Genomic DNA, 144,179 nt, shown 5'->3' on the forward strand with positions numbered 1-144,179 from the left:
CAGTGGCCAGATTTTTGGTTATATACCTAAGTTGATGATTTCAATGTTTATACTAATGGGCTATAAGCTACCCAAACAGATATGCTTGGTTTGCATGTGACCTTCCTCTGACAATGGAGGAAGCCATGGACAAAAAGGTTGGTGTTGGAAATGAGAAGGAGAGTTAATAGATAATAGATAATAGGTGCAGGAGGAGGCCATTCAGCCCTTCGAGCCAGCACCGCCATTCAATGTGATCATGGCTGATCATTCTCAATCAGTACCGTTCCTGCCTTCTCTCCATACCCCCTGACTCCGCTATCCTTAAGAGCTCTATCTAGTTTTTATTGATTTCTTTTTTTAATGTTTAAAAAATATATATTTTTTAAAATCTCCCTCCCCTTCTCTCCGCCTCCCTCCCCCCGCCTCCCTCCCCCCTCTCTCTGCCTCCCTCCCCCCTCTCTCCACCTCCCTCCCCCCTCTCTCCACCTCCCTCCCCCCTCTCTCCACCTCCCTCCCCTCTCTCCACTTCCCTCCCCCCCTCCCTCCCCCCTCTACTTTGGTGAGAGCAAAGAAAAGGCAGATTATCATATCGATGGAGAGATATCAAAATGAGTAAAGATCAGAGGGATATACAGTAGGTGTTCCAGTGTACGAATCACAAAAGATTAGCAGGTTAGAATGGTTAGCAATTAAGAGACCCAACAATTCTAGGTGAACCGAGCGCAAGTGTTCGGGAAGATGACCACCTAGTCTACGACGATGTAAATGAGGCCACATCAGGAGCACCAAATGCAGCAAATGAGGTTAGGAGAGGTGCACGTCAACCTCTATTTCTTACGAGTACAACAATGTTTGCGTTCAGGAATATTTCCACTGAAATGGCGGAGTCCACTTGCACTTTGTCAGCTTGTTGGCGTATTGATCATGTTCACTCCCTGCCATTATCATCGTTCTACTTAGACAATATTGTTCTCTATATTCTTACGTACATTACAAACATCATAGTCCTCGAGCAATAATATCAAAACATGGATGGCAGTGTCTGTAATTCCTTTATTTCTCCAAATAATGGAAGTTTATTTGGGTAGACAGTCAATATATTTTTCCCGGAATAGAAATGTCAAAGACTAGAGGGCCTAGCTTTAAGGTGAAAGGGGAAAGCTTAAAGAAGATGTGTGGGTCAAGTTTTTTATGGAGAGGGCAGTGGATGCCTGGGTGGTGGAGGTGCTCTCTTTGTGCACAAGTAAATAAAGTGTGTCTGGGAAACAAATACAATTGTCAGAGTCCAGTTGATCGGTGATGACAGAAGTAGATATGATAATAGAAACATAGAAACATAGAAAATAGATGCAGGGGTTAGGCCATTTGGCCCTTCGAGCCAGCACCGCCAATCAATATGATCAAGGCTGATCATCAAAATCAGTATCCCGTTCCTGCTTTTTCCCCATATCCTTTGATTCCATTAGCCCTAAGAGTTAAATCTAACTCTCTCTTGAAAATGACATTTTTCATCTTAATGATCGTTAAGAGGTTTGTAGGTAGGCACATGGATATACAGCGAATGGAGGGATAGGGATCATGTGCTGGTGAGATTAGTTTATGTTAGCATCATGTTCAGCACAGCCATTATGGGCCAAAGGGCCTGTTACTGTGGTGTACTGTTCAATGTTCTATGTTCTATGGGAACATCCAATGTTGAAGGCAACCTTTATTACAATTGCATTGTCGGGGAACAAGACATTATCAGGGCTCCTGCTGTTCTATACAGCTAGTAACCTATCAATACATATATGTTCAACATACATCATGTTCAGCACAGACTTTGCGGGCCAAAGGACCTGTTACTGTGGCTCAGGTGAGATGCAGGCGAGACATTATCAGGGCTCCTACTGTTTTATACAACTAGTAACCTATCAATACATTTCTGCAAAAAAAAACAACAGAGAATGTTGGAAATACTCAGTGGGTCATGCTGCGTCAGTGGGAAGAGAAATAGAGTCAAAGTTTCAGGTTGGAGGTGATTTGTCAAAACTGGCGAAGTGTTCTGGTGAAGGGTCCCTGACGTGAAATGTTGACACTATATCTCTTCCCAATTATGCTATTGGAGCAATTTAGCAATCCAGCAAATTAGTTTTAGTTTAGTTTAGTTTAGAGAAACAGCACGGAAACAGGCCCTTCGGCCCACCGACATGCGATTCCCGTACACTAGCACTATCCTACACACTAGGGACAATTTATAATTTATTTTTAGCCAATTAACCTACAAACCTGCATGTCTTTGGAGAGTGGGAGGAAACGGGAGCACCCGGAGAAAACCCACACGGTCACGGGGAGAACGTACAAACTCCGTACAGACAGCACCTGTGGTCAGGATCGAACCCGTGTCTCTGGCACTGCAAGGCAACAACTCTACTGCTGCTCCACCATGCCGTACGGTGTTTTCTGGATTTGTTTTAGATTTCTAGCATCTGCAGGATTTTTGTTTAGTGTGATTTTTGCATACTATGCTCTACAGAGTAGATCATAGAGTTATACCCCATGCAAACAAGCCCTTTGGCCCAATTCATCCATGAATTGCCAATTAGTTAAACAGTGCCAAAAATGGGAAAGGGCAATGCCAGTTCTGTTGTTCTCATTTATAATCCCTGAAGTATCTGAACCAATTATGACAGCATTCAGTAAGATGTTATTGCTAAACATGTGGAAAGGAGTGACATTTGTTTAAGTTCAATAAGAATTATACGTAGGCAAAAAATGTACCATCCAATGGCAACACAGACATATTCATTCTCAGTGCTGTTTTGCTTAATCAGTCTGGTCTGCTTGCCCAGTTCTGTTCAACATCAAACTGAAAACAACATGTGAGGAGATCACGCTGCAAACTGCCTGGTTCTTAAATATCTTGCGTCCAAACAGGATATTACAAACTTAATGCCCTCTATGCATCGTCAAAGAGCACGGAAACAGGCCATTCAACACAACTCATCTAAGTCGACCAAAATGCCCCTACAAGCTAGCCCTATTTGCCCGCTTTTGATCTATATCTCTCAAACCTTTCTTACCCATGTATCTGTCCAAAAGTCTTTTAAATGTTGTTATTGTTATTGTACTTCCCTCACTCCTCAGCCTCCTATGCTCCAAGGAATAAAGTCCTAGCCTCATGGATGACATTTTGGGTCGAGACCCTTATTCAGACTGGAATTGGCTAAAGAATGTCTGACAAAGGATGAATGTGTGGAGATAAGTTATATACGTTGATTTCAGACTGAAGAAGGGTCTCGACCCGAAACGTCACCATTCCTTCTCTCCAGAGATGCTGCCTGTTCCGCTGAATTACTCCAGCATTTTGTGTCTAACTTCTGAACTAAACTGCCTTAGTTGCACTCGGGACTTCGTCTCTGTTTTGCTTTTTGCACCATATTGCATTTTTTAATTTATTGAATTTATTTTCTTATGTTTGTTTATTATATTATCAATTGAGTACAGTATTTACAATCCTGTTGTGCTGCTGCAGGTAAGAATTTCATTGTTCCATTTCGGTACATATGACACTAAAACACTCTTGACTCTTGACCCGCCCAACCTTTCTCCATAACTCAGGCCCTCGACTCCTGGCAATATCCTCGTAAATCTCTCTGTACTCCTTTCAGCTTAATAGCATATTTCCTACAGCAGGGTGACCAAAACAAAACACAATACTCCAAGTGCAGCCTCACCAGTGCCTTGTACAATTGTGACATAATGTCCCAACTTCTATGTTCAATTCCCTGACCAATGAAGGCAAATGTCCCAAAAGTTTTCTTCAACATCTTATTTACCTACAATGCTATTTTCAGGGAACTATGTCTTTTTACTCCCGGATCCCGCTCCCCTGGATTGATTTCCCAAAATGCAGCACCTCACACTTATCTGAATTTGTCATTCCTCAATCCACTTACCCAGCTGTTCAAAATTCCCACTCTATTTCTTGATAACAATCTTCACTGTCTACAAAACCACCTGTTTTAGTGCTATCTGCAAACTTACTAATCATGCCATGTGCGTTCTCATCCAAATTGTTGGTATCGAGAACAAACAGCAATTGGCTCAGCGTCAATCCCTGAGGCACACCATTAATCACAGATCTCCCTTCTGAAAAACAGCCTTCCACCACCACCCTCAGCTTCTACCAAGAACCCAATTCTGTATCCAATTTGCTAGCTCTCCCTAGATCCCATGCCATGTAACCTTCTAGAGTAGCCTACCATGTAGAATCTTACGAAGGCCCATGCTGAAGTCCACGTAGACTACATCTATGGCCCTGCTCTCATCGACCTTCTTGATTGCTTCTTCAAAAAGCTTAATATAATTTTTGAGACACAACCTCTCACACAAAAAAACCCCATGCTGAGTATCCCTAATCAACGCCTGCCTTTCCAACTGAATGTATACCTTAATTCTCAGAATCCTCTCCACAGATGTTTGTCTTACTGATTCATAGTTCCCAAGTTTTTTTTCAAGTATAGGCTACTTTTCAAGTAGAGGCACAGCAGGATCCACCCTCCAGTCATCCAGCACCTAACCAGTGTCTAACCATGATTCATACATCCCAGCCAGGACTCCTGCAATGTCTTCTCTTTTTTCCAAGTATCCTTGGATATAACTGATCAGGCCAGGAGAATTATCTAACTTTATACAACCAGCACCTCCATGACTTTAATTCAGACTGCACTCAAGATATTGCCATTCTTTCTCCATGTTAAATACAGAGGAGAAATATTAATTGAGGACATTGTCCATTTCCTGCAGCTACACACATGAATGACCACATTGGTTTTTCAGGAGCCCTATTCTCTCTAGTTACCCTTTTTCACTTAATATACATAACATTTCTTTGGGTTCTCGTTTATCCTACCTGCCAGAGTTACGTCCTGCTCCCTTTTATCACCCTCCTATTTTTCCTTCTTCTTAAGTATGCTTCTCAATCCCCAATACTTCTCCTTGGATATACTTGATCCCAGCTGCCTATATCTGACCCATGCCTACTTACGTTTTCAAACCATAGCCTTAATTTATCTTGTCATCCGTAGTCCCTTACTCTCACCTGCCTTGCCCATTACTCTAACAGGGACATGCCGAACCTTGAATTCTCATTCTGACCCTTTTTTTAAACCATTCCACTTTTCGGCTGTCCTTTTGCCCGCAAATAACCTACTCCAATCAACCTTTGCAAGTTCTTGTCTAATGCCATCAAAGTTGGCCTTGCCCAAACTTAGAACTTTACATTGTGGACCAGCCCCTTCATATATCAGCACAATGTTTAGTCCCGCTGAATATACAGCTTTGTAATTTTATCCTCCAAAATTATATTTCCCAAACTGATGTTAGCTATCACTTTTTTGATATAATTTAAAGTCTGCATTTTTTTTGCATCTGCTTCAACATATTTTTAAATCATCCTTCTTCAGTTTTCTTCACCAAATGAAGGATTTGTACAGATCAAAGGTGTGTTAATGTTCCCCCTCGCTTATGTTGCACTGTAAAATACAGGGAGAGCAGATTTATTGCAGGAAAAGTAATGAAGTTATCACTGTATATCCATCTGCTTCTTCGGATAAATAGAATGTCAAGTCACGACTATGTTGTTTTGGCTGTAACCCAATTCTTCAAGTTCCTACTGGTACAACTATGTGTTTAAGACCCAGCGAAAGTATTTTTCCACTTCATGCTGTACGATTACACCCACATGTAAGGAATAGCTAATCAGCGTCCTGACTGGAATTTATCACTAACTAGTCTAACCATTGTATAAATAATCCTGATTGCACTCAGAGTGGCTAGGTATTGTGAGCACGCTTCTGTTCCCAATCTCGTTTACTTTCTGTGTTTCGATGTGTCTTTTAAAGCATTTGAGCGTTCTGCTTGTGCTGCTTTCGCCATTGATCTTGGAGGCAGCCGGGCCGATCCGTTGCTTGCCCTGCACCGATGAAAGGTTGGCGCACTGCCCGTCCGTGGATAATACGTGCACGGAAGAGATGGTGAGGGAGCCAGGTTGTGGCTGCTGCCAGATGTGTGCACTGTCTAGAGGGCAGCCTTGTGGGGTGTACACGGCACGCTGTGGGATCGGGCTCCGCTGTTACCCCCAGCTGGTGGATAGCAAACCTTTGGAGACTCTCATGCAAGGACGTGGCATATGCATGGATATTGCTGAGGTGGAAAGGATTCAATCAATACAAACAGGTAATCATGTAATATGCTTTTTATAACACGGTGACTGAAAAGACTAACCGAACACAAAATAATTTATTTGCTGATGAATAGTACTGATTTGCCTCTGCTATAATTGTTAGAATAAATCAAGATAATGTGCAGTTACCCAGGTATTTGCCTCTAAAGTTGGTTTACTTGCCTGAAATGTTTATATAATAAAAAGGGTTTGTACAAAAAGTAAAAGAATCACCTTCACACAAAACTTTTCTAATTTGTTATAATTTTAACATTAGCGTATATCGTAAAAACCTGAAAGAGATGTTATGAATTTCTTCTAATTTTTGAAGCCTTTATCTGGCTGTTTATTGCCCTCTTTAGAGTGTTTGGCTTAAAGACTGTATTAATTTCTTATTTCAATGCTTCTAATATATGCTTCATTTACTGCATTCCAGTGAACTTTCCAAACAGAATTAAAGCAAAGACCTGGTACACACAGGCTTCGTCTCAATTCTGCTGAATGCAATACCAAATATTCACACCAAGTGTTGTATAATTAGTTAAAAAGCAAACATACAAAGAAAGTAACATTTTAATTTATAAAATGTTTAAAATGCAAATGAAAGTGTGATATGATCTACGCCTGTGCTTGTGGCAACAATATCTGTCATGTTTCTGATTTATTTGATCTTTACCCCCTCAGGTAGTGAAATCAGTATCACACTTGTCACCGTTTAAGTACACTTGTAAAGTTCACTCATACAGTTTTCCCTGTGTGTGAATGTTTCATGGAACAGTGCCACAAACTGAAAGCTGCATACTAAATGAAAGAGTGAAAGAAAAACAGACATTTTTTCTTCACATGTTTTAAAGTTATGATCTTTGGGGGGAGTCAAATTAGAGCCAGATGTTTGCGCTGCTTCAGAAAAGCTTGTTTATAATCAGGAAGGATCGGCACCATGTTTCTGCTCATAGCAAATTGTGTTATAGTATTATCCATTCCTCAACCCACCCTCCGTACACAGACAGCTGAAACAATATTACATTCACCAGCATTTTATCGAATTTCAGTATTTAATATGAAAATATGCTGATTTAAAGACTTCCCTCACAAAGGAGAATTATTTTCAGTCCCAGAAAACATTATCGCAATTCACTTGCAGATATGATATTTCAGAGTTTGTGGTTCTACCGCACTCATGGTTTGAGTTGGGAGATAACAAATAATCAAAGATCTCCAAACAACCTGGTTGGTTGTTTTAATAGTGATGAACTCTCTGAAAAGAAATGCTATAACATATTTAAAATATCAAGTTGTGCACAGTTAGTAAGATTGTAAAATGAGCTTAAAGTGCAGTAAAGCAAAATTTGGAGTTGAGATGTTTTAAAAGGGATTAAATCAGACTTAAAGCAGACTTGAAAGTGCAGACGCCTTAAAAATTCAGGTTGAAGAATAACCAATCTGCGATCAGCAGGGATTAAAAGGAGCCTTGGTGATTTCTCACCTTCTTGCACGACTCATTAATGTATTAGTAACCCTTTGCTAAAGCAGTCAGAATTCTCAGAAGATAGACACAAAAAGCTGGAGTACCTCAGCGGAACAGGCAGCATCTCTGGAGAGAAGGAATGGGTGACGTTTCGGGTCAAGACCCTTCTTCAGTTTAGCTATGGTCAGTTTAAGGCGATCTTAGACAAGAGGGAAGAAAGGAATTGAAAGTGTGCTCAGCTAGAAAGGTCCAGATCCAGAGAGCAAAATTTACGTAGGATTCATGCTTCAGATTCCCGGGCATTAACATCTCGGATTAACTATCCAGGGCTCAACACATACATGTAATCATGAAGTAGGCTGAAATTTAATCTGAAATTTAAAGTGATTCAGTATGTCACCAAATACTTCAACAAACCTCCAGAGATGCATTGTAGAAAGTATCCTGACTGGTTGCATCATGTCCCAGCATGGCAATTCCAAAGCACAGGAATGCAAGGAGCTGCAGAGAGTGGTGGACTCAGCCCGGTCCATCATAGGCATAGCCGTTCCCACCTTTGAAAGCATCTATATGAGGCACCGTCTCAAGAAGGCAACATCTACCATCAAGGATCCCCATCATCCGGGCCATGCCCTCTTCTCACTACTGGCATTAAGCAACAGGTACAGAAGCCGGAAGTCCCACACCATGAGGTTCAGGAACAGTTACTTTCCCACAACTATCATGTTCTTGAACTGACTGAGGAGCAGGAACAGCTCCTTTCCTACAACTAACACGTTCTTGAACTGACCTACACAACCGTTAACCTACCTCAGCATTGGAACCCTGCGGGCCAATCGCACTACCATGGACTGGTTTTCTAATTGTTTTGCACAAAAGTTCTATTTCTGAATGGTCTTTCTCTTCTCACTATGTTGTTTAATTTAAATATTATTTACATATAATTTATGTTTCATGCATTGTGTGAGTTTAAGTATCCGTTTTTGCAAGCGAGAATTTTCATTGTCCCTGTAAAGTATTGTCCCTGTACCTCATCGTGTTTGAGTATTCGACAATAAACTCTGCTTGATTTGACTATTGATTCCCTAACTGTGAAACCCGATGGAAAACCTGTAGAGATGAGAGAAGCATAATAGCAGAAACAAAAAATGCTGGAAAATTTCAGCAAGTCAGTCTGCTTCCAAAGGAAAGGTAAATCTGGAGCTCACCAAGTGGGCTGACAATGTATAAAAGAAGCTTCGGATCCAGTATTTATAATTGTCCTGGAGTCACTTTCTTTGATGCAACACATAAAGAATAATTAGTTTGTCAGGATTTAGGACTGATCCGAGCACAGAACCTCAGGATTAATGACTTTAAGACAGAAAGAGACAAAACAGAGGGAATAAAGATCAGAGAGACCTGTTTTTAACTCGGGCACCATTGGAAACATGCCTGCAGCCCCAGAAATGAAAATTAACATTCTTGAGCTAATTCTTGGTCCCATTTAAATCCTGTTGACTAAATTTGCCCTTAATCTGAGGGAAGATACGTGACCTGGGGCGGCACTGTGGCACATGTGGAGTTGTTGCCTTACGGCACCAGAGACCTGAGTTTGATGCTCACTATTTTTATTTATAATACAAAATGCTTTTATTCAAAACAAACACAGAGTAGAAACAAGATTAAGACTGCCTATATTGGCAGTTTACAAACAAAACGGTTATCAAATTAAAATATTGTCAACTTTATCAACCCTGCACTCGACCCGCCGGGGCGACCAGCATTCGCGGTAGGCCTCCAGAATCCCCGTGGACATCGCGTGCTCCCTCTCCAGGGACACGCAGGCATGGACGTAGGCCCGGACGAGGGGCAGGCAGTCGACTCTGGCTTTGATTATCAACTACTCACTGCCTGGACCAGTGAATGACCATCTTGACCAGGTCCAGGTGCAAACCGACAGGAAGACCCCCCCCACCCCTCGCACCTGACCCTCCCCCCTCTGTACCATGCGACCAAATATCAGGAGCGTGGGACTCAAGTGCAGCCAAACCTTGGGGAGCAGCCCTTTCAGATAGTCGAACAGGGGCTGCAACCTCTCACACTCCATGTACACATGGAACATGGTCTCTTCCTTGCCGTAGAAGTGACAGGCGGCTGGCGAGTCTGTGAACCGACTTAAATATCTGCTGTACGCCGCAGCTCTGTGCAACACTCTCCACCCCAGGTCCCCAATGTAAAGGGGGAGGACTCTCTTACAGAGAGACCTCTACTGGGGACCGCTCCCGCCATCATGTGGTAACACGGACTACCCGGGTGTACCCGGACGGAAGATGAGGGCGTGGAAGTGTAGAGTTGACACTGACTATACTGACTATGGAAGTTGTTTGTACAGAATTTGTACGCTCTCCGTGTGACCGCATGCATTTTCCCCGGGTGCTCTGGTTTCCTACCACGTTCCAATGACGTACACGTTTGCAGATTAATTGGCTTCTGTAAATTATCCTCAGGAGCGGTTGCTGTTGGAGCCTGTGGAATCATGAAGGATAGGAGTTTGTGGTTTGCAATTCCTGAATTTTTATGTGTTTTAGTTTAGGTTTATTATTGTCACAGTTACCAAGGTACAGTGAAAAGCTTTGTTTCGCACGCAGTCCAATATAATCAGATAAGACATACATGATTACAATCATGCAGAGTATACACTTGCTCCTGGTCCTGAAGGAAAGTAAACAACATGCCATCTAACATGCTCTTCTAGCATTGCTTCACTTCACTGCAGGATTACGATTGCAGGAATCTCCTCATAGTTTCCCACAGTCAGCTGAGTTCAAACTGGAGCCTGGTGCCAACAACATGACAGATGCACATTGAAAAAGAAGCTGGTCAACTTTTGGCAGGTGTCTTCATGGCTGGTGGGCAAATATGTAAAATCTGTCAGATCCTCAGACCCTAGTGGTTCTTTTGTATAGTTGGAATGTGACTGTGAGACACATAGGAATCCGTGGGTCCCAGTGTATGAACCATAAAAAGTTAGGATGCAGATGCCGTAGATAATGAGGAAGGCAAATGGGATGTCAGCCTTTGCAGCAAAAGGTATGGAGAATAAAAGTACAGAGCTAGCAAGATGGAGTACTGCATGCAGGTTTGGAACTCCTGCTTAAGGAACAACATATTGCGATGCGGATAGATTATTTTTACTTTAGACATTAGAGATACAGCACACAAACAGGCCCTTCTGCACATTGAGTCCGTGCTGACCAGTGATCACCCCGTACAGTAACACTGCCCTATACACTAGCAATAATTTAACAACTTTACAGAAGCCAATTAACCTACAAACAAACCTGTACGTCTGGAGTGTGGGAGGAAACCGGAACACCCAGAGAAAATCCACGCGGTCACAGGGAGAATGTGCAAACTCCATGCAGATAGCACCCATTGTCAGGATTAAACCGGTCTCTGGCGCTGCAAGGGAGCAACTCCACTGTCGTACCATTATGATGCCCTAAAGACTGGAGCAACCATGATTTTATTCAATGTATGGATTTTGCACATTCTCCCTTTATTTTGCACATTCTCCCTTTGACCATGTGGGTTTCCTCCGGTTTCTCCCGCACCCCACTTCTCAAAGACGTGCTAGTTGTAGGTTAATTGGCCTGTGTAAATTGCCCCTAATGTGTCGGAAGTGGATGGGAAAATGGGATAACATGGAACTAGTGCGAATGGGTTATCAGTGGTGCACTCGGTGGCCAAAGGATCGTGGTTCCATGCTGCATCTTACAATAAATTAAATTAAACTAAATGATCCTGATGTAGGGCCACTAATGACAAGGGGCTTGCTCAGAATGGACAATCAAATGGAGCGTGGGGGCACACTCACAGATCTACATGATCTCTATTCACTATCTCTTCCCTCAATTCCATGACTGCCCAGGGGAGTGTTCTTTCCTAGCAATCAGAACAGCAACGATGTAACATTTAGGAGCTTTTCATGCAGTTCCCAGTTTTCACAGGTTCATGATTCATGCGGTGGCACATCATTATGCTGTTTAACATACCTTTGGCCAATTTCACTATTTTTTGCAAACACTATGTGTACCACGTGTTTAGTGTACCAATTAAATAGTTGAGTATACAGATACAGTCTGGAAACAGGCCCTTCGGCCCACCGAGTCCATGCTGACCATCAATCACACATACACTAGTTCAATGTTATCTCACTTTTGCATCCTACTCACTAGGGACAATTTACAGAGGCCAATTAACCTACAAACCTGCACGTCTTTGGAATGTGAGAGGGAACTGGAGCACCCCAGAAAGCTCACGTGGTCATAGAGTCATTGAGTCATACAGTGTGGAAACGGACTCTTTGGCCCAACTTAGACATAATGGGTAAAATACTAGGAGGAATTTTTGCGTGGAACTTATTATTAAGTGATCTTACTAATATCCATTGTTTTATTGGATTTGAATAGAGTTCATCAAGGTGTCTTTGATGTACTACATATACTAAAGTTATAATTCTCCACTAAGTTCTCATTTATTTGGAGTAAAGATTATTCTACTGAAAGAACTAAAAACATACGTGATAGCAAATGGAAATGTATTTATTTCTGGTCAGTTGCAAAAATATTAACTATCAGCAAGAGAAATTTAAGAAAAAGCTGGGCAAGAATTTTCTTGACACTGTCTCATCTTCCAATTAACTTTAAGCCATTTCAAGTGCACGATTTCCATCGCTTTTAGTCCCATGTCATCTGGTTTTCACATAGTGGCTTTCCCAATGTCTCCTGCCAGTAAACACGAAACAATCTGTCCTTTACTGTTGTCAACAGCTTTCGGTAAGAGCATGTTTTTCACAGGGTTATTTTTGATTGGGTGTATGGAAAGGGTCCTGATTCCCATGTGGTCATTTCTGCTGCAGTTCATTGGAAGACTGTGAGAATGAAAGGTGTGTTAATGTCACAATGAAAATCAGTCATTTTAGCTTTATGGTTCTGTTCATTTTGCATTCAGTTTGACAAATGTCCAATTACACTGAAATGGATCCTGAAAAAAGCAAATGGTCTCCTTCACTTTCCAACACAATGGTGAAAGAAAAACAGGCAAAACACCATGCATGGCTGCAGAATATCAAAAGCAATTTAGCCCCGACCCGAAATGTCATCTGTCCATTTCCTCGACAGATGTTGCCTGACTTGTTGAGTTCCTCCAGCATTTTGTGTTTTACAAGTAATGGTGTTTTTTTACAGTGCATTCACTGCCATAATTGAATGGAGCATCTGAGCCAACTGTGATACTGGCCAGGTAATCTTAGTTTTGTAGTTGAGGTATAAATATATTATTGAAGGTCTCTTGCAGGCAACATGCTCTGTGAAAGTAAGTATTTATTTATTTTTACAAATTGCATGGATTGAAAAGAAAGATGACGAAGTGCTTAAAGAGCCCCCTGCACATTATGTTGCATGTATAAAAACTGGATTTCTGATGAAACAGATTACATATTTTTATTCCAGTTCACTCTTAACTTTTGCTGAGCTTTTTGGTATTCCATCCTCACTCCAGGGACAAGGCTGGTTTGTAGGTTAATTTGGCTTTGGTAAAATTGTATATTATCCCTAGTGTGTAGGATAGTGTCAGTATGCGGGGAATCACCAGTTGGCACTGACACAGTGGGCTGAAGGGCCTGTTTCCACGCTATATCTCTAAACCAAACTACTTGCCTGTCATACACAACTTCTCAAGGCCAATTTCATCCTCCACAACACAGTGCTGCCTTTGTATGTTCATCACATATATCAGCCGCAGTCACTATTTTGGCTGTGTGAGCAATTGTAATAAAATGCAATAGGTTTGGCAACTAAGGTTATTTATTCAGTATTATGCTTTTCATGCTTTTATTTTTATGTTTAACACTGTCATTCTTCAAAAGTCTCCTGCTAACTTAAATGCGTTTTTTGCTGAAAAACCCCAATCATCACACTGTCTAAAGTGAGTCAGGCCAGCTGGGCTCTGGTTGCATGAACCTGCAATGAGTCTGCTCTTATCCTGCTCTTCCTTAAACTCTTCCGGTCATTAGAAATGTGGACGGCATATGGAGCAAGCTTTTAGACTTTCAAAATGTATTTGTCGTGCACGTTTATGAAATGAATGTTTCCAGTCAGCAAGAAAATGAGAAAGGGTTAATTTATTTCTTCTTTCCAGTTCAAACTCAGGAATTCCGCATACTCCTGGTTAATCATCACCACATCTTGTCTACCTCAGTTAGCCATTAAACTAAACCATTCCAATTTTAAATTTCCCTCAGGATACAAGTTGCTGTTTTATATCCCCCGCAATCTCAATTGACACGTTTCCTGTAGACAAGTCATCAGGCATAAGATTTCTACTGTGGGCTCCACAGATATCACTAGATATCAGCCAGCAGATACACCAACACAATCTGTGGAAAGCTCTTACCCTATGGGTTCATCTCCTCGACAACAAGGGCAATTCAACACGTGCATTTTTCATTACATCCAATATTAATTGTTCAGTGCCACTTACAGTATAAGAAAAGATTACTAGCTTTCAAGATTTCTTTTGCCTGTTTAATTTCACTTTGTTCTTAATGTTAATGGGGCAGTTGAATGTAGACCCAGCTCAGAGGTAATTAAGTGAAGGGATGGTATATAATTAGGTCTGTGATGCTGCTGGCTCTGGAGTGATTATGCCAAGAAGCTGGGAACTATTCTGACTATTTTGCACTCTGTATGTTTCCCTTCGCTCTACCTATTGTACTTGAGTTTGGCTTAATTGTATTTCTGTATAATGTTAACTGATTTGATTGGTTTGCAAGCAAAACAAAGCTTTCCGCTGTACCTCGATACACGTGACAATACTAAACCTAAACGTAAACATCTTACAATGCCACTCTGAAGCCGGGTCACATTTTGACCATAAATAATGCATTAGTATGTTTCCTCCATTTGCACTTGTAGAACTTGCAATGTAAAGTTTGCAGAGTTGAATTTTTTGTGTGTTCAGCACAACATAGGATTATAACACAGCTGGTTTATAAGAGTCCATAAATGTGTTTTTCAAATTTGCCTGCGTAAATAGGTTTGCTGGATTGCTATCAGATGTCGAATGTTGTTCTGCTACATGATCTGCTCATTCAGGACTTTCACAATACTCCATTTTACATCTTGACAAGTTAGCTTGGACCTTGTTGACAGCTTTATAGCTCAATGGATCCAAAAAGCACTGGGCAGAAAAGATTGAACACACAACATTGGGGGAAGTTGTCTTTAATTCTCCAAACTATCATAGTAATGTAGCCGATGCATCAGACAGGAAATTAGGGGTACATATAATAAGGGTATTCATGGGTGACTTTAGTCTTCAGTCAAACCAAGTTAGAAATAATATTGTCAAGAGAGTCAAGAGTGGAGACACCAGAAACTGCAGATGGTGGAATCTTGAGCAAAACACGAACTTTGGAGGGAATGGATAGGAGACGTTTTGGGTCGGGACCCTTCTTCAGAATGAATGTAGTAGTGGGGAGAAAGCTTGAAAAGAGGTGGTAGTGGGATAAACCCTTGCAATCAAGGTGGATACAGGTGGGGGGCGATTGGCAGATGTGTGGACAAAGGCTAGAGATGAAGAGACCTGCCTGCCAACCAAACCCACCTCACCTATACCCACCCATCACTTGCCAGGATTTGTCCTGCCTCCACCTTTTTTTCCAGTTTTCCTCCCCCAAGCTACAATCAGTCTGGAGAAAGGTCCTGACCTGAAACATATCTTAACTATTCCTCCACTAATGTTGCCTGACCAGCTGAGCTACGGCTATTTGTGTTTTGTTCGAAACAGTTTAGTTATCATCAGCACTGGGAACAGAACAATGGCAATCTTGCTTGTTGCATCTTGACAGGCACATTAACAGAATCACAATAAATAAATAAATAAATAAATAAATACACAATAAACAATAATACAATAAACTGTGTAGGAAGGAACTGCAGATGCTGGTTTAAATTGAAGATAGACACAGAATGGTGGAGTAACTCAGTGGGACAGGCAGCATCTCTGGAGAGAAGGAATGGGTGACGTTTCGAGTTGAGACCCTTCTTCAGACTGCTTTTTAAATTATTCCGTTCCGTATTGGGAAGGGGGAGGTCAGGGGGGATGGCGAAGACATGACAAGTGTGGGGTTTGGGGTTGGAGGAGGGCAGGTTGCCTTACCTGATTTCCAGGCTCAGCACCAGGCCCATAGCCTGCACATGATCTGAATCTGCTGGGGCCTACTGCTCCCCCCCTCCTACAGGGAACCTTAGTGGGGGTTCCACTGGGTCTTCCCCTTCCCCCTCTTTTAACCAGGTGGCCCCAGCTACTCCCCAACCATACAATAGTCCTCATGCCCCCCTCCTCTCTGAACACCCACCATTCCCTCACCAGACCTCGATTCAGCCTCCGTGTACTCACCTGCCATCCTCCAACTCCAACCCCCACCGTTGTCGTGTCTTCACCATCCCCTCCACCCACCCCCCCCCCCCCCCACCTCCCTCTTTCCAATACAGAACAGAATAATTTAAAAGCAGTCTGAAGAAGGGTCTCGACCCGAAACATCACCCATTCCTTCTCTCCATAAATGCTGCCCGTCCTGCAGAGTTGCTCCAGTAATTTGTGTCTAATACAATAAACTATCAGTATTATTCGGCAACCGGAGCATAATAGTGCAAGCCGAGGTATGCAGTACAACCTATACAAAGTCCATTTTTGTTTGTCACTGAGATAGTGCAGTGGAACTTCATCCACCATGGAAGAACAATTCCTGAGTTGTGTATAGGATGTTTATCGACCAAGACATTGATAAGCTAACAAGGAAACTGGCTATCCCAGACAGGGTACCATGCAATGAGAAAGGTTAGATAATAATCTTGTCATGCAGATTCTTTGGGGAAGTTTATAAGTTGTAGGAGCAGAATTAGGCCATTCAGCCCATCAAGGTCATAAGGTCATGTCTACTCCGCTATTCAATCATGGTTGATCTATCTCTCCCTCCCAACCCCATTTTCCTCCTTTCTCCCCATAACCTCGGACACCTGTACTAATCAAGAATCTATCTATCTCTGCCTTAAAAATATCCACTGACTTGGCTTCCACAGCCTTCTGTGGCAAAGAATTTCACAGATTCACCACACTCTGACTAAAGAAATGTCTCCTAATTTCCTTCCTAAAAGAACGTTCTTTAATTCTGAGGCTATGACCTCTAGTCCTAGACTCTCCCACTAGTGGAAACATCCTCTCCACATCCACTCTATCCAAGCCTTTCACTATTCTGGATTTCAATGAGGTCCCCCCTAAAGATTCTTTGCTGAGATGAAGAGTGAAGTAGTTCAATTCAAAACATGGATCCTTAATTTAAACAAAGGAAACATTTGTTCAGAAGGTATGAGGTGAGAGTTGGATGTAATAGATTAGGGAATTTCACTGAACACAAGACAGTGAATAGACAAACGCTAATATTCAAGGAATGAATGCAGGAATTTCAATAGTTACTCAATATTTCTGGCACAAACATACAAAAGAAAATTGACCCAACTTTGGCTAACGAATCAATTGTGTTGGATCCAAAAGAAGGCCTATAATGTTGCCAGAGAAAGTGGCAAGCCTGGGGATAGGAACAGTTTACATTTCAGTAAAAAAGGACCAAGAGATTGGTTAGGAGAGTAAAACTGGTGTCTGTGAGTAAATCAGATTCTAAAAGCATCTATAACTATGTAATAAAAAAATATTATTGGTGACTCATGTAGGTCCTTTACAATCACAAATGAGATAATATATAATGAAAATAATGAAGTGGCAGTGCGATTAAATTAATAATTTGGTAATGACTGCATTGCAAAAGACACACATAGTTTACCAGAAAGGGAACCAAGAACCAATCAACAAGAAAGAATTACTAGAGAACCAAGAGTCAAAAAACAAGAAAGAATTAAATGTAAATTAGTATTAGCAAAAAAAAAGTAATGTACAATTTATTGCGACTGTAAGCTAGTAAATCACTAGGACATGGCAATCTGCACCCCAGTGTATGGAAAGGGGTAGCCATAGAAATATTTCATGTTTTTGGTTGTTATGTCTATAATTTGACCGATTGTGGATTATTCTTGCCAACTAGAGGGTGGCAAATGCAACTTCACTTTAAAAAATGACAAAAAGAGAGGAAACAGGGAACTACAGACTAGTTAGTTTAACAACAGTCATGGGGGAAACGCTAAGGTTTATCAAGAAGAATGTGATAACGTGACACTTCAAATATAGCACCAGGATTAGACAAAGTCAACAAGGATTTATGAAAGGAAAGTCATGTTTGATAAACTTCCTGAGTTTTCCGAGCAGTTATCTACTTCAGCAGGATGAACACAAAGGCAGAGCATGGCTTCAATGATGATAGATGGGGAAATGTTCATGTACAAAGGAATCTGGGAACCCTTTTAACCATTACTGAAAGCAAACAAGCAGGTGCCTGCTATCAGTGAGGAAGTCAAACAGTATGTTGACCTTCATTGTAAGAGGTTTTGAACACAGGAACAAGTATGGCTTACTACAAAAATACTAGACCTTGGTGAGACCGCATCTAAACTAGTTTATGCAGTTTTGGTCTCTGTACCAAAGAATCTATATAGATCAAGAAACGGTGCAACAAAGATTTACCAGTCTGATTCCTGGCATGGACATTTTTGTCCAATAAGGAGAGATTGGTTCAACGAGGTGTGTATGTGCTGGAGTTTACAAGAATGAGGTATCTAATTTTGCTATCGAAAATAGAGCATAAAACAGTGCAGCACAGGAACAGGCATTCAGCCCAGAACGTCTGTGCTGAATGTGATGCCGTTAAACTAATAGACAATAGACAATAGACAATAGGTGCAGGAGTAGGCCATTCAGCCCTTTGAGCCAGCACCGCCATTCAATGCGATCATGGCTGATCACTCTCAATCAGTACCCCGTTCCTGCCTTCTCCCCATACCCCCTCACTCCGCTATCCTTAAGAGCTCTATCCAGCTCTCTCTTGAAAGCATCCAACGAACTGGCCTCCACTGCCTTCTGAGGCAGAGAATTCTACACCTTCACCACTCTCTGACTGAAAAAGTTCTTCCTCATCTCCGTTCTAAATGGCCTACCCCTTATTCTTAAACTGTGGCTCCTCTGCCTGCATGTGATCCATATCACCCCATTCCCTGCAGCTCTATGTCAATATCTAAAAGCCTCTTAAATGCCACCATTGAAACTGCTTCCACTACCACCTCTGGCAGTACATTTCAGCCCCCCAAAACTCTCTGTGTAAATAACTAGCCACTCAAATCTCCTCTCAAATCTCACCTTAAAGTTATGGCTGCAGTCTTTGTTATTGCCACCCTGGAAATAAGGTTCCAACTGACTACTAAGTCCATGCCTCTCATAATTTTATATACTTCAGGCGTGTCCTCAGTACTTACATCTGAAGCTTTCATCTCACACCATCTAAGAGCTATCGGAATACAAAGAAAAACTGTTATTAAAAGTTCAGTGAAATGTGGTGTTTTCAGAGTACCAAAGTAAGAGATGTTTTTGATGAGGGTCTGAGAAGTGCTTGGAAGGTAGAAAGGTTGTGCAGATCCATGTGGGTAAGAAGGGAAGCATCTAGAACTAAATGGGTCAGCAGGATGTTATAGTTAGTAATTCCATATTATACATATTATCTTCTGATATATGTGTAAACCATGATATCGAGCTCTTCGCAGTTCCCCCTTCAAAAACATCATTTACATTGGTATTCTGCATACACCACATTTGATTGAAAAAAAAGAAAGGGCTGAGTTTGATAGGCAGATGATTGGACAAAGGCAACAGATGAAAAGACAAAAGGTGTCAGATAAAGATAGAAGAGTTGGAAATTGTGAAGCCAGAGAAAGGAATATAGGTGTAAAGGATAGGGGGAGGAGAGAAATGGGCGCCGATCTATGTGGGGCAAAGGGAATAGACGGAGGTGGGGGGGGGACGGGGACAGGAGAGGGGAAGGTCAGGCGATTTTGTAGGTTTGTTACCAAAAATTGGAAAATTCAATATTCATATCGTTAGGTTATAAACTGCCCAAGGGGAATATGAAGAGTATTCCTCCAGTTTGCATGTGGCCTCACTCTGTCAATGGAGAAATTCCAGACCAGAAATGTCAGTATAGGAATGGGAATAGTCGGGGAATTAAAATGGTTAGCAACCAGGAGATCTAGTAGGCCTTGTGGACCGACCGCAAATGTTCGATGAAACCTCCAACCATCTGCCTATAAAACCCTCCCTCACCTCTATCCACCAATCACTTGCCAGGCTTTGTCCTACCCCTCCTCTCTTCCAGCTTTCTCTTGCCCCTCCCTACCACAATCAGTTTGAAGAAGGGTCCCAACCCAAAATGTCACCCATACATGTTCTCCAGAGATGCTCAGTTACTTCTGCGGCTTTGTGTCTTTTTTTGTCAACCAGCATCTGCAGTCACTAGGTTCATCACTTTTGACTGGACTTTTAATATTGTCATATGCACATCAGAAAAAAATGGTGAAACCATAATGATAGTGGAAGAGACTTCATCTCAAGAAACAGCAAAAGATAAAGTTCCAGAAAAATTCAGCATGTCAGGCATCATCTGTGGAGAGAATGGACAAGTGACGTTGGTCCTGACCCAAAACATCCCCTGTCCACTCCCTGCACAGATGCTACCTGACCTGCTGAGTCCCTCCAGCACCTTTGTTTTGCTCAAGATTCCAGCCTCTCTAGTCTCTAGTGCCTCATGTCTCAATTCACAAAACAGTGCAGTGGGGGATGTGCGCCATCTAGCCCCACCTCATGGTAATGCAAGAATGGCATGTGCGAGGCATTTCTGGGCCTACTAAGTATTACTGGGTATTACTAAGATGCAGAACCGGTTACAGACTTGTAAATAACTGAAATAACAAAATTAACTGAGGATCCAGCCTCCCCCACTTAATCCCCTCCACCCAGGCCAAGATTTTGACAAGTGATGCTTTACTAGTAGTGACAAGAACTAGTAGTGACAAGATAATACAATTTCAAACAAAGGGTGGAGGGTTTTGGAACACGATGCCAGAGGAGATAGTTCAGGCAGGGACTATTGCAACATTTAAGAAACAATTAGACAGGTACATGGATAGGACAGGTTTGGAGGGATATGGGCCAAACGCAGGCAGATGGGACTAGTGTAGATGGGACAGGTTGGTCAATGTGGGCAAGTTGGGCTGAAGGGCCTGTTTCCATGCTGTATGACTCTATGACTCTATGACAATGGCTGTCTGGGTCTAAAGAAGGATCCCGACCTGAAATATTGCCAATTCTGCCTTATCTGCTGAGTTAGTCTAACACTTTGTGTTTTGAACGTAATATACTCTGGTGTTACAATGCATTTTAGGCTTGTTATAACAGTTTTCAGTGTGATTTTGCTTGAACTATTGACGCTGTTGAGAAATGCTACATGAAGCACGACAGGAGATAGAGCTTGAGATTTAGGATTCATTTGCTAGAATGGGCTGTCGATGTGCGTATGACTGAGTACTGGCTAGATTTAGCCTGGTTTCGATAACTCTTGGCAAATGTATTGAAGGGAGGGAGATACAGTTTTAAGAGACATTAATACAACAAGAAAAATCATTCCTAGGAGATTCAAAGAAACACACGTGGAGATATATACAAATATAAGGCCACAGGGGAAATACAAGCTGAAAATGGAATATCCCAAAAATAGAAGGAAGTGGAGAGTAGAGTTTGTTGTACATGAGAAGCACTGTTTGCCAATCCTTGCTAGCTGCACAGTGCAGCAAATGGAAGTGATAACAGCACAGGCAGAGAACATGACTAGAGTGCAGGCTACCACACATGCAAGTTCTTCACCCAACGAGAAACAGTTGCTTGATGAATTTGCAGATCTGCGTGAAACAACTATAAAGCTAGAGGAAGAACACCATCCACGGCGAAATAAGCACATGCAGCTGGTATTACATCCTCCGATACGTGTTCCTGCAGTTGTCAGAGAGAAAATGAAAACTGAACTTGAAAGACTAATGGAGACAAAGATCATCATTCCTTCTGCTTGGTGTGTACAAGTTTAGAGGTTTAGTTCCATAGGAGTTGAATAAAGCATTGGAAAGGAGCCTTATCTAATGAAGAAGACACTTGAACATTATCCTGCCAGATCTAAGTAGAGCAAACATCTTCCTTCAGCTTGATGTCAAGAATGTGTTTTGGCAAATAAAACTCAACAGTGTTTATCTAAGAGCAGACCTAGTGGCTGAGGATGCTTTTTGGGATCATCACTGCACCCAAAGTTCAGTGAAGATTGGACCATTCACTTGAAGAACATCTCACTGTGAAGACCATAGCGGATGATGTTACATGAAATGAAGGCATTAAAAACTTTAAAAAAGAATAGTGAATAGGTTCATAAGTGCACAAGTCATAAAAGGAGAAAGGAGAAATTAAGTCTTTATGGGGTAAACAAAAAAACGTAGACGAAAGGAACTAAAGATGCCAGAATTGTGCATAAATGACGATGTGCTGGAGTAACTCAGCGGGTCAGGCCGCATCTTTGGAGGATATGGATAGGCAATGTTTCAGTTTAGGACCCTTCTTCAAACTTGGGTCGGGAGCCTTCTTCAAACTTTAGTCTGAAGAAGGGTCCTGATCCAAAATGACACCTGTTCATTTACCTCCATAGATGCTGCCTGACACACTGACTTCCCTCAGCAATTTGTTTTAGCTCAAAATTTCAGCATCTGCAGTTTCTGGTGTCTCCAAAACGTGCTATAATCCTGAAATGATAATGAAACTGCAAGGAGACATTAGCTCAGTTTTTATTCTTAGGGAGGACATGACAACAGCTGAAGAAGTCAATAGGGGTGTAACAACAATTAAAGAGACACCTGATAAGATGAGCAAACATAACAATCTTTGGTCTTCATGGATACTCAGAGATACCAGGCAATAGATAACTAATCCAACAGATTAAGTTCAAGAATACTCGCAAACAGTTCCTGTGATCATTATGTTTGAGAAGACAGATAAAATTTAACACAGAAAATTAGATTAACTTCAGGAAAGATGTTAGAAAATGTCTTTCACTTCAAAATACACCTACAAACAATTTTGAGTCCGAGTAATGAAATTACGGTTTGGATTTCTAAAAGGAAATTATGCTTAACCAACTATTCTGATTTCAGAATAGAAATCAGTAAAGGTGTAGATAAGGGCAAAGTAGTGAATGGATTTACATGGATTTCTAGCAAATAAAGTGTTATATTGGAGAGTCGTAATAAACAGTTGGGTTTGCAGGATTAAGCGACAGGTAGAGGAATACTTTTAAAGATATTTTAAAAATGGATAGAATGTAGAGGTGAGGGATGGGAGGAGTTGGCTGCGCCTAACGGCTGCGGCTCTCTGGCAGTCTGTTGTCTTTTTTTCTTTTTTTTGTTTGTGACGGTGTTGGGATGGTTTTTGTTTCTGTTTTTGGCTCTGTATGTGTGGTCAGGGTGTGAGGGTGGGTGTGGGTGGGGTGGGGTGGGGTGGGGCGGGGGGAAACCTTTCTTTTATTAGGTCTCTTCCCCGGGGCGCAGCTCGCCCGCAGGGCCTTCCATCGCCTGGCGTGGCTCGGCTGCGGGACTTAACATCGCCGGCGCGGCTCGGCCGCGTGACGTTTCAGTGCCTGGTGCGGCTCGACCGCTGGACTTAACATCGCCCGGTGCGGCCGCGGGACGTTTCAGTGCCCGGCGCGGCTCGGCTCGGCCGCTGGACTTAACATCGCCAGCGTGGCTCGGCCGCGGGACGTTTCAGTGCCCGGTGCGGCTCGGCCGCGGGACGTTTCAGTGCCCGGTGCGGCTCGGCCGCGGGACGTATCATTGCCCGGCGCGGCTCGGCCGCTGGAATTAACATCGCCAGCGCGGCTCGGCCGCAGGACGTTTCGGTGCCCGGTGCGGCTCGGCCGCTGGACTTAACATCGCCCGGTGCGGCTCGGCCGCGGGACGTTTCGGTGCCCGGTCCGGCTCGGCCGCGGGACGTTTCGGTGCCCGGTGCGGCTCGGCCGCTGGACTTAACATCGCCCGGTGCGGCCGCGGGACGTTTCGGTGCCCGGGGCGGCTCGGCCGCGGGGCCTTCCATCCTCTTGCGGGGGCTGTGCGTGTCGGTTGCCTCGGTAGGGGTCGAGCTGCCTGTCCGTGGGTGCGGGGGGAAGAGAGGGGAAGTTTTGTTGCCTCCATCACAGTGAGGGAGTGTTTGGAGTCACTGTGATGGATGTTTGTGTTGGGGTCGGGTGTCCTGTGTTCTTTTCTTTTGACTACTGAAATTTCGTTCGGTGTTGTGCCGAATGACAATAAAGTGTTGTTATGTTATGTTATGTTATGTTATGTTATGTTATGTAGAAACAAAGAACTGCAGATACTGGTTAATACACAAAAGGACACAAAGTGCTGGAGTAATTCAGCAGGACAGGCAACATCTCTGGGGAGCATGGATAGGTGACGTTACATGTTGAAGAAGGGTCTCAACCCGAAACGTCACTTATCCATGTTTTCCAGTGATGCTGCCTGACCCGCTGAGTTTCTACAGCCCTTTGTGTCCTTAGAGGTGAGGGATGTTTCTCAGATTATTTGTAACTGGTCAGCAGTGTTCAAAAAGGATCCCCCGCTGAGACTTCTGCTGTTCACTGCATGCCAAAAGAAATTGGGAATCTGAGCAAAATATCAAATCGTGAGATATTGCTGAAAATGCATAGAAATAAATCAAGTTGTGTAGGAAAATAACTGCAGATGCTGGTACAAATCGAAGGTATCACAAAATGCCTGTCATGGGCCTCCTCCATTGTGTCATGGGCCTCCTCCATTGTGTCATGGGCCTCCTCCATTGTCATAGTGAGGCCCACTGCAAATTGGAGGAACAGCATCTCATATTTTGCTTGGGCAGCTTACACCCCAGCGGTATGAACATTGATTTCTCCAACTTCAGTTAGCTCCTGTGTCCCTCTCTTTCCCCTCCCCCTTCCCAGTTCTCCCACTGTCTTCCTATCTCCAACTACATCCTTTCTTTGTCTCGCCCCCTCCCTTGACATCAGTCTGAAGAAGGATCTCGACCCGAAAAGTCACCCATTCCTTCTCTACTGAGATGCTGCCTGACCCGCTGAGTTACTCCAGCATTTTGTGATACCTAGAAATAAATCGAAAGCAGAGCAATAAAACATTTGGCAGAGTGGTCCATTTGCTGGCAAAGTAAGTCAAATGAAACCAGAAAACCCAGTAATTTTGATTTGACGAACCAAGAAACCAATTATTTCAAGATTAAAAACTACACGGGATAAAATAGCAGGTGGATCTGGCATCACAATTACATGAGCTGCTAAAAGCAGTAAGACTAGTCGATAAGGGTGAAATGAATGCAAATGACTGATGCTTACTGATAGAATGCAAAAGACAAGGATGCATATCAATTGATCACTAAGCATTTCTGGATTACACAAACTAAACAGATTAGGGAAGCATTGTCGAAGGTGTCATCATCATAGAGTTGTACAGTGCATAAACGAGTCTGGGTCAGCCATTATGGCAGTGGAGGGCAATTCACTGGATGAATTTAAAAGAGTTAGACAGAGCTCTAGGAGCTAGTGGAATCAAGGGATATGGGGAGAAGGCAGGCACAGGTTACTGATAGATCACAATAAATGGTGGTGCTGGCTTGAAGGGCCAAATGGCCTCCTCCTGCACCTATTTTCAATGTTTTCTATGTTTCTCTGCCTCACTATCTTACCTATTTGCATTAATTCCATATCCAACTATGCCGAGCTCATTCAAATACATCCAAATGTCTCTTACATATTGTGACTGTTTTTGCCTCAACCAGATCCTCCAGCAGCTCATTCCAGTTATCATGTCCCATCTTAACTTTGTCCATTCCAGGAAAAACAGATATAACGTCTCTAGTCTCTTCTCATAACTGAGTTGCTGTATTCCAGGCGATATCCTGATGAATCTTCTCTGCAACCTCTCCAGCGCAGTCACATCTTTCTTATGGAAAAACAAGGAATTGCAGATGCTGGAATCTTGAGCAACTACAAAGTGTTGGAGGAATTCAGTGGGTCAGGAGGAAATGGACAGACAATGTATTCATAGTATTTAATGTATTCACTAGAATTTTCAAAATGCATCATTTTCAGTATCTGGATTAAACTCCATTTGCCATTTAAGCCCAACTCACTATGACATCAATATTACTCTGCAGCCTAAGACGACATTCCACTTAATAACTCCACAATAGAGCCATGGAACCATATAGCTTGGAAACAGGCCCTTTGGCCCAACTTGCCCATGCCGATCAACATGTCCCATCTAACTAGTCCCACTGCCAGCATTTGGCCTATATCCGTCTAAGTCTATCGTATCACAGAGACATGGCTACAAGAGGACCAGGGCTGGGAACTGAATATTCAGGGGTACGCAATGTATAGAAAAGACAGACAGGTAGGCAGAGGGGGAGGGGTCGCTCTGTTGGTAAGGAATAATATTCACTCCCTCGCAAGGGGTGACATAGAATCAGGAGATGTAGAATCAATATGGATAGAAATGAGGTATTGTAAGGGTAAAAATGGGAGTTATCTACAGGCCCCCAAACAGTAGCCTCGACATAGGGTGCAAGTTGAATCAAAAGCTAAAATTGGCTTGTCGCAAATGTAATGCTACAGTGGTTATGGGAGATTTGAACATGCAGGTAGACTGGGAAAATCAGGTTGGTAATGGACCCCAGGAAAGAGAGTTTGTGGAGTGCCTCCAAGATGGATTCTTAGAACAGCTTGTACTGGAGCCTACCAGGGAGAAGGCAATTCTGGATTTAGTGTTGTGTAATGAACCTGATCTGATAAGGGGACTCGAGATAAAAGAGCTATGAGGAGGCAGTGATCATAATATAATAAGTTTTACTCTACAAATTGCGAGGGAGAAGGGAAAATCGGAAGTGTCAGTATTACAGTATAGCAAAGGGGATTACAGAGACATGAGGCAGGAGCTGGTCAAAATTGACTGGAAGGAGGCCCAAGCAGGGAAGACGGTGGAACAGCAATGGCAGGTATTCCTGGGAATAATGCAGAAGTTGCAGGATCAATTTATCCCAAAGAGGAGGAAAGATTCTAAGGGGAGTGAGAGGCACCCGTGGCTGACAAGGGAAGTCAAGGACAGCATAAAAATAAAAGAGAAGAACTATAACATAGCAAAGAAGAGTAGTAAGCCAGAGGATTGGGACTCTTTTAAAGAGCAACAGAAGATAACTAAAAAGGCAATACGGGGAGAAAAGGTGAGGTACGAGGGTAAGCTAGCCAATAATATAAAGGAGGATAGTAAAAGCTTTTTTAGAGTCATAGAGTCATAGAGTCCTACAGCACAGAAAGAGGCCCTTCGGCCCATCGTGTCTGCGCCGCCCGTTACCAAACACAGTCTAATTTTAATCCCATTTTCCCGCATTTGGACCGTAGCCCTGAATGTTGTAGCATTTCAAGTGCCCATCCAAATGCCTCTTAAACGTTGTGAGTGTTCCCGCCTCCACCACCACCCCAGGCAGTGAGTTCCAGACTCCAACCACCCTCTGGGTGAAAAAGTTATTTCTCACATCCCCCCGAAACCTCCCTCCCCTTACCCTGTATCTATGTCCCCTCGTTGTTGACTTCCGATTTTCCCTTCTCCCTCGTCGTAGGTATGTGAAGAGGAAAAAAATAGTGAAGGCAAATGCGGGTCCCTTGAAGGCAGAAGCAGGGGAATTTATTATGGGGAACAAGGAAATGACAGACGAGTTGAACTGGTACTTTGGATCTGTCTTCACTAAGGAAGATACAAACAATCTCCCAGATGTTCGAGTGGTCAGAGATCCTAGGGTGACGGAGGAACTGAAGGAAATCCACATTAGGCAGGAAATCCACATTAGGCAGGTGTTGGGTTGACTGATGGGAATGAAGGCTGATAAATCCCTAGGGCCTGATGGTCTGCATCTCAGGGTACTTAAGGAGGTGGCTCTAGAAATTGTGGACGCATTGGTAATCATTTTCCAATGTTCTATAGATTCAGGATCACTTCCTGTGGATTGGAGGGTAGCTAATGTTATCCCACTTTTTAAGAAAGGAGGGAGACAAAAAACGGGAAATTATAGACCAGTTAGTCTGACATCAGTGGTGGGGAAGACGCTGGAGTCAATTATAAAAGACGAAATTGCGGAGCATTTGGATAGCAGTAACAGGATCGTTCTGAGTCAGCATGGATTTATGAAGGGGAAATCATGCTTGACTAATCTGGAATTTTTTGAGGATGTAACTAGGAAAATTGACAGGGGAGAGCCGGTGGTGAATGTGGTGTGCTTTTCACTTCAATAAGTTTCAATGTCCCCCCTTATCCTTCTAAACTCCGGTAAGTACAGGCCCATTGCTGTCAAATGCTCATCATATGTTAACCCACTCATTCCTAGGATCATTCTCGTAAACCTCCTCTGGACCCTCTCCAGTGCCAGCACCTCCTTCCTCAGATTTGGAGCCCAAAATTGATCACATTAATCACATATTAGATACACCTGGGGACATTTGAATATGAAGTTGAACCATAGGACATCAAAGAGAGCACAGTACAGCACAGGAACATGCCCCTTGGCCCACAGTGTCCATGCTAAACATGATGGCAAGGTAAACTAATCTCATCCTACTTCACATGATCCATATCCCTTCCTTTCCTGCAAATATATGTGCCAACCTAAAAGCCTCTTAAACGCCACAATGCTATCTGCCTCTAACACCTCCCCTGGCAGCATGTTCCAGCAACCAGGTTATTCTAACCTAGTGCAAACATTAAGAACATACTTTGAATAGTATTGCTTCACTAGTTGTACTGACATCAGTGAACACAAACATAAATCCAAGGGGTTGGACTGTATTTATTCCACACTTTTGAAAAGTTCTTGGGATGAGAGTAAGAAACACAGAGAAAGATATCTGACTGGAAATAAGTTAACATATTTGAAAGGTGCGAAAACAACGATGTGACGCTTATTTGTTGGAAAATAAAGGAACTAGCTATCAAGAATTAATTGATAACCTTCATAATAAATAACAAGAACCGGAATAGATCCGAAAAGATTGGACCCTACCAGATTTCCTAAATATCTTTGCTAACTTGACAAGCCAATTGATAGAAAAGGACACAAAGTGGTGTAGTAACTCAGCAGGTTAGGAAGCATCTCTGGACAAGGGTCTGAAGAAGGGTCTTGACCCGAAACATCACCAGTTAGACCAGTTAGTCTGACATCGGTGGTGGGGAAGATGCTGGAGTCAAATATAAAAGAAGAAATTGCGGAGCATTTGGATAGCAGTAACAGGATCGTTCAGTCAGCATGGATTTATGAAGAGGAAATCATGCTTGACTAATCTTCTGGAATTTTTTGAGGATGTAACTAGGAAAATGGACAGGGGAGAGCCAGTGGATGTAGTGTATCTGGACTTTCAGAAAACCTTCGACAAGGTCCCACATAGGAGATTAGTGGGCAAAATTAGAGCATATGGTAATGGGGGTAGGGTACTGACATGGATAGAAAATTGGTTGGCAGACAGGAAACAAAGAGTGGGGATAAATGGATCCCTTTCAGAATGGCAGGCAGTGATTAGTGGGGTACCGCAAGACTCGGTGCTGGGACCGCAGCTATTTACAATATACATTAATGACTTGGATGAAGGGATTAAATGTAACATTAGCAAATTTGCAGATGACACAAAGCTGGGTGGCAGTGTGAACTGTGAGGAGGATGCTATGAGGTTGCAGGGTGACTTGGACAGGTTGTGTGAGTGGGCAGATGCGTGGCAGATGCAGTTTAATGTGGATAAATGTGAGGTTATCCACTTTGGTGGTAAGAACAGGAAGGCAGATTATTATCCGAATGGTGACAAGTTAGGAAAAGGGGACATACAACGAGATCTGGGTGTCTTAGTGCATCAGTCACTGAAAGTAAACATGCAGGTCCAGCAGGCAGTGAAAAAAGCCAATGGAATTTTGGCCTTCATAACAAGAGGAGTTGAGTACAGAAGCAAAGAGGTCCTTCTGCAGTTGTACAGGGCCCTAGTGAGACCACCACTGGAGTATTGTGTGCAGTTTTGGTCTCCAAATTTGAGGAAGGACATTCTTCCTATTGAGGGAGTGCAGCATAGGTTCACGTGGTTAATTCCCGGAATGGCGTACGTTGAAAGACTGGAGCTACTGGGCTTGTATACTCTGGAATTTAGAAGGATGAGAGGGGATCTTATTGAAACATAAAAGATTATTACGGGATTGGACACGCTAGAGGCAGGAAACATGTTCCCGATGTTGGGGGAGTCCCGAACCAGGGGCCACAGTTCAAGAATAAGGGTTAGGCCATTTAGAACGGAAATGAGGAAAAACTTTTTCACTGAGTCGTGAATCTGTGGAATTCTCTGCCTCAGAAGGCAGTGGAGGCCAATTCTCTGGATGCTTTCAAGAGAGGGTTAGATAGAGCTCTTAATGATAGCGGAGTCAAGGGATATGGGGAGAAGGCAGGAACAGGGCACTGATTGTGGATGATCAGCCATGATCATGGTGAATGGCTGTGCTGTCTCGAAGGGACGAATGGCCTACTCTTGCACCTATTGTCTATTCTCTATTTTCTATCACCCATTCCTTCTCTCCAGAGATGCTGCCTGTCCCGCTGAGTTACTCCAGTATTTTGTGCCTATTTCTGGAAAACATGGATAGGTGACGTTTCGGGTCGGGACCCTTCGTCAGTCCCTTGTCCAGAGATGCTCCCTAACCTGCTGAGTTACTACCCCACTTTGTGTCCCTTTCTATCAATCAGACTGGTTGTGGGGAGTGGGGGGGGGGGGGGGGGGGGGGGGGGGGCAGAAAGCTGGAAGAGAGGGGCAGGACAAAGCGTGGCAGGTAATAAATGAACACAGGCTAGGGGTGGGGGGGGGGGGTGGCTGATAGGCAGATAGTAGAGCAAAGGCTAGAGATTAACAAACAGAAGGGTTAAGACAAAATTATTAAAGAGTTGAAAATTGGGAAGCCAGAAGAAAAAAAGTAGGCGTGGAGGGGGGAGGGGAGAAATAGGTGTGAGTCCAGGTGAAGCACAGGGGAGAGGAGGGAATAAAGTGGGGTGTGGGGGAGAAAGGGGAGGGAGGAAGGGGTTGTTAGAGGTTACATTAAATTGGCGAATTCAATGTTCATACCAAGCGGAATATGAGGTGCTATCCTCCAGTTTGTGTGTGGCCTCACTCTGGCAATGGAGGAGGCCCAGGACAGGTAAGCCAATTGATAATCTCACTATGTATCTTTATTTATAATTACTATTTGACAAGGTTCCTCTCGTACATGTAATAGTTAAGCTCAAAAGTATAGTTCCTGGCTGAACAGAGAGTGGTAGAGATGCAGAAGAAAGCCACTCTTCCTCTGAGCCCTCTCCACAATTTAGTTTGAATATGTGTAGGAAAATAACTGCAGATGCTGGTACAAATCGAAGGCAGCACGGTGGCGCAGCGGTAGAGTTGCTGCCTTACAGCGAATTCAGCGCCAGAGACTCAGGTTCGATCCTGACTATGGGCGCCGTCTGTACGGAGTTTGTACGTTCTCCCCGTGACCTGCGTGGGTTTTCTCCGAGATCTTCGGTTTCCTCCCACACTCCAAAGACGTACAGGTATGTAGGTTAATTGGCTGGGCAAATGTAAAAATTCTCCCTAGTGTGTGTAGGATAGTGTTAATGTGCGGGGATCGCTGGGCGGCGCGGACCCGGTGGGCCGAAGGGCCTGTTTCCGCGCTGTATCTCTAAAAAAAATCAAAGTATCACAAAATGCTGGAGTAACTCAGCGGGTCAGGCAGCATCTCTGGAGAGAAGGAATGGGTGACGTTTCGGGTCGAGACTTTGAATACGGCTGATTTCTATGTACATTGCTTGGTAGAACTCAATGGAATTAGAAAGGACAATAACTGTTTTTAAGGACAATTATCCGGAGTAATTGAAAATCAATTGGTAAACACCAGAGGGTCCACTAATTTCAATTATGCCATCAATATAAATTCAGAAAATGAATCACATATGCAAATAAAACCAAATCACACCAAAAATGGGAATGGAACACATAATTAACGTACAGTTGGGACAGATAAAAGGACAAGGAAAATGAAGAAGGGTCTCGGCCCGAAAAGTTACCCATACCTTCTCTCCAGAGGTGCTGCCTGTCCCACTAAGTTACTCCAGCTTTTTGTGTCTATCTCAAGAAAAATGAAATGTTTACAAATATAAAGTACTACCCAGGAGAAGAGCTGATATAGAAAGTTAACAAATGGTACTGAAAATGTTAAATGGCAAAGCTAAAAGAGACCAAGGAGTTTTGGATGATTTAATGTTAAACATAACCAATCAATGCAGAACAGCATCAACAGAGTCAATAGAATATTGATCTGCATGGCCAAATCAGTAATAATTTACAGAAGATGATGCCTGCCATCACTTATAAGCAATAATAAAGTCAAAGGAAACACAATCTGCTTGAATGCTGTGATCAGCTATGATCACTCAAACATTCAAGCAATGCAGTCAACACAAATAGAAGGCAAACGCATTGGCAAGACTCATTGGGAAAAAAAAATGAAGATAATTAAGACTGCATCTTAAGACTGCATCTTAAAAGAGGTGATTAGATGGAGTGTATGGTACCATTAAGTGAGCAATTTTTTTTAGTTTAGTTTGGTTTATTATTGTCACGTATATCGAGGTACAATGAAAAGCTTTTTTGTTGCAATAAATCCAGTCAACAAAATGACTATGCATGATAATAATTAAGCCGTCCACAGTGTACAAATACAGGATAAAGGGTATGTAATTTAATGCAAAGTAAGTTCGATAAAGTTTGATTAAAGATAGTTCTTTAATCAAGTCTGAAGAAGGGTCTCGACCCGAAATGTCACCCATTCCTTCTCTCCTGAGATGCTGCCTGACCTGCTGAGTTACTCCAGCATTTTGTGAATAAAGATAGTTCAAAGGACTGTGAGGTTAATAGAGGTAAGGACTGCACTCGAGCTGGTGAGAGGATGGTTTCAGTTGCCTGATAACAGCTGGGAAGAAACTGTTCCTGAATTTGGAGGACTGCGTTTTCAAGCTTCTGCATCTCTTGCCCAGTGGAAGAGCTGAGAATAGGCGGCGACTGGGGAGAGACTGGTCCTAGATTATCATTGTAGTCCTGAATTCCACCAGCACAGCAGAAGTGATTTGTGGTTGAAACCAAAGAGGGATAATTTTAGGAAAGCTCGTGGAAGATTCTTCTTGATAAAACAGTGACCAACATTTGGAGTAAACATCCTTCAATAACCCACAGCAACTCCAGCAGTGCTTTATCTTTCCTGGACTGATGACCATCAGCTTATGCATAAGTACACTTGGCACTTTTCACTTCTTAGTATACTTCAATCAGTGTCAAATTTCAATATTACAGCAACTCATTTTTCAGATTTATTTAAATTAAACTATTCCAGCTGATAGCATGAGATGATTTATATTTCACCCAGCTTTATCTTCCAGTCAGAGTATTAGCAAGTAAGCAAATATCATGCAAGTTAATTGTATCACAATCACTTTGTGTGTGAAACTCCTGTGTGAAATGTGCGAAGCAGAATTAACTATTATTAATTTTATCTTGAATCTTGAATATGAGTCTTACTGAAGTAAATTTGACTAAAGATACAAGGAAACATAGGATGGTCATGCAAGGATTTGCCATGGACAAGTTGTAAATGTGGAATAAAATAAAGACAAGGTAATTTTTAACTTCCCTATGTGAACAGAAAACTGACCAAGTGGAATACTCAGTTTTATATCATTTTCTATTTTTACATCAGTTTTCAAGTATAGTTTTTTTTTATTTTTAGTTTTAGTTTTGTTTATTATTGTCACGTGTACCGAGGTGAAGTGAAAAGCTTGTGTTGCTATCCAGTCAAAGAAAAGCATCTACATGATTGCAATCAAACTGTACACAGTGTACAGATAAAGGATAACAGGCACGACATTTAGTGCAAGATAAAGTCTGATAAAGTCCAATTAAAGGCAGTTCAAGGTCTCCATGAGATGAATGGGAGGTCAGGACTGCATTGGCTGGTGAGAGGTCGGTACAGTTGGCAGATAACAGCTGGGAAGAAATTGTCCCTCAATCTGGAAGTATGTGTTTTCAAACTTCTCTACCTCTTGCCTGATGGGTGAGGGTAGAAGCGGGAGTGATCTGGGTGAGACTGGTCCTTGATGCTGATGGCAGCCTGTAATGTAGATGGAGTCAAAGCAAGTGAGGTTAGTTTACGTGATGGTATGAGTTATGTCCACATCTCTGCAATTTATTGCAGTTTTGGATGGAGCCCGGGGAGAGGGTGGTTCATCTTCTGCGGTTACAGGGGAAGGTTCACCCTCTCCCCGGGAACTTTCCCCCGCAACTGCAGGAGATGCAACACCTGTCCCTTTACCTCCCCCCTCAACTCCAACCAAGGACCCAAACAGTCTTTCCAGGTGAGACAGAGGTTCACCTGCACCTCGTTCAACCTCATTTATTGTATCCACTGCTCTGGATGTCAACTTCTCTACATCGGCGAGACCAAACGTAGGCTCGGCGATCGTTTTGCTCAACACCTTCGCTCAGTCCGCCTTAACCAAACTGATCTCCCGGTGGCTGAGCACTTCAACTCCCCCTCCCACTCCCAGTTTGACCTTTCTGTCATAGGCCTCCTCCAGTGCCATAGTGAGGCCCACCGGAAGTTGGAGGAACAGCACCTCATATTTCGCTTGGGCAGTTTGCAGCCCAGCGGTATTAACATTGACTTCTCCAACTTTAGATAGTTCCTCTGTCCCTCTCTTCCCCTCCCCCTTCCCAGTTCTTCCAATGTCTTCCTGTCTCCACCTATATCCTTTCTTTGTCCCGCCCCCTGACATCAGCCTGAAGAAGGGTCTCGACCCGAAACGTCACTCAATCCCTCTTTCCTAGATGCTGCTTCACCTGCTGAGTTACTCCAGCATTTAGTGATACCCGCTTTCTTTAGTCTTTCCATTTAATTGATTCAGAACTATTTGAATGATACAAACTTCCATCACTTGTTACATCTTATCGTCCACTATGTTTCATAGTTTTCTTGATTCAATTCTAGTTTATGCATGTGCTCACCAAGGTATTAGTTGCAATGGGCTGCATAGGCAACCTTGTTCTGATTTGTGACATTTCATATAATGTTGGAACTTATCAGATGTAAAAAAATCAATTGATTTGATTTTAAACAATGAAACGATCACCAAATCTACAGATTGTTTTTTTAGTTTATTTGATACCACACTTAATAATCCAATAAAATGCAAAAACCCCAGGTTAATAACACACAATCCTGCATGACCCCTAAATGTTAATTATGGCTATCTATTAGCTTTAGAGAAATTGCATGGAAACAGGCCCTTCAGCCCACCGAGTCCATACCAACCAATGATCGCCCATACACTAGTTCTCTCCTGCACACTAGAGAACTTTTACAAAAGCCAATTAACCTACAAACCTGCTTGTCTTTGGCATGTGGGAGGAAACCAGAGCACCTGGAGAAAACCCACATGGTCACAGGGAGAACGTGCAAACTCCGTAAAGACAATACCCATAGTTAAAATCAAATCCACGTCTCTGGCACTGTGAGGCAGCAACTCTACCACTGCGTCAATGTGCAACCTTTACTATCATAAGGCATTTTATCTAGGCCAACACTTAAGTCAGTTGATGGAAATAAATTGATGTGAACTGAGACAAAACAGGGCTATGAGATGTGAAATAGATTGTGAACCCTGAGTGGAACTTATCGTGTGCAAATTTGTGACCTACCACACAGTGTCATGATAATGAGAAATAAATCTGTATTTGAAATTACCATTGTAATACCAAAGCACAGCAACACAAGGAAAAAAATAATACATTGCATACCAAGCAAAGGAAACCCTAATAGAAAGAACAAGACAGACCTGCAAAATTCTTAACAAGAAAGACAATGCATGTAGCATTGTTCGTGAGTTCACTGTCAAGCACTGTGATAAATTCAGTTCCAACATCATGATGAACCAGATTTGTCAATGTTTTGTTGGTCAGATCTTTGAGGTTTTTCTAAAAACAACAAGCCCTGTGTTTGAAACTTCTATCCTGACACTCTTTGCATCGGATGACCTATTGAGCTGAGGTCTGATCTCATGAGTTATAGAGTCATACAGTGTGGAAACAAGCCCTTCGGCCCAACTTGCAGACCGAATAACATGTCCCAACCACACTAGTCCCTCCTGCTTGCATTTGGCCCATATCTCACTAAACCTGTCCGATCAATATTTCCAGCTACAATGAGCTCCAGCTACAATGCAACATCATGCAGGCAAATCTACACTTTGCACATGGCACCCAAAATCATGCACAGTTAATGACTACAAGCAAGCTAAAGCCTTGGGAAACATGCTGTCTTTTTGCCCAACTCCTGACAATTCATTGTATGAAAATCTGCTGTGAGGTCATAAGAAAAAACATGTATCACCACTGAAGTATGCTTTTAAAGTGCTTTCCTGCTAGATAGAATTTATATTCCTAATAGTTGTTTATGTACATCATTGTTGTTGTCACAATAAACTTCTCCCTGAAGTAACTCAGCGGGTCAGGTAGCATCCCTATAGAACATGGATAGGTGATGCTTTGGAGTGGGACCCTTCTTCAGACTCTGTGGTGAACATGGATAGGTGACATTTTGGGTTGGGACCCTTCTTCAGACAAAATTTGTGTACCCTAGTCCTGGAAACTAATGCTAATAGGAGCAGCTTCCCCCTTTTAAAATCCTACCTGGGTTTCATTTTTCCCATGACATAAGATCAGGGCAGCTTTTGTCCAACCTAACCTTATTTAAATAAATTGACAAGTTCATTTGCAAGGATGTTCTGATTATATTTTTGGATTGGCTTTGTTTAAATCCTTTGAGCAGACTGAACTTCAATGCTATCTGTTTCACATATTCAGGCAATTAGAGGAATGAAAGACGATCCTACTGAAACAGATCAACTTCTGAGTGGGTTTGTCAGGGTAGAAACTCTGAGGATCTCCCCCTCATGGGATTATCATGAGTTGGGTGTTGCAATTTCAAAGTAAGGAGTTCATGCACAAAACAATGGAGATGATGAAGAATTTTATTCAGATGTTCATAAATCTTTGTAATTCTAACATCTGGGCAGCACAATGGCGCAGCAGTAAAGTTGCTGCCTCATAGCACCAGAGACCAGGGTCCGGTCCTGACCAATGAATGCTTCCTGTACGGAGTTTGTACCTTCTCCCTGTGACTGCGTGGGTTTTCTCCAGGTGCTCTGGTTTCAGGCCACATTCTAAAGATGTGCAAGTTGTAGGTAAATTTGCTTCTGTAAATTGTCCCCAGTGTGCAGGATAGAACTAGTGTACTGGTGATCATTGGTCGGCGCAGACTCGATGGGCCAAAGGGCCTGTTTCTGCAATGTATCAAGAAACTAAACTAAACTAGAGGGCTGAGAAGACTCCATGAGTGAATATATTCAAGGCTGAGATAGATGTTTTGACTACAGAGGAGTCTAGGGTTATGGGAATCATGCAGGAAAATGAAGTTGAAGCCATGAATGTATTGAAAGCAAGAGCAGGCCAGACGGCCCATATCGAATAATCCTCTCCTATTTATGCTATTTTGTGTTTTCAGCAGAGTCTCTTTTGTTATGAACCCTGGTTAAAAAATGACTTATTTTGCATCATATTCTCCAAAACAAATTATATATATGTTTGTAAATTGGTATTTTTGACATGAATATTGACCACTTTTCTCCATCTTGAGATTATATCAGAGAAAAAATACCAGAATAATTTTTTCAGCATCGTAGCTTTACAGTTCCAGAGAAATATATCCAATGTCCTCAATGAGTTAGGTTGGAAGATTGAGACATAGAAACATGGACATAGAAACATAGGTGCAGGAGCAGGCCATTCAGCCCTTCGAGCCAACACTGCCATTCAATATGATCATGGCTGATCATCCAAAATCAGTACCTCATTCCTGCTTTCTCCCCATATCCCTTGATTCCATAGGGCGTTGAGACTACACCCTAATTTATGGGAGTCTGATAACAGAGGTCTGATAATAGAGGGGAAGAAGCTGTTCCTATGTCTGGTGCATTCTAGCTTTTGTATCTTTTTTCCGATGGCAGCGGAGTGAAGAGGGAATGACGGGGGTGAGAAAGATTGTTGATTATGTTGGCTGCTTTCCTGAGGCCTTGTGAAGTGCAAATGGAGTGAATGATGATTTGTGATTATGGACTGGGCTCCATCCAGAGCCCTCTGCAATCCATTTGCAGTTTTAGGCAGAGTTATTCCAAAAACAAGCTGTGATGCAATCCTATAGTATGCTGTCTACACTGCACTTGTGGATGTCGGTGAGTCATTGGAGTCATACTGAATTTCCTTAATCTCCTGAGAATGTAGAGGCATTGCTGTGCCGTTTTGGCCATAGCTTCAACATGGTTGGCCCAGGAAAGATTGTTGGTAATATTTACACCTATGAACCAGAAGCTCTCAACCATCTCCACTTCGGCACCATTGATGCTAATTGGGCCATGTATGCACCACCACACTTCCTGATGTCAGTAACATCTCCTTCACCTTGCTGACATTGAGGAAGAGGTTATTGAGTTGATATCACACAGCAAACTCTGAAAATCAGTAAACCTACAAACTAAATTTGCGAAATTCAAATAAAAGTAGAAAGAGATTGCGCACGCCATCCAGCTACTAGAAACCTACCCCACATTCATTCGTTTAAGGTCATCTCAGGAACTTCAACTAACAGCCATGGACTTTAAACATGCTGGCTGAGGGTTCAGCTATTCCAGCAGGTTCCTGCCAACAGCACATGGGAGTTCATTGGAAGAGCCACATATTTTTGGACTATACTCTCTTGGCTGAAATACTTTACCATAGTCCAAGTGAACATAATCTATGCCCAGTTTATTAATTCTGTTATTCTCTGCAAGAACAAATTTTCCTTGCCTGATTTATTTTTCTCAGTTACATGGACACAAAATTTAGGAAAGCTCAATTGGACAATGTTATCAGCTTTTTTTCTTGGAATATTCCCAGAATATTTGCTCAGGGACGAGGACTTAACAACAACAGATAAATGCCGTTCTCCGAATTTATTAGCACTATTTGACCTCAAAGCAACGTTAAACTTTTTCTGATGTAAATTTACATTTTGTTCCAAATTTTATTTCCCAATTGCCCCTGTCCTCTCCTGAAATGACTCATGGTAAGCAAATGTGAATTAAGGCATCGCAGCGAGATTAGCAAAGTTTCCATTTGTGCACATTGGATGTGCAATTCACCTTGGATAGTCAACGGTATTGAGCTGGTTCATTCAAGGTTTGCACTACGTCCCAAACTAACACTCAGCACTCTTTTCATGTACGGTTGTGTTGCTGTGATCGTCATGGATTTTCAGATACTGTAAATGTTTAGTGAGGCAAGGTGATGGCTCAACGATGCTTAAGCATCAGTTGAGGTCCCATCACTAGAATGCCCTGAATTCCTTTGATTCAAGTCAAAGCTAGAGGGCAAATCCTTGCTTTTTGTGCCTATGTAGCAATTATTAAATGTCTCTGTAATCCACTTCAAAACTATTGAAATTGCCTGAAACAATTAAAATAAAATTACATTAATAGTAATGATCTAAAAATTATTAAAATAAAATTAAGTATTGGTATAAAATTAAATAAAACAATAAATTAAAACAATTGAAAAATATATATATGGATTTACTATTTTCTAATTCCACTCAAAATACAGTGGGTTTCTGATCCCACAGTGGGTCTGACTTAGATGGGATCACAGGAGCAAATTCCTAAGTATAATACTTGGGCATTCTTGCATGTTCCGTGTGGAATCTAGTGAGGGAACAGATTGACACGTGCACCCGCATCTTTCAGTCAGTTTGTCATCGACTTTTAAGGCCGGGATATGCTTATTTGCATGAGACTAATTATGGGAAGTTCACAAATTCCATTGTAGCTACAGGCCACAGACCACTGAAATAGAGCTACACCTAAACCATTCTAAGCAGGAGCGGTATACTCCCTTCCATTGATCCCAATAGTAGCTCTCCTTGCTTAACTGAAGTCCATCATTCCTGGTGCTATGCCAGTAAATCTCTAATTGCGTTGACATCCTTCCTGAAGTGCAGTTCCCAGAATTGAATGCATTGCTCTGGTGTTTTTATAAAATTTAATCTAGTTTCCTTGCTCTCATAGTTTTGTCCTTGGTATTTCTATTCATAAAGTCAAGGACCCTGTGTACTTTATCTTCCTTCCAGCCACCACCTATAGTCCCCCACTAGGCATTCGCCCTTCACTTCCCCCACCTTCCTGTTTCTTCATCATCACTTCAAAATAAAGCATTTAATTTTTCACTTCTCAACATTAAATTTTATTCATCAGCATATGTGTGAATTTTGGCATTGTTCACTTCCGCTCATTGTAATTTGAATGTAAATATACTAGCCCTAAAATTTAAAGCGCTAAGGGTTCTGACTTCCCAATGACCACTTTGGGCATGGGTCCACTGCAGTAAATCTCAGTAGTTCCTGAGAACCCGAAGCTCCCAACCCCATTCTTTGTCCTTTGCGCACATTGCTTTCGTTCTCACAGTATCATGGTGTTGCAGTCATATCTACAGTATGGAAACAGGCTCCTAGACCTACCGAGACCTCACTGATCATCAACCATTCATTGATTCTAATCAAACTATATTAAGGAATCAAATAATGAGTCATTGCGTGGAGAACAGGGTTTTGTCTTAGAGTTCATAGCATCATAAACCTGTCCAAATTTCTTTTAAACATTGTAATTTACACACCTCTGTGGCTTTCTCATGGCAGCTTACTTCATATGCCCATGAGCTTTTCTTGAAAAATGTCCCCCTTGGGTCCCTTTTAAATCTTTCCTCTCATCTTAAATCAATGTCCTCTAGTTTAAGAGCCAGGCCTCAACCCAAAATGTCACCATGTTCTACAGAGATGCTGCTTGATCTGCTGAGTTACTCCAGAAAGTTGTGTCCACTAGCTTAAGACTTAAGCTCATGATTTCTTTGCGGGGAGGGGGGGGGGGAGGGGGGGGGGGGGGTAATGCACCAACATGTCTGTATCTTAGTGGAGTTTGGGCAGGTGGAAATCCAGACTTCCTGCCTTGGTGGGGAGCATACTTGGAGATAAGGACCTGGGTCATGCTAGCAGGGCCAAAGGCCCAAGAAACGTTTGGGACTTTGAGGGAAGGGTAGGAGTTGGTACATGCCAGTGTACTCCTGCCAATGAGAACAGGCAAGTTGTGAAATGTAAATGTTAGCTTACAGGCTGAGTTCCCAGAGCTGAGTTGGGATCTGCTCATGGAGGCCTTTCAGCTGGTAGCCAATGAAAACATGGATAGCCTCTCCCCGGGGCAACATGGTCTAATTTCTTGGGCAATGCTGAAAGTGCCTGTTTGAGATTGGCACATTTTAACCAGTAAATGATTGCAATCATGTTCCATTCCAGATGTATATTATTTTCAGATACATAAGAATGAAAAATAAACAATGCTGCTCGATTTGATCTTGGGTTGAATCTAATTCTCAAGAGTCTGCTTCCATTACTCACTACTTTGGCACTGTCCTCATATTCAAAGACGATTAAAAAGATTAGTGTCAGAGACCTTGTGGTTTTCATTCTTGCCTTGCTCAGTAACCTTGGATGTCTCCCACCATAAGAAATGTTTTTCCTGGTCTGGGAATTTATTTATTTTTATCGTTCCCAATACCAGTACTGCCTTTTTCTTTACTGCTACTTTGGCAACATTTCCTTCTCTACCAAGTGTTCTTTGTTCTTTGTTCTTTTCTTATGCCCAAATCGCTCCAAAATTTATAATAGTTGGTATAAACTAATGGGGTGTAAAGGAACAATGCTAGGAATTTTAATCAGAAAGTGGGATTAGCCACAATATCTTTTTTGAATACCACATTGGCACGATGGGCTAAATGGTTTCCATCTAAATTCTAAATATCTATGATTTAAAGAGTTTATGATATCTATTATAGAAATAGAAAATAATTCCTCTCACCAAGCTCAGGGTTGGTCTAGGTTTTGATTCAATGACTTGCCATTCAGGTCTATAATAAATGCAAAAAGCAAAATATGCTTTGTTCAGCCATTTTGAGGAGGATAGTGTTATTTCTATTCTGAAATTTCTTCTATGGTAATATTTTGAATTTCACAAATGAAGTTTATGTTATATGACGATACCTTCTCACTCGGTGTGTGCTGCCGAGCTTGACTTTTTTGGTCTGATTTAGGTGATATTTTTCAACTGTTGCCTTTATCTTTTGTTTTAAACTTATTCAACAATTTGGAGCATGGCTGCATCAGAAATCAGGATTTTGGAATTGGCTATGTTCTTTAAAATTAGCCAAATTGCAGGAGAATGAAGTTGTACGTTAGGTTAGATACAAAAAATTTTACTTCAAGAATCTGCTTTCTGTTATAGAACCAAGAAACTGCGGGTATGGGTTTACAACAAAAGACATAAAGTGCTGGAGTAACCTGGCAGGTCAGGCAGCATCCCTGGAGACATGGATAGGTGACGTTTCGGGGTTGAGAACCAACTCTTAAACTAGAGGACATATATTTAAGGTGAGAGGACTTAAACTTCAGACCTAACTTTCCTTCTTCAGACTGAAGAAGGGTCTCGACCCGAAACAGCACCTATCCATTTTTTCCAGGGATGCTGCCTGACCCGCTCAGTTACTCCAGTACTTGGTGTCCTTTTCTGCTTCCTGTTGATTAAAGTAACCTCTGTCTGCTAGCTGGAAGTGCTGTCGCTGAATTTGACTTAAGCAGTATCATTAGTGTTCTCAGCAGGACCGAGCTCATAAACGAAGACTGTTAATCAGCTTCCTCAGAAACGAATGGCATGTGAAAAATGAAAAATGCCTGATGATATAAGTCGGATGTTTCCTGCACAGACTTGAGTACTTAGACTCAGTTGTGCTTAGACTCAAATAGCACGATCCTTTGATAGCACTAAGCTGTCCAACTATTCTGAAACCAGGCCCACCTGAAGCAGATGGTGAATGCCCGAAAGCTAAGGCATACTGTTCCACAGCATGGAGATATTTTTATCTGGATGAGCACCAATGCTTTAAAAAAATACAAGCTGAACATTCCATCACTTAATTTGTCTGGGATTCTCATCTTGGTGTTAGATGGTTTAAGTCCTGCTGCAGGTGAAATGATCGTACAACCCAAGGTGAGGTGTTGCCTTTCAGACTTTGAAAGTTCAGAGAGATGCAAGGTATCTCATGGCACTATTCAAAGAAGCACAGTGGAATCCCCTTGCTCTTATGGATTAGAACAAATAAAGATAAAGTGGCTGAAAGTCAGTAAGTGCAGTTAAGGTGATTGGCAATAAAGTAGAGGCGACACTTGGGAAAACCATTTCATGAATTGTTAGGATTAGTAATTTGAGTGCACAACTTGATGGAGTGGTGGATATAGACTCTTCAGGAGCCCTCAAAAGAGAATTGGTCCCTTAGAGTGCAGGGAGGATGAGGGGTGATCTTATAGAGGTGTATAAAATCATGAGAGGAATAGATCGGGTAGACACACAGAGTCTCTTGCTCAGAGTAGGGGAATCGAGAACCAAAGGGCATTGGTTTGAGGTGAAGGGGAAAAGATTTAATAGGAATCTAAAGGGTAACTCTTTCACACAAAGAGTGGTTGGTGTATGGAACGAGCTGCCGGAGGAGCTGGTTCAAGCAGGGACTATTGCAATGTTTAAGAAGCAATTAGTAGGCGAGTGGACTAGTGTAGATGGGTTGGTCGGTGTGGGAAAGTTGGACTGAAGGGTCTGTTTCCACACTCTATGACTATGACCTAATAACTCAGACTCTATGAAAGAAAATTATGCCAGAAGCAGAAAAAAAAAGACACCTCACAGGGGCAGAACAGGGGAGAGGGTTTGACTGGATTGCTCTTCAAAAGAGTGGACACAGACTCAGTGGTTCATCTGGTATCCTTCTGTGCTGTATTTTTCTCAGCGTCACGGAGTCATACAGCATGGAAACGGCCCTTCGGCCCAACGGCCAGAAAATGCCTCATCTACACTAATTCCACCTGCTCGCATTTACCCCATATCCTTCTAAACCAGTCCTATGCATTTATCTGTGAAAATGTCTTTTAAATGTTGTAATAGCACCTGCCTCAACTACCTCCTCTGACAGCTTGTTCCATATACCCACCATCCTCTGTGTAAAAATGTTGCCCTTCAGCTTCCTATTAAATCTTCCCCCTCTCACCTTAATGGTCCGGCGCCCGGCGTGGCTCGGCCGCGGGACGTTACATCGCTGGTGCGGCTCGGCCATGGGACCTAACATCGCCCGGTGCGGCTCGGCCGCGGGACTTAGCAGCGCACGGTACGGCCGCGGGGCCTTCCATCGCCCGGCTCGGTCACGGGACGTTTCATCACCCGGTACGGCTCGGCCGCGGGGCCTTCAATCGCCCGGCTCGGCCGCGGGACTTTTCAGCGCCCGGTGCGGCTCAGCCGCGGGGGCTTCCATCCCCTTGCGGGGACTGTGCGGGTCGGTCGGGGACGAGCCGTCTGTCCGTGGGCGTGGGGAAGAGAGTGGAAGTTTTGTTGCCTCCATCACAGTGAGGGGGTGTTTGGAGTCACTGTGATGGATGTTTGTGTTGGGGTCATGTGTCTTGTGTTCTTTTTTTTTTCTTTTTTTTGTGTGTGACTGCAATGTAATTTCGTTCGGTACCTCGGTACCGAATGACAAATAAAGCTCTGTATATAAACCTATGTTGTCTAGTTCTTGATTCTCCTGTTTTGGGTAAAAGACCTTATGCCTTTATTCTATCTAGTCCCCTCATGATCTTATATTCTCTGTGAGATCACCCTTCATATGGTCATCTGGTCATAAATCTACAGATTCCATTAATTTCTCCTGATCACCTTCCTAAAATAACGTCCATTAATTCTGATGCTATTACCTCTAGTCCTAGACTCTCCCACTAGTGGAAACATCCTCTCCACATCCACTCTAACCAAGCCTTTCTCTATTCATCCTCCTCCGCTCCAAGCAATGTCCAAGCCTGCTTAACTCAAGTTATAGCTCAGGCTCTCACGTCCCAGCAACATCCTCATGAATCTTCTCTGCATCCTTTCCAGCTTAACAACTTCTGCAGCTGCTAATTGTGAAAAATTGCCATAGGAAAACAATCGGCACATTGGCTTACATAACCCAAGAACACAATAAATAAAGGCTGGAGTAATCTGCCATGCAATTCATTTTGATCTAGGTTGGCTTCAGCTCCTGACCTGTTCCAGTTCACCATAACCATGAATTCCTTGGTCTTTCAAATATTGATCTGTCTCCAAGTTAAATATATTTACGATCTGACCTCCGACATGCTCAGCAGTTGAGAATTTCTAAAGTTTACTGCCCATATAATCATAAAGATTGTTAGGTAAATGGTATGGACATTATATACCTGGAAATGTACTATGGATACATTACTTCATCTGTCGTCAGATATATGTCTCACATTCCAATACCATCAGCAGTTTGACGATACTGGACTGATAAACTTCCTAGACTATTAGTTATTACTTACAGTAATACACCAAGACACTTTAATTCAAGCGCTGCAATCAATCTAAAGAAGGGTCTCAACCTGAATCATCACCTAGCCATGTTCTCCAGATGACAGGCGCTGTCTGACCGGCTGAGTTACTCCAGTGCTTTGTGTCATTCGCCTTTGAACCAGCATCTGCAGTTCCTTGTTTCAACATTCCCTCTGAACCTTTCCTATCCATATACACTTTAATTTACCTTTTTTTAGATGTTGCAGAGTGGTATTATAAATGGACCAGTGAACCAGGTGAGTTCACAGCAAGCCAAGGGGAAAGGGCACCAATATGTTCAAAGGGCAAGCAGGAAAATGGTCACAGTATAATTAAAATGAGTGGAAACCGTTTGTGGAAGCTGCTTGTTTAAAGAACATGAAGGAATGAGGTCCTGGTGGCTTTAAAACGAGTGTGGGAACGGAGCCTTGACGTATTTAAAGGAACTGTGGGAATGGGGCTGAACTGTGTTTAAAAGAAGTGTAGGGATAGGATGTTGGTGTATTTAAAGGAGTTTGAGTTTAGTTTAAGTTTGAGTGAGTTTGTGGGAAGTGTGGGAACAGGGACCTGATATGCATAAAGGGGGTGTGGGAATTGGGAGCCTGTGTGTGTAAAAGGAGTGTGGGAACAGGGCATGGCTCTATTTAAAATGAGTGTGGGAATGGGATCATATTGTTTTTAAAGCAAGTACAAGTATTGGATGCTGGTGTGTTTAAAGAAAATGTAGGGATGGAGAGTTGGTGTGTATAAAGGAAGTGTGGAAACAGAGGACCCAGTCTGTATAAAGGAAGTTTGGAAACAGGGACCAAGCCAGTATAAAGTATGTGTGGGAACAGGGTCTTGCTGTATTTAAAGGGAGTGTAGAATCATGATCCCAATGAGCCAGATGCCAAACTATCAGGGTTTCTGAACAATGGATTATCAGTTTCATCATAATGCCTTTAATGCAGATATTTATCCCAAGATACTGCAAGGAGGTGAGATGAAGACAGAAATCAAACCAAACAAGAAAAAATATAATTTGCAAAAATACCGCAGAAATTCTGTTTACTAAACTTAGCCAGACATTTCATTTAGTTTAGTGATACAGTGCAGAAACAGGCACATTAACACTTATAACAAGCCAATCAACTTACCAACCTGTACGTCTTTGGAGTGTGGGAGGAAACTGAAGATCTTGGAGACAACCCACGCAGGTCATGGGAGCAACGTACAAACTCCTTATAGACAAGCACCTGAAGAGTGTGTTTGGAACTGAGTAATGGTGGTACAAGGTTTTAAAAGTTTGTTTTATGTGGGGGGTGGGGGAGGGATCGGGGGAAACTGTTTTTCAATCTCTTACCTTGCCGGAGGTGCGATTGTTTTCTGGATCGTATCTCCAGTCGCTCTGCGGCCTAACATCATGGAGCTGGCAGCCTTGCTCGGGACTGACTTCAAGCCCCACAGCGGAACCTTCAGCTTACCATCAGAGCGTGCGATCCCTTGCCTGGGATCGACGCTCCAACTGCGGCCTGCGGACTTCAACATTGAGGAGCTCGTAGTCTCGGGTAGAGACCGATGTCGGGAGCTCCAAATCGCAGATGGTTTCGACCAGCCCCGACCTGGGTCTGATCGCCCGATGCAGGGGAATTGAGATCACCCCCCCCCCCCACCAATGCAGGAGTTTGATCGCCCCAATGCGGAGGGCCCAAACGCTGCCGGTTACGGGAGTCAATATCGTTCCGTCAAAGGAAGGCTCGAGGCCCCTGACCGAGGAAGAATAAAGAAGGGGATTGGACATTTTTTCGTCTTCCATCACAGTGAGGAATGTGGAGGAGTCACTGTGGTGGATGTTTATGTTATTTTGTGTGTTCTGTTGCTTTTAATCGGTATGACTGTATGGCAAAACAAATTCCTCGTATGTTGCAAAACATACTTGACTAATAAAGTATGATTATGATTATGATTACAACTGCTGTTGTGAAGGAAGATGATCTGGGTTGAGCTTACAAGAAATTAAATCATATCAAAATAGATTCATTGAGTCTGAAGAAGGGTCTCGACCCGAAACGTCACCCATTCCTTCTCTTCAGAGATGCTGCCTGCTCCGCTGAGTTACTCCGGCATTTTGTGGCTATTTTAGATTCATTTTAACACTGGTCGAGCCGTCGCCTCGCTGTTGTTTCACCTTGACCGCAGCGGCTGTCTGTGTGAGGTTTGCATTTTTTCCCCTGTACCACAGGGATTACCTTTGGGTGTTCCAGTTCCTCCCAATCCACAGGATGGCGCAGTGGTGCAGCAATAGCCATGCCACGCCTTACGGCACCAGAGACCTGGGTTTGATCTGGACCTTGGGTGCTGTACTGTACAGAGTTTGTACGCTCTCCCTGTGACTGCATTGGTTTTCTCCGGTTTCCTCCCACATTCCAAAGATGTATAGTTTTTTTAGGTTAATTGACTTCTATATATTGTAAATTGTCCCGTGTTTAGGATTGGATAGCGCTAGTGTATGGAGTGATAGTTGGTTGGCACACACTTAGTGGGTTTTTATAAACCAGCATCTGCAGTTCCTTGCTTTTACAAAGGGAAATTCTTTCCACACCTGGTGCCTGACCTGCCTTTTACCAAGTATTTTCAGTTTCTGTCAGATTTTCCGCATCTGCAGTTTCTTTTGATTTTCATTTTGCCCAACCATTACTTACAGTAAGGCGAGGGGCAGATTTGGTGTGTCCAGCTCCTCCCATCAGTCTATATACACTTTACCCTGGGCTCAGTGTTGAGTCCAACTCCAAAGTGGGAAGCCATTTTCAGCAACATCTGGACTCTCGCTTTATTCTGACCTCAAAACCGTGAAGTACAACCACAGAAGTCGATGTCAAAGTGACCAATGAAGAACATCTTGCCAGCACGTCTCTGCCAAACCACCAATAAAAGCCAAATATATTTCAGGCCATCATATTCAAATGCCAAATTTCCTTCTCCCAGTCATTCAATGTTCCAAATATGAGCTTTTAGTGAAAAACTGCAGGTCGGCAAATGGCAGGAATTTGCAAAAAACCTAAGGTAGAATCTATAAATTAAGTGATCCTACTGGTGCAATTGAATTTCTTTCTCTGCATGCAAACAACAGCTCATAATATATTTGGCTACAGTCTTTATATTATTTTATTCCCTGTTCGTTTTACTGCTCATTCTAAAATGTTGGCAGACTTTGGTTCATCATTAATTGCTGTAATACATTGCCCCACCACAAGATTGTTTACTGAAACTGATCTTTATATCCATGTCATCTCAGCCTCTGGTTGTTTTGCTTATGGCTACATTCTCCCATCTATTTTAAAGATTATACACCAGTTTCAAATGAATCCACAATCTCCTCTGTTTTAGTGAAAGCAATCACAACATTACAAGCGGAATAATGGAACAAGCCTTGTGTATATTCATTGTACATGGGAGAAAGCTTATTAATCTACCAGGGAGAAAAATGCAAACCCAGCAAAATGTCAAACATTTCTTAGGTTAAAATAGGAAAAAATACTTATTAAGTTATCAGTTGTAATCAAACAGATAGATAAAAGTATGAAATTGGTAGGAATGGAAATAATAAACTTACTATGCCATTAACTTAAGTCTCCACTTTAATTTAAATGATAGATTACATCATATGCATTTGCTTTACCTAAAGAAATGTCCACGTGTATTTCTGAGCCCCATAATTTGCTGTCTGAGGTGTATTGGAGTCAATCTATCATCTTGCCAAACATTGACTCCTTCAGAAATCCAAGATCACTGCTATTAATTTTGCTTAGTAAGACTGAAATAATTGTGCTGCTTGTATCTTACTGAGCAATATCAGCTAATCAATACAATTGAAAGCTGGGTGTCACCACTTCTCCGGTAAATTTCCTTTATTTCTGTTACTTTTTCCACTGCTTCCAAGAGCCAGTAGCCTATGGATAATACTGAAAGTTATTGAGATGGCATTGAAGACTGCATCTTCCAAAGGAGGGAGACAGCTTTGCAGAGGATTTCAGTCTTTCCATTTGGCCCCAAGGTCATCCAGCCAGTCACCACCAGAATCTTCTTCTGATCCTCACAGTGGTCCTACCCCTTTAAGAGTCAATAGACAATAGACAATAGGTGCAGGAGTAGGACATTCGGCCCTTCTAGCCAGCACTGCCATTCAATGTGATCATGGCTGATCATTCTCAATCAGTACCCCGTTCCTGCTTTCTCCCCATACCCCCTGACTCCGCTATCCTTAAGAGCTCTATCTAGCTCTCTCTTGAATGTATTCAGAGAATTGGCCTCCACTGCCCTCTGAGGCAGAGAATTCCACAGATTCACAACTCTCTGACTAAAAAAGTTTTTCCTCATCTCTGTTCTAAATGGCCTACCCCTTATTCTTAAACTGTGGCCCCTGGTGCTGGACTCCCCCAACATTGGGAACATGTTTCCTGCCTCTAACGTGTCCAACCCCTTAATAATCTTATACGTTTCAATAAGATCCCCTCTCATCCTTCTAAATTCCAGTGTATACAAACCTAGTCGCTCCAGTCTTTCAACATATGACAGTCCCGCCATTCCGGGAAATAACCTAGTAAACCTACGCTGCACGCCCTCAATAGCAAGAATATCCTTCCTCAAATTTGGAGACCAAAACTGCACACAGTACTCCAGGTGCGGTCTCACTAGGGCCCTGTACAACTGCAGAAGGACCTCTTTGCTCCTATACTCAACTCCTCTTGTTATGAAGGCCAACATTCCATCGGCTTTCTTCACTGCCTGCTGTACCTGCATGCTTCCTTTCAGTGACTGATGCACTAAGACACCCAGATCACGTTGTACGTCCCCTTTTCCTAACTTGTCACCATTCAGATAATAATCTGCCTTCCTATTCTTACCACCAAAGTGGATAACCTCACACTTATCTACATTAAACTGCATCTGCCATGCATCCGCCCACTCAGACAACCTGTCCAAGTCACCCTGCAACCTCATAGCATCTTCCTCACAGTTCACACTGCCACCTAGCTTTGTATCATCGGCAAATTTGCTAATGGTACTTTTAATCCCTTCATCCAAGTCATTGATGTATATTGTAAATAGCTGCGGTCCCAACACCGAGCCTTGCGGTACCCCACTAGTCACTGCCTGCCATTCTGAAAGGGACCCATTTATCCCCACTCTTTGCTTTCTGTCTGTCAACCAACTTTCTATCCATGTCAGTACCCTACCTCCAATACCATGTGCTCTAATTTTGCCCACCAATCTCCTATGTGGGACCTTGTCGATGGCTTTCTGAAAGTCGAGGTACACCACATCCACCGGCTCTCCCCTGTCAATTTTCCTAGTTACATCCTCAAAAGAAAGTCGTACAAACATAAATGCAGGAAATGATCGTAATCCAATGCAGAAAAAAGCAAATGTATTCACCATAATCTCTTTGCTTTATTGTCAGAATTTGTATTGATGGATTTAACCTTGGCAACACATATGGCAGGGGCAGCACAGTGGTGCAGCAGTAGAGTTGCTGCCTTACAGCTCCCGAGTTTGATCCTGACTATGGGTGCTCTCTGTGTGGAGCTTGCACGTTCTCCCTGTGACTGCGTGGGTTGACTGCGGGTGCTCCGGTTTCCAGAGGAGAACAGACAAAGAACTGCTCGGACTTTGCTCAGAAATAGATATTTGAAGAAAGAATGGGCAGTGGACAGGATGAAACCTGGGATATAGGACGTTTAGAAAGAATGCTTCTGATTAGATGCCAAGGACATTTGGATGATCATGTGACAACAGGCTGAGATAAATATCTTCTTTGTAGCCAACTAGAGGAAAATTTAGAATTAGAAGCGTAACTTGAGGAAATGGTGCAATGGGAATCATTGGTTACATCCCCCAGATACCAGAGCCCAGGAGTAAATTGTCACCTCCACTGAGCAGACTTCTACTCATGGTCTTGAGACCTTGAGTGATGGGATGGTTAGAACAATGTCTGCCATCCTCAGAGTAAATTTGCAAGGAATTCAGTCATACAAACATAAATGCAGGAAATGATGGTAATCCAATGCAGAAAAAAGCAAATGTATTCAGCATATGATACGATACGATAGAACTTTATTTATCCCAGGAGGGAAATTGGTCTACCAACAGTCATAAAACACAACAAGATACATGAAACATTAAATTAAAGTGACACAAATGGAAGTCCAGGATTGGGGATGTGCAAAGATTTGGTGGGGGGGGGGGGGGAGTCAGTCTACCCCACGACAGAAGGGGGAGGAGATGCATTGTTTGATAGCCACAGGAAAAAAGGATCTCCTGTGGCATTCTGTGCTGCTACTTAGTGGAACCAGTCTGTTGCTGATGGTGTTCATCAGATTGACCAGTGTGTCATGGGGGGGGGGGGGGGGGAGGAGTCATCAGTTTGAGGAGCATCCTCCACTCCAAGACGATCTCCAGTGAATCTAACCCCACTCCCAGGACGGAGCCAGTTTCCCGATGAGCTTGTTAATTCTGTTGGTGTCCGCTGCTTTCGCCCTGCTACCCCAGCACACAACAGCACTGGCCACCACCGACTGATCGAACATCTGCAGCATCTCACTGCAGATGTTGAAAGAGCGGAACCTCCTCAGAAAGTACGGACAGCTCTGTCCCTTCTTATACAGTGCCTCAGCGTTCCTGCACCAGTCCAATTTAATGTCCAGGAAAACTCCAAGGTACTTGCACTCCGTGGTAAACTGCACAACCACACCCTAGATAGAGACAGGGGACAGGGGTCTTCCTCTCCTCCTAACACCCACCACAAACTCCTTAGTCTTGTTGGTGTTGAGCTGCTGATTGTGGGTGATTCAGCCCATACCAAGGACATCAACAAAGTCCTTGACTAACCTCTGTATTCTACTTCCCTCCCCTCACTGATGCTGCCCACAAATGCAGATTCATCCGAAAACTTCTGCAGGTGACAGGCATCTAAGTTGTGCCTGAAAGCATGACAACAGTCATGCATGAGAAAAAATTAATATATTGGGTTGATGATCTTTCATCTTTTAAATGCTTCTGATAAACAGTCATTGTTCTGAAACGGTAGCTATGTTTCTCTATTCATAGCTGCTACCTGATAACTGTTGAACCTTCCCAATTTTTTTCACTTATCATAGTAAGATTCAGGATATTTTTTCTCAAAGAATTAAATACCAGTAATTCCACAAGGTCTATTTTCAAACAGAAAATTAGCAACCACATCCTTATTCTCAATGTGATAATCTTGTTTTTATTCAAGAAAGTAGGGACAAAAAAATGACAGATCAGTCTTCCCCAAACCTTTCACAGGTGGAAGAACATCAGACAATTTAGCCAATTAGTGCAGTTCCTTGTGTCTTCATCAGGCAATTAGTGTTGTGGGGATTCTGGCCTCAGTGGAGGCATCAGTTACAATTCATGGCAAGGCAAAGTCTCAGAGAGAGGCTATTCCAAGTAGAAAGTGTACCTGCACAATAACTGTCCATATCTAGGATCCCAAGCTCTCCGGCTTTTACGTGTAAGTCTTAGACTAAAAGTCTAAACGATAAACATAACATGTCACAGAAGTGATGTAACTATTTGGATTCTTAGAGACACTACTAAGAATCTAGTATCTACTTTATTTCATTGTTTAATTGAGTACTACAGAGATCAGATTGCAATCATTGCTGCCCAAATCATTATAGAAACAAATAAACAAAGAAAATAGGTGCAGGAGGAGGCCATTTGGCCTTTCGAGCCAGCACCGCCATTCATATTGCCCTTTTTGTTACCTTCTGTTGTCCTTTGAAAGTTTCCCAATCCTTTGGCTTCCTGCTACTCTTTGCTATGTTATACATCTTTTCTTTTAGTTTTATTCCATCTCTAACTTCTCTTGTCAGCCATGATTGCCTCTTACACCCCTTAGAATCTTTCTTCCTCTTTGGAATGAAATGATCCTGCATCTTCTGGATTATGCCCAGAAATTCCTGCCATTGCTGTTCCACCGTCATTCCTGCTAGGATCCTTTTCCAGTCGACCTTGGCCAGTTCCTCTCTCATGCTTTCATAATCCCCTTTGTTCAACTGCAACACTGACATTCCTGGTTTAACCTTCTACCTCTCAAATTGCAGATTTAAATTAATCATATTATGGTCACTACCTCCAAGCGGTTCCTTTACCTTGAGTTCCCTTATTAAATCTGGTACATTGGACAACACTAAATCCAGAATTGCCTTCTCTCTGGTATGCTCTGGTACAAGCTGCTCTAAAAATCCATTTCGAAGGCACTCTACAAACTCCCTTTCTTGGGGCCAGAACCAACCTGATTTTCCCTGCTACCTGCTTATTGAAATCCCCCATAACCACAGTGGCATTACCTTTGTTACATGCCAGCATTAACGCCTGCTGCAACTTACACCTTATATCCGGGCTACTGTTTGGGGGTCTGTAAATAACTTCCATTAGTGTTTTCTTACCTTTACAATTCCTCAACTCTATCCACAGTGACTCTACATCATCAGTCCCTATGTCATCCCTTGCAAGGGACTGAATTTCATCACTCACCAGCAAAGCTAGAAGGATGAGAGGAGATCTTATCGAAACGTATAAGATTATTAAGGGGTTGGACACGTTAGAGGCAGGAAACATGTTCCCAATGTTGGGGGAGTCCAGAACAAGGGGCCACAGTTTAAGAATAAGGGGTAGGCTATTTAGAACTGAGATGAGGAAAAACTTTTTCAGTCAGAGAGTTGTGAATCTGTGGAATTCTCTGCCTCAGAGAGCAGTGCAGGCCAGTTCTCTGAATGCATGCAAGAGAGAGCTAGATAGAACTCTTAAGGATAGCGGAGTCAGGGGGTATGGGGAGAAGGCAGGAACGGGGTACTGATTGAGAATGATCAACCATGATCACTTTGAATGGCGGTGCTGACTCGAAGGGCCCAATGGCCTCCTCCTGCACCTATTGTCTATTGTCTATCTACCTCCTCTGCCCACCTGCCTGTCCTTTCTATATGACTTTTAAACCTGAATATTCAGTTCCCAGTCCTGACCTTTCTGCAGCCACATGATTACAGTCTCTGCAATCCTGTAATAATTACTGTAACTGTAATTATTGCAGTATTCATGATGTTCTGTTGAAATTTATTTTTTAAATTATATTGGAAACCACCCAACATTTAGTGAGAAATTAATTATTAAGCATAACAATGGTGTAGGACCTGCTGGTTGTTATACATGTGGTACATTCTGATGTGGTATGGTTATGCTTGCCTTGCAATTTTTCACGTAAGGTGAATCATAACTTTTATTCTGTTATGTTTAATGTGAGGATTTTGACGAGGGATCCTCTGGAGCAGTTTGAGTGACTACAGAGAAACAGGTCAGGATTTTCTCAATTACATTTTTAGCAGTAAATTTAAGCGTGTAAGATTTGACAATAAATTAATGGGAGCCAGTCTTTAATTCAAAGCTTCAAGACTGGCTAATTGACAGAATCCGTCGGAATTCTACCTTGTAATAATGTTGTTTGTTGGTCGTTCTCTAGTTTATAGCGGGCACAGTGTATGGTGTGGCTGATGAGACTGATCTGGGCTCAAACCTATCTTTCAACAGGTGACAGGGATGGCAACACTGTAGTATCAGATGTTCTTGATTTTCGAAGTTCTCTTTTCATTATCATTCACTGATCATGGCATCATAGATGGCATGGTAAAGTCTACCCTTTGAATCTACCCTTTGGCCTTTGGCCTCCTCCTACACTATCGGTAGAAGAGTATGTGTGTCCAACATTGGATTAATATGTCACCGCAAAACACATCAAACCAGAATGGAAGCATGTCAACATCCATCCCAAAGGATGACGTGGAGAAGAAGAAGGAAGAAAAAGGAGGAAAATGAAGAAAAATAAGGATTTTGTGATGTACATTTGTGATTTTGAACTTTCCAATGCTAAAGTATATCACAACACGTTTATCCATATTATAAACGGTATGATCCAAATGTTTTTTTAACATCTTCCATCACTAACTTTGAAATAAATCCATGACTTTGAGTGGGATTTTTACTTTTTGTACTGAAATAAGGGAACTTGAAAAGTACCTTTGCCTTCCAGGATTTTCATTCTATTTCAGCAAGGCACACTCAATGAATGGGATAGTTATTACTTTTACATTTCTGAGCCATGGATAGTTAATAATCAAATTCCTAAATATCATACTTTTCAATGCACAAAGGGGAGTTGTATGACGGGCTGAATAAAAAATACAATAGAGAACTAAATATATAGGAATCGAATAGCGCCGTGTCAGGCAGAGTGCTTCTTGAAAGTGACTTTCCTTAAATACTTTGGTGTTACAATGTTGTGGATGTATGTTGTCTTCTGAATGGTTCAATTCCCAAGTATAGTTATGTAAGAAAAGGAATAGGCAGCTCTAAGTCACAACACAATAAGGACTTTGAGGGACTTAGAAACAATACATCATGCAAGCAAACCTTGAGCATTATTTTATACTTTTGAAGCTACAAGTTGTATAATGTGTTATTGAGCATACCTTTTGAAATATTTACCATTCACTGTTCCTCCTGTGCCATGCAAGATTCTTTCTGGTGCGATTGATGTGATTTCAGCTTTCTGACACAAGCATCTATCACAAATACATATAAATAAATTTATAGACCCATTACTGCACAAGACAAGAGCATTCAGACCGCTCGGCCTGCTAATTTAATTTGGCACTTGATACTCTCTGGTATTGATTGATTGATTGAAAGATGCAGCATTGAAACAGGCATTTTGGCTCACCAAGTCCTCACCGACCATCGATCTCCTGCCGCAGTCAAAACTTACAGCACTATCTTGACCAGTGGGGCAAATGGGCTAATGGAGTTTAATGCGGATAACTGTGAGGTGTTGCATTGCAGGATGTCAAACCAGGGCAAGGCCTTCGCTAATAGTGGAAGGACTCTGGGGAATATGGTAGAGCAGAAAGAACTAAGAGTGCAGGTACATAGTTCTTTGGAAGTGGCGTCACAGGTAGATAGAGTGGTCAAGAAGGTTTTCATACATTGGCCTTCATCAGTCAGGGTATTGAGTATAGAAGTGAGGATGTTATGTTACGTTTGCAGAAAATGCTGGTGGGACTAATTTTGGAGTATTGTGTTCAGATTTGGACTCCCAGGTATAGGAAGGATGGTGTTAAGCTGGAAAAAGTGTAGAAAAGATGAATAAGTATGTTGCTAGGACTTGCAGTCTTGAGCTGCAGGGAGAGGTTTGGTAGACTAGGACATTATTCCTTGGACACAGGCAGTTGAGGGGTGATCTTAAAGAGGTGTATAAAGGAAAGACATTTGGACAGGTACAGGGACAGGAAAGGTTGATGGGCGAAATGTAGGCAGGTGGGACTAGTGTAGATGGTGCATCTTGGTTGGTGTGAGCAAGTTGGCTGAAGGTCCTGCTTCAGTGCTGTATGACTCTGACTCTTTGACTCTATGACCAGTTCACATTAGTTCTATTTTACCTCACTTTCACATCCACCCCCATCACACGAGGCAATTTATAGAGGGAATTAACCTACAAACTTGCATGTCTTTGGAATATGTGAGGAAACTGGAGCACCTGGAGGAAACCCACGTGGTCACAGGGAGAATGTGCAAACTCCACATAGGCAGCACACGGGGTCAGGATCAAACCCGGACCTCTGCCGTTGAAGTGCAGCAGCTCTAAGAGCAAAGGTAGGGAATAGCCAGAGAAGTAATTTTGTGGAATATTTGAGAGCACTAGAACAAAATTGATTGGTAGTTATGATCATAATATTTAAGTGCTCTCACTGGAATGCAGTAAAGAAAAGATGTCCCATTGAGCTAAGGCAGAAGAATAACAGAGGATGTAAGCAAATCCATCGGCTTGCAAAATATTTTAAAAATAAATTGCCTTCTGAATGAGAGAAAAAATACAGTAAAAATTTAATTTAATGGAAAAGAATGCACAAAAGAAAAGATTTTTGTATTAATTAACATTCACATAGAATAAAAAAATGAGAGCTGGGAAGGAAGAAATCAAGAAGGGGCGTGACAGCATTTGTGCCTCTTTTTCATTTGCGCAGGGTATGTGAATGGTACTGGCATGATCAGACTTTCCATTCCCATCCCTAATTTTTCTTGAGAAATTGTGGTATTTTCTTGAACTGCTTGCAATGAAGGTACATCCACAAATTTAAACCTAACAACAATGTAGGAATTGTGTCATTTTCCAAATTTGAATGATTTGAGACTCACAGAAAATCTTGCAGTCTTGCGTGTTCCAATGTGTCAGCTTCTATTACCTTCTAAGTGATGGAAGTCACAAGTCACTGCAGTGCCTATTTGTGGATGAGTAATATGTAAGGCCAGGGGACATAAAAATGTGTGATCTCAAAGAAGAGTATGATATGCCATTTGAAGCCCTACCGTGATACTTTATTTTCGTTAACAAGTGGTAAAAATTCTGGAAATATCTGTTTGGTTAGTTATAAAATCACATTTCTAGATCTTTATCAGCATACCTGCTAATTTAGTTTCATCCTTGTTGACTTCATAATCTCTCCTCAGCTATCCTCAGCTTCCTTCGTGTCACAAAGGGAAAAAGTTGCTTTGATTCCTGTGTTTAATGTCAGATACGAGAGGGTCAAACTTGACTGTGACGTTTCTCTTTACCGAAGATCCCTGGTGCTTACTGCTTGAGATTATACATGTAGAATAGCCACATAAGAGAGAGTTGGTAGCTAACTGCCATTTGTGCAACTTCATAACATCATGGAGTGTCATTTCAAAAGACAAGGGAAAAAGAGGAGTTACAAAATGACAAATAAATGGAGTCTTTTGTGATCAAATGGCCTAGAAAACTACCTCAGGTGCATCAGTTAAATGAGATGAACTAACAATTGAATTGAAGATGAAGGATAAATCTCTTCTTACGTCTTAAGCCCTTTGCTCCTCTAGGGAGCATAGGCCATTGACAAATGTCCTCCACCTCACTCGGTTGTTGGCAGTTCTTTCGAGATCGCCCCAGTTGAGCCCTCTCCCAGACATTTCTGCCTGGCCACCTCTTCTCCAGCTGTTCCTGGGGTGACCTCTTTTCCTTTTTCCTTGGGGGTTCCATTTCAGGGCTTGCCGGGTGATGTTTGTGGCAGGTTTTCTGAGGGTGTGTCCAATCCAACTCCATTTTCTCCTTCGAATTTGTAAGTCAATGAGATCCTGGCTTCTTCTTTTCCACAGGTCCACATTGCTTATTTTGTCTCTCCACCAGACAAATCACCCTTCTTAATTTTTAATTTATGGAATTTCCTCCAAAGTCTTTATAATTATTCACCTACATCTACAGCATTGTCTGTAAGGTGTTGTTCTATTTTACTGAATACCATCGAGTCAAACAGAATATTTATCTAACCAAGGTTAATTTTTGTGCAATTGGATGCTGACAGTTTTTAAAGGGCATTTTCCCAAGTTAAATTCCCAAAATGAGTTCCATTTCTTTCTGTTCGACACTGTTTGAATTTGCAGTCTGGACAATCTGAACACTTCTTAAAATGCCCAGCACTCTTAATCATGTTGCATGGCTCATTAAATACAAATTTTAAGAAAGTTTTTTTAAATCCAGTTCAAACCCACCATATTTGGCTTGGCAGACCCTTGGTAACCTAGAATTGACCTCCAGTGTGTCCACCTGAAAGATTAATGAAATTTGTAAGAGTGAGGCATTAAGTTCAAAGGAATTCACAATTCAGCTTTTTGAAGCTGAACTTCATTTTCATGGGTTGACCTTAGTCAGCACAACAATTGCCAATTTTTTCAGTTAATATAACACTTCCCATAGTTGAGGGTTTCAGCCCTGCACCAAGGTTTGAGTACATAATCTACAGGGATCATATAGTTCACTACTAGTCAATCAGCACTTCCAAAGCATAGATTAATTGACTATGCATCCAGTTACTGTTTAGTAGCATTTAATCAATTCAATTCCATTGCAGTGTTCATCAATACCATAGTGAAAGTATTACCTTTGAGTTTTATGTTTGTAAATTATGTGGCATGTAATCATTAACAAAATAAAATGAACAATGGCCTATTTCTCTAATATAAATTAATTGTAACATCTAAGAGAAAATGTGAGATTCCGAGAGATTTACTGTTATCAGTTCAAATTTGATCTTTCATACTGAAGTTACTTTGTCAAATATGCTTTATTTGAATGAGGCATATAGAGATACACTCAGGTAGTTATCATTGCTTTAACAGTGATCTCTTATGGCAACATACATTCAATGTACAATTCTATTGATACTTCAAACTTTTTCATTATTGTATGAATATTGTCATTTTCAGAAACACAGGCCACTGAAGTCGAAATTGAGAGTCCTAGTCCAGATGGTACGGCAGGCACCCAAACAGGCCCCATTGTCCGTTTTGTGCCTGTTCCTGGGCACACCATAACAGACAGGCTGTTCGATACACGGAATTCAGCTGATGCGCTGATAGGAATGAGAGCCCGGAACTACAAACAGAAGCCAAGAGAGCAACTAGTAAGAACCAGAATTTTGTGACATCTTTGGGGAAAACATGTGATTAAATTATTGGTGGTTTGACTCTGGTGAGGAATTTATACCAACATTTTCTTTTTTTAGCAAGATGTTTAATTATCCTCTCACTAATTTGTTTATCCAAATGTAAATATCAAAAATGTTAAATTTAGTTTAGTTTAGTTTAGAGATTCACTACGAAAACAGGCCCTTTGGCCCACCAGGTCGGCACCGACCAGCGACTCCTGTGTATTAACCCTATTGTAGCGACCATAGAGAATGGTCCGGGTCGTCGAACCTTCAGATTGGCCAGCAAGGTCACGTGTGAGCGCGACCGTAGGGATTGGTCCAGAGAGCGACATCGCTGATTGGCCAGCGTTGTCATGTGCGCTTTTGGCGCCCGAAATGTTCAGTTCGGAGAAGTCTTCAAGGAAGACAGTAAGTTTTTGATGGTTGTCCTTTACCTTGTTGTTTAATTTTGTATTCGAATATTGCGGCTGCAATAAACTTCTTCTACAACCAACAAGTTTTCAGACTCGCCATATTGGTGACCCCGACGTGATCTGGACGATCACCGACTATGCAGGAACACGACGCCTCGTTGTTGAATGCCGCGCCTGGCACACCGGAGTTAAGCGCGGTAAGCGTTCACCTTCCATTGTTTTGGACACATTCACCGCAATCTTGGTTTGTCCACACCGAAGCCCAATTTCATATAAAGAACATATCGGCCGACTCGACGAAGTATTACTATCTCGTCAGCGCTCTATCACCGGAGACGACCACACTCGTGATGCGGTTCATCGTTAATCCGCCTGCGGAAAGCAAGTACGAGGCAATGAAGAAATTGTTACTGCGAACCTTCGGGTTTAATAGGCATGAAAGACTTCTGCACCTACCGGACCTCGGAGATCGACGGCCGTCCGTTCTCATGGCCGAGATGATGATGCTAGCCGGTGAGCATACGGATTGCCTCATGTTCGAACAGGCATTCCGAGAGAAGCTTCCTGAGGATGTCCGACTGCTGCTCACGGATTGTTCTTTTAAGGACCCCGAAGCATATGCAGCGAAAGCGGACACGCTCATAGCGGCTAAAAACAAGGCAAGTGGTTCGATCAACAAGGTCTCGACATCAGTGACCACGCCACAGCGACATCAAGATGGCGCCGCGTCTCCCGCCAGTTCTCCGAAAGCCCGCCAAAAAGATCCGCACAAGCGCGGCTGGTGCTATTATCACCTACGATGGGGTAGAGAATCCCGCAACTGCCGCTCACCTTGTACCTTCGCGGGAAATGCCTCGGCCGATCGTACATAGGGGCAGTTGCGATTGGCCAGAACCGACGCCTCTACGTCCACGATCGATTCACGGACACAGAATTTTTGGTAGACACGGGAGCCATCGTCAGTATAGTGCCGCCGACCGACCTCGAAACCAGAACGGGTAAGACAGGTCCCACCCTCATCGCGGTTAATGGCAGCCCCATTCGCACTTTCGGTATACGGAAGATGTCCCTTGTGTTAGGCCTCCGCACGTACGAATGGCCATTCATCATAGCAGACGTCAGACAAGCGATCCTAGGCGCAGATTTTCTCTGGGCTTTTTCACTGGTCCCTGATGTCCGCGGTAACGACCTCCGACCCTCCGCCAGCGAGGAGCCCGTCGCTCCGACAATCGCCTCCCCGCCCAGCCCTACTGTCCAGGCCGTCGACGCGGCCCCTGACTCGTATGCTGAGATCCTGGCGGAGTTTCCAGAGCTGCTCATCCAACGTTTTGACACGCCTTCGGCCAAGCACGGCGTGGTCCATCACATCCGCACCGAGGGCCCTCCCGTTTTCGCTCGGGCCAGGAGACTACCGCCAGACAAACTGGTGGTGGCACGGGTGGAATTTAGGAAGATGGAGGAAATGGGCATTGTCCGTCAGTCCGACAGCCCGTGGGCCTCGCCGTTGCATATGGTCTCCAAGGCATCTGGGGGGTGGAGACCATGTGGCGATTATCGGCATCTCAATGCTGTCACCACGGCTGATCGCTACCCCATACCGCACCTATAGGACTTTTCGTCTGGGCTGGAAGGAGCGGTGGTGTTCTCCAAAATCGATTTGGTGCGAGGATACCACCAGATTCCGGTGCGGCCAGAGGACATACAGAAAACTGCCACGATTACTCCGTTCGGGTTGTTTGAATGGTTGCGTATGCCTTTCGGTTTAAAGAACGCGGCACAGGCTTTCCAACGACTGATGGACCGTGTGGATCGGGGTTTACCCTTTTTGTTTATTTATTTAGACGACATCCTGGTCGCCAGCCCCTCAGTGCAGGAACACCAGGTCCACTTGCGGACTGTGTTCCAGCGGCTCCAAGACCACGGGCTCATTATCCAACCCTCCGAGTGTCAATTCGGCCTCCCTTCTCTTGATTTTTTAGGGCACAGAATTACCCCTGCCGGCGCCTCCCCTTTGCCCGAGAAGGTGGAGGCTATCCGGGCATTTCCCAGGCCCACCACAGTAAAAGGACTACAGGAGTTCGTAGGTATGGTTAACTTCTACCATAGGTTCGTTCCGGCAGCTGCGCGGGTCATGCGCCCGCTCTTCCAGTGCCTTGCGGGAAAACCGGTAGAGTTGATATGGTCCCCGGCCGCAGAGTCGGCTTTTACAGCAGCTAAGGCAGCATTAGCAGACGCCACCATGTTGGTCCACCCGAGCCCCTCCGCCCCCACGGCCCTGACGGTTGACGCCTCTGACGTGGCGGTGGGTGGGGTTCTGGAGCAGCAGGTCGGTGGCCGTTGGCAGCCCTTGGCGTTTTTCAGCCGGCAACTAAATTCGGCTGAGCTGAAGTATAGCGCATTTGACCGAGAGCTTCTGGCCCTCTATTTAGCTGTTCGTCATTTCAGGTATTTCCTTGAGGGCCGCCCATTTGTAGCCTTTACGGACCACAAACCATTAACATTTGCGTTTTTCAAATTGTCTGACCCATGGTCGGCCCGCCAGCAGCGGCACCTGACTGCTATCTCCGAATTTACCACCGATGTCCGTCATGTCGCGGGTAAGCTTAATGCCGTTGCTGACGCCCTATCTAGACCTGCTTTTCCCCCATTTCGGCGGTGGACTGCATGGATCCCCAGGAGCTTGCGGAGGCACAGCTTCTAGCGGATACCGCCTCGGCATACCAGTCCACCACTTCGGGATTGAAGTTGGCTCAGGTAGCCTGCGGGTCGGAAGGCACAAAAGTCTGGTGTGATGTTTCCCTTCCCCGTCCCAGGCCGGTAGTACCGCCCTCCCTTCAGCGCCGGGTTTTTGATGCCATTCATGGGCTGGCGCACCCGTCCATCCGCTCCACCTCTGCTTTAGTAGCAGCTCGGTTTGTCTGGCATGGCCTACGGAAACAGGTAGCGGGTTGGGCGTGTTCCTGCGTTCCCTGTCAGACCGCTAAAGTCCAGCGCCATGTCCAGCCTCCCGTACAGGATTTCGAGGTCCCAGCAGTTCGTTTTTTCCACATCCACGTGGATTTGGTCGGGCCTTTGCCTTCCTCCCGGGGCTACACCCACCTCCTCACGGTGGTGGATCGGTTCACCCGGTGGCCAGAGGCTTTTCCATTGTCTGATATCTCGGCAGCCTCTTGTGCCAGGACTTTGGCCCTCCATTGGGTAGCTCGTTTCGGGGTCCCGGCAGTTATTACCACTGACAGGGGGCCGCAGTTCACTTCGTCCCTCTGGGCCGCGCTCGCAGAACTGTACGGTTCCAAGTTACAACCCACTACTGCATACCGCCCCCAGGCAAATGGACTTGTAGAAAGGTTCCACCGTCAACTTAAGGCGTCCCTCAGTGCAAGGCTTGAAGGCCCGGACTGGGTAGACCAACTCCCCTGGGTTCTTCTTGGCATCCGGACTGCTCCTAAGCAAGATCTCGGTGCGTCGTCCGCGGAGCTAGTATATGGCTCGACACTTCGAGTACCCGGAGATTTGTTTCAGGATCCCTCAGACCAGCTGCCTCCAGTCCCATCAGTCTTAGCATCTCTCAGGCCACGGGTGGGTTCCCTGGCTCCAGTTCCGACTTCACGTCATGGGTGTCCCATGGTACATGAACCGCCTTCCCTGAAGGACTGTGAGTTTGTGTTTCTGCGAAAAGATTCCCATCGTGCCCCGTTGCAGAGGGTCTATCAAGGGCCGTTCCGGGTTTTGCGTAAGGGAACGGCTACCTTCACCTTAGACATGTGCGGCAGGAGTGAGCTCGTCTCGGTGTCCCGGCTCAAACCTGCACACTTGGATCCGGATCAACCAGTCCTGGTCGGCCAAACCCCTAGGAGAGGCCGACCTCTGTCAGTTCCGCTCAGTCCAGGACCCCCCGTTCCGGCAGTTCCTCCAAGTCCGGAATCCCCTGCTCCTGTGGTTCAGGCTGCCCCTCTCCTTACTCGTTATGGTCGCGAAATCCGGCTCCCTGCTAGGTTCCGTACCTCGGGTTCTGGGGGGGGTCATGTAGCGACCATAGAGAATGGTCCGGGTCGTCGAACCCTCAGATTGGCCAGCAAGGTCACGTGTGAGCGCGACCGTAGGGATTGGTCCAGAGAGCGACATCGCTGATTGGCCAGCGTTGTCATGTGCGCTTTTGGCGCCCGAAATATTCAGTTCGGAGAAGTCTTCAAGGAAGACAGTAAGTTTTTGATGGTTGTCCTTTACCTTGTTGTTTAACTTTGTATTCGAATATTGCGGCTGCAATAAACTTCTTCTACAACCAACAAGTTTTCGGACTCGCCATACTATCCTACGCACACTAGGGACAATTTACATTTATACCAAGCCAATTAACCTACAAACCTGTACATTTATGGAGTGTTACCTCTTTTCTTTTTAAATTGCATCACCTATCCTACCCATCATTAATATTGACTGTTTTAGTTTAGTTTTTTTAATTTTAGAGATACAACAGCGATCCCCATATATTAACACTATCCTACACACTCGAGGTACAATTCGTTTTTTAATTTTAGAGATACAACAGCGATCCCCATATATTAACACTATCCTACACACTCGAGGGACAATTTTCATTTATACCAAGTCAATTAACCTACAAACCTGTAAGTCTTTGGAGTGTGGGATCAAACTGAACATCTCAAAGAAAACCCACGCGGTCACGAGGAGAACGTACAAACTCCGTACAGACGGCATCCATTGTCGGAATTGAACCCGGGTCCCCGGCGCTGCAAGTTCTGTAAGGCAGCAACTCTACCGCTGCGCCACTGTGCCACCGTAGACTGATTCTAACCTATCATTCAAGACCATGAAAGCATGACAGTGGTGGTGGCAGTTACTCAGTCACAGACCATCAAGTGATTTCATTTGAGATTCTCTCTCAGCATTTGCACGCTGACAATTTCCAGCAACTAAAGATAGACACAAAATGCTTGAGTAAATCAGCGGGACAGGCAGCATCACTGGAGAGAAGGCATGGGTGACATTTCGGGTCGAGACCCTTCTTCAGACTAATGTCAGGGGAGAGGGAGATACATAGATAGCAGGAGGAATCACGGAGAGCAGCGAGAGAGGAAATTTCTGAACTCTCGTCAGAGAGGGAGCAGCGAGAGAGGAAGTTTCTCATCAGAGAGTACAGCAACATCCTCTCTCGCTCAGATATGGGGCACAAAACTGCTCACAATACTCCAAATGCATTCTAACCAGTGCCTTATAAAGCCTCAGCATTACTTCCCTGTTTTTGTATTCTAGCCCACTCGCAATAAATACTAGCATTGCGTTCACCTTCCTTATTACCAATTCGACTTGCAGATTAACTTTTGGGGAATTCTGCACCAGCACTCCCAAATCCCTTTGCACCCTATGTGAATACTCCCTATGTAAATCCCTATGTGAACACTCTCCCCATTTAGAAAATAGTCTACGCCTTTATTCCTTTAGTCAGAAATCTTGGGAACTCTCTAGCCCAGTGAGCAACGAGGTGAAGTCATTGAATAAATTCAAGCTGAAGATTGACTGATATTTAAACTGAGAAGGAACCAAGGAAAGTGATGTTGAGGCCAAGTTTGAATTAGCTATGATCTTACTGCATAGCAGCAATAGCTCAAGGGACTGATTGTCTTCCTCCATCTCCTCCTCCCGTTTCTCATTTTCTTTTGTTCTTAAGTTGTATGAAAATAAGTTGTAATATCTAATATTTTGAGCTTGGAGAGAAGTAACATCCAGAACAAGTCTACTTCTGAACTGTTTTCCTGAGTTATGTTAAATTCCTTAATTTCCTTACAATGCCAAAAGCTGTTAATCTTTGGTTTGAATGAACTCAATATCCATATTTTGTCCAACAATGATTGTAATACTCACTTCAGAGGTTGCTGTCTATTTGACATTAAATTGAATGAATGGTGCTCCTTATCATGAAATCTTAATTTTCTGACATTGCTAAATTATGTCAATACATTATTCCCATGTTAACGGAACAGTTATCATTAAACAATCACCACTCACTGCCTTTTATTTCTACATGCTAGCGTTTGAACTGGAGTCACTTTGCACATTGAAGTTATTATGATTGATTGTGAGCTTTCAGACTCTCTACCACCATGAATGTATGAATTCAATGATTCCGACACTTCAGGCAGTTTCAATTCTCTAGCAGCTTACATTCACCGCCAGTTAAATGTCTGTGAAATGGCATGGTGCCGCACTGTTACAATTGCTGCCTTCCAGCCCTTACAGCGCCATAGACCTGGTTTTCATCCTGGCTATGGGTGCATGTCTGTACGGAGTTTGTACGTTCTCCCCGTGACCGCGTGGGTTTCCTCCGAGAACTTCGGTTTCCTCCCACATTCCAAAGACGTACAGGTTTGTAGGTTAATTGGCTTGGTATATATGTAAAAATGTTGTCCCTGGTGTAGGATACTGTTAATGTGCAGGGATCGCTGGTCGGCCTGTTTCCATGCTGTATCTCTAATCTAAACTGTAATATGCACAGTGTGAAGAGTAATAGAGGGCAAATATGGAGATGTTGAGAAATATTGAGGTACTTGTGGGATTGTGCACAATAATATAAGCATAATCCTGAATGTCATGCACTCTCATCACACTTTATACTTTACCTAGATAGCTATATGCATTACAGATAATTACTACATAATTTAGGCCGTTGCTTTTCAATTTGGCAAAATTACTTGAATTCCCAACAAAGCCATTTATACAAAAATGTATTGCAACGTAATGATTGCTACAACACGCCACAACAGCAAACCACTTTCATTTAACTATTATTTCATTCTACTGTATGCCCCGTAGTTCTCAATTTTTCCTGTAAGAGGAATAGATTGTTGATCTCTGTCCGAGATATGAAGGGTTTAGACAGAGAAAATAGAACAATCTAATCCTCAATCCCAACTTCTCCGCTCTATCCATATAAAGAAGTTCTTCATCCATGGAATCATTTCAGTAAATCGCTTCTGCACTGTCATAGGCATTCACCCCTTTAAAAAAATTAAAAACTGGACACATTACTCAACCTGTAGACAAACCTATGTTGTACAAAGGTTCATCATGACCTCCTTGCTTTGTATTTGTTTTACTATGTCTGTGATTTCATTGGCTTTGTTTACAGTTTCTCCAATTCCCTTGTATTTTTCAAAGCAGTGTCCACCTATACCTCTAGACAGCTCATTGTTATCTCCTCAGTTCTCAAATAGTGAGACAGTGAAATACATTGAAGCACAGCGGGTCCTGGCATGTGAATCAATGTAACTTAACATGCAAGTACAAGAGTAGGAAGGGAATTCGTATGTTGGCCTGTAATGCATGAAAATTTACGTAGAAGAAATATCTCATTCCAATTGTGCATGCCTCTGGAATATCGCCTACAGTTCCGGTCCCCTGCACAAGGCTGGGTATAATTGTGTTTAAAAAAAAGGGAAACGAAGGCTCACCAGATTTATTTCCATGATGGTAAGTTTATCACGTGAGGCAAATGTAAACAAGCTGGGCTTCTACCTCAATTTTAGAAGAATGAGAGATAAACGCATTGGAACATACAAAGGGCTTGGCAGGGTAAACATGGAGTGGATCTTACATTTTGCTGAAGTGTCCAGTGCCTTTTTAAGATTAGCCACTGAGGAGAAAGAAGAGGGGAAACTTCTTCATGCAGTGTAATGAAACTTGGAGTCTTGGAGCCAAGAAGGCACTGGAGATTCAATCACTGATAACATAGAAAGAGGTGCTCGATAGCTTTTTAGATATTATGACACGTGGGAAAGTAAAGTAAAAGTAGGAAAGTAATTACACAGAGGTAAAAGGATGAATCATGAACTTTCACTCGGGTCCAATTACTCCACATTTTTTCTATTTCTATATGGCTCGTTAGAATTGTCTCCTCTCCCTTTCATTGTCTCTTCTCATTCTTCCAACCAAAAACAACACACGATATTTCTCATTAAACAAGCTTGTCCATAATTCCTTGAAGGCAATTACTATCCCACACTCAGTTCACTCTGCCAAGTTTTGTGTCGGCTGCAATTTTGGAAATGATGCCCTGTGCACCAAGTCCAAATTATAAATATATATATAAAGATAGAGGTACCCCTACCAATGCCAGATGAATTTCACAGTAAACTTCCCTCCTAACTGAAAAACAACCTATAATTACTCAAAATAAAAAGGTCTGCAGATATGGAAAATTAAATGAAAGCAGTGTTTCCATCATTTTCTGTTTTTTTAATGTAGTTTTCCAGCATCTGTGTTTTTAAATTTTCATTTATTTTTCATATTATTTCCTAGCAACTTGAAAAGTACTGCTGATACCAGAATGCGTATTTTTGCCCATAAATGCTTTGGCTTGATTAATTAATTATTAGGTATGGTAATTATCCACAGTGATTTATATTGGTACATTGACAGTGTCGATGTTAGTTCCATTTGCACTGCTTGCTAAAATTATAATAAGTTACATAGTGTAGCTGTAAGATTTATTCACTCAGCAGGGCTTCCTCTTCAATACCATTTGAAGCATGTGATTTAGTTTAATAGGCAATAGGCCTATTTCATTTGTAATTAAAGTCATGGAGTCACACTGCATGGAAACAGACCCTTCAGTCCAACTCATCCATGCTGACCAAGATGCTCCATCTAAGTTCGTCCTATTTACCTGCATTTGGCACATATCACTCAAAACCTTCCTTATCCATGTATCTGTCCAATTGTCTTTCAAATGCTATTAACCATATAACCATATAACAATTACAGCACGGAAACAGGCCAGTTTGGCCCTTCTAGTCCATGCCGAACACTTTCTCCGACCTAGTCCCATCTACCTGCTCTCAGACCATAACCCTCCAATCCCTTCCCATCCATATACCTATCTAATTTACTCTTAAATAATAAAACCGAGCCTGCCTCCACCACTTCCACCAGAAGCTCATTCCATACAGCCACCACCCTCTGAGTAAAAAAGTTACCCCTCATGTTACCCCTAAACTTTTGTCCCTTAATTCTGAAGTTATGTCCCCTTGTTTGAATCTTCCCCACTCTCAAAGGGAAAAGCTTACCCACGTCAACTCTGTCCGTCCCTCTTAAAATTAAAAAAACCTCCCCCCCAAGTCCCCCCTTAACCTTCTGCGCTCCAAAGAATAAAGACCCAACCTGTTCAATCTCTCTCTGTAGCTTAAGTGCTGAAACCCAGGCAACATTCTAGTAAATCTCCTCTGTGCTCTCTCTATTTTGTTGACATCCTTCCTATAATTTGGCGACCAGAACTGCACACCATATTCCAGATTCGGCCTCACCAATGCCTTGTACAATTTTAACATTACGTCCCAACTTCTATATTCGATGCTCTGATTTATAAAGGCAAGCATACCAAACGCCTTCTTCACCACCCTATCCACTATTGTAGTCTCAACTCTGCCTCAACCTCTCTGGCAGCTCGTTCCAAGTCGCCACCACCTTCTGAGTAAAAATGTTACCCCCTCAGGGTTGTATTAAATCTTGCCGTCTCACCTTAGTGTTGTAATATTGTAAAATTGTGATCTACTTTCATCTGGATAGGTGTGAGGAGAAATTCCTGGTATGGAGGATTTCTGGGTGTGCCCAGATTTTGACCTCTGATCAATGCTCCAACAGAAAATCAACAGAAATTATCATGCTGATAATTCTGAAGAGAATTTATATAAATAATTCAACCTAGATTTGTTGTAAAATTGGGCTTGAATTGTCAATTTAGACTATATAAATAAATGTTTCTTCCTGTACCTGAATGTGTAAGTTGGAGGCAAATTGATTTAACATATTGTTATTTTTATTGCTGTTAAAATAAATTATATTTAAATAATCAACATTGACGTATATGATTCTTCAGTTGTGTCTTTATAAATTGATGGTGCCGAATAGTTTCAAACAGACCACTTACTTTGTTTTGAAGATCTGCAAAAAAGGTTTAGATTTATGAAAAGCGATTTCTTCTTATTTTCTACCTTCCTAATTCTGAGAATATCAGACAATAGACAATAGGTGCAGGAGGAGGCCATTCGGCCCTTCGAGCCAGCACCGCCATTCAATGTGATCGTGGCTGATCATTCTCAATCAGTACCCCGTTCCTGCCTTCTCCCCATACCCCCTGACTCCGCTATCCTTAAGAGCTCTATCCAGCTCTCTCTTGAAAGCATTCAAAGAATTTTGCATAGAAATATGAATGTCATCAGAAAATGTCATCAGAAAATTTGACAGCCTGCGTGAATGCCAAAAGAATGGAATTTGTACAATTAACCATATAACCATATAACAACTACAGCACGGAAACAGGCCCGTTCGGCCCTACCAGTCCACGCCGACCACTCTCTCTGACCTAGTGTCATCTACCTGCTCTCAGACCATAACCCTCCAATCCCCTCTCATCCATATACCTATCCAATTTACTCTTAAATAATAAAATCAAGCCTGCCTCCACCACTTCCACCGGAAGCCCATTCCATACAGCCACCACCCTCTGAGTAAAGAAATTACCCCTCATGTTACCCCTAAACTTTTGTCCCTCAATTCTAAAGTTATGTCCCCTTGTTGGAATCTTCCCCACTCTCAAGGGGAAAAGCCTACCCACGTCAACTCTGTCCGTCCCTCTTAAAATTTAAAAAACCTCTATCAAGTCCCCCCTCAACCTTCTACGCTCCAAAGAATAAAGACCCAACCTGTTCAACCTCTCTCTGTAGCTTAAGTGCTGAAACCCAGGCAACATCCTTGTAAATCTCCTCTGTACCCTCTCCATTTTGTCGACATCCTTCCTATAATTTGGCGACCAGAACTGCACACCATACTCCAGATTCGGCCTCACCAATGCCCTATACAATTTTAACATTACATCCCAACTTCTATACTCGATGCTCTGATTTATAAGGGCAAGCATACCAAACGCCTTCTTCACCACCCTATCCACATGAGATTCCACCTTCAGGGAACAATGCACAGTTATTCCCAGATCCCTCTGTCCCACTGCATTCCTCAATTCCCTACCATTTACCCTGTACGTCCTATTTTGATTTGTCCTACCAAAATGCAGCACCTCACACTTATCAGCATTAAACTCCATCTGCCATCTTTCAGCCCACCCTTCCAAAAGGCCCAAGTCTCTCTGTAGACTTTGAAACTCTACTTCATTATTAACTACACCACCTATCTTAGTATCATCTGCATATTTACTAATCCAATTTGCCACACCATCATCCAGATCATTAATGTAAATGACAAACAACAGTGGACCCAACACAGATCCTTGGGGTACTCCACTAGACACTGGCCTCCAACCTGACATACAGTTGTCAACCATTACCCTCTGGTATCTCCCATTCAGCCATTGTTGAATCCATCTTGCAACCTCACTATTAATACCCAACGATTTAACCTTCTTAATCAACCTATCATGTGGAACCTTGTCAAATGCCTTACTAAAGTCCATATAGACAACATCCACAGCCTTGCCCCTATCAATTTCCCTGGTAACCTCTTCAAAAAATTCAAGAAGATTAGTCAAACATGACCTTCCAGGCACAAATCCATGTTGACTGTTTCTAATCAGGCCTTGTTTATCCATATAATTATATATATTGTCCCTAAGTATCTTTTCCATTAATTTTCCCACCACAGACGTCAAACTAACAGGTCTATAATTGCTAGGTTTACTTTTAGAACCTTTTTTAAACAAAGGCACAACATGCGCAATATGCCAATCTTCCGGCACCATCCCCGTTTCTAATGACGTTTGAAATATTTCCGTCATAGCCCCTGCTATTTCTGCACTAACTTCCCTCAATGTCCTAGGGAATATCCTATCAGGACCTGGAGACTTATCCACTTTTATATTTTTCAAAAGTGTCCGTACCTCCTCTTCTTTAATCCTCATAATTTCCATCACTACTCTACTTGTTTCGCTTACCTCACATAATTCAATATCCTTCTCCTCGGTGAATACCGAAGAAAAGAAATTGTTTAATATCTCCCCCATTTCTTCCGGCTCAGCACATAGCTGACCACTCTGACTCTCTAATGGACCAATTTTATCCCTCGCTATCCTTTTGCTATTGACATATCTGAAATTGACTTCAAAATACACAAAAATGTATTAATTTCTTAATGTAATATCTTCATTCAACCACATGGAGGCATGATCAGTCTCTTCATTCAGTTTTGTTTAGTAATTTCTTGGTGCGAGTTTCATGAAATTAAAAGGTGTCCACCAAGAAAGTACCGCATCACAACTCATTGGTTAGTTTCTTTTCCTTAAATACATGCCCTTAACTTCCAAAGGGAAACAGTTCTTTTTTCTCCCCATGTACTCTGGCAGACATTTATTTTCAGAAATATATTTAGTGACAGTTACAGTGTGGATGGAACTAGATATCTCTTTCATAAACCATAGAAAGGTACAGCTCAGGAAAAAGCCCTTTGGTCCACAACATTTGTGTCGAACATGATGCCAAGATAAACTAATCTCCTTTGCCTGCACATGATCCATATCCCCCCATTCTCTGCAGATCCAAAACCTCTTATACGCCACTATGGTATCGGCCTCCACCATCACCCTAGGCAGCACATTCCAGATATCCACCAACCTTTGTGTAAAAGACCTGCCCCATGGATCTCCTTTCAACTTAACCCCTCTCATCTGAAAACTTTGCCCTCCAGTCTTTGACATTTCCACCATGAGAAAAGGGTTTTGATCTTGTCTATGCATTTTATAATTTGATATACTTGTATCAGCTCTCCCCTCAGCCTCTAGTGTTCCAGAGAAAACAGTTACAAGAAAGGGAAACAGTTTAATTCTACTGATATCAATGAACAGAAACAAGTTTTATTACAACTTTTACATTATTCTTTAGTTGCTGACATCCGATGTTTGCCTTGTGCTCCATCTTCAAGCAAATGTTAGAAATACACATTAAAGCATTTAACCTGTAAAATATCACCAGCAGAGTGACATTGTTTATAAGGGCTATTCCTTCCTTATAAACATTGCCACATATCCCATCTTGTCATTCATTAAATTGTAAACTATAATCATAAAAGACACAAGCACAAAGCGCCAGAGGCAGCATCTGGGGAAGGAATAGACAGACAATGTTTCTGGTCAGGATCCTTTGACTCTACCAGCATCTTCAGTCTCTTTTGCATGCTTTACTCTGCATTACATCTCCTAATTGATTCTACCACAAAGCACATTTCACTGCAATGAACATTATCTATCACACATGTGCTCATCCCTCCAGGTTTTTTTCTTTCCTTCTGCACTTTATCACTATCCTCTTCATGGTTCACACTAGTGGCATATTTTCTGTCATCTGCAAATTTTGAAATTATTCATGCTCATAAGTGAAAGGAGCAGAATACGGCCATTCAGCCCATCATCTACTCTGCCATTCAATCATGGCTGATCTATCTTTCCCTCTTAACCCCATTCTCCTGCCTTCTCCCCATAACCACTGACACCCATACTAATTAAGAATCTATCTATCACTGCATTAAATATATCCACTGACTTTGCCTCCACAGCCTTCTGTGGCAATGAATTCCACAGATTCACCACCTTCTGACGAAAGAAATTCCTCCTCATCTCCTTCCTAAAGGAACATCCTTTAATTCTGAGGCTATGACCTCTGGTCCTAGACTCTCCCACTAGTGGAAACATCCTCTCCACATAAAATCTATTCAGGTCTTGCACCCCCAAGAAGAGTTTGTTAGCATGGAACAACAAGCCAATCACTGGGGATGCACCTTTTCCCATGCAAAACAAAACAATTGTTTGCCACAATCCTCTGCATCTATTATTTAGCCAACTTCATATTCATGCTTCACATCCAATGTCTCTTTCATGCTTCAATTCTGCCAATAAGCCTTTACTGTGGCACCTTATTGAGAGCTTTCTGAAATTTGATGCACATCACATTTTAGTTTTTAGTTTAGACATACAGCAAGGAAACATGCCCTTCGACCCACCGAGTCCACGCCGACCAACAATCCTTGCACACCAACACTATCCTACACACACTATGGACAATTTACAGGTATAGCAAGCCAATTAACCTACCTACCTGTACGTCTTTGGAATGTGACAGGAAACTGGAGCACCTGGAGAAAACCCACGCAGCTCTTCCAGCTGTTCTACTGTGTTGCCCTTTCAATTGCAGCTGATACAACTGAAGCAATATTAGAACTGGACAAGCTCTGTGCGAAATACAAAGAGCATTTCAGATATATATATATATATATGTGTGTGTGTGTGTGTGTGTGTGTGTGTGTATATATAAGAAATCATACAATGTGACGATTTCCAAAATGAGGTAGCCAGATTCCTGATAAACGTTACTACAAGTGTAACACAAAGCTTTATCAATACTATAACATTTTAGTTTAGTTTAGTTTAGTTTAGTTTAGTTTAATTTAGTTTAATTTAGTTTAGTTTAGAGATACAGCACGGAAACAGGCCCTTCGACCAACCGAGTCCACGCCGACCAATGATAGTACACTAGTTCTATCCTACACACTAGGGACAATGTACAATTTTACCAAAGCCAATTAACCTACAAACCTGTATGCCTTTGGAGTGTGGGAGGAAACCGGAGATGCCGGAGAAAACCTTTGCAGGTAACAGGGAGAAGGTGCAAACTCTGTACAGACAGCATCCGTTGCCAGGATCAAACCACCCAGGTCTCTGGCGCTGTAAGGCAGTCCCTCTACCGCTGCGCCACCGTGCCGCCCCACATTATCGTCATCATTTCAAACCATTGAAAATTTCTGTCATTGATTAAACATAATTATCCCAGTAAACAAATCTATGATCTATTAGATAGTGGGATTACATAGAACTAGTGCGAATGGGTGATTGATGGTCAGCATAGACTCAATGGGCTGTCAGGCCTATTTCCATGCTGTATTTCTAAACAGAATCCTTAATGATGGTTTGCCTTTCTTAAAAATCCATTTTCAACCAGTTTATTAATCTATTAATCTTGTCCCATATCTTTGTCAAAGCTGCTCTTAAATTGTTTATTGCAATGTTCAAGATAACGGACTGACTTATGTTACTGTGGTGAACTATTCAGATGCTATTTGGAAGCTTACAAATAATCAAGCAAAAGTTTAGAACCTGTGCACTTCTCATAACTCAGTGTTGCAACTTTCCTTTTATTTTAATACATCTAGTGACACTGTGTTAACGGAAAATATATTTGCTTAATGTAGCTTTTTTTTCTCTTGAATAGATAAATTACAGTTGTCTGGATAGTATATTGACTATTTTGCCTCTGAACTATGCTCAGCTATTCTCAGAAATCTGTGACTGCAAGTAGATCGCTCAGTGACATCAGTACACAAATAGCAAAGTCCTTATCGATCCTTTCAGAAAACACTGCCTACCTTTAAAACACGACTGTTTGCATTTTGGTTTGCTACCAGACCACATGATCCCAAACCTACAGAACCAAAAAAATTATAAAGCTCTGTGGATTTCATTTTTTTGCTGATAATTTTGAATTTTCTGATTGTTACTCACCATAGCTTTAATTCATGTGTGAGGCCTGAGCTGAAGGGACTGGTGATCGTAGCATTGACAGCAGCATTGACCAATGCAGCAAAAAAGAGGCATAAGTGAAACAAACTAAAGTTGGGCATTGTCCAATTCTGGGCAATATCCAAATTTGGGCTAAAATCCCACGGGCAACAAAAGTACAAAGCAACCTTCAGCAAGAAAAGACTCAATCACTCACACAAATTTCAACTATACTTTCAACAACTCCATACCACTCCATGCCATCTATTTATATGTAGGTCAACACTAATCAGTAGCTGAACCGAACCTGCTATGTTAACAGAAGATAGACACAAAAAGCTGGAGGTACTCAGCGGGACAGGCAGCATCTCTGGAGAGAAGGAATGGGTGACGTTTCGGGTCGAGACCCTTCTTCAGATGCTGCCTGGCCCGCTGTTACTTCAGCTTTTTGTGTCTATCTTCAGTTTAAACCAGCATCTGCAATTCCTTCTTACACACTGCTATGTTAATAGCACTGTTACAAATACAGAAGGTTAAAATTCTGCAATTAATGTTTTATCTACTTTCATCATCCCCTGCAGTCCCCCCCTCCTCATTTCTCATGTGTTTACCATCATAAAATAGTTCCCCAGAAACTTTGTCGCTATCCATTCATTCATTGCTAGTACTCTGTGATTTACGTTTTCTACAAAAATATATATTACAACACAACATACTTACTTTGAAAGACCCCAGCATAAAAACTATGGGAATACTGTAACCATCATCTATATACCAACGTATGTGCCATCCTGACTCAGAAATAAGGCATTTATTCAATGTTGCTGGAACAAACCCTGTCTTTTTATTAAAGCCATCTTGAGAGTATCTTTGCCACATGGTCTGCAGTGGATATAGAAGGGGGACGGAAATAATTAAGAATACGTTATTTGGATGATAGAGCAGATGAGTGTACAACCATAAAAGAAAATGCTCTGATGGTTTGCAATGATCACCTTAGTACAACAAAAGGAATTATATCATTAACATCAGCACCAACAATCAGTATCTATGAAGTGCCCTCATCATAGCAATACAGGCGAAGGCACTTCACCATAAAATTTGACCGGGTCATTAAGGTAGATATTGAAGCTGATAATAAAGAGTTTCTCCAAGGATGAGCATGAGGGCAGAATTAGTATATCGCAGAGAGTTGGGGAGATTACAGAGATAGAGAGGGGTAAAACTACAGATGGTTTTGAAAAACAAGGGGCAGACAATTAAAATTGAGCTGAACTTCGTTGGGAGCCCATGAAGGTCGATGAGTACAATAGTAGTGGGCTTGTTGTTGTTAGGATCTGAATGACCTCAGGTATATTGACAAGAGGCTACCCAGGAGTGTGTTAGATTGGCCGAGTCACAAGATAATGACGGTGATGCTGAAACTTTCAAATTCTTTGTCATTTATTTTATTTTGAATTTCAAACAGGTAGTTTTATTTTAATCTATACATGGCCTACCTTTTTACAATTCTTGATAGCTTGACTATTAAAAGGTTAATTATTTTGATATCAAATATGCTAAATTGCTTTTAAATATACCATTGATCTTCATAATCATATTTAACCAGGAAAGAGTGAAAATGTAGAATAATTACATTTATATTTTACTATCAAGTATTAGTAGTGCTGCTGCCTCACAGCACCAGAGTCCCATGTTTGATCCTGACCGGTTGCTTTTGTATGGAGTTTGTACGTTCTCCCTGTGATTTTCTCCAGGTGCTCTGGTTTCCTCCCACATTCCAAAGATATGTAGGTTTATATGTAAATTGGCTTCTGTAAATTGCCCCTAATGTGTAGGATGCAAAAGTGGGATAACATGGAACAAGTGTGGGGGTGGTCAATGGTCGGCACGGACTCGATGGGCCTAAGGGCCTGTTTCCACGTTGTGTTTCTAAATTAAACTAAATATCTTAGAAAGGCAAGGTTGTGGTGACACCTGGTGGCAACCCAAGGGCACAACGAACCATCGGCGCTAGAGGGCGGCGTCTCGATGTGGGAGGCGCTAGCCACGGGGTCGGTACCTGAGTTCGTATTTAAGCCGGGCAACGCCCGTGACCAGGGATGGAGTAGGGAGCTGTATTGGAGCGAATAAACACGTCTAGTGCACACAACTCGTGTCCGATTAGTTTTTGGCGGGACTCCTTCTCGTCCCGCTACAAGGCAATAATAATAATTCTTTGCTGATTTTACTCAGGGTCCGTGTCAGGAAGAGATGCAACGAGCGATCGACAGGATTACTCTGGCACAACAGCGTAATAATGAGGATCTTTACAGGTTTCACATTCCCAACTGTGATAAGAGTGGATTCTACAACCTCAAGCAGGTATGTGCAGCTTGGAGTTAAAAGGAATAATGAGGGATTTAAAAATTTTGGATCAGGACTTGACTATTCTGCCCTTAAGCCTCTTCAGTCATTAAATCAGATCAAGAGTTTTTTATATATATCCTCAGTTAGAAAACATTTAATGAAACTAACTTCAGCTACTTTTAGGGAAGAGTTCCAGCTCTCCACTAACCTTTGTATAAGCAAGAAGTTGCTAACATTATATCTAAGTAGCTTGGCTCTAATCTTTTGGTTATGTCTCTTTGTTCTGAACATTCCTGACAGAGGAACGTTTCAATTGATCTTTCCTTACAAGATCAATTGAGGAGTAATAACAGGTCAATCTTTGTGATAGTGTAATCTATCCATTAAGTAGACTTTTCTAGAATCCTCATCAGAGATAATATAATTTGAGGTACCAGGCTTCTTTGAACAAATAATATACTTACAAAAAAACTTGATCTCTGCTTAACTCACCACATCAACCTTCTATTTCTATTTTATTGCATTTTCAACTTTGCTGTGATTACTTCTCTTGGTTCAGTCATCTACAATGGGATCCTCCTGTAAGATAATAGTTGAACATTTCTCTTCCTTATGGATATAAATCTGTACCATTTTTCGGAAACAATGTTATAGGAAAGATGTTAGCAAGGGTTCAGAGAAGATTTATGAGGATGTTGCCAGGACTCATGGGCCTGGGCTTTCGCAAGTTGTTGAGCAGGCTAGGACTCTGTTCCATGGAGTGCGGGAGGATGAGGGGTGATCTTATAGACGTGTACAAAATCATGAGAGGAATAGATAGGGGGCATACGCACAGAGTCTCTTGCCCAGAGCAGGGGAATTGAGATCCAGAGGACATAGGGTTAAGGTGAGTGAGAAAGATATTATAGGAACCTGAGGGGTAGCTTTTTAACTCAAATGGTGGTGGGTATATGAAACGAGCTGCCAATTGAGGTAGTTGTGGCATGCAATATTGGCACCGTTTAAGAAACATTTAGACAAGAGCATGGATAGGATAGGTTTAGAAGGATATGAGCCAAATACAGGCAGGTGGGACTAGTGTAAATGTGACCTGTTGGGAGTTGTGGACAAGTTGGGTCAAAGGGCCTGTTTCCATGCTGTAAGACTCTTTGACTCTCTATAACTCTAAATCTAAGGAGTAGGAGTTCAAGCAGAGCCATCATACAATGTTTCATTACACCTTCCCCGTGGGTAAGATGGAGTGGAATCTTCAGCCTGTTTGTAAAGACATTCATGAGCTCTAATGCACATCCTGAATGTGCAAATAAAAGGCCAGATAACGGCAGCTTCTACTTTTGAGGACTCATGCGCCACCTGGTGGAATGTTCAAGGTGCAGTTAGAGAACATTAAAATATTACTGTGCACTAGAAACTCTTTCATCTTGACATCGATGATCTTACTATTTATATTAATCGTTCACTGCACTCTGCCCTAACTTGTGCCTCTGTACCTTGTTTCTGTATCTACCACTGAGCATCACCTACAACCTCCTCTAGACTTTCTCATAGTATTTTCTCAAAGACTCTAAAACTCTTGCAAACCCTTAACCTGGTACACAAGGAATTGCAGAATGAACTTTCAGAATGAAGAGAGGTCCTGACCTGAAACCTCATCTGTCCATTCCTTCCACAAATGCTGCCAGACTGCTGAGTTTTTGTGTTTTCCTTAACGTGGTCAATATTGTGAAAAATGGAGTGGAGATTGTGTTCTGCTTGGAGAATGGAGTGGAGTTAGTGTGGACACCTACAACAAGCTTGAAGCATGTGTATGTTAAACTGGTGAGGTAACCTGAAGAGCAGTTTCATTCTGACTGCAGTCTGAAGAACTCAAAGGGCATCTTCATAGGGAATTTGGTTTCATTTATCAGGATTACTCTAACTAATATGGGCAGATGAAGCAATTGGTTGACTTCCTTTTACTCCCGCTCAAAACTGAACCACAGGCCGCTGTAGGTCTGATTAATACCATGTTGCCAGTTTGATTTTGGTTCATGCAAGAGATAATAAGCCCCTGTCCTGGCTCAAACAGAGTTGTGTTTTATCTGACCACGCGGATCAGACCCAACGACCAGTCCATTCCAATCTGGTCATTGTTGGCAGATATCAGGAAGGGCCCTGAATCCGGCATGCTAAATCTGAATCCCCAATTGCCCAGCCTGCCATCCCTTTGATGAAGGCTGTATTAAGCCATAGAGTCACAAAGGTGGCATGGTGACACAGCAGTAGAGTTGTTGCCTTATAGCGCCAGAGACCTGGGTTCGATCCTGGCTACGGGTGCTGTCTATACGGAGTTTGTACGTTCTCCCTGTGACCACGTGGGTTTTCTCCGGGTGCTCCGGTTTCTTCCCATATTCCAAAGACGTACAGGTTTGTAGGCTAATTGGCTTGGTAGAATCATAAATTGTCCCTTGTGTGTGTGGGATAGTGCTACTGTACGGGGTGATCACTGGTTGGCACGGACTTGGTCCACTCTGTATCTCTAAACTAATAAATAGGCCTTTCGGATCAACACATCCATGCCGATAGAGTTGGCCATCGAAGCATGTCCCATTTGCCTGCATTTGACCCATATCCCTCTAAACCTTTCCTATTCAAGTTCCCATCCAAACGTTTTTTAAATATTGTGGCCTGGAACTGCTATCTTGCACTATTAGGTTTTAACATTGGAAAAAGCTATTTATATTTGAGCAGTTAATTTTTTTTTTGTGTTAACACTTGACCAGCCATATCCACAAAGAGAACAATAAATATTGTGTCTTAATGTTTTAAAAGTGCGAGTCGTCATTGGATGGGCAACGTGGAAGATGTTGGTGTGTTCACCGCTGGACCGGAAAGAAAATCCCAGGCTCTCCAGAAGTGAGAGGTGATCCTCAATGTCACAGGCACAATGGGCATGTTTCAGCATCGGCAGAGCAAAATAACTGATGCTCTTCAGAAACTGATGAGACGTTAACATCTTTGCTTTTCTTTCACACATCACACCACAGCTTATGAAGGTGATATCTGGAAGGTTACAGTTATCTTTCATAAGTATAAGCTATTTATTTCCTGCTGTTTTTTTTTTGTAGTTTTAAGATTGCATTTAAGGAAATATCGCATTTAAGATGACGTGCACGTGAATTTTCAGGTGAAATAATCTACTGTAGCCACTTACATATGTAGTTCAGTAATAAGTAACATGCATGACAATATTCCTGCTGTGAATGATGCATGACTGAAATTATCTCAGAAAAGCAATAGCATTTAGCTGTCACTGGGAACACTGCAAGCCAGTATGTATTAATCAATGTTGATAATGCTTACAATCATTGTAATAATGGAACCCAAGGAAGGAAAATAAAATAAAGGTTTTGAGTACTGTGCAACAATGCAATTGCTGTCAATATTGATTGCAATCAATATTGTTTATATTTCATCGTCATTTCAAATGTCAATACTTTGATCAAACAAAAACATCTACATTTTCAAATGCAGGTAACTTTTGTAAACTGCTTAGACTTCATTCTTTATGACACCTGCACTCTTGTCTTTAGCACAATCTTATGTACAATACTGGCACATCTAGATTAGTAGAGAAAAATAAATTCATTTGGTGCTGAACATTTGTTCAATGTTTGTCATTGAATGGTGAGTGCATTTAATGTTAATTGTGAAAAGCTCTTCTAGTACAAAATTAAATTTGTCTCACATTTTGAAGTAATAAATTAGTGTTGACCCTTTGGACTGTATGCCCTGATCTGAAAAAGCAGTAAGCTTACTTCCCATGAAATCACATCATTTATTTTTGCAATTACAATTAATGATTAATTATGAATTTCACCACGTTCTCCTACAAAGTATTTTACTTCAATTAATACTCAGACACATTATCTGCTAATTAAAGAATTCCCTATTTCTTTTTATCAATGCAGCACAAATGAAATAAAATGTAATCATTACATTCTTAATTATGTAGCCTTTAGCATAAGCCTCTGGTTATGAATTGGAGGTTATTAAATGGAGCCAAATCTGCTTTACTTTCTTTAGTGAAGTGTCTTATACCAAAACATGTGAATTAAAATCCATCTGAATCATGAAAGTGTGGCTCAACCTTCTATAAATTATGTTGCCAATTGATTCATTAAAAATACCCATGTCACGAAACAACAGTGTATTGTTTTACTGAAAGGTACTTCGGTGATAGTCACTTGCAGTGATAATGAACATACTGACCCAGTAAAGGCTGGGGACTTTGTCATGTTGATTTCTTGCACCTGCTGGGTTTCCTGGTGATGTTGTGCACTCTGTAACCACTAGATGGCGCGCAACACATTTGTGCACATTTTCTCATTTACTAATGATATCATTGTTCTCAAATTGTTTATGATAGCAAGTGTCCTTTGAATGCAACTGCACCAACTCAATTTTATTTTAGAAAATCATATCATAATTATGTAGCACCATTAATGGACAAATGAATTTGTAATTTGTGTTGTCGTGTGATGCAAATGAATCTATTGGCTTTTTTTTTTTGCTGGAGAAAACAATGCTTCATGTTTATTCGGTTTAAATAATGTTTATTAAAAAACATAATTATATTAAATACAGACCATATTCTAACAGAATATTCATTTCATTTAAGGAAAAATCATATGACTTTAGTAACATGAAAGCTTTTTTTTAAAAGAACAAAAGCCCTTTTAAAATTTTTATAGAAAGTTTTACCCGTGAAGGCTAGGTTCCTGTTTCAGACCTGCAGAACAAGACATTTCAAAATATGTAGTAGCATACACTAATATTTTTTTTACATAAGAGCACAAAGTCTGTCAGGATCAAATTGGTCACAGGCTGTTCTTAAATAGTTAAGTGGAGATTCCCTGATTCCTTTCTGAAGTGCCTTTTCCTTGGGAACTATAGTGCAGATTTCTTGGGAATTAGAAAACTCCCACTCTTTCAGGGAGCTGGAAGAATATGTGGCAGGATAGAGCTGAATCAAGTGGGCTGAAGAAAGCCCCTCTCCCAACCAAATGGCAGCAGATGTCACAACTCTAGAAGTCCATGCCTACTGCCAGTTGCTCTGAGGTCTCTGTCTGATCAATGTCTGTCATGTGCTCTCTTTCTCTCTCTCTTTCTCGCACATGCAGAGTCCACAGGAGCTGTAGGCCTCTTCACTTACTCTCAAAGCTGTAACAGCGCAGTTCCTCATTCCTGTCATAGCCGAGTGCCATAAACAGCCGAGTGCCATATTTATCCACACACCAGCACAAACCTCTTCTCCTCCCTTTAGAGGATCGGCACTGTATTAAGGGGAAAAAGATACGGTCAAAAGTAGAACAGACTATAAAGTAATTTTCCTTATAGAAATCAGGCTATAATGAATAGCCAACATTTTCAAGTCACAAAAGGCCAGTCATAATATTGATCCTGTCTGAGATGTTGATGCAGTGTTTAACAATCTTAGAATCTTCAACAGATATAGTACCAGAACTCCAAGAGGTTGATGATATAGAATGTACAGGTCCAAAATGCATGTTATGTCAAAGTACAGGGCTTCTGAATAGATTGCATCAGATTCATGTTAAATATTCTGAAATATTTTATCCAATAACTTAAATTGCAAATGTAAATTTTATTACACAGTGGAAATTTTGTCAGATGTCAGCAATGGTGACTTTAAATGGATTTATCAAAATATCACAACACGAGCTTGTAGGCTGACATGGTAAAACATTTCAGTTCCAAGTTATTGAAAGCATAGATGTCATTAAAATAATACATTCCAGTGACCCAGTGGAATCATTCAGCAATTACAGTTTCAAGAGATCTTAACCTAAACGTAAAATAGTAACGGGTCTAGACACAAAGTCTATTCTACCAAAGAGGCTGGTCAATTAAAAAAATTCTAAACAGAATGGTGGATTTCTGACAGGTAAAGATATCAAGATTTATGGAACAAAGGAAGATAAATGCAGTGAGGTTGAAGTTAAGGTCCAATTGAATGGCACAACAAACTCAAGAGGATAAGAGGATCCTCTGTTATCCAATCACTTGTTTCTTGGACCAGAAACTGTTCTATGCAACTTCGAAGTTTCCACATAGGTTCGTTGTCTATTTTAAAGTGAAACAAACTTTATGCACAGCAACTTGTGCACCGAACTGCTGGACCATGCTCGCAAATGCAAGATCACATTAACACCAAGTGAAAGGATTTGTCATCGTTCAGGACAAGGGTAACTTGAATATGTGTCCCTTTTGTCCGCCCAAACAAAACACAACTGATACAGAAGAGCTGGTGTGTAACTGTGATAGGATCACATAACTTATGACCTCAATCCCAATATTTCAAAATACAAAAACGTGCCCAAAAGTTCACGTCACTCTTAGATGTAAATAATGTTAGGAACATGGTTGGGAATTGTTTTTTTTGCGTGCGTGCATACACCATGCCAAGAATAGGTCTAATGTAAAATATATCAGTTAGTTTTGGAGAAGAGCAAGAGGAGTACATTGTTTTGATACCATAAATAAATTCCCACTTGTTTCTGAATGTGAGCAAGTACATTATCTGGTTGGTGATCTATGCTTTTTATTTTGTAGGGGTACAACAGAGCAATTCCTTGTCTGGCCAACAAAATGTAGATCCTGGTGATAATTAGCAAAGTACATTTATCAAATGAAAAAAAAAGAGCCCACAGCACTAGTGCTGAGAAATCTACAAACCTGTTTTTTCTTGTAGAAACCTTTCTTGTCACAATTTGGAATGTATACACCTCTGGGGCTCAGAATGGATACAGCTTTCAGATTTTTTAGGATATCTTCCACTTCTCTCCGACAAGGACCCTGATTAAAATAGACAGGACATTCATGATTTTTGTTATTCATGAACAAATTAAAAAATCATACATTCTTAACTAAGTAAATCTAAACTTTGATTTTTATAGAACAAAATTGTTTTCCATCAAAATACATTCATTTTGGAACAGCTTCTTTTGTTTAGTGACGTTACACATTGTTTTATTGATATCACAAGAACGGTTTTCTGATGAAATTGTGAATATATTATTGGAAAAGAAACAAATTTATTATTTTTTATTAAAAAATATGTCTAATGCAGTTAAATTCTTCAGCACATTTGTTATGTCACTATAAAGACTGGATAAAGTCAGCACAGATGCAAAATTTAGATTTGATTTGGGAAGAAATTACAAGTCGAAGAGGATCGTACAACGTGCATATTAATTTAAGATAAGTTTCATGGTTCACTTACATATTCTGTGTCGTGCTTTATTTCTGAGGAAAAGTTGGTGGTTTCAGTGTTCTCTGCCTCATTGTTAATTTTGTACAGCTGGGATTTTCTAGAGGCTTCCTTCCTCAGCAGCTTCCTGTGAGGTTGATGAGTTTTACTCTCATGCATTCGGTGTGTGTTGGGACTCCACTCATTCCCGGAGTTACTGGCATTCCTTTCTTCCTCTGAACGGTTAACGTTTCCTGCAAGTAAAAATAGTCGGCACGTGAGCAAACCATGGTGCAAAGAAATATCTTACAGGCGAAAGATCTCGCTTGCCACTTGCAACGCATGCTAAGAGCGGTGGGAAGTAGAAAACATACGCAAAGGGTTTGTTTCATCGCTGTATTTTGTTTGATCCCAGTCGCCCGTCTGTCCTTGTACGGATTTCTGATGGGGATCACCGCTTGGCAACAAACGTGGTAATACCGGCTTCCACCAGGAGGTGGTGAGCTGGCATCACCAATACACGTTCACAGCAAACGCGTTAGTAACGTTACCAGTGCCAGAGTCTTGCCCTTGTGGGAACTGGAGATTAAGTTATTCTTATCCTCATCTTTTCAATTGCAAAACCGAACTTAACAAAAAATCATTGCACATTGTTGTAGTAATATCACGGTCGTAACCAAATATTCCTGGGGTGGGGGATTATTTAATAAGGGCACCCCCCCCCCCTCCCCATCTACCACATTAAAAGAAGGAGGACCCTTATTCCACGTGTATATACGTCCTAGACCAAAGCACTTGCTTTAAAACGGACTTTAAAATGCACCCAAGGTGAAAATAGTCATTGCATTTGTATACATGCCTAAAGCAAAGAATGAAAGCATACAAGTTAGACTTTAACTTTGAAATTGACAATCAACCAAAATCATCTGTTCTCTCCTCAGTGGAAGGGCCGAGCAACGATGCCTCGTTTGTAGAGGCAAAGCTGTAGCGTCTTGCAACCCCAACAGTGTCTAAACGAGTTCCCAGTCAGTGGGCTGGAGAACAGACTGAGCATCGCACAGACTTGCACCCAAGCAGTGATGAAATCCATGCACCTCCATTATCAATGCACTTCCCCCCGTACAGTGAGAGCAGCTAACAAACATGAAAGCAAATACACATTTGCAAGCTGAGTGAGCACCGCCTTTCTCTCCTGCAACAGCATCAAACGCCCCAGGCAGCCAAGTAGTTAACAGAGTGCGGCTAACCAAAGTAAAGGAGTGCATAGTTCTGTACCTGCAGAGTTGTGGTAGACGCGGACTCTGGACGTCTCGTTGGTGCAGACTCCTTTGCCCTCCAGCAGCGACTGTAGCGGTTTGGTCGCGCCCGCCAGCGGCAGACAGGTGAGGCCCGAGGCGCAGCGCTCGGTGTAGACGCCGCACTGCTGCCCCTGTCGGAGGGCGCAGGTGGTGCAGCAGCCACAGCCGGGCTCCCTCACCGGCTCGCAGTCGCCCTGTGCCAGCGGCTTGCACTGCGCCAGAGCCCGGGCGTCGCACGGCTCGCAGCGGACCACGGGTCCCAGTGAGGCCGCCAGCTTCACACTGGCCGCCGCCGCCACGGCCAGCACACACAGCGCGTACACCATGGTTATTCCTATCACAGGCTGCAGCGGTGGCCGGGAGCCGGGCACTTTGCAAAGTGAGCTCCTCACACACACACACACACACACTCACACACTCACACACAACACTAAACTAAACTACTTCACTGCTCCGCTCAATTCAAACCGAACTTGTGGGAAAGTTTCCTTTTTTATTTTACTTATTGCAAAAAAATATAAACTTCACCCTTCGCACTTTCTTCGACTCCAAGAAGCCAAGAGCGAGTGCAGGTTCCCTTATATCAGGAAAGGCGAGATCCCGCCCCCAGAATATGAATAATTCACTCGCTTCCCATTGGATTTACGCCGTTGGTTATTTGCTGATACAGGTTTCGGGGCGGGGCATTTGTTAGCCCCTCTCACTCCCCCAAGCTTGCTCGTCTCTCTCCAAGTCAGTGCTACCCCGGAACACGAATAACCAACGCCAGTGCTATCTTAGACTCCAGAACATCCCGGACAGTTCACAGTTAGCCCCTTTTCTCTTTACTGCTTCCGAGATCGTAACAGTCTGCAAACATAATTAAAAAGTGTTTTAAAACAAGAATGAATGCATGGATTTTAATGTATTTTCCAGTTCCAACTCTGACCTGGGGCACAGTCAGGAAGAGGGTTAAAGTTGGTTAACTTGTAGATGATGGATGTAAACTGGTCTCAATCGGGCGTAATCTTTTTTTAATCTAAACTTCCAATCGCTTGAACCAGATGAAATAATTCTGCATCGATGGATTTACACTGTTAACTGTTTAATAGTCGGAACAATGTCATCTTAAAACAGACACACACAGACACACACACACACACACACACACACACACACGCGCACACAACTCGACTTCACGCTGGAAAACCAGTTGATTCCAGCCGGTGGAAGTCTGAAGAAGTGTCTCGATCGGAACTGTCACTCATTCCTGCTCTCCAGAGATGCTGCCGGTCCCGCTGAGTTATTCCAGCATTTTGTGTGTATCTTCGAAGTTGAAATTGACGCGGATTTGGTATACCTTCAACAGCACGCTCGCCTCGCCTGCTTTCATCTGCACCAACAGAGATAGCAGGCTCCTATTTTTCAGAGCAAGCGAGATCGCTGCAAAGCGGTCGACAGCTCCCCTCCCTTACTTTCGTAAAAAAAGAATAGTGTGAATAAAAAAATAGTGGGATTCTTCAAGTTAGCTGCAGTTTTTTTGCAATTGCTGAGATACCTTGTAGAGTTTGTTGAGGATGCACGCGGGGTATGGAAGGAAGCCTGCAATTCACTGTTACTGTTGTGTAAGAGTCTTTGTGCATTAGTGGGCACTGCCGGCATGCTTAACTTTTGTAAATGCACGGTGTCGTTCGATGTGGCGTGGTCTGATTTTATTTTTGCAAATCTCTTTAAACTTCTCAACTTTTTTTTTAAATTGGGCCAAAAAGAAAGTGTGAATCGATTGAAAGTGCTGAAGAGTTTTACGGACTATGTTCCGTGCAGACCAGAGACGAAGTTGCCTGTTCGCGTGCGCTCCAAGTCGAGCAGGACAGCCCAAGGATAGGAGTGTGGGATTGTTTAAACCGTGTCTTAGCAACCGTGCACACCCTGGCCAAACTCGTGAGTGCGAAGGGAAGGACACAAAGACATTGGCGGACATGGCTGCACGCTGCCGCTCTGCCTCGACACAACTCCCTGCCACTCGACCCAAGCCTCTGGCGCAATCCAGCGAGCACAAAGCGAACCCTGGCGTGACAATAGAATGCAAGCAAAGGGCGAAAAGCGCAATCAAATAAAATGCTAATGCTGCGCAATTAATGGGCTATTTCGTTAATAAAACGTGGCTGCCTTCCAGCGTCCCTGAGGCTATTTTAAAAATTGGAGTACATTAAAAAAAAAGTGCTTGAATGAATATCTTGGGGTTTTTTTCCAACTTTTTATTCAGACTGAATCTAAATTTAAAATGTGTGAGCGTGGAGTCCTGGCTCCATGCTAAAGAAGTTGAAGATGTGCAAAGGTGCGTTTTGGACATGGCAGGCCAGTGTCAGCGGTAAAACTAACGTTGGAGCCATTCATAACAGATCCCTGGGTGGGGTTGGTGCAGAGGGCAGAAGCGGGACTTCCGATGGTGACAATTGCAGATCCAGTGCTGGTGTTCGGTCTGCTGCCAACACTGAGCTGGTGCTGGACTATGGGTATGGTTTCAAATACTCTTCTACTTTTCCCACTGCTGTTGTTCTCACCTCAGTGCCTGGTGCCAGCTGTGAGTGTCCGGGCCATTTGGCTCCTGCTAGCATTTATCAGTTTTCTCAGTGCCAACAACAATCGGGTTTAGAAATTAATTGAGACACAAGGAGTTGCAGATGCTGGTTTACAAAATAAAAGACACAAAGTGCTGGAGTAACTCAGCGGGTCAGGCAGCATCTCTGGAGAACATGAGTAGGAGACGCTTCAGGTCGAGACCCTTCTTCACACTGAAGAAGCGTTCGGACTCTTCATGTTCAGCACTTTGAGTCTTTTTTTAAGAAATCAATTGCCTGTTCTTAAAGTGAATGTACCCTCGTGTGTCGATGCCAAGAAGAAACATTGCCTAACGTTTCAGTGGTTTATTGTGTTACAAAAGTCAATACATTCATTGATGGGTTGCAACTTTGTGAAAGGGAAGTAAAAGGCACCATGATTAAAAAAAACTTTTTAAATTAAAGTTTGGCCAAAGTCACCACATTTTTCTTGTCATGTGTCGATTACCAGGTGCTGGCAGAGTATAGTGACTTGAAGCCCTAACTTTGCCTTTTGCCTTCCACCGATGTTGGCTGACCTGCTGAATGTCTCCAGGATATACTGAGTTTATTGCTGCTATTCAAGCATTGACATGGCTAACAATTAAAATTCTGTTTCTCTTTTGCATATTTCTGGAATATTTACCAGAGTTTGGGGATTACATTCCAAAATTCTCTCCGCTTATAATTAGGTGCTTTTACTATAAATCAAATTCCATTTTTAATTGCATAGGACACTTTTTTTTCATTTTTTAGCAGTGTTTAGGGGATTTGGCTCAATGAATCCGTCCATTTTTCCAAGATGACCACAAATTACGGGCCTTATCCATTAACAGTGCCCTTTCTATCAATCCTTTATCTGTCTCGAATTATGTAATCACTAGTCATTCAAAAAAGACTACATTGCATGAAGTAAGCACCAGCCTGGGCGATCATCAATGCTTATTAAATTCTTACACAGCTTGACAGACTGGATGGAGGATGGCTCCTTGTTTGGGGGAGGCATCTAGAATAAAAAGTCACAGTCTCAGAATACAAAGTAGGCCATTTAATGGCAGAAATGTAAAGAAAATGACTTTACATGAAGGTCAGTGGAATTTTCAGTTCTGAGACATTAATAATATAGAAAGCTAAAGCGCAGAAACAGGCCCATTGGCACACAATGTCCTCGCAGAACATCATGACAAGTTCAACTAATCTCATCTGCCTGAATATGATCTATATCCCTCCATGTCCTACATACCCATAGCGTATCTAAAAGTTTCTTAAACACCATTTTATCATATCTGTCTCCACTACTACCTCCGATAGTGTGTTCCAGCACACACCACTGTCTGTGTAAGAAGCTTGCCCTATGTATCTCATTTAAACTGCCCCTTTCACCACAAAGCAATGGACTGTAGTGGCTTGGCCACTAAGTTAGTTCAAAACTGAGGTTTGTGGATATCGAGATAATCAAAAGTGCAGAGAAATATGGTGTTGAAGTAGAGGAACTCCCATGAACTTAATGAATAACACATCAAGCTTGATCAGGCCCTAATATCCTACTCCTGCTCCTTTATCTTATGTACTTAAGCAAAACAAGGTGAAGCAAGGGATGAGACGGAGTTTCTTCCCACAGGCCATCAGGACTGTTAACTCTTATATCACCAGGGACTAATTTACTGTATTAATTTTTTTTGTGTTGTGTCTTTAAAAAAAAAAAATCTATTCTGTTTGTAGTTTTAGCACAATCCGCTGGCATTGCCACTTTCATTTCACTGCACATCTTGTGACAAATAAAGTAGACTTGACATGACTTGATTTGACTTACTCAAAAGATGGACTTTAAGGAAAATATTAAATGAAGGGAGGGATATGCAAAGATAAAAGAGTTCAATAAAAGTATTGTACGTGGCAGAAAATATACCAATGTTGGCTGAAGCACTATTGACAAAGAGAAGGAGAAACTGGGAAAGAGACTGTCGTCATAGGAACATGGTAGACTTGTCCATTATTAACTGCAATAATGCCTGATCAGTGAGCAAAGTCCATGTATCCACCTTTATTGTGTATTCCTTAAAATTACAATCAATAAATATCTATTGATATTTAAGATATACAGCTAGCTAAGAATCATTTGTTATTTGTGGAACAAAAATAGTAGTGTTTTGAGTTTGAAGAAGGTTCCTGACCTGAAACATCACCCATCCACATTCTCCAGGGATAGTGCCTGACCCGCTGAGTTACTCCAATGCTTTGTATCTTTTTCTACTAATTGGCTTGTCAATTCAGCAAAGATATTAAGGAAATCTAGCAAATCTGTGTCTCTTTCTTTTTGTAAACCAGCATCTGCAGTTCCTTGTTTCTACTAGGAGACTTTTGGTGTTAGTAGGCCTAGAGTAGAGCAAATATTGGTCAATGAGGATGGTCACGGAATAAAATGCAGTTTGTAACTTCCCCACTTTGAGTGTATGAGATTCCACAAGACTATTTGATGAAGTCCAACAAAGTTTTCTAAGTGTCAGCCGACACTACTAAAACAGATCTCCTCTCACTTACAGATTACTGCTTGTGCCTCTACACTTCCTACTTTACAGCCGGGACTGCATTACAAAAATACTGCAACATTCTTTGATATTTTGACGTTATCTGCAAGTTCTTTAATGATACTCAGCTTCACCTCTCAATCGGTGCTCTTCATACCACAATATTTGTTGCATTTTCTATTTATCAAAATCAAATTCAAGGTCAAAGTTTCAAGGTCAGTTAATTGTCACACGTACCAATTAAAGTACAGTGAAATTCGAATTGCGGATAAGGAGGTGAAACTTTCTTCAGGGCAAGAACAAGAAATCATTTCTGTCCCTTCGCTGGAAGCACCATGCCAGAGACATTGTCCAATTTCACGTCTGTGTGATTATATTGAATTCGGCAATGTTGTTCCCCTGTTGGTGCCAATGGCAGGGTGGTTGAGGGAGAGGTGAGAGCAAACACATCCATCATTGCAATACTCTCTGTTGCCATCCCAGCCATGTTCCAAACCATTATTTTCAAACCTCCCAAACTCAATAATCATTGATAGTCTTGCAAGTCCCAAGTCATGTAGAATAGAATCCATTAAACGATGATCGATCTCCTTTATACTTGCTGGCAGAGATTGGGTCCTTGTACTTACTGCTTTCAGAATCCAGTACTTAGTGCCAACATTGTGTCAGGCAATGAACTGGAAAAGGGCCATGTGGTGTGACACACAACAAGCAGTCAAACAAAGTCAATTTGTTTAATATGTGTTCCATCTAGAGATGAAAGGAGACGGACTTCGGCAATTTCTTACAGTAAAAGCCGGTTAATTTCTCCAGAAGAATGCAGCGAGTGAATGATATTTACATTTAAATGGACTGCATCAAATCAGACCCAAAGTTGATCGACAGTAGAATTTCCAAAGCGTCTTCGATCTGGTTGGTGAAGGCATCACAACCGAACGCAGCCTTTCAGAGCCCCTCTCGGAATCCACACATGTCCTCAAGGGGTCATTAAAATCCGGCCGCCTGACCAGAGCTATGTGCCAATTTGCACGTCCACTACGCACCGACCCTCATCCCCCCTTTCACCCGCATTCCCAGGGGGCAGAGCCTTTCCACGCGCATATTCCCAGCAACCTGGACGTTTCTCAAATCCTCACTCACACATTGTAACTTTCAATTGCGTCCTCAACATCCATCTCCGATTATCTGGTTCGCTTGCACACTCAAGTCACTGATTGGATTTTTTTTTCTCTCTATTTTCCCTCGAGAGATAAATAAACGCACCACGTTCTCTGCCTTCGCAGTCTGATGCAAAAAGAAATGCAAAACAATGATTCCATGGCACCCAATATTTACAGCATAAATTACTTTTAAGCGCGGGCTAAAGTTTCAATCAAATACGTTTACGAGGATGTTTCCAGGACTAGAGGGTGTGAGCTATATGGAGAGGTTGAGTACGCTGGGTCTCTATTCCTTGGAGCGCAGGAGGATGGTGATCTTATAGAGCTATATAAAATCATGAGGGGAATAGATCGGGTAGATGCACAATTTCTTGCTCAGAGTAGGGGAATCGAGGACCAGAGGACATATGTTCAAGGTGAAGGGGAAAAGACAATAAGAATCTGAGGGGTAACTTTTTCACACAAAGTGCAGTGGGTGTATGGAACAAGCTGCCAGATGATGTAGTTGAGGCAGGGACTATCCCAACGTTTAAGTAACAGTTAGACAGGTGCATGGATAGGACAGGTTTGAAGGGATATGGACCAAGCGCAGGCAGGTGGGACTAGTGTAGCTGGGACATGTTGGCTGGTGTGGGCAAGTTGGGCCGAAGGGCCTGTTTCCACACTGTATCACTCTACGACTCTAATGACTCTACGTGCATGCGTGCGAATCGATTAAACAGTTGGGTCAGTCTGAAGAAGGGTCTCGACCCGAAACGTCACCCATTCCTTCTCTCCTGAGATGCTGCCTGACCTGCTGAGTTACTCCAGCATTTTGTGAATAAATACCTTCGATTTGTACCAGCATCTGCAGTTATTTTCTTATACAAACAGTTGGGTTCACATGGGACGAAGAAGCATTGGTTATTCTTTGCAGGTTATCTTGTTGCTACCTGAAAACCATTTACATTTTAAGTCTATTATAATGTCTTATTATAATATTTATTATATCACATCCATTATATTAGAAAATACATTATAGGTCTGAAGAAGGGTTGCGATCCAAAACGTCACCTATCTATGTTCTCCAGAGATATCCATGACCTATTGAGTTACTCCAACCATTCGTGTCTTTCTTTGGTATAACCCACAATCTGCAGTTCATTCTTATTAACTGTTGTTACTATATTTCCAACTTTCGCTCCCTTAGTCGTCGAGAGGGACCAATTAAGTGCTTGAAGGGGGTCAAATTAATGGCGATTAACATAAATTAAACAATGAATATCAACTCTACTGGAGAGGGGAATGATATATTATTTCAAGAAATAGATTCGTGGAGTCATTGAGCTATATACAGCAAGGAAACGAGGCCTCTGGCCCAACTTCGGCCCAATATTGTGTCTCTACTTAACAAGGGCTGCAACGGGGAAAAAAGGGAACTATCGAAAAAGGGAACTATGATTGCAGTAGCAGCAATCAGCAGCAGTAGCAGCAATCAGCAGAAGTAGCAGCAATCAGCAGCAGTAGCAGCAATCAGCAGCAGTAGCAGCAATCAGCAGCAGCAACAGCAGCAATCAGCAGCAGCAACAGCAGCAATCAGCAGCAGCAACAGCAGCAATCAGCAGCAGCAGCAGCAGCAATCAGCAGCAGCAGTAGCAGCAATCAGCAGGAGTAGCAGCAATCAGCAGAATAGCAGCAATCAGCAGCATAGCAGCAATCAGCAGCATAGCAGCAATCAGCAGTAGCAGCAATCAGCAGTAGCAGCAATCAGCAGTAGCAGCAATCAGCAGTAGCAGCAATCAGCAGCAGTAGCAACAATCAGCATCAGTAGCAGCAATCAGCAGCAATTGCAGCAATCAGCAGCAGTATCAGCAGCAGTAGCAGCAATCAGCAGCAGTAGCAGCAATCAGCAGCAGTAGCAGCAATCAGCAATAGTCAACAGCAGCAATCTGCAGCAGTAGCAGCAATCAGCAGCAGCAGCAGCAGCAATCAGCAGCAGCAGCAGCAGCAATCAGCAGCAGCAATCAGCAGCAGCAATCAGCAGCAGCAATCAGCAGCAGCAATCAGCAGCAGCAATCAGCAGCAGCAATCAGCAGCAGCAATCAGCAGCAGCAATCAGCAGCAGCAATCAGCAGCAGCAATCAGCAGCAGCAATCAGCAGCAGCAATCAGCAGCAGCAATCAGCAGCAGCAATCAGCAGCAGCAATCAGCAGCAGCAATCAGCAGCAGCAATCAGCAGCAGCAATCAGCAGCAGCAATCAGCAGCAGCAATCAGTAGCAGCTTGGGAAGTATTGTGTGGAGATAGTAAGGAGTAAGACCTGTGTGATCTCCTGGACAAGTTTCGATCGCCTAGCTTGGGGTCGGAGAGGAATTTCCCGGATTTTTTTTCCCAAATTGGCCTGGGTTTTTTATCCGGTTTTTCGCCTCTCCCAGGAGATCACTCAGTTCTTTTGGGTGGGCGGTTGGAGCGGGTGGAGTAGCGGCCGGGCGGTAGGTTTAGTAACCGAGCACGGGGCTTTGTTTGGAGAGTATGAGTGCCAGGGCAGTTTATTGTTCTGGGTGTCGGATGTGGGGAATCTGGGAGTCTGATAGTCTTCCAGACATCCACATCTGCGCCAGGTGCGATGAGATGGGGCTCCTAAGGGACCGTATTAGGAACCTGGAGCGGCAGATTGATGACCTCCGTCTGGTTAGGGAGAGTGAGGAGGTTATAGAGAGGAGTTATAAAGAGGTGGTCACTCCAAGACCACGGGAGGTAGAAAAGTGGGTTACGGTTAGGGGGGGCAAGGAGCAGAGGAAGGGACGAGAGAGTACCCCAGTGGATGTACCCCTTGGTAATAAATACTCCTGTTTAGGTGTTGTTGGGTAGTATAGCCTACCTGGGGGCAGCGACGGCGCCCGGGCCTCTGGCACGGAGTCCGGCCCTGTTGCTCAGAAGGGTAGGGAAAGGAAGAGGAGAGCGATAGTAATAGGGGACTCTATAGTGAGGGGGTCAGATAGGCGATTCTGTGGACGCAGTCGGGAGACCCGGATGGTGGTTTGCCTCTCTGGTGCCGGTGTCCGGGATGTGTCTGAGCGTGTCCAGGATATCCTGAAAGGGGAGGGAGAGGAGCCAGAGGTCGTGGTACATATAGGTACCAACAATATAGGTAGGATAAGGGAAGAGGTCCTGAAAGGAGAATTTAGGGGGCTAGGAAGAGAGTTAAAAAAAGGACTAGGTAGAGGATTGAAGTGTAGGACATCTAAGGTTGTAATCTCTGGATTACTCCCTGTGCCACGAGCTAGTGAGTATAGAAATAGGAGGATAGAGCAGTTTAATGTGTGGCTCAGGAGTTGGAGCAGGGGGGAGGGATTCGTTTTTCTGGATAATTGGGCCTGTTTCTGGGAAAGGTGGGAACTGTATAGGCCGGACGGTCTCCACCTTAACCAGAGGGGGACCAATATCCTGGCGGGGAGGTTTGCTAGCACTGTTGGGGAGGGTTTAAACTAATTTGGCAGGGGGTTGGGATACAGCATGGAGCTAGTATAGGGGGTGAGGAGAAGGAAAATATAGAGGAAAAAACTGGTCAGATTGGGAGGCAGAACAAGAATGCCCCAGCACAATGGGGTAGGGCAAGTCTGAACGGCATTTATTTTAATGCAAGGAGTATTGGAAGCAAGGGGGATGAATTGAAGGTGTTACTGAACACATGGGAGTACGACATTGTTGCCATTACGGAAACATGGTTGAAGGAAGGGCAGGACTGGCAGCTCAATATTCCAGGATATAGAATCTTCAGGAGAGACAGAGAGCAGGGAAAAAGGGGAGGGGGTGTTGCAGTATTAATCAAAGAATCTATTTCTGCTGTAAGAAGGGATGACATATTAGCGGGTTCCTCAAATGTGGCTATTTGGGTGGAATTGAGAAATAGAAAAGGGGCATGCACCTTACTGGGTGTATACTACAGACCCCCAAACAGTCAGAGGGAAATAGAAGAACATATTTGTAGGCAAGTCTAGGGGTTGTGTGAAAACAACAGGGTAGTAATAGTAGGGGATTTCAACTTCCCGAATATCGATTGGGATAGCCAAAGTGTCAAGGGCCCTGAGGGTGCAGAGTTCCTAAGGGTCATCCAGGAGGGCTTTTTGAGCCAATATGTTGAAAGTCCAACAAGGGAGGGGGCGGTATTGGACTTAATCTTGGGAAATGAGGCCGGACAGGTGGCTGAAGTGTCAGTGGCAGAGCATTTTGGTGACAGTGATCACAATTCAGTGATATTTAAGGTGGTAATGGAAAAGGATAAAGAGGGACCAGAGGAAAGAGGAAAATTTCTAAATTGGGGCAAGGCCAATTTTAATCTGATAAGGCAGAAGTTGGCCCTGGTGGACTGGGATCAGCTTCTCTTGGGGAGGACCGCATCAGAACAGTGGGAGTCATTCAAAGGAATAATTGAAAAAGTACAGAGGAAGCATGTTCCCCTAAAGTTTAAGGGTGGGACAAACAAGTCCAAAGAACCTTGGATGTCGAACGATATAGTAGGATTGATTTGAAAAAAAAGGGGGGCTTTTGGAAGGCATAAAGAACTTAAGGCACAGACATCATTAGAGGAATACAGAAGGTGTAGGGCGGTTCTTAAAAAAAGAAATTAGGAGAGCAAAAAGAGGCCATGAGATAGCATTAGCGGGCAAAATAAAAGAAAATCCCAAAGTGTTCTATAAGTATATCAAGGGTAAGAGGATAACAAGGGAAAGAGTGGGGCCCATCAGGGACCATAGTGGAAGCTGTGTGTGGAGCCAGAGGATGTAGGAGATGTTTTAAATGATTTTTTTGCATCTGTTTTTACGAGGGAGGACGGCGATGCGGACTTAGAAATGGAGCAGGAGGGTTGTGATGTTCTTGAGCATATTGCTATTGACAGGGAGGCGGTGCTGGAGGCTCTGGCAGGCTTAAAAGTGGATAAGTCTCCGGGCCCTGACGAGATGTATCCCAGGATGCTGAGAGAGGCAAGGGTGGAGATTGCGGGGGCTCTGGCACAAATTTTCAGAGCCTCTCTTGCAACAGGGGATGTACCGGAGGACTGGAGGATAGCTAATGTGGTGCCATTATTTAAAAAGGGCAGTAGGGATAAACCTGGGAACTACAGGCCGGTGAGTCTGACATCGGTGGTGGGGAAGGTGCTAGAAAAGATTCTGAGGGACAGAATCAGTCTTCACTTGGAGGATCGAGGGTTAATTAAGGATAGTCAACATGGCTTTGTTAAGGGAAGGTCGTGTCTGACTAACTTGATTGAATTTTTTGACGGGGTGACCAAGGAGGTAGATGGGGGTAGTGCAGTGGATGTGGTATACATGGATTTCAGTAAGGCTTTTGACAAGGTCCCACACAGGAGACTAGTCAAGAAGGTAAGAGCCCATGGGATCCAGGGCACCTTGGCAAAATGGATAAAAAACTGGCTTAGTGACAGAAGGCAGAGGGTGATGGTAGAAGGGTGCTTCTGTGACTGGAGGCCGGTGTCCAGTGGGGTGCCGCAGGGATCGGTGTTGGGTCCCTTACTGTTTGTAATCTACATAAATGATCTGGATGTTAACGTACAGGGCATGATCAGCAAGTTTGCAGATGACACAAAGGTAGGGGGGGTGGTGAATAGCGAGGAAGGGATCTGCAAGCTGCAGGAAGATATAGATGAGATAGTCAGATGGGTGGAGCAGTGGCAGATGGAATTTAATCCTGAAAAGTGCGAGGTGATGCACTTTGGCAGAAATAACTTGGAGAGGGAGTACACCATGAATGGAAGGACCCTAGGGAAGACAGGGGTACAGAGGGACCTTGGAGTACAGGTACGCAAGTCCTTGAAGGCAGCAGGACAGGTGGACAGGGTGGTCAAAAAGGCATATGGGTTACTGGCCTTCATTAGCCGGGGCATCGAATATAAAAGTAGGGGGGTAATGATGGAATTGTACAGAACACTGGTGAGGCCACAGCTGGAGTATTGTGTACAGTTCTGGTCACCACATTATAGAAAGGATGTGATAGCTTTGGAGAGGGTGCAGAGGAGATTCACCAGGATGCTGCCAGGGATGAAGGGCCTCGGCTATGAGGAGAGACTGAGAAGACTGGGGTTGTTTTCCCTGGAGCAGAGAAGGCTAAGAGGGGACATGATCGAGGTGTACAAGATCATGAGGGGCATAGATAAGGTAGATGGCGGGGAATTTCTTCCACTGGTGGAAGGTTCAACAATGAGGGGACATAGATACAGGGTAAGGGGAGGGAGGTTTCGGGGGGGGGGGGGGGGGGGGGGGGGGGATGTGAGAAAGAACTTTTTCACCCAGAGGGTGGTTGGAGTCTGGAACTCACTGCCTGGGGTGGTGGTGGAGGCGGGAACACTCACAACGTTTAAGAGGCATTTGGATGGGCACTTGAAATGCTACAACATTCAGGGCTACGGTCCAAATGCGGGAAAATGGGATTAAAATTAGACTGCGTTTGGTAACGGGCGGCGTGGACACGATGGGCCGAAGGGCCTCTTTCTGTGCTGTAGGACTCTAGGACTCTAGGACTCTATGAAGCTTGACATCTGTGATAGGAGAATTACTGAGGGGATTCTGAAGAATAAGATAGTCATTTGGAAAAAATAGGAGCAATTAGGGATAGACAGCATGTTTTTGTACAGGGGAGATCGTGTCTCACAAATGTAACTGAGCTTTTTGAAGAAGTTACCTGGAAGGCTGATGAGGGCAGGGTTAGAGCGAGGCCGTAATCAATATGGACTTCGGTCAGGCCTTTGACAAGGTTCCACGTGGCAGGCTGCTCTTGAAGGTTAGATTGCATGGGATCCAGGGAGAGCTAGTTACCTGGCCCTAGGAGTACAAGTACGTAGCTCCCGAAAAGTAGCGCTGCGGGAGATAGGGTGGCGAAGAAGGCTTTCGTCCTGTTGACCTTCATCAGGTAGGGAAGTGAGAAGAGAATGGGTCTTCACCCATTATCTCGTTCTCTTTCCGTAAAATACTTCGCTATTAGACTTCCTTCCTTGGGTAGTTCTCTTAACTCGTAGAGCTGTCGTCAGCCAGAATTGTACCGCAGATCTCACTGACTTCCACAAATGTTATTGTTATGTTCATTTAAAATAGCGTTTGTGTTTTACTATAGAAGTTTTGGCCTAAGTAGTTACTCTTCTTTCTGTAAGAGTTCGGGAAAGTCGAAAGGTTAATAATTGGTTGTTTAGCAACTGAAGATGATAGTCCCGAATAATAAATGGGGCTGCGCTGTGCAGAGCGCCTCTCTCAGATCGATTCCAGACGTATAGCTATATAGAAACAACAACTGACCACAGGTCGTGCATGCACGGAGGTGCTTTACTGAAGCGGAATTAATTTCGCAGAGTACAGTGGCGGTATTCGCATTTCTTAATATTTTTTTTTGGTAACTTCCCCATCTGTCGGAGTTACGTCCAGATGCCACGAACCAAACCTGCTTCGGTATGCTCTGGAATCATACATTTTAGGGAGGTCAAGGCAAAAGTGGCATTGCCTTAACTAGTTCACTAAGCTAGATAGAAACTATTCCGATTAATGATGGACAAAAATGTCAAAGTGATTGCGTTTTTGTCAGGAATCCATACTTGTTTTAAATACATCGCCCATCTCATCAAAGACATTATTTTGTCCATTGCTCTCAACATTGCATGTTACGAATCTTGGGAAGTCCCATGATATATCGCTACAATAGGTCAGTGCAAACAATACCTTCAGAAACATAACTGATTAAAACTCTAAAACGTTAACCATTTCTGCTTTTGATCCCGGACGATACGAATTTTCATCAACACATTACATTTTATTTTAATCAAGAGGCTGGAAATCTGAAATAGAAACATAAAATGCTGGAGCAACTCGGCTGGTCTGGCAGCATCGGCGGCAGGATTAACGTTTCAGGTCGAAGACCCTTCGACAAAACTATTCTACGATAGATTCGTTTCGGAAATATTTAAGTCAAATGGATTAAAATAGTTGCATTGGGTTTTACGTTTTTGCCCGACAGTTGAGCTAGTTGTCGTACAACAGTTAGAACCAATGCTCTGTTCTGTGCAGTAACTTTTTAAAGAACGAGGGTGCAGACTAAAGCTTATGCCTTACTCCAAGAAAAAAAAAAATCGCTGGAAGAATGCTGCGGATCAAACAGCACACGGAAAGGCAAATGGATGCTCGACGTTTCGTGTCCAGACTCTGCATCAGGACTGAGAGTGTGGAGGGAAGATAACAAGTATAAAGAGGTGATAGGGAGGAATGAGACAGAGTCTGGTGGGTGATAGGTAGAACTAGATCAGGGGGTGATAGGCGGATGGAACCAGTTGGGGGAGAGGATAGAAATGGTGAACCAAGGGAGAAGAGACCCAGGAAAATAGGTATCTGAGTGATGGGAAGATGAATCCAAGTGGGAGAGGGTAAGGAGTTCTAGTAAGAAGGGGCATGGGGGGAGGGGGTTTGGGGGGGGGAGGAGGGCAATGGACTGTAGATTTAAAACGGTTAAAATAGGGAGAGAAACCCTGGGTGGACTGGCAAGAATAGTGAAAGAAGATGAGTGTGGGTTACCTGTAAAAGGAAAATAAAACCAATGTTCATATCATTGGGTTGTAGGCAACCCAAGTGGAATTTGAGGTGCTGTTCTTCCAGTTGGTGTTTGGGTGTGATTATGCCAATGCAGAGGAGGCTACAGCATAAGTAATGAATGCAATAGACTTAGGTTTAGACTTAGGATTAGATTTATTATTGTCACATGTACTGAGATATAGTGAAAAGCTTTTGTTGCATGCTATCCAATCAAATCAGATAATACTTTACATGAATACAGTCAAGCCAAACACAATACAGGAATGTCAGTGTGCAGAATATAGTTTCTCAGCAATGTAGCATCATATTTCCAGAAAAAAAATATCCACAATGGAATATGTTGGAAAATCGGAACTGTACCTTAGCTTATGGAAGGACCATTCAGAAGCATGAGATCTGGTCTCCCTGAACTCCATTTCCCATGTCTACATTGAATTGTCCACCCTTGGTCTTCTCTGTGAAGCCACTTGCAAACGGGAAGAACAGCAATTCATATTCTGCATAGGTAGCCTACAACCCAGTGGTATGAACATAGAATTTTCCAATTTCAATTGATCCACATTCCATGTGCTTCTTTCCTTTTCCCACCAGCCCACACAGGTTCTCCCTCTCTCCACTTTGCTAATTTTTCTTCACCCCCCCCCCCCCATGTTACTAAGATTCATTACCCCCTACCTGGTTCATCCTGCCCATCATCCAGATACCTGTCCATCTGGGTTTTTACTCCCTTGGTTCGCCTTTCCTACTCTACCTTTCCCTCCCACCGAGCTCCATCTGCCTTTCACCCCATCATCCCTCGCCAAACTGAATCCACCTATTGTCTACCAGCCTCACTCTCCCACTGACTTCTATATGCTAGCTCTCTTCCCTTTACACTCTCAGTTCTGATACAGGGTCTTGACCAAGTATGTCAATCGCCTCTTTGCCTCCGCTGATGCTGCTTAACTCACAGAGTTCTTCCAGTAATTTATCTTTGCTCCAGATTACAGCATCTACAGTGCCTTCCAACCTTTTCTGCTCTACTGATTGATTATTGCACTATATTTTATGCGCTCTATTTGTCTGCGATATTCGATTAAGATGGGGTTTATGATATTCTGCCTGCCATTTTTGCTTTATGCTTCATTGCATGCCCATGGATACATTTGAAGATCTACAGTTCATTTGGAGCAAGATCAGAATGTGAATCCGTGTCATAAGTAGTTGAGGCCATTAACTTAGTTGTGCAAATAAAGATAAAAGGTCACTGATCCGACATGTTAGCTGTTTCTCTCTTCACAGTCCTTGCCTGTATTGTTAAGTGTTTCCAGCATTTCTTGCTTTTCATTGAAATTTCCAGGATCTTTGGTTTAGATTTAGATTTTTTAGATTTAGAGATACAGCGCGGAAACAGGCCCTTCGGCCCACCGATTACGCGCCGCCCAGCGAGCCCCGCACACTAACACTATCCTACACACACTAGGGACAATTTTTACATTTACCCAGTCAATTAACCTACAAACCTATACGTCTTTGGAGTGTGGGAGAAAACAGAAGATCTCGGAGAAAACCCACGTAGGTCACGGGGAGAACGTACAAACTCCGTACAGATGGCGCCCGTAGTCAGGATCGAACCTGAGTCTCCGGCGCTGCATTCGCTGTAAGGCAGCAATTCTACCACTGCGCCACCGTGCCGGTTTGGTATTTTACATCAGAAGTTGGTTAAACACACATGCGAGAAAGGCTTACATAGTGGGAAAGAGAAAGGAAATTAGATGAAGGTGAGAATCATTGGATGCCACAGTGGTGCAGCTTGTAGAACTACTGCCTCACAGCGCCAGAGACCATGGTTGTATCTTGACCTCAGTTGCTGTCTGTGTAGAATCTGCACATTTTCCATGTGATCACTAGGGTTACCTCTGGGTTCAAGTTTCCTCCCAAATCTCAAAGAGGTGTGGATTTGTAGGTTAAATGGCCTTTGTAGGTTGCCCCTAGATGTGAAAGTGGGATAACATATAATTAGTGTGAACTGGTGATTGATGGTCAGCGTGGACTCAGTGGGCCAAAGGGCCTCATTCCATTCTGTATCCTTCAATCATTTAATCAAGAAACATAAACTTTCGCATGGATTTACTGTGGTAGATTTTTTCTGTGTATTGTAAATTCAACGTTTAATTTGATAATCTGACTGATGTGAATATCATATTAAATTTGAAGCCTCATTTCTTAAAAATGTTTGTACATCTGGTTATTTTTTTAAGGAACAGACTTGTTAATATCAAACCAGTGTAAATATTTGGAACCTTATCTTACAAGTTAAATTGGCTCCAGCCAGTCACAGAAAATACAAAATACAAATGTGGGCTTTGCATTAGGAGCTTCCACGCACACTAACTATGTGACACCTGATGAAGGAAGAGCCTTGGCGGCACAGTGGCGCAGCGGTAGTTGCTGCCTTACAGCGAATGCAGCGCCGGAGACTCAGGTTAGATCCTGACTATGGGCGCCGTCTGTATGGAGTTTGTACGTTCTCCCCGTGACCTGCGTGGGTTTTCTCCGAGATCTTCGGTTTCCTCCCACACTCCAAAGACGTACAGGTATGTAGGTTAATTGACTGGGCAAATGTAAAAAATTGTCCCTAGTGTGTGTAGGATAGTGTTAATGTGCGGGGATCGCTGGGCGGCACGGACCCGGTGGGCTGAAGGGCCTGTTTCCACGCTGTATCTCTAAATCTAAATCTGTCTGCTGCTCCTCAGTTATTTCATCATAATTCTAGCCTAGCCATTCCATCAATATGCTTATAAAAAAAAAATCTGCATGCTCTCCAGATGAATCACACCCTTTCTACAGTATGTCAACCAAACTTGTACGTAATATTCATAAGTTGATAACTGATAGGAGCAGAATTAGGCCATTCAGCCCATCAAGGTGCATGGTAAATGGATAAGAAAGGTTTGGAGGAATATGGACCAAATGCTGGCTGGTTGGACTAGTGTAGCTGGGTCATGTTGGCCGGTGTGGGCAAGTTGAGACGAAGGGCCTGTTTACACACTGCATCACTCTATGACTCTAAGTCCACTCCTCCATTCAATCATTGCCGATCTAACTCTTCCTCCTAACTCCATTCTCCTGCTTTCTCTGGTCCGAGACTCTCCCACTTGTGGAAACATCCTTTCCACATCCACTCTATCAAGGCCTCTCACTATTCGGTAAGTGTCAATGAGGTCCTCCCTCATCCTTCTAAACTCCAGTAAGTAGAGGCCTAGTGTCATCAAATGCTCATCATATGTTAACCCACTCATTCCTGGGATCATTCTCGTAAACCTCCTCTGGACTGTATATTCTAGATGCATTTACACAAAGTCCCATAAAGCTGTAACATGACATTCCAACTCTTGTATTCAGCACCCTGTCTAATGAAGGCAAGCATATCATACACCTCCTTGATCATTCCATCTACCTGTGCCACCATTTTGAGGTAAACGGTAATTACATCCCTCATTCTCTCTGTTCTACCACACTCCTCGGGATCCTATCACCTACTGTCACATAATTCCTGTCCTGTTTTAACTTCCCAAAATAGCGTAATTTTACATTAAATTCCGTCTGCCATTTCTTTGCCCACTTTCCCCGTTGATCTCAATCCTGTTGTAACCTTACACAACCTTCTTCACTGTCCACCACATCACCTTTTGGCTTTTAGACAGGTAAATAAATATACAGGGCATGGAAGGATATGAATCATGTGCAGGCAGAGGAGATTAGTTTAACTTAGCTCACCCTATCTTGTTAAACCTAATGGCAAATCATTTTATATTTTTAAAGATAGTGATCTATTTTCAAAATAGTTATCTTTTTTTATATTTTCAAAAGGAATTGACCGGCTCATCGAGATGTCGTTATACCAGTAAGAATTTCATTGTTCCATCTTTGGACATATGACAATAAAACACTGTTGACTCTTAAACATCTTTCTCTCCAGCTCCTGCCTGATTTGTTGTATTGGAGTGGAAGCATTTCCAGTAATGATGCTGTTTCCCTCATTAAACCGACGTCTGACGGCTTACTGTCTCCGCTGCTGCGGTTGGGTCACGGCATTTGATGACTCAAGGTCAGATGAGGAGACGAATTAAAAATTGTTCACGTAATCCCGGGGCAAGCGGTCTGCAGTTAAATGACACGTCTTTCAATTTCCTCTGTCGCCTGGAGTGCAGTACAGTATGTGGTTTTCGTTTGCCAGCGCCATTGACGTGAGCAGAGGTGGGCGGACACTGTGCACTCTTCCGATACAGAGTCATTATTATTTTCCCGAACAGAGGGAGAAAAAAAATCCAGGATGCATCCGGCCATAAAACAAAACTTATATTGGAAAGCCCTCGTCCGATGTGGCCAAACTCCCTCTTCCAATGGTGGCTACACAAATCAAACAGTCGGAAGTTATGACAAGACTCCACGTTAAGAGCGTTGTCATTCTGTAACCTTTAAATGTTCCTTTAAAGGCCCAGTTTCGACTAAATGCAGATATTCCTAAGGAGGGAGCACAATTATTTCTTTAATTTATAACATCAATGTTTCACTTATTACAACAAATTTGATGGAATACGAGCTAATTGAATCAATCTTTAAAAAAAATTTTCTAACAGGGCTGATGTTAATCAAAATGCAAATTGCAGGAGGAATTCAGCGGATTAGGCAGCATCTGTGGAGGGAAATGGATAGACGACGTTTGGGTCGGGACCCTTCTTCAAATTGATTGCAGGAGGGGCGATGTTAGTCGTTGGGCTGTTGGAGAATATGAAACGGCCTTCACGTGTCTGAACATTGCGATGGTGTGGCTATAAGTGTACAATTTGAGTTAGATGCTGAATAAACATGTCAGCTAGCATTAGTTCTTAAATGTCACAAGTTGTCATGTGCTGGGGGCAATAGTTCAGATTTTCTGAAACAACATACAAACTGATCTGCGAAATGGTGTGTTTTAATAAGCATTCATAATAATTTCTAATGGCATTTAAACCTCGAGGTACCTGGTTTTCCCACAGCTTGTTTAACTGCCTTTCACCTTGACGGCTTCGCAAGGGCCTCCCAGGGAGTGTCGTTATGTGAATGGGCTTTATAGGTTTCAGGCGCAGATGTAAATGTGATTGCTACTTTGATAGTTTTCTCTGGATTCCACAAATCAGCGTGGCCTCTAGCAGAGTTAGAGATCTGTAAAGGTTCTTTGAATGAACGTAACCCCAACCAGCCCTCAAATTACTCCTGCGGAGGAGTTTGTCTAAATTGTTTTAAAAGTCACACGCAGTTTAATCTTTCACCCCTCTTCCACTGACGTCGCTACAAAGGCTTTTTCATCCAAACAAGACCGAGTGGGATCAGAAAGTTTGAATGCTACTGAAATGACAGCATACTTGTAATAATTTTGAAAGATTTTGTTTTGTACTGAGCATCACGTTTACGGTCTCAAAAGAAAAGCTATATTTACTTATCATCCTCAAAAGAGGATCACTTAATTTTGTGCCATTGCAAGCAAAAGTTAAATCTCCAAAACCACTCACATTCCTATTTTAATACGCAAGCTGCTTTCCAATTTGAAATGGCATATACAATAGCTGTTTAGAAAGAGAAGGCTAAGATTTTTTTGCTTGAAAATAACTGAGACAATGCATTCCATTGATATATTGAATCAAGATTATTGCATCAAACTTAGTTGTTTTAAAATGAGGACAGAAATTTAAAAAAAAACAGGAGACATACATCCAGGACAAAATTTGTTAACATGTGGAAAAAGTGTATCTAAGTAAATTAAATTCAGAATTGATTTGCTGAGGGAAAATCAGGCAAGTCTATGCAATTTTAAAATTGATTTTTTGGGTCTGGGCATCGCTGGCAAGGACATTATTTATTGCCCATCCCTAAGCACTCTTGAGATGGTGGTAAGTGCCTCTTGAAGCACTGCAATCCTTATGACAAAGTTACTCCCACAGTGCTGTTTTTGATTGATTGAAAGATTCAGGATGAAAGCAGGCCCTCTAGCCCACCAACTCTACGCTGACCAATGACGACTCTTCACACTAGTTCAGCTCTCCCAGTTTCATATCCACTCCCTACATGTCAGGGACAATTTACAAAGGCCAATTAACGCACACGTCTTTGGGATGTGGGTGGAAACTAGAGCACCCGAAGGAAACCCACGCAGTCACAGGGAGAAGATGCAAACTTCACAAAGACAGCACCCAAGATCAGGATCAAACCCGGGTCTGTGGTGCTGTGAGGCAATGGCTCTACAATTGGTTGGGTGGAGAATTCCAAGATTTTGAGCCAGCAATGTTAAAGGACCAGCTATATATTTCCTAGATAGGATGTGGATGACTGTGCATTGCTGGTGGAACAAATAATTGCTTGGAGTGATTCATGGGTGACATTGAAGTCAGCTGCTTTCTCCTGGATGGCTTAGACCTTCTTGAGAGTTATCGACGCTGGACTCTTCCAGGGAAGTATTCTTTTTAACTCCTATTTGAGGTTTGTAGATGGTGTAAAGGGCTTACTGTATCAGGACACGAGCACATGATGTTGAATGCCCAATCCCTCATCTCCTTTTGTAGCTATGGTATTTTTGTGGTTGGGCCAATTGATTTTCTGGTCAATGGTGATCCCCAGGATATCAATGATGTGACACTCAATGATGGTAATTTTAGTGAATATCAAGAATACATGCTGAAACTTTTTCTACTTGTCACCAATCAGCCCTATCCTAAATGTTATCTGGGTCTTGCTTGCAGGTATGGTTTGATCCATTTGCTGAGGAGTTACAAATAGAATTGAATATCATTCAAACGTCAGTGACCATGCTACTTTCAAGCTTCAGATGAAGGAAAGCCACCTGCAGATGGTTTGACTTGGGAGGTGCCCTGAAGAATTCCTGGAGAGATGTGCTGAAGCAAAGAATGATTGACTTCCGATAACCATAACCTTAATCCTTTACATTAGGTATGACTCCAACCACTGGAGTGTCACCAAGGCACCTTAATGCCACATTCATTCAAAAGCTGTTTTGATGTCAAGGGCAGTCACTCTCACCTTCCCTCTGGAATTCAGTTCTTTGATCCATACTTGGATTGAAGACACAATGAGATCTGAAGCTAAGTAGTTCTAACAACATGCTGGATCGCTCAGGAACTGGGGTTGGTTCTGTGCCCAGTCGATATAGGCAGGCTGGAGTAATTCATAGTCATACAGTGTGGAAACAGGCCCATCGGCCCAACTTGCCTATGCCAAATAAGATGCACCATCTACACCAGTCCCACCTGCCTGTGTTTGGCCCATATCCCTCTAAGCCTATCCTATCCTTGTACCTATCTAAATGCCTCTTAAACTTTGCATTAGTACCTGCCTCAACTACCTCCTGTGGCAGCTCGTTCCCATACACCCACAACACTTTATATTAAAAATTTACCCTTCAGTTTCCTAATAACGAAATCTTAAATTCCATTCTTCCACTAGTAATTAAACTAAGCCGAGCAAATTTCAACATTCTTGACAGATAAGGACAACTTTTGAAGTGCCATGTAATTTGTTGTGAATGTCACTGATTCATTACTTTGAAATAAATTTCTTTTAAGGTCACAGCTTTTAATTTTGGCAAAGTTGTCCTATCTTTCCCCTAGTCCTATTCTTTATTGTTAGCATTCCTGTAAAAGGTATAGGAACAAATATGTTTTTGATGAGAGGTGGTGAGAGTGGGAGAATAAAACTTGAATGAGGTTGGCAGTCTGAAGCCTGTTAAGGGGTAAACATCACTAGATTCTGCTAGATATTATTCAACTTTTCAATGCTACTGACAAGCTATGGATCACATAAAATAATATTCACTGTATTTTCAGTAGTATCTGGAATCTGAAAGCCACCATTCTAAAGGTCATTCATGTCAATGACAAACCAACCATGGAGGAGCACAACAAGCTTCAAGTCCAGTCTCACACTGTGATTGCTGTTCTGCTAATGTTTTGTTCTACTGAAATCATCTCACAGCGTAATCAGAAACTTCAGATAGTCATAAAGAATGCCAGGAGCACATAGTAGATCAAGCAACAGACTGGGTTGTGCAATGGCGCAGCGGTAGAGTTGCTGCCTTACAGTGCTTACAGCAACAGAGACCCCGTTTTCGATCCTAACCAAGGGTGCTTGTCTGAACAGTTTGCACGCTTTCCCCATGACCTGTGTGGGTTTTCTCTGAGATGTACAGGTTTGTAGGTTAATTGGCCTAATATAAATGTAAATTGTCCCTAGTGTGTGTAGGATAGTGTTAGTGCGTGGGGATCGCTGGTCGGTGCGGGCTCGGTGGGCCGAAGGGCCTGTTTCTGCACTGTATCTCTAAACTAAACATCAGCAGCCAGAGAAACAAGGTCAACATTTTGAGTTTAAGATCCTTCATCAGAACTGGGAAAGTGAGAAAAGAAGCCTGTCATGTTACAAAGTATGAGGAGGAAGAACAGAGAGAAGAGAGGGAATACCTCTGCTGGGGCGTACATCAACGTTAGCAAGGTAACAATCATTTTAACAATCGCACAAGAATAAAGGGCCAGTAAGTGGAACCGGGTTCTTATCTGCTGCGCCCTCAAGGTCAACTGCTGGAGGCTCCCCGGAGAACAAAAGTTCAAAGTTGGTTGGTGAGGAGAGGGATGATGGTTCGCTGGCTGATTGCAAGAGACCGAGAATACAGATCCAACACGACCTGCAATGGTATGGAATGGGGAAGGACACTTACAACTTGGCTTGGCCAGGCTGACCCGACAACACCACCAGGACAACAGCCTTAATGGCTAGCTGCAGCTTGGACTTTGAATATGGTGCCAAATCGCGGTGTCTCTCTTTGTGGGCTATTTCTATATACTTAGTACTTAATCTGGGATTGCACTTATGCATAGTAATAGTTTACTGAACTGTATGCAAAAATAGAGTTTCACTTTACCTTGGCGCATGTGATGATAAATAACTATTGTACCATTGAAACACAATAGGCAGAGAAGAAAATTGAAACAAATCGAAACATGGAGGTACCGCCACATCTATGGAGAGAAAACCTATCAATGAAGCATGGCAAGAACTAAGAGGTACAGGATGGAACCAAAGGACTTAATTTATCAATCAATTCTACACCCTCACAGCTGCATTGGATAATTCTATGAAAGTCTTTCTTGTAGTACTGATTCTTTGCTCCATTAAGTCAGAAGATAGCTTTGTCATCTTTTCCAATCATTTTCAATTAATTTTGCTCTGGGCATTTGCTGGGGATAAGATGTCTCCATGAAGACAATATGTAGAGTGATGCATGAGAGGAAATGCAGGCCAGACTCCCACAGGAACCTTGGGAAAAGCACAGGCTGATAGCCACATCATAGAACATAAAACAGAAATGTACAGCACAAGAATAAGCTCTTTGACCCACAATGTCTTTGCATTTGATGAAAGTCTGGGATAAGGGTTGGTGTTTGCAAGATTATGTCAAGCTGTTAAGGATGAGTGTATAAGATAGCTCTTCCAATTTTGACACATGCCAAGAAGTTGTTGAGTGGGGCTTTACAATGTCAATGTGTGCCTTTGTCATGTCCAAATCCTGCAGGGAGGGCAATGCTGCGTGGATCTTCAGGGCTTTATTCCAAGCTTGTGCATTACTGAGTCCTCCTCCATCAAAATGCTGAAGGTCAACATAGAGCAGAAATTCGACTTCGGAGCAGCCACATAAGTACCGTGAGTACAAGAGCAAGGGAGATACTGGCTGGCCTGTGGCAAGTAGTTCACTTTCTGACACCGCAAAACCTTTCCACCATTTACAAGGGATGTCAGGAGCATAATGGATCCTTGCTTGGATGAGTGTAGCTCCAATAAAATTCAGGATGCTTAATGCTCTCCAGTGCAGAACTGCCTATCTGACTGTTACCTTTTCTACTACAATAAACATCGATTCCCTCTACTGCTAATGTAAAATGGTTGCAGTTGATAGTCTACTACAAAATGCCTTGCATTTACTTCTCTAAACTGCTCTGACCACACCTCCCAAACTCTACCAGCAAACAGAGCAAACTCTCCTGGAGCAGGGGAACACTAAAAAAAAAACATAACATAGGAGCAGGAGGAGGCCATTCTGCCCATCAAGCCTGCCTCGTCATCCAGCATTGATCATCTCTGTTTCTCTTTCATAGCACTGATCTTTCGGAATTCCTGATCTTTCAGAAATTGCTCTGGTTCCTCTTTAAAAAGTTATTACTTCCTCTTGGAGGTTCCAGTCCAAGCTGGAAGTCACTACCAGTAGCGATAGCGAGTTCCAGCATGGACTATGGTGGTAGAAGGATATCAACAGTGTAAGAAGGCAGCTCACCACCATCTACTGGAGAGCAATTTGTGATGGGTAATAAATACTGGCTTTCCTGGTGATATCCACATCCCAAAGCTCAATAATAAGCAGGTGTGTAGGAAAGAACCGCAGATGCTGGTTTAAATCGAAGATAGACACAAAATGCTGGAATAACTCAGCGGGACAGGCTGAAGAAGGGTTTCGACCCGAAACATCATCCATTCCTTCTCTCCAGAGATGCTGCCTGTCCCGCTGAGTTACTCCAGCATTTTGTGTCTATCTCAATAATAAGCAGTGCCATTGTGAGCATAGTGTCTCATTTTTGCCAACTGGATTGGTGCTGTGGATTTGCAATAATTAAAAGACATAGGCAGGGTTTAATAAAAATCTGTTATCATCATGATGACTGTATTAACTTTTTACTATTAATTTCAGATGCATTTGCTTGCATTGAGTTTGGAATTAAACACATATCTCCAGATCTTAAGTGTGTAAGACGGAACTGCAGATGCTGGTTTAAACCGAAGAAAGACACAAAAAGCCGGAGTAACTCAGCAGTAACAGGCAGCATCTCTGGAGAGAAGGAATGGGTGATGTTTCGGGTCGAGACCCTTCTTCAGACTGGTTAGGGATAAGGGAAACCTTATCTTACCTTCCCCTGCAACCATAGAAGATGCAACACCTGCCACTATAACTCGTCCCTTGACTCTGTCCAGGGACCCCGACAGTCCTTTCAGGTTAGGCAGAGGTTCACTTGCACATCCTCCAACTTCATCTACTGTATCCGTTGTTCAAGATGTGGACTCTTATACATCGGCGAGACTAAACGCAGACTGGGCGATCGTTTCGCTAAACACTTTAATTCTCCTTCCCATTTCTACATAGACCTTTCTGTTCTTGGTCTCCTCCATTGTCAGAGTGAGGCCAAATGCAAATTGGAGGAACAGCATCTCATATTTTGCTTGGGCAGCTTACAGCCCAGTGGTATGAATATTGATTTCTCTCACTTCAGGTAGCCCCGGCATTCCCTCTCTCTCTATCCCTCCCCCACTCAAGTCCCACTAGGTTCTAATTTTCACCCTACAAACAGCTAACAATGGCCTGTTTCCTTTATCATTGTTACTTTTTTTGCATATCTTTCATTCATTGTTCTTTATCTCTCCACATCACCTTCTATATCTCTCGTTTCCTTTATCCCTAATCAGTCTGAAGAAGGGTCTCGACCTGAAACATCACCCATTCCTACACTCCAGAGATGCTGCCTGTCCTGCTGAGTTACTCCAGCATTTTGTGTCTTTCTCCAGATCTTAAATCCTCTGCATTCTATCTCAGTAACAGAACCATTTTGCTAACTATGTACATTTCAAATGAAACTAATTTCAGAAAGACTTTACTTGTCATCAGGATTAATGAACCATGTTAGACTTATAGACATAAAACTCTACCTAATCTTATTTCTTTAGATATCAGATCGCTTTTGGTATGGAGGGAACACACAGTGTAATAATTTTGTCTTAATAAAATGAATCCATTCTTATTTCTTTAATCTTTTTGAGCTGTTTTGTTCCATTTCCCCCCATCTAACACTTCTATCACTTTTAATTAACATTTTAATGACACAGTATTTTTCCCCTTTCTCAGTAATAGATTATAGCTATGACTGATGCTGACTATCATGTAGGTTAATACACAAATGACACAAAGCAATGTGAATTGGAACTAATATAGTGGTAAGTTGAGAAACTTCCTGATTTCTTTAAGGAAGTGAAGGAAGAAGTGGAGTTCGTTCTCTGGGTGACAGAGTAGTTATTTGTCATATTTCCATAAAGCATAGAAGGAAGATATATCATCCCATCAAATCTATACTGGTTCAAAGAGCATTTTTATTCCCCACCAATCTTTCCGTTAACCTATTGTAACCCTAGGTTTTCCGTGCTGATTTATTCCAGTCACTCCGGACTGTGGGTAATAATCGGGCTACAGTTGGTTTTCTTTACTTTTCTTTAATCACAGGCAATCATAGTCGTTGTCGTGGTTATCCCTCGAGGTCGAGGATGATGGTCTATGTTCCGTTGTTTTTATGAACTCTCAGGTGACTTATGAGTCCAATCCTGGCTTTGAAAGTTCTTCGGCATTCAGGGCAGGTAATTCCAGATGTCAGATCGGGCTTTGGTTGTTGCTGCCTCTCTTTCCGTTTACTTCTCTTTTCTTCCAATTCTGCGCATCTGTTGGCTTCGAAGGTCGCTGTTCCTTTTTGGATGATGGTGCCAGAGTTTCCTGTCCTTGGCTTTGGTTTCCCAATTATCGATGTCCATTTCATATTTCTTCATGCTGGCTTTTAAAGCGTCTTTGAATCTCTTCTTTTGTCCGGCTCTTTTACGTTTGCCTTCTTTAAGCTGGGAGTAGAAGGCTTGCTTTGGTAGACGCTCGTCTCCCATCCGAAAAACATCCAAAAAACTCCATCTTAGTTAGTTCTTGAACATTAAACTTGCCTATTAACCCATCACCTCCTACATCTTTGAAAAATCAAATATTTGCTGTTTGTTCTTTGCTTGGTTGGTTTTATATACATGTTGCCCTTTCAATTTGCATTGACTTTAGTTTGCTCTCAAATGTGGTTTTTGAAAGTCAACGCACACAACATAAAGTGCATTACTCTTTCTTTTGAGACCTCTTTAGATTCACTTTGGGATTTATCCTAATATTGTTTTGCACTTCACGGTTTTTACCCTACAACCTTGCACCATTCTGTTGCTTTGCACTCATTGTTGCATTCATGGTAATATTTATCATCACTGCGTGTATTTATTGCATTGTAGTGAGTCCGATAGCGGATGGATGTTGCAGACGAAGTTTATTGCATGGTTCTAAAAACTCCGTGACAATCGCAACACTCAAAACTCTAGACAACTACCTAACGTCTTACCTATACAGAGTTCAACGCTAGACTGACTAATCTACCGTGCTAGCACACCTGGTGACATCGCTAGCCAATCCGAGGGTTCGAACTCTTCTAGCCAATCCCTATGTCCCTACATGGCCCCCCCCCCAGAACCCTCGATACCGTACCTCACGGGCACCCGGACCGCCCGACCTGAACGCGTACGGAGAGGGGAGGCTGGTACCACCAGCGACGAAGGAGGCGGGGAGGGCCCGCCGGTGGAGATGATGGGGGCGCCGTTGGAGGGGAAGGGAGGGGGGAACCTGCGGGTATAGGCGATGGGGGAGTGGCTGGAAAGGGCTGAGTGAACCCAGCCGTGGGCGGCGGAGGCCCGAGAGGTGAGGGAAGAGACGCAGCCGGGGAAACAGGTGGGCCGGCCAGAGGTCGGCCCCGGCGAGGAGGTTGGGCCACCAGCACGGGACGGTCCTGGTCCAAGTGGGCCGGTTTGAGCCGGGAGACAGAGACGAGCTCCTGACGGGTTCCTACCTGTAACGTGAAGGTGACCGTCCCCCTTTTCAGCACCTGGAACGGGCCCTGGTAGACCGGCTGTAGAGGGGGGCGGTGGGAATCCCGCCGGAGGAAAACGAACTCACAGTCCTGCTAGTCCGCCGGCACGTGCACTGCTGTACTCCCGTGACAGGAGGCCGGGACTGGGGCCAGGGAACCTACCCGCGCCCGGAGAGAAGCCAAAATTGACGGGACGGACAACGGCAAGAGGGAGGACAAGGGAAGAATGTCACCCGGCACCCGCAGGGACGAACCGTAGACAAGTTCCGCCGAGGAGGTACCCAGATCAGACTTAGGGGCCGTGCGAATACTGAGGAGGACCCAAGGCAGCTCGTCGACCCAGTCAGGGCCGGTCAGGCGGGCACAGAGGGACGCCTTCAGCTGTCGGTGGAAGCGCTCTACCATCCCGTTAGCTTGGGGATGATAGGCGGTGGTCTGCTTCAAGCGGGACCCATACAGCTGCGCAAGCGCGGCCCAGAGGGACAAGGTGAACTGGGCGCCCCGGTCGGTAGTGATGATTGCCGGGACGCCGAAACGGGCAACCCAATGTAACGCCAGGGCCCGTGCACAGGAGGCCGCCGAGGTGTCCGACAACATGAGAGCCTCCGGCCAACGAGTAAAACGGTCGACCACCGTCAGGAGATGAGTGTCGCCCCTAGAGGAAGGCAATGGACCAACCAAATCCACGTGGAAGTGGTAAAAACGGACGGGCGGAACCACAAAATTCTGGCACGGAGGTTGGACGTGGCGGTGGACCTTGGAGGTCTGGCACGGGACACAGGCGCGGGCCCAGGCGGCCACCTGCTTCCGCAGGCCGTGCCAGACAAATCGGGCGGCCACCATGGCCGAGGTCGCCCGGATGGATGGGTGTGCCAGGCCATGAATGGCCTCAAAAACCTTACGCCGCAGGGCAGTCGGCACCACCGGGCAAGGGCGGGGAAGGGAAACGTCACACCAAAGTGTGGTACCTGTGGGGCCACATGCTACCTGGGCCAACCGCAACCCCGAGGCGGCGGAGGCATAAGCTGAGGCAATGTCTTCCAGGCGCTGAGCCTCCGCTAGCTCCTGGAAATCCACCTCGTCCCCCACCGCAGCAACAGAGGAACTGGCCGGCCGGGACAGGGTGTCAGCAACGGCGTTAAGCCTACCCGCGATGTGGCGAACATCAGTGGTGAACTCCGAAATGAGGGTGAGGTGCCGTTGCTGGCGGGCCTACCACGGATCAGAAACCTTAGAAAAAGCAAACGTGAGGGGCTTGTGATCCGTATAGGCAACAAAAGAGCGATCCTCCAAAAAATAGCGAAAATGGCGAACAGCTAAATAGAGGGCCAGGAGCTCCCTGTCGAAGGCACTGTAGTTCAGCTCAGGTCGAGTAAGCTGCCGGCTGAAAAATGCCAGAGGCTGCCAGTGACCATTGACCTGTTGCTCTAAGACCCCACCCACCGCCACGTCTGAGGCGTCCACCGTCAGGGCCGTGGGGGCAGAGGAGCGGGGGTGCACGAGCATGGTGGCGTTGGCGAGGGCCAGCTTGACTGCATCAAAGGCAGCCTCGGCAGCTGTGGACCAGACCAACTCAGCGGGATTACCCGCGAGGCATTGAAAAAGGGGGCGCATGATCCGAGCTGCCGCAGGCACGAACCGGTGATAAAAATTCACCATGCCCACGAATTCCTGCAAGCCCTTGATGGTGGTAGGGCGGGGAAAAGAGCGGACGGCGTCCACCTTAGCGGGCAAGGGAGTGGCACCGGCTGGTGTGACCCGGTGACCCAGGAAATCCACCGTGGACAGACCGAACTGGCATTTGGACGGGTGGAGGATCAGGCCGTGGTCTTGCAGCCTCTGGAACACAGTGCGAAGGTGGACCAGGTGCTCTGGGACCGAACGACTAGCAACCAGGATGTCATCGAGATAAATAAACACAAAAGACAATTCGCGACCCACATGATCCATGAGACGCTGGAATGCCTGAGCCGCGTTTTTGAGACCGAACGGCATGCGTAACCACTCAAATAAACCAAACGGAGTAATCGTAGCCGTCTTGGGAATGTCCGGTGGGTGGACGGGGATCTGATGATATCCCCGCACCAAATCGATTTTTGAAAAAACCGTAGCCCCCCTCGAGTCTGGCTGAGAAGTCCTGTATGTGAGGGATCGGATAGCGGTCAGGCCGGGTTGTAGCGTTAAGACGCCGGTAATCCCCACATGGTCTCCACCCCCCAGATGCTTTAGAGACCATATGCAAGGGGGAGGCCCACGGACTATTTGAAGGCCGAACAATCCCCAGTCGTTCCAAATTGAGGAACTCCTCCCGAGCCATGGCCAGGTTGTCGGGAGGTAGGCGCCGCGCCCGGGCGAATACAGGCGGCCCTTCGGTAGGGATGAAGTGGACGACACCGTGCTTATCGGAAGGTGCATCGAACCGCTGGACGAGGAGCTGCGGGAAGTCGGCGAGGACCGCAGTGAACTGACCGGGAGCCGTGGTGATGGCCTGGATCGACGGGCAGGGTGGGGTGGCAGGTGGAGGAGTAGCAGGCTCCACGCTGCTAGCCGAGGGTTGTAGGCCCTTCCCGCGAACGTCTGCGACCAACGAAAAAGCCCAGAGGAAATCCGCGCCCAGAATTGCCTGGCCCACGTCGGCAACTATGAAATCCCAATGGTAGGTCCCGGACCCGAAGGACAGGGACATGACCCTCTTGCCGTAGGTGCGGATGGGACTGCTGTTGACCGCAATGAGGGACGGACCCTTCCTACCTGCTCAAACTTCGCAGTCGTAGGGAGGCACGATGCTAACGACCGCTCCCGTATCGACCAAAAAAACGGTGCCGGTACCTCGATCTGTGGCGTAGAGGCGGTGGTTGCGGCCGATCGAGACTGCCTCTATATTCGATCGGCCAAGGCATTTCCCGGAAAGGAACACGGGTCCCTGCAATTTCGGGCTTCACTGCCCCACCGCTTGTGAAAAAAACACCAGCCGCGCCTGTGCGGCTCTGTTGCTTGGGCCCGCTGCAATATGGCGGGTGCTGCAGCCCCGTCTTGGCGGGCTGACTGCAAAATGGCGGCCGATGCGCCGCCATCTTAGCTGCGCGGCCGGCTGTGGCTAGGCCTTGAAACCCGATTTACCGAGTCATCTCGTGTGGAGCCCTCCGTGACGAGCGCGTCGGCTTTTTCTGCAAACGCTACCGGGTCTTCAAAAGAGACATCCGCCAACACTAACCTGACGTCCCGGGGCAATTTCTCCCGGAATGCCGCTTCGAACATCATACACGGCTGGTGGTCGCCAATCAAGGTTAGCATCTCCGTCATCAAAACCGACGGTAGCCGATCCCCCAGCTCCGGTAAATGTAGGAGCTTCAGAGCCCGCTGGTTCTGGCTAAAGCCAAAAGTTCTCAGCAGGAGCCTCTTGAGCCCCTCGTATTTTTCGGTTTGGGGAGGGTTGGTCAGGTACCGTCCCACCTCGGGCTGTAGGCAGCTTACCAGATGGTGGAACTTCTCTTGGTCTTCCTCCACCTTCTTGAGGTGGAACAGGGACTCTGCCTGCACGAACCACAGGTGCGGCTGATGGGCCCAGAACGGGGGTAGGTGAATGCCGCTCGCGTTCTGCTGCCCACTGTTCGCTCCTACCTGCGACATGCTCTTGTGATCTTCGGATCACGTTCGGGATCACCAATGTAGTGAGTCCGATAGCGGATGGATGTTGCAGACAAAGTTTATTGCATGGTTCTAAAAACTCCGTGACAATCGCAACACTCAAAACTCTTGACAACTACCTAACGTCTTACTTATACAGAGTTCAACGCTAGACTGACTAATCTACCGCGCTAGCACACCTGGTGACATCGCTAGCCAATCCGAGGGTTCGAACTCTTCTAGCCAATCCCTATGTCCCTACAGCATGCTGGTGTTTATGACAACAGAGTAATCTGTCATCTGTCTCAGGCAAACGTACAAGATTCCACTGCACTACTTAACTGAGAAGATAATCAATATCACTGGTATTTCCACCAACACTTCGTCAATCAGCATGAAAATAAAATTGGTCAAAATTATATTGCTGTTGCAGAAATATGTCACACTTAAATTGATTACAATGTTTTCCACATTACAAAGGTGAGGATATTTTTTTTATTTTTTTTAAAATTTAATTTTTTTTAATCAAAAAATGTATTCAATTATTTAAAAATGATATTTACAATGCAATAAAACAAATCAGGACCCACCACCAGAATACAATACAAACAAATATACCAAATGAAACTATTTCCAACTATATTACAATCCCTATCCAGGATGCATCCAATCCCCCGCGGTGCCCAACGGTCCCGGAAATCCCCCAGGGTGCCCGTGGACAGCGCATAGTCCCTCTCCAACACCACCCGGGCACGGACGTAACCCCGGAAAAGGGGCAGGCAGCTGGCTCGGGCAGAGGATATTTTATTAACAGTGAACTGCTTTGAGAAGATGAGAAATTGTGAAAAGTACTATGTGAACATTGTCTTTCTTTATGCTAAAGCACCTGGTGGAAGCACTGAAAGTATTAAGGACACTGGATGTACTCTGTTTTAGGACATCATCAAGAATGGCTGACTAGCAACACGACTGAGTTTATTGAGTCCTTAAAGACATAGCAGCCAAATTGGATATGTGGCAAATTATTGTTACTAAACTGAGCAGACAGAAACTAAACTGAACAGATGTTGCTAAGCTCTGACTGGCAGCGTGGCAGACTGACAATGTAATTTTGCATGTAAGCTATCCTGTGCTACACCACTGTGCTGGCTAATTCGAACTAAAATTGGCTTAGTAATAGAAGGCAGAGGAAAATGACGAAGGGATGCTTTTCTGATTGGGAGTCTATAACTAGTGGTGTTTCACAAAGATCTGTCCTATAATCTTATAAGAAAATAACTGCAGATGCTGGTACAAATCGATTTATTCCCAAAATGCTGGAGTAACTCAGCAGGTCAGGCAGGATCTCGGGAGAGAAGGAATGGGTGACGTTTCGGGTCGAGACCCTTCTTCAATCTTTGCAGTTTGTGATATATGACTTGGATGAGAATGTAGATCAGAACCAATATCAACAATCAGAACCAATAGATCGGGTCAAAACTCTTTGTTGAGGGGTGGTGAACATTTAAACAACTCACAGAGGAGGAAAAGGCTCCATGAATGTTCATATCCTCAACAATAGCTGGGCACAGCAAATGGTTACTAAAGGTAAGGTAAAAAGGCAAGGAATTTTTCCATAAATTTGATACAGTCTTTGATAATTACTTTCAGTGAACATAATCAGTAGTTGGCTGACCGGGGCAAGTGATTAGACAGAAGAGCTGGGAGAAATACTTTAGTATCTGCTGACTAATTCTACAGAGATATATTTTTAAAAATGTTTGCAGAGAAGTCGAATTGCCTGCCATTTGGTTTTAAAGTGCCTCACAATTGAATTTTTGTGTGCACGTCATGAAAATGTAATTAGTCTGCTGCCAATGAAGCACTATTTTCATTTTCATTTTCCTCTGGGCAGTTATGAAGTTGTAGCATGTTGGCAGGACTCCTACAGAATCCAGGCATGGATATACAATGTCTCTTGCTGGGAAACCAAGCCAGGGTCATATCAGGGTCATGATGTTGGCAAAAAGCAGGATCAACTCTCTTGGGACCTATAAAGGAAAACCCAGCCTGGTGCGTGGGCCTACGTTTTGTTTCAAATGCTGGTATTAAATTTTGCCCAGCCCAAATTGTTGGACGAATCGCAAACTTGATTTGATTTAATTAGTAAACTAGACTAATGTATTGGGGAAAAAAAAGAAATGCAATTATATTTAAAGCAGAAGTGTTGAGACCACACAGCAGGCGTGCTGGCAACTGAAAAGATACCAGCAGCTGAATGGAGCAGCCTGGCGCCCGTGTTGATGGAAGTTTAGGTGCTCCCAGGTAAGCACATTCCAGACAGAAGGAACTGCAAATGCTGGTATACAAACAAAGAGACAAAGTGCTGGAGTAAGTCAGCAGGTCGGGCAGCATCTTTGTAGGACGTAGATAGGTGTTTAGGGTTGGGACTTTTTTTCGGGCAGGCAGGGGGAAGAAAGCTGAAAGAGAGGTGTGGGCAGGACAACCCTTGGAAATTGATAGAAAGACACAAGGTACTGGAGTAACTCAGTGGGTCAGGCAGCATCTCTGGAGGCAAAGGATGGGTGACATTTCTGGTCTGGACCCTCCCTCTGAGTGTTAGGCGGATATAGGTGCAGGGGAGAGGGGTTGATTGGCAAATGGATGGACAATGGCCAGAGATGAAAAGAAAGCAAAAGGTTGTGAGGTGGGGAGAGAAGAGGCATGATGTATCATGCATTCAATGATGGGATAAGATGTGTATCATATGGGATGTATCATGTGTATAATGATGGGATGATATACATGTACATTATAGAAAATATATGGAATGTATAAGTGCATTCCAGCCTTTCACGGACCTGGTGCAAGTCCAGGGGGGCGCTGAGTGATGGATGATGTTATCTCTGTTTTTGTGCTCCACGTGGAGTCTGGCAGCAGTGCCCTCCCTCACTGGGGTCCACAACAAGCTACATCTCTGATTCAGCAGTTGGACCCAGGGTAGGACTGGAGTCAGATTCATTTGAATGGGGATTTCCAGCTTGGATAACAGGATGAACAGAATTAGTTATATGGAGTCAATTATTAAAGAGGTAATAATGGTGCATTTGGATAGCAGTAAAAGGATAAGTCCGTCAGCATGGATTTATGAAGGGGAAATCATGCTTGACTAATCTTCTGCAATTTCTTGAGGATGCGATAAGTAAAATGGATGAAGGGGAGCCAGTGGATGTAGTGTATCTAGACTTTCAGAAAGCCTTTGATAAGGTCCCACATGGGAGATTGGTGAGCAAAATTAGAGCACATGGTATTGGGGGTAGAGTGATGACATGGATAGAGAATTGGTTGGCAGACAGGAAGCAAAGTGTACGAGTAAACGGGTCCTTTTCAGAATGGCAGGCAGTGGCGAGTGGAGTGCCGCAATGCTCGGTGTTGGGGCCGCAACTATTTACCATATATATTAATGATTTAGCTGAAGGAATTAGAAGTAACACTAGCAAGTTTGCAGATGACACTAAGCTGGGTGGCAGTGTGAACTGCGAAGAGGATGTTAGGAGTTTGCAGGGTGATCTGGACAGTTTGAGTGAGTGGGAAGATGCATGGCAGATGCAGTATAATGTAGATAAATGTGAGGTTATCCACTTTGGCGGCAAGAACAAGGAGGCAGATTATTATCTCAATGGTGTCAGGTTAGGTAAGGGGGAAGTGCAGAGAGACCTGGGTGTCCTTGTACACCAGTCACTGAAAGTTGGCATGCAGGTACAGCAGGCAGTGAAGAAAACTAATGGCATGTTGGCCTTCATAATGAGAGGATTTCAGTATCAGAGTAAAGAGGTTCTTCTGTAGTTGTATAGGGCCCTGGTGAGACCACATCTGGAGTATTGTGTGCAGTTTTGGTCTCCTAATTTGAGGAAGGACATCCTTGTAATTGAGGCAGTGCAGCGTAGGTTCATGAGATTGATCCCTGGGATGGCGGGACTGTCATATGAGGAAAGATTGAAAAGACTAGGCTTGTATTCACTGGAGTTTAGAAGGATGAGAGGGGATCTTACAGAGACATATAAAATTATAAAAGAACTGGACAAGCTAGATGCAGGAAAAATGTTCCCAATGTTGGGGGAGTCCAGAACCAGGAGCCACAGTCTTAGAATAAAGGGAAGGCCATTTAAAACTGAGGTGAGAAGGAACTTTTTCACCCAGAGAGTTGTGAATTTGTGGAATTCTCAGCCACAGAAGGCAGTGGAGGCCAAATCACTGGATGAATTTAAGAGAGAGTTAGATAGGGCTCTGGGGGCTAGTGGAATCAAGGGATATGGGGAGAAGTTGGGCACAGGTTACTGATTGTGGACGATCAGCCATGATCACAATGAATGGCGGTGCTGGCTTGCAGGGCCAAATAGCCTCCTCCTGCACCTATTTTCTATGTTTCTATGTTTCTATGGACGTATTTTATGATAAAGTATTAAATTAATACTTAGTTTTATTCATCAGATTTTAATTAACATTATTTCTCTATACAGGTCCACCTTCGACTTTCTGGATTATCCGTTTTGCCAGACCAACAGAGGTCACGGCCTCTGAGAGGAGTCTAACGGTACTGGAACAGTTCACCTCGGCCGCTGAGAGGCGGTGATATCTGCCCGTAAAGTCGGCCTTGGATGTTGGCTATGGGCACGGAACTGCTGGCTCTGGCTGGACCAGAGTTCCAGAGCCCCGGCCGCAGGGGGAAAATCTGACCCGCCTAGGCACCACATTGTTAGGGGGGCACTACCAGGGGGATTTCAAATGCGCTCTCATAATTTTGTCCAGATTAAAAGAGGTGCCGGTCCACCAGTTGCCAGAAAATCGTTGGTGGATGTTTTTACGTCATGTTTTAAATCAATTTGAATAGCTTTTGTATGATTTTTTCCAACATTCATTAATTGTAAAAATTAGCCTCCTGAGTTTTGATATAAACTATGGGTCTGCACACTCTCCACCTCCCTTCCCCCAATACCCTCCACCTACCTCCAATCCAGAACCGTGCTTCCTGTCAACCACTGTCCGGGTATTGCAGAGATGGTGGTCACAGGAGGCAATGTTATCACGTCAGATGCCACACGGGAACAGCAGGTCAGATAACTGGTGTTTAGCCTCTAAGTTAGATCAGAATGTGAAGGAGGACGATAAGCAACGAATATCGCCTTGCTGATCCAATTCATTGTGACCCAATTTCTTAACAGCCCCCACGTAAACCAAAGCACCGAATCCACACTTTAATTATGAGGAATGTGTTTCTCCAAACTTTTCCAATCACTAATTTCTAACCCCAGTATTTCCAACATGTTTAGTTTTTGCTTTACATTTCTTAAGTTATAGTTTTAAAAAATCTGACATACCTAGTTCCGCCACAGACCAATTTTTAACGATTAAATGTTATTAAATGCTCAATGATAATAAGCAAGAAACAAACCAACATTTACTTGATTATTAGGCACGCACAACATCTGCAAATTTAGCCTGCCTCCACTGCTATTTGCATTTGATCCTGTAGATAAAATATTACATAATATGTACACATGTATAATATGCAATAAATAAAAGCTCATTATTTCATATTATATCATGTCAGAGAATAGTTGAACAATTTGAACATATAATTGTAAGTATTGGCCATTTCAGCAGGATTATGATGATTAGTTTCCAAATCCGACAAAACATCTAATATGTGTGCTTCAACATATAGGATTAATTAAAATGTGTTAATGTGTGGTCATATGATTTATGCTTCCCTTGGCATATTGAATGGTCACCTTTTTGACATTCAGAACACCTTTTCAGAGTCAAATAACGATTCAATGCAGTTTGGGTTCTTTCAAAAACAAAAACTGATTATTGCTTTTAATAGTAATATTAATTTTGGTGTTAATAGGATTAGAAAATACTGCGCCTATGCCAAGTAACTAGTTGGACAGACAGTGTATCTCCATCATAGTCAGCCCCAAACCCCATTTGTTACCGTGACAAGCATGCAGGAGTACTAATATTTCATAGTACGCCTATTTCCACTCTGTAGATAGAGGTGGACTGTGGATAGTTTAAGGGTTTTATTTAGCCAAAGTAAACTTAATTTATTTTCTTGAAAGTATGTTTCATTTGAACCTCTGATTAAAGAGGTAATACTGCCAATGCTTGCATTGCATATTGTGGTAGGATACTAAATAACATTACGCGGATTTAAGATTTTCATAATGTTAAACCTCAAAAATAGCTACCCAATATTGCCATTTCTCACCTTTATTTCTTCTTCAAGTCTTTGGTATTGTTTTTAATATATCCACTTTCTGAACGTATGAGTATATGCTAACTGACTAACGAATTCTCTTTGCTCCCATCTATAGTTTTATATAATTTATAACCAGAACATTAGATTTTAGAAAGGATGAAAGATGCTAAGCTGTCAAAATAAAATTTGCATGAATGTAAAAATAAAGAATGTTAATTTAATTGTGTGTTATTCGGCCTGTACTACATTTGGAACACTAGTTTCAGTTTTGTACAATGTTGGCTTGAATCTAGGATAAGACTACCCAAGGGACAATGAATAAAATGTGTAGGAAAGAACTGCAGATGCTGGTTTAAATCGAAGGTAGATCACAAAATGCTGGAGTAACTCAGCATCTCTGGAGAGAAGGAATAGGTGACGTTTCGGGTCGAGACCCTTCTTCAGACTGATGGACAATGAATAAAGACAGGATGTCAGTATGTTTATCCAGCATTATTTGCTGTTAGTTTAACTAATAAAATATATTGTCGGGGAATGGAAATCAGCCGGCAAAAAGGCATGAAAGATTGTAATTAACAATTAACTGTGCAAATTGAATACTGATCATAAATATAGTGCAAACCAAAAGCTTACAAAATCAGCAAGTTGGAATCATAGGAGACTGCAGATGCTGGAATCTTGAGCAAAAAAACAAAGTGCTGGAAGAATGCAGCACCTCCGTGGAGGGAAATGGATAGACAATGTTACACGTCGGGACCCTTCTTCAGAGTGATGAAGTGGGGACAAACTAAGGTAGGGGTGGGGCAAAGCTGGGCAAGTGATCTGTGAATACAGGTGAGAATGATGATGGACAGATGTGTGGAGATCGTGACAAAGGCTAGTGGGAGGGAAAGTGCTTGGGGAGGGGGGAGAATTGGGCGGGAGGAATGAACAAACCATGGAGTTGCTTGAGAGAGTGGTCTCTATTGAAAGCAGAAAGGGATGGGGATTGGGAAAATGTGACTGGTGGTGGGATCAGATTGAAGGTGAAGCAAATGCCAGAGAATGATGTGTTGGAGGTGGAGATGGATATGGTGAGAGGTGAAGACTATGGGATCTCTATCTGGTTCTGTTGGGGAGAGGGGGAGTGAGAGAAGAACTGCAGGAAATTAGCAGTAAAGTTGATAAAATTAACAATTAACAACTTGGGTACAGGAGGCAGGTTATTGCCAAATAATAATCACAATTCAATGTATAGTAATTGGTTTGTTTTATTCTGCAAAAGGTTTTGCTTAAAGCAGTATAAGAATAGATGAAAAAAAAATGCTGTCAAGATTCCACACAGAGTGATCCTGGGAATACCCTTCTCAAAATTTTTTTTTTTTAAATGTGCTTTATTTTCTAATTAAAGTGCCCATTTATGAAGAAACACAAAATCCTACATTGAGTAAGGAAAACTGAAAATTTCAGGGTCAAACAAATTACGTAATCCAATTTCTGTTCCTGATGTAATTTCATTCCGCCGTGAGATTGACGTTAGTTATTTTGTGATTGGTTTAAAATATTGCACTCAGAACAACATTAGAACGTGGCTTTGTTTATTATGTGTAAATGCCACATGTACCCATCCTTCAAGTGTTCCAAAAGTTGAGAAACAATATGATTTAGTATTTTGGACTGTTGAATTTTCCAACCCCAAAAATGTGAAAATGCATATTATTGCTCCCTCAATAACATATTAGGCAGCTGTATGTTCAAAGACATTTGTTGCATCACTAACAAAGCTTTTAGAGTCATAAAAAATCATAGCGTCATACAGAATGGAAACAGGCCCTTCGGCCCAACTTGTCCACACCGGCCAACAAGTCCCAGCTACACTAATCCCACCTGCCTGCTTTTAGCCCATATCCCTCCAAACCTGTCCTATCCATGTACCCATCTAACTGTTTCTTAAACATTATGATAGTCCCAGCCTCAACTACCTCATCTGGCACCTCGTTCCAAACACCCACCACCCTTTGTGTGAAAAAGTTTCCCCTCAGATTCCTATTAAATCTTTTCCCCTTCACCTTAAACCTGGTCGTCAAAACCCTTAATCTGGCCAAGAGACTCTGTGCATCAATCTGATTTATTCCTCTCATGATTTTATACACCTCTATAAGATCACCCCTCATCCTCCTGTGCTCTAAGGAATAGAGTCCTAGCCTACTCAACACCTCCTTAGAACTCAGATGCTTGAGTTCTGGCCACATCCTCGTAAAGCTTGACAACATCTTTCCTATAACATGGTGCCCAGAACTGAACACATTGCTCTAAATGCGGCCTCATCAACGTCTTATATACCTCCTAACTTCTCTACTCAATATACTCAGAACTATGCACATGCACTCCTAGATCCCTCTGCTCCGATATCACTACCCTGAGCCCTACCATTCATTGTGTAGTCCTGCCCATGTTAGACTCCCCAAAATGTAACACCTCACATTTCTCTATATTAAAGTCCATCAACCATTCCTCAGCCTACCTGGCCAATTGATCAATATTCTGGTGCAATTTTTCACAGCCACCTTCACTATCTGCAATACAACCACTTTTGTATCATCTGCAAACTTGCAAACGTGTCATGTATGTTCTCATACAAATCATTGAAATAGATGACAGACAGTAATGGGCCCAGCACTGAGGCACACCACTAGTAACAGGCCTCCAGTCCGAGAAGCAACCTTCCACCATCTGCTTCCTTCCATGAAGCTAATTTTCTAACCATTCAGCTATCTCTCCTGGATCCCATGCAATCTATCCTTCCAGAGTAGCCTATCACGTGGAACCTTGTCGAATGCTTTCCTGATGTCCATCTAGACGACATCTACAGCTCTGCCCTCATCGACCTTTTTAGTCACATCTTCAAAAAACTCAATTAGATTCATGAGACATGACCTCCCACGTACAAAACTGTGCTGACTATCCCTAATCAGCCTTTGTGCATATAAATGCATGTATATTCTGTCCCTCAGAATACTCTTTAATAACCTCCCAACTACAGATGTTAAGCATAAGATTATACCATATCTCATATTTCTATTGGTGGAGCCTGGTCTTTCACACATGTGTGGCTCATCGTAATCTTTTTAGTGATAAAAATGCTAATTGACTCTCAGTACTTATCTATTATCTTTGGCATCTATGCATTGAATACATTTTGAATGAGAAATAATTTTAACAGTGCAGATAAAAATAATGTAAATGGATAATAATTAAGCTACCAACACAACCTTGGGTTATGTTAAGGCACCAAATGCTTTTGCATGACCAGCTGATGGTAACGAGAAGCTGGAACTTCAAATATCATATTTCCAAAAAGGAAATTATATGTTTGGACCTGTGGATTTCAAGTTTAAATGGTTTGCTTCTCATTTGGTTTAAACTAGTATTTGGAATGAGTCATCAGTTTCCAGCTCTTCTCGACGTGTGTTTAAAATTGGGAATCTATGAAAGGAAAATAAGGACATAGAAGAGCAGGCTATAACGTCAGCATGGTGTCAGTAGATGTTCTTAGCAGATCTTTGAATAAGTAGTTGAGAAAAATAAATTGAAAATGCTTTTAGATTTCAATGTTAATTGTGTGATGCATTAGCTAATCTCACTCAATGCCAGACTAGTGCTGCTTTCATGAAAGAGTTAAGAATCAAACATTAACATTAACCCTTTCTGAATCTGTAATGTTGCATAAGCAATTTTAGCAGCAATAACTTCCAGGATATAAAGGCTTCCAGTCAATTCAAGTCATTCAAGTTGAGTTTATTGTCATAGGCACAAGTACAGTGAGGTAGAGGTACAATGGAAGTCTTGCTTTCAGCAGCATGACAGGTACATCGAAAGACAACACACAAAAACATACATTATATATAAATCATAACTAACTTCTCCAAGACAGTGAAAAGAAAAATACTACAAATAAACAAGACTGGTGCTAAACACAAATGGCAAACAAGTCCAAGGTAGAGTTCCGTTGCTGCGATAGGAACCTGCAAGAAAGCCCACCAATGCCTTTACTTCCTTAGAGGGCTTAGAAGGTTTGGCATGTCCCCAACAATACTTACCAACTTCTGCAGATGCACCATAGAAAATGTTTTATCGGGATGCATCACAGCATGGTTTGGGAACAGCTAGACCGCAAGAAATTGCAGAGAGTTGTGGAAGTAGCCCATACCATCATACAAACGAACTTCCCTTCCACGGAACTCATCTACACCACACTGCCTTGGCAAGGCCATCTGCATAATCAAGGACCAATCTCACCTCGACCACTCCCTCTACTCCCCTCTCCTATCAGGCATGAGGTGCAGAAGTTTGAAAATACATACCTCCAGATTCATGGACTATTTCTTCCCAGTTGTTATCAGTTAACTGAACGGTCCTCTCATCAGCTGGATCGCGGTCCTGACCTCATCTACCACATTGGAGACCTTTGAACTACCAACAACAGGCATTATCGCACTAAATGCTGATCCCTTTATCCTGTATCTATACACTGTGGACAACTTGATTGTAAACATATATTGATTTTTCGTTGACTGGAAAGCATGCAACAAAAAGTATTTCAGTACTTTCAGCTGATTTCCTGTTGCAGGGTCCCGACCTGAAACCTCACCAAGTACTTTCCCCCAAAACGTGCTACTTGACCAGCTGAGTTCCACCAGTAGTTTGTCTTTCACTCCAAACACAAATTGCACTTTAAAAAAATAATGGTACATCACAAATAAGTCGCAAAATACTGTGAAATACATATGAAACATTTTAATGACCTTGGTATCGACATATCATTTTAAGTATGACTGGAAGGAAATTGTGCTACAAGGTGGTTGGTGGGTATATGGAATGAGCTGTCAGAGGCTGTCAGAAATTGTTGAGGCAGGTACTATAACAACATTCAATAAACATGGGCAAGTTAGGCCACAGTGCCTACTTCCATGCTGAATGACTCTATGCCTCTTCTTTGAACCACAAAGGAGACATTCTGAGTCCAAGGAAAAGCTGCTCCTTTCTTGAAGCTGTCCTGTTGCATCACAGGGCCAGATCATACTTTATTGTGTTGGGGGTTCCATATGGACTCTCCGCCCATCCACCTCCGCCCATCAATGCTTCTTGTTCTTCCCCTTCATAAGTTCATAAGTTCATAAGTAATAGGAGCAGAATTAGGCCATTCGGCCCATCAAGTCCACCATTCAATTGTGGCTGATCTATCTTTCCCTCTTAACCCCATTCTCCTGCCTTTTCCCCACAACCCCTGACACTCGTTCTAATCAAGAATCTATCTGTGCCTTAAAAATATCCATTGACTTGGTCTCCACAGCCTTCTGTGGCAATGAATTCCATAGATTCACCACCCTTCTACATGCTCTTGCATGGAAGTATGCAACGCACTGAAGATCAAGATGATTATCAGCAACATTTAGAAACAGTTGAAAAATCTTCTGACAGAATGAATTCTCAAAAAAAGGGACAGGAGTTTAGGTTCGATCACCCGAGATCCTGCAACTGCCTGCTGACTGATCTGTTTTGCAAGAAGGCCATAGGTACCAGGCCTCAACTTTGGTTGGGCTTGTGGGATTTTATAGTCAGTGTGGCTGGGAGGGAAATTGCACAGGGGTTGGGGGAGAAGAACACAGAATTAATATGGGCTGTTGGTTTGATTAAGCATGATCTGGTTGATTGAAAGCATTATATACTTCTATCACCATCTAATCAACAGTTCTGCAGATAAAAATATTATAGGGCAGAGTCAAGCAGGATATACACCAGTGGGGCACTAATTGTTCCCTACTTACTCTCCTTACCACAAGCAAGCAAAATGTAATTGTGAGCTCATAAACATCAGGCGGAATAAGATGATATGATAATAGAATGGCTTTGTGAGATTTTCCCACACAGAAAGATGTTTTGAGGCTAAGTATGATGAAGACTGGTTGTACTTTCCCATGGTGTAAGCTCATTTGACGTCAAAACAGGAAGATTACGTGTTGAACATAAAATTTGGTTGGTGTACCCTGCCTTAAACAGCACTTCGAACTTTGATTGCATGCTGTTCAAAGATCAGAAACTGTGGGATGGGAAATCTTTCTCACAGAGACAATTAAGGGGTAACGTTTCACATTCTGCATCACTTAAAAGATAATTTTCAGGAATGCAACCCCATGCAATCCCAACAAAGAAACCTTATAAATTGTCCCCTGCAAATTCCCACAAAATATCCCGTTGTTTTATATGCTGTCATTGGACAGAACGAGGCAGCATTACTGAACAAATAAAATACAGTTTATATGTCCAAATTTCTGGGATATCCAAACAGGCTTTAGCCAGTGCTCTTTCAATAACAATGCAATACTGTGCTTAATGTAGACATGTTTGGCTTAGCTGTTCCTTTCAAGTAAGGCATCCATTTATACATTTCACTGATATGACTGGAGTATGAGGACAAAGAGATTAGTTGTCCGATAAATATGGCCTTTAGAGATGCATACCTGGCATTGTACAATTCTATCTGAATTTGTGCTGATTAGAAAAATAGAAATGACCTCCCTGCCCTCAGTTTTTCTTCCCTTTTATTCTATTTAACTATTATAGTTTATCCACCTGGGAAATGGCAACATCATATTTGGCTTTGAAAGAAATTGTTTCCTGGAATCTTAATGTTACACTGACCTTGATAAAAACTAGAGGAGCTGTTCCTCTATTTTCGAAGTGGTTTATAAACCAAGTAGCAAGAATAGGATAGGTGTGATTTTGGTTTGACAGGCTGCAGGATGGAGGCGAGGTGTACTAAATTTCTTTGCAGATGAGGTTGTGTAATGAAAAATTCAAAACATGCTACTTTGTAGGAATTCATTCACTGATTTTGTTTGAGTAATTGCTGGAAGCGAGGAACTTGTGGAGACTGGGCTATTTTTACACTGATATATGTTTTAAATTTAGTAAACTTTAAAATTTATTATGAGCACTGTGTTTACTGTTCAGTTATGCAGCTGCAAGTAAGAATTTTGTTGTTGCGTTTTTAGTACATTGACAATTAAACGCTCTTGACTCTTGGCCTGCGTGCCAGGCATTCACACCACTCTGTGAAAAAAACTTGCACAGCCCATCTCCTTTAAACTTTACCTCTGTTTCCACGCTGTATTCTAAACTAAACTAAACTCAACTAAAGGTAGAAAATATGGTGTATGTGGAATAAATGACAAAGAAAGGAAAAAGGCTGGATCCCTGTGGTCAGAGTATCAGGACTTTCAAATGATACCAAAAATCCATGGATAACACGACGCAAATCTTTGTCGGTCCTGATGCAAGATCTCAATCCAAACCATCGACCATCCCTTTTTCTCCATAGATGTTATTGATCATTTGCTCCATCGATCAGTTGAGTCCTTCCCGCAGTTTGTTTTTAATCCAGATTCCAGCATCAGCATTCTTTTGTAGCTCCGTAAGATTTTTACCTACATAGGTATGTTGGAAGAGGATGATATTGCAACTTGCATGGTATTCATCAAAGCTGGAAGAAGGGGCAAAAGGAAGGAGTGGCAACATTGATTCAAGAAACCATTTCATATCAGTGGATAGGTTTGATGTAGTTCACATATGAAAGGCAGATCAATGAACTAATGAACAATAAAGAAGTTACACTCCAAGAGACTTGAAAGGCATGGAAGAGCAAAACTGCAGGAAAATTACAAATTTAGCCCCTTTGCTCCACCTATTGTACTTGAGCTTGGCTTGATTGTATTTATGTATTATATATTATCTGATCTGATTAGAAAGCATGCAACACTAAGCTTTACACTGTACCTTAGTATAAGTAACAGCAATAGATCTAAACTTAATGGGTAGTCTGTTTGGAACCATTAGCTTGGGATGAAGTTTTAAGGCATGAACTAAAACTGAGGCTTTAAAAGAAGACAAGTCACAAAAGTGAAATACATAAATGAAGCTACATAAGAGAGCTAAAAGGAATTATTATTTTGCAGGGAGGTTGACTGAAGGCTTTTTGCCTTCATTACAGATAAGTAACTGCAAAGAAGGAAGCAGTATTTACATTGGATGGGATAACGATAAAGAGGAACTACTTTAAATGTTGGCAGTCCTCAAAATAAACAAATGTACCCAGTCTGGCAGAGACGTATCCTGCGATCCTGATAGAAGTAAGGGAGAAAATTACAGAAAATCTTGCTGCAATATTTAAATACTCCTTGGACAGTGGACCTGGGTATAGCAAATCTTACACACATTTAAAAAACTGGCAAAATAGACTTTAACTTAGCAATACTAGGCCAATGAGCCTAATGTGAATGTTGGGGAAACCTTATAAGAAAAATCTGGGAAATAGAATGTATTTGGAGCAGTCACTATGATTTTATTAAAGGCAATTAATTTGATAAATCTCTGATGAAATAACAGAGATTGCCAATGAAAGTGGCGCAGTTATTTATGCAGTCCTTTAGAAGACATACAACAAGTATCACATAGTAGATATGAGCAGAATTAGAACCCATGCATTTAAAGGGACAATGGCAACATTGGCATGAAATTGGGTAAAGGACAAAGGGCAGAGAATAGAGGTGACGTGTTGCTTTTCCAATTAGAATGAGCTGAAAGCTTCTTGGTAACAGGAGTTTGTACGTTTTCCCTGTGACATGCGTGGGTTTTCTCCGGGAGCTCCGGTTTCCTCCCATACTCCAAAGACCTACTTTTGTGTCCATCATTCAAATGTTACATCGCAGTCATTATACGTCCTGAAAAGGGCGCAAGCTTCCGGCGACAATCAGTGGGAGCCTCACTGGTACAGTAGACGATGGTGGTAGCAGAATTAGCTCAGGACACTTCCAGTTTCCAGCCCCGCGACGTGGACGCTTCTGCTATGGGGCCACTGCAAAGATGTACAGGCTTGCAGGCTAATTGGCTTGGTAACATTGTAAATTGTCCCTAGTGTGTAGGATAGTGTTAGTGTGCAGGGATCACTGGTCGACGTGGACTCGGTGGGCCGCAGGGCCTGTTTCCGCGCTGTATCTCTTAACTAAACTAAACTAAACTAAATTTAAGAAAAGGATTATTGGGAATTTTGATATATATTAATGATCTGGACATGAATACGTAAAACATAATTTCAAATTTTGTAGGTGACCTGCAAATGAAAATGTAATAAATAATGAAGAACTTCATTACAGACCTTTGGGATGTAAAATGGATGGTAGTTGAGAAGTCAAATTGGGTTCATAAGATAATGTAGCCTGAATTATAGGGAGAGGTTGAGCAGTCCAGAATTGTATTCCTTGGATTGTGGGTGCATAAGGGGTGATCTTATAGAGGTGTAATAGAAAGGGTAAATGCACAGTCTTTTACCCAGAGTAGGAGAATGAAGAATGAGAACATAGGTTTAAGTTGAGGGGGGGGGGGGGGGGGGTGGGGGTGAGATTTAATAGGAACCAATGGGGCAACTTTTTTTACACAAAGAGTGATAGGTCTACAGATCAAGATCTCAGAGGAGGTAGTTGAGGCAGGTACAATCACAATGTTTAAAAAACATTTGGACAAGTACATGGGTTGTTTAATTTGGTTTAGTTTAGTTTAGTGACACAGCGCGGTAACCTGCCCTTCGGCCCACCAAGTCTGCACTGACCAGCGATTCCCGCACATTAACACTACCCTATGCACACACTAGGGCAAACTTTACATTTACACCAAGCTAATTAACCTACAAACCTGTACGTCTTTGGGGCATGGGAGGAAACCAAAGATCTCGGGGAAAGCCCATGCAGGTCACGGGAAGAGCATACATATTCCATACAGACAGCACCCATAGTCAGGATGGAACCCGGGTCTGAGGCGCTTAAAGGCAGCAGCTCGACCACTGTGCTACAGTGCTGCCCAGGAGGATAGGATAGGTTTCGAGGGGTATGGGCCAAACAAAGGCAGGTGAGACGAGTGTCGATGGTGCATATTCATTGGCATTTGGGCCTGTTTCCAGACTGTATGATTATGTTCTGTAAATTGTCCCTAGATTCTAGGGGACGGGAGAGGGAGGGGGGGAAGGAATGGATTAGAATGTGGGAATCATAAAGTTGAGTCGATGTCAGATTAGCTATAAGGGGTTTTTGATGGCACAGCATGGACTTGGTTGGCCAAAGACAAGCTAGCATTATGTGGATCTTAGATTTATAACTGTTGATCCTGGAGTTGAGGTTGAAGAGGAGGAAGGATATTTTCCATCCTTGGACAGGGAGCAGAAGATCCTCTATTGCCGCTGATAGTTAATACCAAGGAGCAAACCCTGGATACAGACCTGCAAGAAGATGATTTGTTTCATGTGTAAAGGACACAGGAAGAAATGGATCTTTGTGTTCACTGGAGACTAACAGGTCATAGAACGTGGTAACATGGAAAAGTACAGCACAAGAACAGGTCCTTTGACCCTCAATGTCAGTGTGAACATGATGCCAAGATTAACTAGGCTCATTTTCCTTCACATGGTCTATATCCCTCCATTCCCTGCATATCCATGTGACAATCTAAAAGGATAGGCAGTGTTTCAGGTTGAGACACTTCTTCATACTTTTATCTATATCCTCCAGAGATGCTGCCTGACCTGTTGAGTAACTCAAGCCCTTTGTATTTTACTCAAGATTTTAGCATCTGCATGTTCTTGTGTCTCCAAACCTCAAAAAGTACGTAGTTACCAGAAGGTTCAATCAGAGACTAAACAAAGGTCTTTGCATATACGGAATTGTTGAGTTAACATTTATCAATGACAGCATCAGCCATGGAGGCCATAAGCCTGGCAGTACTCTACTAAAATCTCGGTTATTGAGCTGATGTCACATCCACAGCCAGAGAAACACATGGAAAAGAAAAAACAATTACACCAGTAAATTCATATCATATTAAATCAGCTGTTATAAAACTGCTAAAAATATTAATGAATGGGATTGGAGTCATGATCATGAAGAATCATGGGTAAAATTGCTAATGCAAAAGCCAGTTCTAATGTTCTACAGCTCTTGAGAGACCAATAAAGATTCGAGCTGATGCATCACAGACAGGAACAGGGGCCAACTTCATGTAAAGGTATAATGATCAGTGCCAACCCTTCAATTATGCACCATGTTCATTAACTAATGTGAAGTCAAAACCACATAGATCAAGAAAGAGCTATTAAATATAATGCGCATTTGTGAAAGGTAAAATCTGTTTGTGTACAGCTGTATTATTGTTATTGAAGCAAACCACAAGCTATTCATTACTTTATTTATGAAATCTTTGAACAATTGCCCTTTTTGACTGCAAATCAGTCCACAGAAATATATCCTGAGGGTATCAAATACTGTGAGAAAATTTATGTGCACTCAGCGACCTCAATAGTAAACCCCGACCCCACCTCGATGACGTGATAGAGAGTCAGAGGTGGAGAATTAAATAGGCAGATTTGTGTCACTTAATCCTCAGCATGTGCACATTGGCATTTTTACAGTGGTGAATAATGGGGCATTTATGTGTCCCACCATGAGAAGACTTATTAACATATTCAAATTGCATAACTAAACACAGTTATGAGCCTGATTTGAAAATAATTATTGAAGCGTGTGTTTTCCATTTGGTTAGGAAATGAGGCAATGATGCAAAGTTCAGATTTGCTTACTCACTCCTGCCTGACTTTCTTTGGGCCTTTTGTTGCCAAGGACCATTGCCAAAACTCCTGTCTCCTAATTCCTGTGGCCTTTCCTGCCTGTTGATTAAATTGCACATTTGGCCATTTAATCCCAATTGACTGGCCCATAGTCAGTTTGGTCGACGTTGCAGGAGACAGGGAAATGTGAGATCATACATTTTAGAAATATTACCAAGTAAATATATGTTTCATAAATAATAATCGATGAAGACAAGCTGCAAAATGTATGGTTCATGTATACGTCAAAAGTCGATAATTGATGAAATAATAAAACAAAGAAAGTTTGATGTTTAATTCCACAAATAGAGGCAGAGAGTAAAAAAGCAATAATGCCAATCTTATGCAAATTGCTTAGTGATCTTAGTTGGTTATTGGACTTGGACTTTGTCTATGAAACTGGTGAGCTAGAATGGGTTACAATGTGGAGAACTGTAAATGCACTCTCTATCTTCCTCTTTGCTCTATCTATTGTACTTGAGTTTGACAATTGTATTTATATATCTGATTGTTGGACAGCATGCTTTTCATTGCACCTTGAAAGTACACATCACAATAAAAACCTAAACCAAAACAAATAGTACCATTTTAAGCTGGAAATTTCAACAATATAGAAAAGTCATGGAAGATGTGCATTAATGATCTCAGATACCAGGAATGAAAACCTTTAGAATGAGAAAGAACTAGGGTCTCTTCATTGAAGCAAAGGTGATGAGAGGGAATCCAGAAAGTAGGTTATAACAAGAGAAGAATTTTGGTAAGCTGAATGGGAGAACCAAATTCCACCTGTGCTGATTTGATAACACAGGAGGTAAGTATAAGATCTTCACTGAAATAAGGAAGAACATAGGGATTTGGTTTGATTGGGTGGTTTGTTAGGCTCTGAAGTGCCTTACCGTAAGCAGTGAAGGTAACAGGGACCACGACCACCTGCTAATGATGTGCATTTATCACCAGAGGGCCAGGAAACAACATATATTTTTTGAAAACCCGGAGACCTGCAGCTCTTAGACCCTGTACGTAAGCATATCCTTCCAATAATGTATTTCACTGTATTTCAGAACATGTGACCATGATAAACCAATACCAATAAGATCAGACAGGCAGCATCTCTTGAGAGAAGGAATAGGCGACGTTTCGGGTCGAGACCCTTCTTCAGACCCGAAACGTCGCCCATTCCTTCTCTCCAGCGATCCTGCCTGTCCCGCTGAGTTACACCAGCAGTTTGTGTCTATCTTCGATTTAAACCAGCATCTGCAGTTCTTTCATACCAATAAGAACAGAGGTTGATGCAGGCATTGGACTTCTTATGCGACCACAAGAGTTTAGTTTTAGTTTAGTTTAGTTGAGTTTTGTCCCGTGTACCGAGGTACGGTGAAAGGCTTTTGTTTTCATGCTATCCAGTCAGAGAAAAGACGAAACATGAATACAATCAAGCCGTCCACATTGCACAGATAAAGGATACAACATTCAGTGCAAGTTATAACAAATATAACCATGTATCATAACAATGTGGCAGTTTATAAGAGAATCTTTATTATCATGAAGTTGACGTACGGAATGTGTGGCCACCCAAGATCATTTGCAGGGAAGACTTTAGTCTTTAGTCTTCTCTTGCTGTGTACATGTGCACACTGCTAGATTGGGCAGGTTGTACATTACTTTGGAGAGCTGCAACTGCTCTGATTTTTGTCGGGTTGGGAAAGAGTTGTGGAAGAGCATAATGCGATATTCAGGGATATCATGGCACCATCATCAAAGAATTTATACAGTAAGCAAAATAAATCAAACAGCCCATTGTATCACTTCCTAAGATCAAAATAAAATTAATTCTACTACCCTGCTATATCCGTGGCCATATCTGATTCAGATACTTATCCAATTTTCCTTTAAAAGATGCAGTCTCCATAGCAACCATTCCCGTAACAATGCGTTCTGTTCTCCAACATAAATAGATTTCCCCTAACCTCCCGCACCTTCTCAAATGGAATTTTAAATTGATAGCTCCTCTTCACTGACCCCTCAATTAATGTTTTTTTTCATGTTGGCCTTACTAAAATATTTAATTATCTTGAAAGCTTTTTGAAAATCCTTCTTATCCTCTGCAGTAGAAATCATCAAATATTAAATCTCTCCTTTTATCTGTTATTTTCCATCCTTGGAATTGTCCTGGTGAATCTATTACCTAGAAAATGACTTTAAGCTATTTCTGATGCACTGAACCTGTGTGGTGAATTGAGCTAATGTAAAATCTGGTCACCCAGAACAAATTGCTCAGTTGTGCAAAGAGCTATGTTATGCAATGATCGGGTGACATACGTCCAGAGTAACAATGCCTGCTTGACTGGCATCTCATCAACAATCTTAAATGTTAATTCCCTCCACCAGTGGTGCACAGTGACTGGTGCATGTACAAAGCTGCTGCATGAACTGCAGTTACTCACCCAAAATGTGCATACGGCACTTTGCAAACTTGCAACTTGTACCACGAAGGAGAAGGGTAGCATGGATATGAGAATAACTGCACCTGTACCTTCCTTTCTAAAGTCACATACTATCCCTATTTAGAAATATATTGCCAGTCCTTCATCATTGCTGAGTCGAAAACCATGAAACTCCCTTTCCAATAGTACTATGGAAGCTCTCACACATGTCCCATCTTCCATTACAGGTGAATTTGGAAGATCACACAAAATTACATAGAACATAGAACATATTACTGCACAGGAACAGGCCCTTCGGCCTACAACATCTACACTGAACATGATGCCATGACCATTACTTAAAACTAGCATGTAACCCATATCCTTTTTTACCTGGATATCCATATGCCTATCCAAAAGTCTATTGACTGCCACTACCATCTATATTTAAACTACCAACCCCGGCAGCACCCTCTGCGTAACTCAAAAGATTGTACTACTGTGCAGCCCTAATGTGGCTGAAGAGAAGCTACAACACTACCTTCCACAACGGCCACAGATGATAGCTTTTTCCATCAATTTGCTGATGAAAGTTATTTCAGTGTTGGGCTAAGTACTAAATTCATTGGAAACTGTGAAAGATAATCATCAAAGCTATCACTGAGGTCCAAAATTTAAGAGTCAAGAGTCAAGAGTGTTTTATTGTGATATGTCCCGGATAGAACAATGAAATTCTTACTTGCTGCAGCAGAACAGAATATGTAAACATCATACAGTGTAAACAATATGATAAACGAGAGAAGTTCATTGTGTATACACACATACTCACAAGTACACACATACACACACACATATATATATGTGTGTGTGTGTGTGTGTGTACTTGTGAGTATGTGTGTATACACACTGAACTTCTCTCGTTTATATATATATATATGTATGTATATATATATATATATATATATATATATATATAAATTTTTATATACACACACACAAACACATATATATATATATATATATATATATATATAAATTTTTATATACACACACACAAACACATATATATATATATATATATATATATATATATATATACCAGACCAAGTGGTCCCATTCCTCGTAGGGTTTCCATTGTGATGTGGGAAATTTGAGTCTCTTCTTTAAAATAAGTTGTTTTAAATTTTTTTAAAAAAAATCTTAAAAAAATTAAAATGCTATATAAAACAACTGCGTGCACAGCATCCTAATGATCCGTTGGTGGCGAAAGCCACTAACCTGTGCCCCGTGCGTGTAGCGCTGATTGGCGGTGAGCGGCGGGGAACAGCGATGATGGCGAATGGTGACCGGCGAACGAAGGCAAATGGGAAGCGTCGCCCATTTTTTCCATCCAACTTAACGGCCATTCCTCATTGGGTTTCCATCGTGACATGGGAAAATTGCATTTGTTCTTTGAAATAAATGGCGTATTTTTGTTAAAAATAAAATAAATCCTATCTGGAATATTTTTGCATTTTATGGAAAATCCTCTCTTGAAGATCCTCGAGACTGTGCCTTCATTCAGTAGCAACGTCAGCTCGACTGCGACGGCAGTTGCTTTGAGCGGGAAGAAGCCGCTACCCCGACGCGGGACCCTGACCAATCGGGCATCGAGCGGGAGGTTGTAACCAATCAATGGACTCCACATGGGGGTGAGAGGCAGGAACAAATCTGGAAGCGCCGGTGACCAATCAAGGTGGGGAGCGCCGGCACCCCCCCCCACCCCCCCCACCCCCCCCCCCACATTGGACCCAGACCAATTGGGCGGCAGGTGTGTGGTTGGAGCTGAACACAAAATGGCAACCCTCCCCCAACCGCACACGTGCTGATCTGGAGGACATCCATTGGGCCCAAAGCTCTTCTGCATTGGTGTAGCACCCTCCCCTCCCCGACTCGCACCCTTCCCCTCCCCCCCACTCACCCACTCCATCCCCCTTGAACTCCCCTTTTCACCCCCTTTCCCCCTTACCCACCATCCCCCCTTATTCCCCCTCCTCCCCTCACACCCCCCCCTCCAGTCTTAGGGGCTCACTGGAACTCCCCCCCCCCACTCACCCACTCCATCCCCTCCTCCCCCCACTCACCTACTCTACCCCCCCTTCCTCCCCCTACTCACTCACTCCATCCCCTCCCCCATACCATCCCCCTTCCCCCCCACTCACCCACGCCATCCCCCCTCCCCCACTTCACCAACTCCAGCCCCTCTTACCTCCCCACCCCACTCAACCACTCCATCCACCCCCCTCACCCACTCCATCCCCCCCTCCCCCACGCCCCCCACTCACCCACTCCATCCCACCTCCCTCCCCCACTCACCCACTTCTTCCCCCCTCACCCCTCCATCCCCTCTCACCCACTCCATCCCCCCTCACCCTCTCCACCCCCCCTCCCTCCCCACCTCACTCACCCACTCCACCCCCCCTCCCGCACCCATCCATCCCCCCTCCCCACTAACCCCACTCCATCCCCCCTCCCTCCCCCATTCACTCACTCCTTCCCTCCTCACCCCTCCATCCTCCCTCACCCACTCCATTCTCTCCACCATCGTCCCGTTGATATAAACAGGATTGTGGGTCCTCGTCATCCGTCCTCTTCCAAAGTCCACAATCAGTTCATTGGTTTTACTGATATTGAGAGCCAGGTTGTTGTGCTGGCACCATTTGGTCAATCTGTCGATCTCACTTCTATACTCTGACTCATCACCATCTTAATTCATCCAACGATTGTGTCGTCAGCGAACTTGAAGATGGAGTTCGCACTGTGTCCGGCTACACAGTGATGAATATAGAGTGAGTGGAGTGAGTAGAGTAAATTGTTAGCCAATACACCAAATGCAAATGGTTAATTCTCCCAATTTCTGAGCCAACTAGTTATGCTTAAAGAGAATTAGCTCACCTTTCATTTCATTACTATTTGTGAAATCTACAGCATCAACTTTCAAAGGTAATTAATTACCATTGAAGTTCTGTCATTTCATCAAATAGGTTTCTATATAGATATGATTTTCTTACTTTCTATTGAAAGGATAAAGAGACAATTTGTGAAGCTGGTTCTAGAAATCATGAGCAACTTATGAAAAAAGAAAAACTAAACGTTAAATCGCTAAAAGTATTAAGTTTCTTTGAAGGAGATTTGGCTTTATATATTTTCTGAAGATTTTCAATATCTATATACTAAAACTCTCGTTTGTTTGTTTGTTTGTTCTTAAACTACAGCCAAAACGGTACATGATAGCGTGGCAATTTTAGGCCCACCTTATTCACCTTTGGCGCTAATGGAAGAGGTTTCATTGAAATCGGTGTTATATTTTTAAAGTTATTCACATTTTAGTTTAAATCTATCTCCTTGAATGTGAGGGGGAGGGAGGGAGGGAGGGGGGGAGGATAAGGGGGGTTGAGAGGGATGGAGTGGGGGGAGGGGAAGAGGGAGGGGGAGGGGAGGGGGTGGAGGGAAGGGGGGAGGGGGTATGGGGGAGGGGAGGAGGAGAGGAGGGAGGGGGGGAGGGGGGTGAGGTGGGGGAGAGGGTGCTACACCAATGCAGGAGAAGTTGGGCCCAACGGGTCTACTTGGTCTAGTAATTATTAAAAATTGTTACAAGCAAGTGTTTCTTTGTGTTGAATAGGAATCATCCAGCAATTAATATTTAGTTTGCTCTGATGCATCCTAACCTATCGGTCCTGAGCCTCCTCCATTGCTAGAGTGAAGCCACACACAAACTGAAGGTACAGCACCTCATATTCCACTTGAAGGTATTTATTCACAAAATGCTGGAGTAACTCAGCAGGTCAGGCAGCATCTCAGGAGAGAAGGAATGGGTGACGTTTCGGGTCGAGACCCTTCTTCAGACTGATGTCTGGGGAGCGGGACAAAGGAAGGATATAGGTGGAGACAAGAAGACAGTGGGAGATCTGGGAAGGGGGAGGGGAAGAGAGGGACAGTGGAACTATCTAAAGTTGGAGAAGTCAATGTTCATACCACTGGGCTGCAAGCTGCCCAGGCGAAATATGAGGTGCTGTTCCTCCAATTTCAGGTGGGCCTCACTATGGCACTGGAGGAGGCCCATGACAGAAAGGCCAGACTGGGAGTGAGAGGGGGAGTTGAAGTGCTCAGCCACCGGGAGATCAGATTGGTTAATGCGGACTGAGCGCAGGTGGTAACTTACAAGCGAATTGTGTGACAATTGTATTTTTCCGATTTTAGGTGACTGACCTACAAAGAACAGTCCCTTTTTTTCCTACCCCACCCCCCTCCCATTCTTCCTTATGCCCTACATCGATTTGCTCCCATTTCTCCCCTTCCACACTCCTGAAAAAGACTGAGCATTTACCCTATCTACCCCCCCCCCCCGTATGATGTGATACATCTCCACAAGATTGACCCTTAATCTCCTGTGCTCCAAGGAATAAATTCTCTTTAGAAAGGGGTGATAGGTGTATTTTATTCTACTCTTGCAAGGTTATGATTGAGCACTGGCTGAAGCAAAAGTTTGTCAAGTTGGAGCAATGGCTCCAAATCAGCATCTAAAATAGAATCATGAACTTTTAAGAAGTAAGGTGCAAGCAGGTTCCATTACCTATACCATATTTAAACTCTCTTCCAGCTTTCTATCCCTCCCACCACCACAATCAGCCTGAAGAAGGGTCCCGACTGAAACATCAGCGTCTCCAGAGATGCTGCCTG

The 144,179-nt window shown here is 43.0% G+C and overlaps 2 protein-coding genes across 2 annotated transcripts; one reads left to right on the forward strand and one right to left on the reverse strand.

Moving 5' to 3' along the window:
* Positions 1-5,703: 5,703 nt before the first annotated feature.
* On the forward strand, positions 5,704-82,900 carry LOC144604267 (insulin-like growth factor-binding protein 4). Its single transcript, XM_078418511.1, has 4 exons — positions 5,704-6,201; positions 59,766-59,962; positions 78,206-78,334; positions 81,131-82,900. Exons 1-4 carry the CDS (start codon positions 5,853-5,855, stop codon positions 81,281-81,283), a joined length of 828 nt encoding a protein of 275 aa, XP_078274637.1. The 5' UTR covers positions 5,704-5,852; the 3' UTR covers positions 81,284-82,900.
* Positions 82,901-82,903: 3 nt separating this feature from the next.
* igfbp3 (insulin-like growth factor binding protein 3) lies at positions 82,904-87,406 on the reverse strand. Its single transcript, XM_078418521.1, has 4 exons — positions 86,847-87,406; positions 85,605-85,825; positions 85,058-85,177; positions 82,904-83,634 (listed from the first exon to the last, which is right to left on the reverse strand). Exons 1-4 carry the CDS (start codon positions 87,193-87,195, stop codon positions 83,506-83,508), a joined length of 819 nt encoding a protein of 272 aa, XP_078274647.1. The 5' UTR covers positions 87,196-87,406; the 3' UTR covers positions 82,904-83,505.
* Positions 87,407-144,179: the final 56,773 nt, after the last annotated feature.

The sequence above is a fragment of the Rhinoraja longicauda genome, chromosome 2 (genome assembly GCF_053455715.1).
Source record: "Rhinoraja longicauda isolate Sanriku21f chromosome 2, sRhiLon1.1, whole genome shotgun sequence".
Lineage (NCBI taxonomy): Eukaryota > Metazoa > Chordata > Chondrichthyes > Rajiformes > Arhynchobatidae > Rhinoraja > Rhinoraja longicauda.

Coding starts and splice junctions, on each gene's coding strand:
- LOC144604267 (XM_078418511.1), top strand. CDS start 5,853: ATGTGTCTTTTAAAGCATTTGAGCGTTCTGCTTGTGCTGCTTTCGCCA. Junction 6,202..59,765: donor GATTCAATCAATACAAACAG/GTAATCATGTAA, acceptor TGTCATTTTCAG/AAACACAGGCCACTGAAGTC. Junction 59,963..78,205: donor AGAAGCCAAGAGAGCAACTA/GTAAGAACCAGA, acceptor GATTTTACTCAG/GGTCCGTGTCAGGAAGAGAT.
- igfbp3 (XM_078418521.1), bottom strand. CDS start 87,195: ATGGTGTACGCGCTGTGTGTGCTGGCCGTGGCGGCGGCGGCCAGTGTG. Junction 85,826..86,846: donor CGTCTACCACAACTCTGCAG/GTACAGAACTAT, acceptor TTTTACTTGCAG/GAAACGTTAACCGTTCAGAG. Junction 85,178..85,604: donor TAAAGCACGACACAGAATAT/GTAAGTGAACCA, acceptor TATTTTAATCAG/GGTCCTTGTCGGAGAGAAGT.